Genomic DNA, 104,396 nt, shown 5'->3' with positions numbered 1-104,396 from the left:
TCAACAACGCTTTTAATCATAGCTGGTATGTTCTGAATTATATTTCGAAAAATTGTAAGAAAAGTTTATATGAGATGAGTTTATTATAATACCTTTTAATGTAGATGTACGAAGTATTTTATAAAAGTAATGGAACAAGTATGTTGGAGTTTTTCTTGTGTTGTTTTTTATTATGTATGATTAGGCGGGGTGAATCAAAAAATTTGATATTCATTCTATTAGATGCTGGTGTTTGTCTTATTTGTGTATTTGTATTTGATTTGTGTATTTGTGTTGGTTGTCATCCTAAAACATCTAAATGTCTTGTGTGTGGGTGTCATACAACTGCGGCCATGGTGTTTAAGAAGGGCGACTCTTCATTTGGACCACGAAGTAGTATTGGGGTGAGTAAATTGGATAGTGTTATATTTTATTGGTATTATGTGTAATTTTAACCTGTTTGTTATATTTTAACTTGTTTGTTAGTCCCTTAGGGTACAACTTTATTGATTTGTGTATTTGCAGGCCAGTGTGCGTGAGATAATGAGGGATCAACCTGCTTGTTCTAGCAATCCTGCTCCTCGCAAAAGGAAGCATGAAATTAATTTGGAGCCGGAAGCAAATGTTGTTTATGATGATGATGATATGGAATCCGACAGTGAGGATGATTTTTCTCAAGATGAGGATTATGTCGCTACTAGTGAGGATGTTATATTCGATGATGATGAAGCAATGAGGGAAACTATTCCGGTCCGGCGAAGACGCATTCCAAATGTTGAGGAAACGCGGAGGGGTGTTGGTCGGAAAAAATCTGATGTACTACCACCTAGGGCACCACCCAAGGCAGCATCTAGGCCACGACCAAGGGCACCACCTACGGCATCTCCCGCCCCACTGCCGTCTAGTAGCAGAAAGCGGGCTAAAGTTCCTGTACACCCACACCAGTTGATAAGCGAGGTGTGTGTGAACTACCTGTACATTTGACAAGGTAAAGTCGTATCCCCTAATCAAAAGTAGTACCTAAATCCTCTAACTAAAGTAGATAGGGAAGTAGGGTCGATCTCCACAGGGAAACAAGTCTTTTTACTCCTATTTAATTATTATAATCTAAATTATCTAAGTAACCAATATTTATCTTCGAATAAGAAACTAAACTACTAAGATTGAGAATAGAGAGAAAACAATATATAAGAGGATCTAGGGCATAGGTTCACCAATAAATAATACTCCAGGGTAGAATATAATAATCATTCATCAATGCATATATTAATCAGATTATAAAGGGCTTTCGCTACGTATTATAATCACACAATTAATTTACCGGTATTAAATCTCATATTTCGAATCTCGAATTAACCATTTATAAATTAACCTGCCTATTGAAACTAGACCTAAACATCAATTCTCATCTGTCGAATCTCGAATCAATATTGTTAAACTCATGCATAAAAGATCAGGCCTAATCTAGTCACAGAGCATTAAATCAATCAATAGGAAATTAATCTAGCATTGATAATTAACAACAATAAATTACCCCTTCATATTATTTATGGATCCCCACAAACCCTAGAAATAAAACTACTCACACATAATTAAATCTAAACTAATCAAAGTAATAAAGCAAGACATGATAAAAAGAATAAAGTAAATAACTAAGATTAAGAGAAGAGAAATCGTTACCAAAATAAATATGGAATTAAGAGTAGAATTAAGAACAAAGGATTAAGAGAAAAGAAATCTAAGAGAATAATTAAGAGAGTAAAGAAAGAGTAAAAAGAAGAAGAAGAGATACTAAAATCGTATTACGGAGGAGTATTTATACTCCGTACAAAAATCCTAAACTAAAACAAATTAAAACGACGTTAAGCGTCCACTAATAAATACACGCGCCCGATCGGGCGAGGCACCGCCCGATCGGGCGCGTCTTTTTATCCTTACTACTAATCTCGCGCCCGGCCGGGCGCGTCACCGGGCGCCAGCCTAAGCTTCTCCCGCCCGGCCGGGCGCGCCTCCGGGCGCCAGCCTTTTTGGCCGGGCGGCTCATTTGGGCCACTATTTGGATTTCGATTGGGTTCCAATTCTTCGGGCCAATCTGGGTTTCCTCTTCCGGTCTTGAATACTCAGTCCAAATGCCTCGGTATCACTTATACCGAGCCCTTAATCACCGGTTCGATGGCTCTAACCAGCCCTGGGCTATAGAATCTGGTCGTGCTTCTCCAATGTTCGTGATTGCTCCAAAATATCTCCGGAAAATACTCCAAAAGCATAAATCCCTGCAAAAGTCAACCAAATCTACGAAAACACTAGAAAACACCAATTAGTAATAAAAGTGGCTCTAAAGAGCCAAAAACACTACTAATTATGACCAAGGGACGGGGGTAAAATACTATATAAAATAGACACATCAACATTATTGTTTGTTTGTTTCTGCACTATCGCTGATTTTAAGCCAGTTTATTTTTGTTAGAAACTAAATGTGTGGACGCTTTTATTTGCTACTTTTGATATTGAATTGCTTGTGATCAATTACAATACTTAAATTGATTTTTTTTTTTTTATTTATAGTCATTACTTACATTGAGGTTATTGTTTGGGATAATATGGGAGTTGTCTTTATGTTTTGGGGTTTGCTAAGTTTTGTTGGTTTCGCAAGTAGGGCATCAAATCTTGATAATTGAATAGGCTTGTCTATCACGGAGTAATTCTATCATGCTTCATCCTAGTGTTGTGAATAATGTGCATAAGGAATTATTTTCAGTGGTGGTCTTTTGTGAACTATATCTGTCAATTTATTATGCCCTATGGCTAGTATAGTTCTTTTTATTGTATACAGAATACATATTCTATCACTTGGTTGATAGCTTTCCACTGTACTGGGTTATCTTATTTGTTTTACTATGGGGTCATTTTGATCTTTGAGTTAGACATTTTGAAATTTAGAACCAAAGATGGAAGACAAAGTATGGAGAAACTCTAAATCATTAATGTGTTTACCGAATAACACAGCCCCAAAAAACCCAAACCATACCTGTCCTCAAATTCCCAAAAATAGTTTTGTGATATATTTAAGAGAGCCTAATAAGCTATTATGTCCCTTACTAAAGCTCTAGTCCTTCCCCACCTCTTTTGTGATTCCTTACGTCGACGATCATCCTGACATCCATCCGGGTGTTTGGGAGTTCTTCAAGTGGTGTTCAACTAAGTTGCGAGAATCTGGTTCTAGCAATTTGTTTCCGAAAAATTTACTTTCAGTATTAGATCCTACTCCCGATCTCCAAGTTCACAATCCAGTGGTCTACAGTTTCCCAACTTCCCCCGCTACGTTGTTTGTGGCACCCAACACCGATTCTCTCCATGTAATTCGAGTGGATTCCACTTGCCACTTGTTATGCTTCGGTGTTGCAAAGAGGAGAATGTACTACAAGCCACGACATTACTTACAAGTAGATCTCCATTGTGAATGTCTGCCCGACGCGAATAATGCCAAGTTGATCCCTAGAGGTACAACTGCGCTGCACTGGAATGCGAGGGGTGTGGATCGTCCTTCATTCATGCACAACTTTAGAACCTTATTCAATGAGCTCCGTCCAGTTGTGTGGGTCATTACCGAATCTCGAGTGGATCGAGAAACCCTTGTGAAACTTGTTGCTGAAATGCCAGGGAAGTATCGTGTCATGTGTACATGTCCTCATGGGTGCCCTTGTGGTGTCCTTGTTGTTTGGAACCGTCTATTTGAACCAAATTTCGCAGATGCTACAACTCTCACCACCAACCTGTACTACAATGAGTTGTTTCAGGTTTCTTTCTGTATAAGGTAATTGGTTGGTGTCTAGTTATACCAACTCAGGTAATTGTGCTACTAATACAATGATATATGCATTCTGTTGGTATACCAACTAATGTCCAACGTTACTTTATGCAACACTATCAGGCTAAAGTTGCAACAACTCAAGTATGGACATGTCTAGATCAGTTGACTATATATCCACCATTCGACACAATAAAAGGGTGTATTTTGTAAAATTTAGTAAAAGAAAAATTATGCTTCTGGAATTCTGTTGTTATTGTATAATTTTTTATGGATATCGGCCTAATTTTATGTATTACTGCTGTAATTTGTATTACGGTTATTGTTGCTACTATGTGGTATCACGTTTTGTTGTAATTCTTAATCAATATGTTTGTTTGGTATGATATCATTTCACTTGGACGTATATATATATATATATATATATATATATATATATATATGTTTCGTACATATTGTACACCATCAACTATTTCATTAAAGTGAATTAAGTGTGTGGTTTCCAAATCATAAACAAACCGAAACATAAGTGAATAAATTGATGTGATTAAATTCAATACAACCATCACAAGACTTACTTGTTACATGATTCAAATTCAAATGAATACAACCACAACTAATATGGTAATTAATAATGCCTCGGTATGTTGGTAATAAAAAACCTATTGTTGGTATTAATCATATACCATCACACCATATATTGGTATTTACATCATAACGTCAACCATATGTTGGTATTTACATCATACCATCACACAATATATTGGTATGTGTTTTATACCATTACACCCTATGTTGGTATTTACTATTTAGGAGTGAGCTTAAATTGTATAACTACAGATGAAGGCAATAAAATTGATAAAGGCAATGTGAATGGTTAATGAAACCTGAATTACTGCATACAACTAAGTACTCAACAGCTTGTGAAATGAATTTTTTACAAGCATATTAAGTAATTAATCAATTATTATTCCTAGAGAAATTAGAATGAGTTTGTATGGGCGTGTTGGGGACAAAGCCAGGATTGATAAATTGGCCACCATCCCCAAAATGCAGTTGTCCTTGGTACGCATTCTTAGTAAAGTAACCAACCGCCTCACTTTGCGGATTGATATGAATCCCACCAGCTAATACCCTTCCGTTCAACGCTGAAGGCCCCCCGCTCCCAATTCCACCATAATATCCTTGGTTGACCTACACATATGTGGTAAATGTTTATTTGTATCATCTAATACACCAAAATCAAAACGCAAAGGTAAGACATTGAATGTATTACTTAACTAGCCGACAAATACCTGACTATTGTGAATTAAACCATTGTTATGCTGCTGTTGGAGGTGTAACATTTCCCCCCTAAAATGAGAAATGGGATAATGCTGAGTAGGTAACACGTTGTTGGGGAAACAAACCTGCACGCAATACTCTTTGTTAACAACACTGATTAATGAAAATAATGAACATATGACATACATGATACACTTTTATACCCAAATCAGAAAACCTTACTTGTTGCAACTCCGCCGGATGTTAGGGATGATGTTGCATAGTCCCATGATCATATTGTAAGTGATCATCATGCCCCTTGGCCTGTTTCTTCTTACCACATGTCTTTGGAACCTTGGCTTTGGCCTTTTCTGCTGAGGATACAAATCTTGTTGTTCGAGGTATGCCTTTGTTATTATTACCTCCTCGAGGTTCTGGATCTTTCACACATGTGGAACTGGGTGTGTCTAAGGAACTTGCAACGCTTGCTTTATTAACTGAGCTTGGGGTTTTGGGAGTTGGAGGTGTAGCATCTTTCACTGCCTCCACATCAACACTATGCCTTTCTACCCCACCGGAACCTTGGCCCGACCCTTCTGCCAACACACAAAGTTCATCCACCTTAATGTTCATTAGCTGAATCAAGTCCATCAAGACTTCAACGGCTTCATCTGATGCCGAACCACGCAATACAACAGGTTCAAGGGCTAACATCAACTTATCATATCTTCGAACCTCTTCTGTTTTTTAGGCATCATGATAGGCAACTTTAACAAGAGTGTGTTTCCTACTAATATCCTTTCTCCACCTGTCTAGTATGTACATGGGAGGGACATTAGTTACTCCACTCATGTCTAAAACCTTGATTATGTGCCTACAAATTATCCCATGACATTCAAAGTGGCGACAATCACAGTACGCCTCCTGTCTCTCTGTGTTGTACAAAACAGTATAGTCCTTCAACCGACCTTTGAGAGGAGTCTCCTTCTTTTTTTTCTTGCAATATATCCATACACGGTATGAGAACACATACTCCTCCTCTTTATGTGACACCGACTTCTTTGATACAAGAGTAACATATGCGACTCGGTTGCATTGGTTTTGCACTTCTACAAACTTTGCATCCGTGTACAACTTATGAAATTTACGTTCCAGCCCAAATTCTGATATCAATGGCCTCACAAAACATGTACAATTTGCATCCGCTTCCTTCTCATCGTTTGCTCGGCTTTCCAACGCCTTACAGTAATTAGGAGCAAACTCACATAGTCGGGTGTGCCTTTTAATATAACCATCGAAAAAGCTATTTATGCTCTCAACCCTTTGAGTTTTCTGCATTCCTGCCCAAAACACACCTTTCACATATGCGGGAATCCACATCTCTTTCCTCGTATAGGCCTATCCAAATAAATATGGCATTTTAACAATTAACAAACCCTTTAACCATCAAATGAAGTCCTATAACTCAACATTTAACAGGATATGGAGATAGGCAAAGTTTTGGGAGATGGAACATAACTAGGGAATGAGGGTAGGATGGATTGAAGAGATATATATTGGAGAAGAGGAAGGGGATCAGAAAAGAGGAGAATTTACAGAAAGTGTTTGTTACATTGCAAACACATCCTATTTTTAAAGATATTGGAGTACCAATTATCTAATACATTATCTAGTGCATAAACAATTTTATGTTGTGGTAAAATGCTTCATTTCTTGTAATTTCTTAAAATTACTTGAGTTATTGTGGTGCTCTTATCTAAAATAACTAATCAGGCCTGTTTATCAGCATTAATAGGAATGCTTCATTGTGAATATAGGAACCATTGTAACTTGAAAAGGCCTTCGTGTTAACAGATTTATGTCTTGGGTTCACCAAATATGTATCTATGGTAAAGACTCAACAATATTTCGTAATATTCTATCATAGTATATGTATCTATATGTCATACACATGGAAGATATAACATCAAACAAGTGATAGGAAACATTAATAGATAGACTCAAGTGATAGGGCAACAAATCCTATGTTGGTATTTACTTTATACCACCATAACCTATGTTGGTATTTGTAGCATACTATTATATACTATGCTGGTATTTATACAGTATAAGGTAATTAACACTTATCATAGTTATAATGTAGAATAGGAGTATGTTATGATCGACTCGGCCTCATAAACAAACTACTATCAAAAGTATCAGTTTCATGTGAATTTTTTGTACCAGCAAGCTTTAATAGAAACTAATAATAACTAAAAATTAAACAACTCGGTAACAACACAAATCCTATAAACAAGAACCTGAATAAAAAAAAATAAACATGGGTAGATTTTTTTCTGCACACAATTTCATCATTACTAAAATAATTTCAACCTGAATTTCATCATCCAAACAATTTCTTAAAAGCAAACAGAAAATAAATCCACACTTCCAAACATAAGTGCTATAAGATCTTGTCTTCCCACCACCTATACGCACAACACCAAATCCCTCTTGGTTGCCATAACTACGATAATAATTATTCATGTCATCCCAAGTACTAAACTCCATTCCTATTTATGGGGGTACTATTCCTCCCACTACACATCTACCTGAACTTTCTAAGCTTGCATTATATAAATCCACACTACATTCGCCCTCGGTAATGGTACATTCAGCAGGAGGGTCTTTATTCAAGTCAAAACCCTCCCCTATATCATTATTCAAATCGTCAATATTCAAATCATAATGATCACTTTCATCACCGTCAGAACTACTATATGAGTTGCAGCTAAGGTATGTGCCTCCTTGTGTATCATGGTTCGGGTGCACAACATTACACTCCTAACCAAACCAAACAACAAAATTAATGAACGCATATTCTTCAATCATAATAAACCAAGAAAAGAACACCACAACAAGATCAACAGAAGTCATGAAACAGCAAATAGTAGACAATTCCTCCTAATATTTCATGCATGGTTGTTGGTATTACCAGTACGTACCATTAATACCAACAACCATGTAGATGGTATACAAACGTTAACGTACACTTTGATTGTTCCTACATGTAGATGATATGGTTGCATAAAAAAAAGATAACTAACTATAAATCAAATACAAATTAATCAATTACTGAAAATTACACTTGATCACGCATATTGATCAATTTCACTATATTGTTCAATTCCTCATTTCTCAATAACAAACAAATGTCACAATTCTCAGCATTACAATTTATCAAAACATTCTCTATAATAATGAACTTACAGCAAACCGAATTACCATGATCAAAATCAATTACAATTTTTGGAAAACAAAAGGAAAACAAATCAAAATAATAACTTACCTCATTCATCTCATTGTCTTTATTCCGCGAATTACAAAAATTCATTCCCCTACAAACCCGCACCTAATGTTCTTCTATTTCAGATCTAAAGTTGCAGCTCACTCAATTTTTACAAATTAATTACTCCAATAATAAGAGCTTCTCACAAAATTGAGGCCTAATCTTCTTCTATTTCAGATCCACAGTTGCAGCTAGCTCAATTTTCAGAAATTTATTACTCACAAAATATAAGAGCTTCTCTTCTCTGAAATTTTGGGACTGTACAACCCTTTAGAGCTTCAATTTACTGTTTTGTATTTTTCTCTTTGCTTTGGGTGGGGGGATAGGGGAGGGAACCCCATTAATTATTTCACCAAAATTTGGGAGGGAAAAAATTGGGGAAAATTTTTGGGATTTTTTTGCCCGCCATAGATTCATTGTTGTGGCTGGTGAAATTTTGGGGAGGAGAATCTAAGAGTACAAAGTGGTCCCTTTCTCTTTTTCAGCTTTTTTGTTTCATTATGCCTTTTTCATTTTATTTATTTATTTATTTTATCTAGTTGAGTCCAAGTGGACTCAACTTAGTAGAGACCAAGCATTTCCTGAAGGGATACTTCCTTCAATTTTCTAATATTCTCTAATTTTACATTTGTAATCCCAACTATTTCTACTTTTATTCGGATAAATTTTGACTAAATTTTTATTTATATATCCTCACTTATCATACATACTAATCATATTCTTCAATAAAAAAAATTATATATATTAAGGGTCTGTTCACTTCAACTTAATTCCAGTTCAGTTCAGTTAAGCTCCAATTAGTTCAGTTCAGCTCCTAATTTCCTTCCCTCATAAAATATTCATTTCGACTTTATTCAGTTCAGTTTAGTTCAGCACCAATCAGTTCAGTTCTATTCATTTTCAATCAATTCAGATCAGTTCATTTCAATCTAGCTCAGTAAATGTGAACATGCCCAAACTCAAACTCTAATTATTCATCTTCACAACTAATAGCTTGTTAACCGTTAACAGCCAACAACAACTCAGATTCTGTTCTCTTCGGATTAATTTCAGTTCAGTTCATTTTCTAATTTCCTTCTCTCATAAACAGTTCATTTCACTTCAGCTTAGTAAATCAGAACAGGCCCTAACATCTATCTCCACAATTATATATTGCTAAACATGCCTAAAAGTATAGAAAAACTGTAAATTACTTCTAATTTTCATTTTTTAAAATTGTCAACAACTATATTCTCCGATAAAAGTTTCCCCAACCGCTACATTGTCAAACCCAATTTTTTTTTTTTACTTAAAAACTAATTAAACACGTCCTAAAATTCAAAATTTTGGTAGAGGCCTAATCAATAATAACTCTAAGCGATGCGTAGTTTCACACTTTCACCCACGACATGGCTTGATGAATCATGGGCATCAGCCACCCTCCTCTCTCCAAGGAGAATGTCGAATAGGATAATGGTCAGTCAACTATAATGTGAAGCATTATGTATAAACAAAATTTTCCATGTACTAAAATTTTCCAACTGCATATTAACAATTCACAATCTAGTTCAGTACTATCTTGAAGTTTTGGTTGTTATAACCCATATTGCAGAAATAATTTTTATTGGCTAAAATTGTACAACACCACCAACAACAAAGCCTTAGTCCCAAAATAATTTGGGGTTGGCTAAATCGTCATAAATAACCCTGCGATATAAAGAATGGGACATATAAGATAATAATTTGAAAGAAAAAAGGTGAGCAAAAGAAAAGACCATTCCATTCTTTATACAAAAATTCATCTACATCCAACACTTTCATCATTTACAAGCACTGGTCTAATATGTTAATCCGGAAAACAAAAATTACTATTACAAAAGTTGAGACCAAATCTTAAAAAAATAATTTTGGTCAACATAGCATATTACTAATCCCACTTTTATACAGTTGGTATTGAAGGAGTTGATACCTAGAAGCAAAACTATAAGATAAATTCACCAATGCATCAGAGAACCTTGGCATCCTTACCTGCACAATAAGATATTTTCAACACAATAAGCGAAATACGGCCAAATACATGAATTTGGAAACCAGCCATTAAAGTTTGAACTAAATTTGTATAACTAATTCCAACAATGCTACAGGATCTGCAAACTGCATTTTATGGAATAATTGGAGTGTGCATAAGTTAAATTTAAACAATAATAATAGGGTTATGTATGTTATTAGCTGAAAAAACAAAAGATAAGTTCAGTGTTTTTTGAAAAAATAATTATAAAAGGAGAAGCAAAATTAACAGTCATTACAGATGCAGATAAAAGACAAATGTGAAGGGCTCAAACGGCAAAACAAAATGTAGATCAGACACGGTGTTTAAATAGGATCACGATAATGATGACAATAAAATTGGATAAATTAATAAAATTAAAAAGTTGCTCTTGCCACATCCAAATGAGCAGCAAAACAAATAAAAGTCCCAATAGAAAATTAGGCATTCAAATTTAAAACAAAAGTCCCGCAAAAAGCTGCTGACTGCTGATATATCATGCATCCAAACAAACTTAACAACCCTAGCAGTCACAAATCACAACAGTGTCCCTCACTCCCTCCCTCTCCTTCCTCCTATCTCTCTTTTTCTTATATGTCATTCAAAAATGTAGTTCCCGTGAAATTCTGAGGTCCATTCAGCTAAAAAAATTCTTGGAAGTATAAAGTATAACGATTTACGAATCATAAAGTAGGTCAACCATTAGTATCTAGGCGTGTGGAAACAAAAACTTATGTAAGGGCCCTTGAACTGATAGGTAATCATTACACTGTATAACACGGAAACGACTTGAATACCAAAAACGGAAGCATATCAAAAAAAGGGAAAACCTAAAGTCACAGGCATCTCTAGCTTCATTTGCACAAAAACGACAGTATTCAAAAACGTTACGGACTTTGGGGACTCAGAAACTATGACCAGAAAATTTTGTGCTTCCTAGATAATATCAGTACATGTCAGAATGTTCACTTAAAGATGAAAAAACAGTTCTTGCTTTAGCAATCACCAATTATGTCATCCAATATCCCAAAACACACACTCTACGTTCAGTGATGCAAGCATCACACTGTAACCATGGAAACAAGGTGACAGCCACACAATAATCTTTTAGCTTCTAAATACATCAATATAAAATTTAAAAACTAAGAAAGAAAAATAAATGTTTCATGACTAAGGCTTTGTTCTTCACCCAAAATTCCTAATCTAAACTTATTATCCTTTATTTTAAGTTTAAAACTTATTTTAACTATTGACCTTCAACTGAGCTTACTGGCTCTCATCTGTCCTTACTTTAAGTTGTAAATTAAACTTGGTATCCCTTATTCAACCTTTTGGGACGTTAGTTAGAGCTAAGAGTGTGTTTTAACTGTACAAGAGAAGGAGAGGGAAGAGAAAGGGTGATCTTGCATTTTCACTTCAAATTGTTTCTGACATTATAAGGACTTGGAATCTTGAAAACAGAAGATATATGAATCCTTTTTCATGTTTCCAAGCTCTATTCATACAGCGTTCAGGTCCTTTAGTTAAACAATGGATAAAAATCCCAGAATAAGGAGCATGGAGTAATATAAATGAAGTCACCACACAATAAATATTTAATCAGATAAATGTAATACGGAGTAAAATAAAGTCTTTCTTTGGCATGTTCAGGGGCATTTTAAAACATATTCCATAGCACATTCACTTCTTATCTTAATCACTCAAAAGTCTGGTGTTACTTTCAACGTAGTTTCAAGCATTAAAATTTGTAACCAAAGCCTGCTACAATCAAGCCCTAACCGCACGGTTACCAGCATCATTGTAAACCTTGTATAATAGAGCATCAACATAGATCACACAAGGTATAGAGCATCATCTCCAGTCATTTTATGGCATACATGATAAGAATAAAGGAAGGAGATTCTCTTTGGATGAGTAAGTCAAGCTATGCCTCAATCCCTCACAATTAATATCTTTTCTCACCCACTACAAAGAGTAGACATTAGAAATACAAGTCTACAAGAAAATCTCTTCTTTCCTTTAGACTTTGTTCTATAATCTAATTAAGCTTGGGCACAAATTTATTTTCATTTTTTTTATCATCTCATTACATGCCAGACAAATTTTATCACATAGTTTCTATCACACACAATTTACAACTCAATCAGTAAAATTTTACAGAAGAGTAGGGATGTGCTTACGGCTTACCAGTCTTTATACTGCAGCTACAAATGAGTTTATAATGACTGGTTCCGCTCATCCTTACCATATATGCGCTGAAGTTCCCGGGTCGCAGCCAGGAAAGATTCTGACAAACATGAAAAAGAAAGAATATGAGAAATTGCAAACTCCATTAAAAGAAATATTATTAATAACAAAGGTTGGACTAATTGTTCAATAAAAAAAAAAAAAAAAATGAAACAATCAATTTAAACTGCAGTCACCTTTCCAAAGCCTGAATGATTTTTGATTGATGGGAGAACCTGTTATTGTTTGTATAACATCAAACAGCATATTCTGTGGAGTATTCCTAAGCTCTTGAACAATCCCGTAAATGGTTTTCCCGTTCTCAAAGTATATGTGATTGTTGGGATGTTTGGTTTTGCACCCAGCATGACGCTCATACTCATAAGCATTAATAACCTAAACAAACAGATAATAAATCTGCTCATCAGATCAAATGCCGGCCCAAATTTCCAACAAGAAGTATAAAGAATAGAATACAACAGACCTTGGAAAAGTTGCATGACTGACATCCACAAAGATATCCAGAACCTTTTATGATGCCACGGAGCTCCTTCTAGGATATAAAAGTACAGTAATATCACCATTAATAAGCTAAAGCCAAAAGGAGACTTTGATACTAACAGCCCAACTATGACCCATCTTCTCTAAAGGTCCAAATTGCTGATTAACAGAATGGTCTTAACTTTAAGGGGTGCAATTTCATATTGATCTAATGACTGATACCCTGAAGAAAAAGTCAATTTGTTCTGCTTCCTTCTGCCTTCCCACTCCCTTTCCAACTAAAGCCCATATTCCTACCCTCCCAAGTCCCAAACACCCTTACTAGCTCTAACTCCCAAGTCCCAACCACCCTTACTAGCTCTAACTCCCAATGCCACCTGAGAACTAACATCTACCAGACCACCATCAGAAAAAGAAGCACACCGTTGACAGCTTCCATGCCCTCTTCGACCTACTCTCTTTCTTACCCCCACCATACTCATCTTCTTATCCTTCTTCCTTTAAATCTCCTCCCACTTCCTCTACATGTCACCATACCATACCCTTAAGCCAGGTAAATGCTTCAAAACTATCAAAGTACACCAAAAGTTCATATCAGATTTCAATAACTTCAAAAAATAAATCATATTGGCCAAAAAAAACCCTATAATAAGTGCCACTACCCCAACCATTTAATCTTAGCACAGCCATAATAATCAAATATCTCGTTGCCTCTATTTCCACTTCTTATTTTAGTCTCCATAATCTATATGCCATCTCAAAGCAAAAGCTTAAAGCTTGATTCTGTCATCATAACTGGCAATTATATGAAAAATAGCAAAATCAATGACATCCCCAAATTTAGAATAATAAACAAAAGCTAGGCTAGGAGGAAAGAGAGGGGGGAATGGATTTATAAAGGGATGAGCTACGCTACAAGGATAACCAAGGAATGGGGTTGCTGAAAAGGGATGCAGGTGCTACTTTTCTGATCAGGAAACGAGTTGCCAGCAAGACCAAGTGAGAAGCTAGACAGGAAGGGCAAGATAGGGAAGAGGTGGGGGTACAAGTTCCAAATTTTAATATATAAAACAAAATAGAATAAAGAAGGAAAATTTGTCAAAAATAAACCAACCTTTTAGCTGTTAAGTCGAACTTTTGATTAACTATGAGTAATTCAATCTTTGTTGGGTATTTTCCAAAAATGAGTTATGACCTGGTAGTAACCCGGTGTAAAGGTTAAACATGCCATGTGTTAATTTGTAATTAGTTTATTTATTTTAATTATAAATTAATTATTTTTAAAAAAAAAAAACTCTCCCTCTTCCTCTCTCTACAGCTGTTTCTCTCTCCTCTCCATAAACCTCAACTCCTCTCCCTCCCCTCCACCAATCACCACTACTTTCTCTCTCTCCTCTACCAGTTACCATCCCCCCTTTTTTTTTTCTCTCTTCTTCTCCACCACCCCTTCTCTCTTCCCTCCACCAGACCCCCCTTTCTCTCTTCTTCTCCTTCTCCTTCTCCCTCCACAGGCAGACCTGTTTTCAGTAGTGGCTTCAATTGAGAAAGAGGCAGACCACCTTGCAATGACCATGGAAAAGGCAGCCGCAGATGCAGACGTAGATACGCCGGCCATTTTCTCCTCTCCTCTTCATGTCTAATCTGCATAGACCACCATCCTTCAAACCCCACCATGGTCCATGGACTGCCACTTATTCATTCATTTAATAGCGGCAAAACCACCAAATAAACTCCACCCAAGTTGCTTCATCAATTTCTATCAATTGCAAACCCTAAACCCCTTTAAACCTTGAAGGTTGATCAGCTAGTGCAGGCTACTTCCCAGTCTTAGGAGGGGTTTGGAGGAGAGAGAGTGGGAGGAGAAAGAAAGGCTGAGGGAGATAAAAAGGGAGAGGTGGGGCGGCGGTAATGGAGAAAGTTGTTGGTTGTTTTGGGTGGCTTGAGAGGGGTTGCGATGGTTGGATGGCTTGGGAACTTGCTGATTATTTAGCTTGCTGGTTACTGGTAAAAAAACCCATTGAAAGTTATTACTTAAACATAGGTCGACTTACTCATAGTTAATCAAAAGTTCAACACATTGTGAGCTAACCGCAAAAATGTTGGGTTTTTTTTTTTTTTTTTTTTTTCCAAAACAAAATGGAAGCAGTTTACAAAAAGGCCAACCAATCTAGCTATAAATGCGGCTCTTTTTAACCTTATTAACAGGCTAGTGCAGGTGAGGACTGTTTTGAAAAGTTACCCCCAAAGGAGTGCCGGTGAGAATGATTTTGAGATGACACCTCCAAATGTGGGACTACTACCAATAAAACACTAGTTGGGACTGCTAACATCAATTTCCCCAAGTCAAAAATGAAAACAAAAAAAGTAGATTTACCTCTCGTGACCAAGCAATATATTTCACTGGAACCTCATCCAAAATACCAGTAGAAAGCAAACTTCTCACATTCGAAGGAAAATTGTTGGGAGGTGTCTTCTTCGTTGATTTAATGTCCTCTTTCTTCCTGGAGGTACTTTCTGCTCTAGAAGCATTAACCTGAGCAGCAACTATGGCTGCATCAGCATTCGACACAGTCAAATCCTTCTGATTTAATGTGTCAGACCTTTGAATAGAAGGTTGACCCATTAGCACTTCATAATTGCATGTGAGTGTCCCTGAAGCATCTAAATCATTATCACCATTATAGCCACCAAAGGATATTATGTTACTGTCTCCCTTGTTGAATGAGTGGCCCATGGACAATGAATGATTTTGACCTTTGCTGCTAGATAGAGCAATTGTTGTGGTGCTATCATCCCCTTTGTTGTAATTGTTAGTAGCTGGGATGGAGCTATCACCTCTGTACGTATGATTTATGGAGACCATATTATCCCCTTTGCTGAGGTTTCCCACGCAAATGACATTGTTATCCCCCTTACTAAAGTTTTCAGCCATTGGCATTATATTACAATCAGCACCACTGAATGTATTCGCCATTGACATAGTGCTAACATCAACCTTGTAGGAATGCCCCATTCCCAATGTGTTGCCAGCATCTTTACTAAATGATTGGTCAATTGATATAAAACCATTGTCTTCCCTACCATAAGAGTCCCCAACTGCTACAATATTTTCCTCCTCTCGACCATATGTCAGACCCATAGATATACCGCTATCATCTACCTTGCCATAACCATGAGCAGTTGACATAACACCCTCAGATTCTCTAGCATATGCAGGCCTTGTAGGCAATGGCAGGAAGTCCGCAGGATCTCTCACTTCACTAACTTTGACTTTCCTTATCCCACCATAGTTGATCCCGGACTTAGGATCTTCCAATGAATGAGTTATAGATAGACCAAATGAGGAATTACTCCCAAATGGATCATCCGTAACCTTTCTTCCAGTATTCAAGCTACCCATACTGACAGACGCAATATTTCTCTCATCAAAACTAGTAGACCTAATAGCATCAGTATCAAACAATTGTTCAGTAAATTGACTAGGAACCGAGTTAAAACCAGCCACACCTCCCCAAGGAGAAAGAGTAGAGGTCGGTATTCCAACAAATGAATTGCTACCGGGAACTTCTACAGCTTGCTTCTTATTCGGTAAATACCCTGCCTCACCACCATTGATAAACCATTGGTGCGAGCGCTTGGGTTCAATTCTAGTAGTATTATCATAACTTATCTCCCCATCAGTTAAACACCCACCATCCTTCGACATCCAATTCTGATAAGACTGCAACATGCAACACATATTTACTCAAAAAACTACTCTAAATCACATTCAAAATCAAACTTGCTAAAATGCACCATTAAAATCACATAAATTTTCTACTACAACATTCCATGAAATCAATATTACCCCAAAATTCAAGCTAATTAATAAAATGGTGAATTTCCTTGGATCAACTTATATAATACTTCGTAATTCAGATTGTCATGAAATTCAATTACTGCATCAATCACTATACTTCCAAACTAAAAAAATAAACTAAAATAGCCTAAAAATTACATTCAAACACAACAATTAAAATACAAATTCATCAGCAAAATTAATCAACAAAAATTGAAAATACCAAAATATTGAAAATATCAAAATAAAAAATTAATCACTGAGATTAAAGGAAACAAATGTATACCATAAATGCAGTTGTTGAGCAAACTTCACTAAGATCTTAGCACTGAAAATCACGAACACAAGTACCATCAATTCATTTACAGAAAATCACGATCATCAACAATTTCCGATCTTCGATCAAATTCGTCTACAGAAGACGAAACGACGGCGTATGCGGTGGTTCAGGAAGATTGATCGAAAAGATGACGAAAGCGGTGGTTGAAGTGATGGTGGTGTTCTAGAAGATTCTAGAAGAAGGTGAAAACCGGCGGTTGATGGCGACGGCGGTGGTGGTTGACGGAGGAGGGAGGAGAAGCAGCGTGGTGGCGGTGCGGAGTGTAGAGTGAAACTGATACTGAAAATTGAAAACGTGAGAGGATGTAAAAGATATTTTTTGGCTAGTTTTTATTTCCGCTAATTAATACAGTGGGTCTAAAATAACCTTCGCGTTTGCATCTGTTTCCTTTGTTAAATCCTAATCTTGTAAATCCTTGCGTTTGCATCTGTTTCGTAGATACTCGTTGACATAATGAGATTAACAACTAACGAATAACGATAACCATTGTGTTTGCATCTATTTCATAGTATTTGACTTGGAAATCTTCGCTGACAAAATGAGATTAATGGCAAACGATAACCTTCGCATTTTTATCCGTTTCATAGATTCTAACTTGTGAATCTTCATTGACATAATGAGATTTACGACTAAGCGATTTTAGGCAATGATAATAATTGGATTTTTTTGTAAATTACCACCCTAAAATTTAACATGTGTTGAAATAACCACCCATTTTTGTTGAAATTAAAAATAACCACCCATATTTTACAAAATTGTAGGTTTTACCATCCCTACCTATACTCCGATCAGTTTTCCGAGCATGTGCCCCACAATTTCATTATGAAGAACCCTAATTTTCAATTCAAGTTAAATTGAATGAATCAAACAACGATTACATCATTAAATTCCTAATAAAACACATTCCAAACAAAAAATATAGTATAACTTGAATTCTACTTCATTAAAACATTGCAAAATAACTAAAAAAATAAATATTAAGTGTGATCTTCAATTACCTTGCTATACAAATTGGTGTAAAAAAATTTAAGTAAGTTCTTTAAAGGGTTCGCTTGTCAATTTGCAAAACTTGGAGTAAAAATCGGTAGAATTTGTGAAAAAAATGAAGAATTTTAAGTTTGGTAGTAGTTTGTGAAACAAGGGAGGAAATAAATCGAGAAATAACTTTTATAAAAATAAAAAACAGCCGTTATGTGGGGCCAATGCTCGAAAAACTGGTCGGAGTATAGGTCGGGTGGTAAAACCTACATTTTTTGTAAAATATGGGTGGTTATTTAATTTTTTAAAAAATGGGTGGTTATTTCAATACATGGTACATTTTGGGGCGGTAATTTACAAAACATCCTTGTGAGTTAATATTTTGGTGCAAATTTAAGATACTCCATATAAAATTTTTGTTAGTATGAATATTGAGCTGGCCCAGGTTGATCTCCTAGATAAACTTGGGTTGTTTATCTAGGGCTATAGTTGTCTTTTCGCGTAAAAAGTAAGGGGTGTGAATGTCAATTCATTAGTTTACAGAATTTTGCTTTCTCACTGTCGTTAAGTCTCAATCTTAACTATGGTTGGTTGGTACGGTGTTACTTTTGCAACCAAACAACCAGCGAAGGCGCGTCAGCCGTAGTGAAGGAGGTGGGATGCTCTTCTCCTCTCATCCCCTCCATGGCCACAACAACCACCAATATATATTGCCGCTTCGCTGCGATACCGACCGGCCAAACAAAAGACACCCTAGTAGAAAAATATGTAAAGTAGGGTCATATTAATCCTTTAGGGGAAGGTATGACAAAGAGGGTGGTGGTTAATCGCCATTATTGTGGTCGCCTCTAGTGGTTGTGCGGTGGTGGTTGATCGTCATTATCGTGGTCGCCTCTAGTGATTGTGCGGTGGTGGTTAATCGCCATTATCGTGGTCGCCTCTAGTGATTGTGCGGTGGAACGGTAGGAGCACTGGATAGTCTGGTAGCAACGGTGGGTCGGTGGGCTGGGTAGATTTGGTAGGAGAGAGAATGAAGTGTAGTACTATTTTTGGGGTTGAATATGATGAATTCAAGATTTAGAGCAACTAAAAATGAAAAAGCTCCAGAAAAGTACTCTGGAGTTGAAGAAAGCATCGAAAAAAAGACAAAGTACCTTAACTCAAGTTGAGCAACTTGGGTTAACTCCTAACGACCACTTGCAAAATCGTTTGATGCTCCGTCAAAGAACTTTGCACGTGCTTTTTCAGAAAAAGTTGCATACCTCATCTTTTACCAATTGTTTATGTTATTTTTCGCTTCCCAATGCCATTTTATTACAAGAATGCCACTTGATAAACATCATTTTGTCTATCAAGGGGATCAACTTGTATTTACTCATGCATATCTATGTGAATACTAATATTGATTCATTGGATTTGCGTATGAAGCTAAGAACATTGAATTTAGGCGACTAAAAAAGCAATTTGAAATTCAAAGTTGGCCCATTGGTTGTGTACCAACATGGAATTTGGCAATTAAGGAAGCAATCTAGACTTTAATGCTGTTCAAAAGTCAAAACTAGTAAAAAATTAAAGCATAGTAAATCTTTTGTCCAAAGTTGTTGTATGATTTAACAAAGCAATACGTACCATTTTAGATCACTAGGGAAAAATTTGAGTTAAAATTCAAATTAAAAACTTAAAAAGACTTAAGGCCTGTTCCGATTCACTATTTGAATATTTTATAAGAGAAGGAAATTAGGAAATGAACTGAACTCTCAACCTTTAATGACACATATGACTATTTAATCATTTAAGGGTCTGTTCTCATACGTTGAAAATCAGTTCAGTTCAACTCCTAATTTCATTCTCTTATAAAATATTCATTTCAGTTCAGTTCAGTTCAATTCAGCTGAGTTCAGTTAATGAGAACAAGCCCTAAGCCAATATCAACTATGTTATTTATATGGAAAAAAAAATTCTTATAACTACAAACCATAAGATTTAATAAAAAAATTAACTATATTCAAAGAATAACTTAATTTTGGTTTAACAGTGACAACTGCAGTTTTAAAAAGCCTTTTAAAAAATTACCCTTTTTTTTTAGGAAAATTACCGATTGTACGTTTACAACAATAGCAACCCGGGGCAACGCCCGGGGTCACTCGCTAGTTAATCCATTAAAGATGGACGCTATAAGAGTTTAAAGTTAGTAGTTTTAGCAAAAAACACCACAAAAGTTTAAAGTTAGTAGTTTTATCAAAAGACACTACAAGAGTTTAAAGATAGTTGTTTTAGCAACACAACCATATATAAGAATAGTCCCAAATTAATTGCCAAATTTCAACTTACAAAAGTTGAGAATTTTAATTTGACTCCAAAAAATTACCAAAAGATATCAATGATTTTAAGACAATTTACAAAATTAAAGTTTTTAATGAAAAAATTCATTTTTTTTTACTACTTGATTGATAGGTTAAGCATGTAGGGTCTAGATTAACGGGTTGTCGTTTAACCCATTTATATAACCGGCTTATGTGTGTCGGTTTGTAATTGAAAATTTCAACCCTGATTCGTGCTGGGTTCGGGTCAACCCGAATGTAAATGAATCCAAAATTCTTGATCTAAATACGCTTATTTCGAATCGGGGGTTCATATCAAGTTATCGTGTTGTATCAGCTTTTGACAAAGTTGATTTTTCCTCTCAAACACTAAAAAAAATACTCTCTTTCGTATCCTTCTCTCACCTTCTCTAATCTCCAGTTCTCGACTGTACACAAAACCCTCTGAAATTCCATCTGCCATAACTAGGGTTTTGAAAATCCCCAAATTTCGAAATCAATTCACATCAAATTAACCAAAAATCCAAACTTATGGATAGCGCATTAGCAAGTGCCGCTGCAATCGGCGATCAGAGGCAGAAAATCGAACAATATCGTCACATTCTCTCTACTGTGTTATCCTCCAATGATGTTTCTCAAGCCAAAAAGTTCATCGATCACAGTACTTTCTCTCTCCTATTTCCTTTTCGTCTAATTCAATTTCCAATTAATTTTGTTTTTTATTTTTCAATATTGATGCATTTTTTTTTTCAGAAATTTCAATAATGTGTTTGATTTTTGTATGATGAATTACAGTGTTGTCGGATGATGTTCCGCTGGTGGTTTCGCGGCAGCTTTTGCAGAGTTTTACGCAAGAATTAGGGAAGTTGGAGGCCGAACTTCAGAAGGAAATTGCTCATTATACCCTTCAGCAGATTCAACCTCGCGTTGTTTCTTTCGAGGAGCAGGTTTTTTTATTACTCCATTTTTTATTTACAGGATTAGTATCTGTATTGTGCTTCGTTGAGTGCTTATGTTAGTTGTGTTAAATTTGTCCAAATTTCGGAATAAATGGGGCGCTTTTTTAGTATTGAGAGATTTTACTCGTTTGGTTATTTATTGGTTGCTTAAATTCGGTCAGTATTGATGGCATTTCGTTCAGTTTTTGGAGTTTTAATTTGTTAAGTTATTAGTTGTGTAAAATTCGTATAATTTGTTTAGTTCAAATCATTTTCGGATTGTTGTTGTATTAGTTGTGTAAAATTTTTCATAAGTTTGGTATACTAGTTGCTATTTGTTAAGTGGGGTGTTGGGGTATGGGAGGAATTATCTGCATGCAAAGAAGTGCTTGGATGACGAGCTTTTTTTATATGGCCAAATTGTCTCGAGTTGAGGATTTGAAGTTGTGATTTCGAAGTTGAACTTTATTTTTGGTGCCTGTGTAAAATGTGCTGACCATATAACGAGCATGTTTGGCAACAATGCGGAATCTTGTATGTCTCCAATAGTTCAAGTGTGATTTGGAGTAGTAAACGACTATAGAACATAGGATACTTAATGTTAGCCTGAGAGGTTTTGGACATTTATTCAGGAAGGAAGAGTATATTCACTTAATGTTGATACTGGTAGTGAAATAATCTGCCTTGAAATGGGCCCCATATCTATTGATGGTGAAATTATTACACTTCTGTGCCATAAGCATGTAACAGCTACCCTTTTGGCATTTTGGTCATGTATGTACAAGTGGATAACTAATACCAAGACCCAATATAGAAGACGTAGAATTGATATGTTTGAGGTTTGACTTGTCCTAAAAAAATAAGCTTAATTGTGATGGTACCATAATCCCAGGTGAAAGATGATTAGTGGGAGGCATTTGCAAATGATTTAACCCTCAAGAGCACATTGCTGTTTAATAGTGGGGTACTTGTAGTACTGAGCTAGCAGTGTTTGGCCACTTACTTTTGTTCACCATCAACTTGAATTTTATTGTCATCTTCTGATCCTTAATCTATTCATAGCGTGGAATTCAGAATCCTGATTTAGGGCCTGTTTACATTTATTGAAGTAAGCTGAATTGAACTGATTAGAGCTGAAGTGAATTGAACTGATTAGAGCTGAGCTGATTAGAGCTAAAATAAATATTCTATGAGAGAAGGAAATTAGGAGCTGAACAACTAATTTTTTTCTCTTAGAACTAGAAGACATAATCTTGAGTTTCATATTTCTTTGTCTTGACTTGCAGGCCCTAACCATCAGGGAAAAGCTGGCTGAGTTGTATGAGTCTGAGCAACAATGGTCAAAAGCAGCTCAGATGCTCAGTGGAATTGATTTGGATTCTGGAATGAGGTCAGACTTTATTCTCTCTCTCTCTCTCTCTTAGTGCACTATTCGTTGTCATGCTCGACCCTTAAGTTTAATAATTTTCATTTTTTTTTTGATATTCTTCAGAGGGATTGATGATTCCTACAGGCTATTAAAATGTGTTCAGATTGCCCGTTTGTATCTTGAGGTACTTGGCATTGTTAATTTTCTGTATATATTACATTTTGCCCCACTCGGTTGGAAATAAGCCATACTATCCATTCGATAAAGAGATTTTTGTGTATCTCATTGGTTTTGAGTTGTTGAGTGTTTATTTAGTTATCTTCTAATGCCTTGGAATTGGCTAGTAAAGTTTCTTAACAATGTCCAATGTCAAAAACCATCCTAAGAATAAGGTTTCTCTAGATGAAACAATGTTGTCAGAGGTTAATAGGATCTTGGAGGGGGGATGGGTTGCTCACCTAACCAGTATTGTTGCTCTTTCTTCTTATTTGAGAGGAACATCCAGAAAGCTCATAGAAGTTTGGTTTCAGTATTTCAAATTTTCAACAAAGTTAACGTCATGTTTGTTATTTTTGAAGGATGATGATGCTGTAAATGCTGAAGCTTTTATCAACAAAGCATCTTTCCTGGTCAGCAACAGCCAAAATGAAGTATTAAATTTGCAATATAAGGTTGATATTTTTACCTTTTTGTGAGGAATGCTGCTTCTTTCTTTTTTTCTCTTTTTCTTTTTATTTTATTTTATTTATTTATTTTAATTTTTTTTTTTTTTGCAAAGCTGTACATGTTCTGATGCATCTTGCCTTCATTTGTGCATAGGTTTGTTATGCAAGGATCCTAGACTTGAAAAGAAAGTTCTTAGAAGCAGCACTACGATATTATGACATATCTCAGATTGAGAAGCGACAAATAGGAGAGGAGTATGTGTTGAAAACCTAATAATTGTTCTTATTTTTAAAATATTTCATTCCGTTGACTTTATTACTCTCCGAATAGATGCGATTTTTGCTTATTATAGATACAAATAGGGGGACCTTTAATAGTCGTGCTGTGTATGCTTCATGTGAAAAAAAGTGGTAGTATCATGTTGATCTTTGCTCTTTTATTTATTGTGATCTGAATTTTAGTAATGTATCTGATTTGTCGAGCCCAAGGTACTGAATTTGCTGATCACCTTATTAACATGACTTTGAATGTGCCAATCGGTACTAAACTTTTGGATTAGATTAACATAAGTAAGGTGGCACATTATATTTTGGTACCCGTTCCATGAACCAGAATGTACTGTGGTCTAGGTACCTTTGATCAATGCTTGATTTGTTGCTATTACAAAGTTCTAGTAAGACTAATAATTATGATAATTTTAGACTTGCTATGATTCTTGTGCAAAGAGTGAAAATTTGGTCTATAGTTGTAAATTTGTGACTATCCCATTGTGTTCAGGGTCCGAAATTAGATTCCATGGTACATTGACTCTCACTGCAGTTCAAATCTTCTGTAAAATACCAGAATTTGGACATAGGTGCATGTACGCTTTAGTTTGCGGTTAACAAATCACATATACTATTTGGAAAAAGGCTGAGTATGACACTTTGATATAGATATCTATGTTGGATAATGGGAGCTTTCATAGGCTGTTAATAGTTTTCCTTTAACATTAATTGGTTCCAGGCCTTCTGGAGTTCCAGTAGTGTGCAGTTTGAGAATGTGGTTAATCAACTTTCTATATTCCAACATCCACAAACAAGCTTATTGATGTGTCAACTTGAACAAACACCTGATACGTGTATCTAGTAATATGAATGGCTGCTTTTGATTGTGAAAATCAGTGTAGTAGCAGCTGGTGAACTTTTTTTAAAAAATTGCAACTGTTGCAATGTTGCAATCACATGAACCTGGTTAATAAATTAATGGGTATAGGTCATTGTGCTTGGCTGGTCATTTGTGTGCGTGTGTATATATATATTCGAATCTCATGGTTTTCTGTAGTTTTATACAATTGGATGTTATTGTTGAGGTCAAGACAGTCAAGTAAATATAATAAGATATACATGCTGCAAAAACTTTACTGTGTCTGTGCTTCATGGTCTCTTCTTTTTTGTTCTTCTAATTTTTTGGGTGGGTGAGAGAGGGGTGGAGATGCTTGACTGCTTGAGACTTTTGATGTTGAGAATTATTAGCATGCTGACTTTTTATATGTTTTGTTTTGAAAGGGAAATTGACGAAGCAGCACTAGAGCAAGCTTTATCAGCTGCTGTCACCTGCACGATATTGGCTGGTGCTGGGCCCCAACGTTCTCGGGTTCTTGCTACATTGTACAAGGTATGCATCTTTACTTGATGAGTCGAATATGTTGCTTTTTTCCCCCTTCTTGATGCTTAAATTTTGAACTTTTTACAGGATGAACGTTGCTCAAAGTTAAAGATCTATCCAATACTTCAGAAGGTTATCTCTGCCTTTTCCATTGTAGTTTAGCATACATGTGATAACCTCTGTCAATTGTTTTGACTTCCATTTCTTTAACATAATACGAATACTTGATAATTTAGGTTTATCTAGAAAGGATTCTGAGAAAACCTGAGATCGATGCATTTGCAGAAGAATTGAAACCACATCAGGTTGTAGACTGAACTCTACCCTGTATCCTCAATTTCTCGTTGAATTATGTACTTTCAGGGCTATGGCTAATTTTTATGAAAATTCCACACCTAATTTTCTGACAGAAAGCACTTTTGCCCGACAATTTTACTGTGCTTGATAGAGCAATGATTGAGCACAATCTTCTAAGTGCTAGTAAACTTTACACGAACATAAGGTGAGTAATTCCTTCCTTCCTGCCCCTTGTACAAAAGGAAAAGGTTTGAACTGTTTCATTTCCATTAATTGCTATTGACCTTAATCATAATGTCTTTTTGTCATTGTATAGCTTTGGTGAATTGGGTACATTGCTTGGCATCCCTCCTCATAAGGTTGGTTTTTTATCTTGCTTGAGTATACTTTGATAATTGGTATTGTTTTTTTATTTTATTTTATTTTATTTTATTTTTTGTTGCTTGAGTATGCTTTTAGAAATGCTTTATTTGAATTTGCAATCCCTCTATCATATATTCTATATTTCTATGTATGGTGGTATTTTGGGTTTATTTTGGTGTCTTTAGGTTGCGTGGTTGTGCAATGTAAGATGTAACAACTGTAATGCTTAGTTCGAGTCTTCACCATGTTCATGTTTTCTTTAAAATGAGTTGTTAGTGCTATGATTCCCTTGAGCGTTGGGACGATAAAAGATGAGTGTATTATGCTATTCTTGAGGTCATTTGATTTTATTTGGTCATCCGTCTTCATTGGGACGTAAAGTGGAATTTAGACTAGTGTTTATCAGTATTCTTGTATTTTTCAATCATGCCTATTATTTCTTGCCATTTTATTTTTTGTTTTGAAGATGTTGGTGACTACTTATTGAGATTGAATGTCACCTACAAACTGTAAATGGCTTTTTGGTTCAAGTTCTCTTAAGTTGCAACACCAGTGCTTGTTTACGTTTCAAATGATTTTCTTACTTTCTATCATATGCCTCTCTCATCGAGGTTCTAGTACGCTTTTGGGAGTTGGATATTTTTTAATTTGTTTTTGTTTCCGGGCAGGCTGAGAAGATTGCTTCAAAAATGATATATGAAGATCGAATGAGGGGCTCAATTGATCAGGTATGGTTAAATTTGATCTTATGAATCGTCTTTGAACTTTACTCATTGAAAATTGTTAACGTTCGGGGATTCAATTTGAATAGCGTTATGTCCTTTAAGAGGGAAAAAGAGGAATGGTTCTTGAATAAAAAAGTAAATTGATTGATAAATTAGTCATTCTTACACAATCCAGATTATAGTATGTGATATATGATTGTTGCTTTTACAGTGGTGAGCATGATATGAACAGGGAATAGGAAAATTTATGTTGTGATTGTTATGTATTCAACATCCATCTTTGTTATCCCAAATATTTCAATATGTATGGTGTCCAAAATGGCAGCATGTTCTGGATGAGTTATAAGAATATGGGTTTTGGGTAGAATTATTTTTTTTTTTTAAAAAAAAGGGTAACATAATTTGTCCATGTGGGACACTGCTGAAGCATCAAACATAATTAATAAATACCCATGGCATAGCACAAGACCTTGGGTGATACTTCCTCCGTTCCAATAATATTGCAACAAGGACGAAATTACGCATCTCAAAGCACACTTTTTAAATTAAATATCTGTAATTCTATAAGAGTAAAAAATTATAAAAAGTTGATATTGAGTAAGTATTTTATGAGACAAATTTAAAAATCCCACATGAAGATTATTTACTTAATGTATCAATCATAAAATGTGGTCAAACAAGCATGATCAATTGTGCAAAAGTCTAGTTGTTGCAATATTACTAGAGTGGAGGAAGTATCATATCGCTCTTGGTGGGCATCTGACCTAAACCTGGCATGGAGTAATAGATGTTATAGCTCTACTCTGCTCTGCCTTTAAAAGATATTCACGTTTGGGTTGACATATGGAGGATTAGTGTTCACTGTGGTAGTGGATAGAGTGAAATTGCTAAGAGAAAATGTTATGATAGAGAGAGAGAGAGAGAGAGAGAGAGAGAATGAGTCAACGTGGCTGAAAGAAAATGAAAAGATTTCTTAAACCTAAATAGGCTGTGAAAATTATTGAGGGACAGAGGGAGTCTTTTTTTTGAGAAGTTGGGTTATTGATGTATACAGCACAATTAGAAAAGTAGTTGGCTTGCTTTATCTTAATGTGTGTTTGTGGTTGAATAATTCATGCATCAGGTGGAAGCTGTCATACATTTTGAAGACGACACAGAGGAACTGCAACAGTGGGACCAGCAGGTAATTCCTATTATATCTTGCTTGGAATTTGAAAGAACTTGAAAATTAATCCCCTCCCCCCCCAACTCACACACACACACACACAAAAAAAAAAAAAAAACTGGGCTAGGAAAGAGATGTAGAATTGTAGAAAGTAAAATATGACTTTACAAAGGTAGAGCCGGGGCTGTCTTTTCGCGCAACAAGACCTTGATTGCACATGCAGAAGCTTTTCATGCCCAACCAGGGCCTTTGTGAGACATGATAGAATATTTATGAATCCCAGATCACTTCTTCTTTATGAGAGTTTGAAGTGATAGAATCTAGATTGTGAAACATCACTGCCTAAAGAATCCATTATCAGAGTTGCAACTTTCTTGATCACTAACTGGTTTATAGTCTCCTTGTGTACATTAGAGATTGAGCTTTCTATATTTGTGCTGCATCTGATTAACTGTTATAAACACCCTTAATTTGAGGCAGCTATGTGGATTCTTAAGACACTTGTGTACAAAGCAAAGTGATCAATCAATTATTTTTACCTATCTCGGCTCCCTTGTTGTAAAGGCATGAGGATCGTTAAATTTAAAATTTGTAAAACTAACCTTCATTAATGTCTGGGATAGTATACATGTAACCAAGCATTCAATACATACTTTGAAATTTCTACTAAGACAATCAATTACCAAGAATAATTAGTGAGATGAAAGATGGTCACCTTGTCTGAGTTTCTTCTTGCCTTGAAGCTTCCCTGTTATGAAACATTGGGAGTCTTAAGATCATATCTTCAAAATTCTCAGGCTAAGTAAAAGTAAATCACACTGCATTTTGAAAACTCTTGAGGCTGGAAACTGTTTAGTAGTCATACAAGTTTGGTTGATTTCAAGCTTAATGCTTTTATCCCTCTTATCTCTTGCGCCAATATATACACATGCGTGACTGGATACATTGTGACATAGGTTGCAGATAAAGTGAGGGGAATGGAAATTCCTTCATTTGTTGGCGTAGAGTAAAATAGTGTGCTTTGGCATGCTAATACATTAAACTTTTTTTTTATTTTTTATTTTATTTTTTTTTTATTTTTTGGCATGCTAATACATTAAGCTTGTCAAACTCTGCAGATAGTTGGCTTATGTCAATCCCTTAATGATATCCTTGATGGCATGGCGAAGAAAGGTTATCAAATTCCTGTTTGATCAGGATGCAATTCAGTCACAGCTGCTGGAATTGTTGAGGCTGAAGACTTTGGCATGACAATTTAATTCGTATATTGTAGTTGCTCCTGCATTTGCATACAAGAGCAATCAGCTTCTTTGGTTGGGCTTTTCTTCTTTGGGGAGAGAAGGCGCTAGATAGGGTGTATAGAAATCTCACTTGATGAAACTGATTCTAACTTGTCAAGGAAGTCATCATTTTGCTAAGATCCTGTCTTCCTTTTTTAAACTCGCTTGTCCATCTGCTTCTGGTGGACAGTATCAATACAAATTGTTTCATTTGCACAGAAAGTTCCTGAATTTTATTCTTGTCAACCAATTTTGGTTGTCAATTTTTCTACTACTTGTTTTCCGGTTGACAAATTGAATGCATTTGGGAAATTATCAGTTGTTCCAGGTTTTGTATTGTATTGGATTTTTTGTTGGATGATATCCTCCTCCAATTGATGAAAATTATGGTGTCCTTGTATAAATGATCTACTAACAATAAACAAAGTTATTTCACTGTGGTGTAGATCACAACCAATGCAATCATGCTTTCATAACACAACACTGTCTTATACTACAAAATATATATGCATACATTCATGACAGTGCAACCTCTTTGCATTTCTTTAAGTTGGCTGAAATTAAGGCATCCATGATTCCATGGATCCCCAAGAGTAACCCTCAAAACTATGGAAGCTAATTGACCAAACTTCAGTTTCCTACAATTAAACACCCGTAGATTTATTATACTACGTATCTAATTAGCTATGCATGAAAGGAACATTCTAACCATGTAATAAACGGATCGGATTTGAGTCGGATATAGCAAAATTCAAACATCCGTTTACTAAATGGACTCTAGACTCGGATTCGAATCCAGATCCAAAAAGTTCGAGTCTGATCCGACTCGTAAATTTAGAATCCGAATCCGATCCGTTATTCGGACCTCCGAATAATCCAAATACTTTTTTTTTTTGAAATGTGTGATGTGCCTATAATTGCTTGTATTGTCCCTAATATACTTCATTTCTTAAGTCATATTGTCTCGAATAGGACTCGGATTGGACTCCGCCGGACTTTGTGTAGGGTCCAAGTCCGATCTGCCTCCTATTTGGATTCGGATTATTGTTAAACGGGTTTAGATTGGACTTTTTCTCCGGAGCATATTCGAATTGAAGTCGGATTGAATTGAGATCTTTACACAGTTTCCGATTAATTATAATTTTGGATTTAAAGTGTCGACAAGGTAAATACTAATTAGTATGTTATCCACATTCTAAACACATAATTTACCTTCATACATTTAAACAAATAGGAGGAACATTTGAAAATTATCCCCTTAGCAGCGGTTGAGGGTATGACTATTGTACCAAGTAGCGCCGTAACGGTTTAGAACATCAACTATCAAGTAATGATGTCTTATTTACTCGTGCAACTTTACCCTTTGAGAAACATACTCGTATTTCAATTACTCCGTACTTCCTCCGTTTTGCATTAGTTGCAATAGTAGGCTTGATTCATAGTTTAAGAAAATTACAGACTAGACTTATACGGAGTAAAATATTTGTGAAATTGAGGTTCGAAGAGAGAAATTATAAAATAATAATACTCCTTCCGTTTCATAATGTTAGTCTCATATGGAATCAATCACATAAAATAATAAAACAAATATATTTGGAATCTAACATTAAAGTACAACAGATTTCAAAATTAGTTTACCTTATTTAACTTTTTTGATTTTTCATTACGAAAACACAAGTTATAATTGCATAATTTAAGGTAAAAGTTTATTTACTTAGAGTCATGTCATCAATCCACAATTAATTAATTAAAAAAAAATCAAGTTATAAATGAAGAATGATTTCCCTAGAAATTGTTTAAACTAAAATTAATTCCTACTTTGCACCGTTTTAAAAACTTATTCCCTAGATAGTGTCCACGTAGGATTGGGTATTAGTTTTTTTTTCTTTATATATATATATATAAAGTGTAAAACCACAATTAGTAATAATAGCGGTTTTACTTTTAACACTTTAACACGTCTCCCCTGTCTTCCCATTTCCTCTCTCCTCGGTTCTCACAATCTCACTGAGAGTCAACAAATCAACAATGGTGGAGAGTATGCACTTGAATTGTGCAGCCCCAAAACGCAAATGTTGCCCACCAATTCAATTATTGCCGTTGGTATTAAAACAACAAAGATGCTATTTTCAAGCTTCTGCCTCAACCTCTTTATTCACTCTTGTTGTTTTTTTTTTTCATTTCAAACCTTTTTTTTCATCTTAGATCTTCTTTCTCTTCTTTCATTTGTTTTGATTTTGTGGGTAATTTCATACAATTATATATTCGAATTCTGGGTAGTTTTGGTTTCAGAAAAAAAAAAAAAAAATATTATGGGTAGTTTTGTTTTGATATGATCTCCACTGAGTAATTTCATACAATTATGAACTCCCATGTAATTTTTTTTTTTTTTTTTACTTCCTGTTTTAATTTCATGGGAATACCTCAGCATTCAACCTCACAAACTAGTTCGCGATCGACCTAGAAAACCCCATCTTAAAAAAAAAAAAAAAAAAAAAAAAAACCTTGAAGAAAGAACCGTTGTAGAAAAAAAGGAAAAAAATAAAAAAATAAATAAAACTAAGCTAATACCCAATCCTACATGGACAACTAGACACTATCTAATGCGAAATGGAGGGAGTAGGTTAAAAATGAAAAGTTACAACTAATGCGAAACGGAGAGAGTATATAAATATGAGAAATTTTCTCTTTTCTATGGAGTAGTTTTTCCTTTTAAAACCCTTTAAACCCTCAAATCCCCTTGTTCATCTTCTTCTCCATTTCCAAAATTCTCACACCACCTCAAAAAAACCTCCAACAATGGCGTTTCCTCAACAACTTTCTCTCTCCTCTTCCTCCACCCTCTTCTCTCCCCACTTCAAACCCTCCATACCCTTTTTCAAATTTCCCTTCAAAACCCCAAATCACCTCACTTTCAACTCCCTACCTTCTTCTTCTTCCGAAGAACAAGCCATGCTCGAAGCAGTGGCTCAATCACAAGGCAATTCACTCCCCTGTGTTCGCACCTATGAAAACGACATGGCGCGCCTCTCTCTCACTGGCTCCGTCGCCTTCGAGCAAGCCCTTACTGCCGCCGCTTCTGACGGCGGAGAAGCTGCCGGTGAACATGTTGATGCTGGGTTGTCTGCTATGGTGGTTGAAGCTCTTTACCCTGGTCCTAATGATGAGCATAGCACTGTTTCTACTAGGCTGGTTAGTTTGAATTTTTAATTGGATATTAATCATATTGTTGTGCAATTTTGTTTATGTTGTTGTAACTGGTGTTAAGATTATTTGAAAGATTATTGTCCTATGCAAATGTGTTAGATGGGTATGATGGAATTTCATTTCATTAGTCATTTATTAGAACTTTGTAGTGATTGGAGTATGTTGATTATACTCCCGGGTGTATTTGTTCATCATATGTTCAACCCCGCCGATTAGTGTTAAAGAATTGGGCAATATAACATGATTATTATGAAGGAAGTAATTTGGAAGAGAATGGGTGGGTATGATTTCTATCAATGTGGAAAAGTGTAGGTGTATAATGTACTCATTTTCGCTTAATAAAGTGAGAGAGCTCATGTATGGGAATTCCTTGCCAAAAGCATGTAATTATTTGGGAAATTGCTGTCCTTTGAATTATGTAACTGATCTAGATAGACTCCTTCAAATTTGTGGTGGAGGTGGGGATTCTGCCTATTAAATGAGAATTTTAAAGCAACATAATCTTATTTTGTTGTAAGTTGTTGTACGAGGAGCTGTGGAATTTACCAAGTGTGAGGTGGATCGAGAAACTTGCAATACACTCCCACATTTCTTTGGAAGGATATCATTTTGGCTTTAGGTGGATATTGAGGAAACATGAATGTCCAAATTGCTGTAAAAAAAGAAAAGAAAAGAAATGTATTGTTTTGGACCTTTTGGTGACTATTGTTTTAGATTAAGACATTAGGTCAAATGATATATAGGTGAAATGAGCAGTTACTTAGGGAAGCATTTGGGTTTAGGATGAATACCCACAAAATTTATGTTGTTACTGGGCTTTCTTTTTTGTTTAATGTACGTGTTATTTTACATCAAATCTCTTAATACCAAATTCTATTCGTTTTCCACAGGATTATCTATTCAAATAAGGGTAGATGCTCTTAAATTTTATTTCTTATTACTAGCCTCAAATCCTATAAATGGAGTGACTGCACATTGTTTACAGGTTTCCAAAAAATACATTTTTTTTTACAATTTTGAAAGTGGATATTGCCCCTTAAGATGGAATAGATTTTTGCTTGTAACAGAAAGTTCCTTTTTTTTGTTTGGTTTGGGAAGATGATTTATTTAAATTAGTTTCTGCAAGAAGGAAGGGGAATTTTTATAGCTTATGTATTGCTACAATTTGATGCTTATATTGGTATTTTAAAAATTAGAGTCTTGCTATAGGTTTTAGTTCATCAGTTGTAACTTGTAAGGATGTGTACATTTGGTCCTCTAAAGATGGCAAGGCCTACTAAATTACCAGTGGTAGAGGGGCTAGGTAGTTGCTGTGTCTTGGTCCCAATATATCATGAACCATGGAGCATATCTCAGCATTTTGGCCCTTACTTTTGGTAATATCAATCATGGCAGTTGCAATAAAAAAACATTTAGTAAATTGACTATATTGGTGGTACTTAATTTTAAGCCTTGATTTCTTTCTGCAAATCACCTCAGACTGAATGATATGCTGTACAATCTCACTTGGGGTGCTTACTGGTTTTTCATTTTTCTTAATGATGCCAAAAGTGAATGTAGGATAATGTCTGATGGAGTTTATTTCTAATCTTTTGATTAATTGTCCAATATCTGTTCTTTGTTTTCATAGTTTCTCCCAGCTAAGAAGGTGAAAGAGAAAGCAAGGAAGCTAAGGAGTTCCCTCCCTGGAGATATGCTGTCTAGCACAAATTCAAGTAATATACTGGCAATGACGTTTAGACAAGTTGTAGTTCAGGAGCTCTGGAACTTTGAATTGGCAGTATTTCGACCTGGATCACAAAGAAATATGGAGGATCTTGGAAGCCCAAGAGAGGTCAAGCTTTATTCCTTACTAGCATTGTTTTGACAATATTGTGATAAATAATCTGCCTTTCTCTGTTGTAATACCACATAAAACATGTTTGGCCTGCAGGTATCTCATGGTACTGATTGGTTCAGTTCTCTTATGCCTTTGCCATCGGCAGGTTACTGCTTCTTTTGTTCTCAGCTCATCAGATGATAAGGTCATTGCTGGACTTGCAGAAGCTGTTTGCATGTTGGCTCTAGAAAGCACTCAAAAGGAATTTTTTCAGGAATCAGCAGGGAGGGCATCAGATGGTCTCTTCAATTGGTTTTCAAAAACTAAGCAGTTTTCATCAAAAGATTCATCAGTGATGATACATAGGTTTGAGGATAAATTAGTTGAAAAGGCCAAAAGCCTTTTTGATAAGTTCAACGTGGTAAGAGCAAAGTATAAGATGACAAACAAGAAACCAACTAGCTCTGCATGGACGTCATTGATGCAATCTAAATTGGAAAAGATTGGTGGATCTGAATTTAGTATGTGGGCAATGGAGTATGTACCTGCTTATAAGCTTCAGATTGATGCTGATAGACTCACTAATCTGAAGTTTGAAGGATGGAAAAGGACAATGGGAAATTGTTGGGAAGTTTTCTTAACCCATTCACAAATGGTAAATCCCCCCCCCCCCCCCCCCTTTTAATTTGTTGTACTACATATAAAGAATTGATGAGGAAATGTATCCGTTTCTATATACTTTGTTATTTGGACAAAAATATTGCAGTGTGCGAGTATCAATGTAAAGGTGTTCTCCTCATGAGAGCTTTGAATTATATGTATTATGAGGGAGTGTTTTTTTTTTTTTTTTGGGGGGGGGGGGGGGGGGGGAGTCAGGTTGGGCTGTGGGGGAGTAGAGGAAATTGATTGTACGATAAAGAAGCCTGGAATTAAAGATATAAGAGTGATGTGAGAAGAGATAGTTGTATACGGAAGAATAAGGTGGCCGGATGCGGGGAGAGTGCTAATAGGAAGTGAGGAAGATGACCTTATGTTGTTTGACTGGTGTGACTTGTAGACGCTTTATTTTAATTTTTTTTTATAAAAAAAATCAATATTGTTATTAACTGGTTTTTTTTTTATTTTTTTTTTTATGTAATCTTTCATACTCAACCTTTAAATTATTTCTATAGCTAATTGTTAAGCAACAAAAACTCAGATATGTAGTGAGCTTGGGAAAACTGGGTTTTGTTTTGGGAGTTTATGGCCAGGTAGGTTGAACCATGGTAACTGAAAAATACAAAGTATGTGATAGAATATCTGGATTGAATGAAAGTCAGTCAGATGAATGCTTCATTGTTGGGATAAAGAAGGCTATGGGCCTTGTGACTTGTGAGAGGTTATTAAAGATATTTATATTACCAAATATAAAATAATTTAAAGCTTAATAAGTATTATATTGGTGAAGGATATTTGCTTCATGACAACGGTAATGCCTACTTCATATACTTGACCAATGTTACTATTTGCAGGTTGGATTGGCTAACATTCTAGATATATATTTCGAGGATGTCTGCACACTTCCCGGTAAACAACAGCTATCATGTGATGCTGTCAGAAGTCCGAAAAAGTTGTCAAAGAATAAGGTGTGAGTATGCAGTTATATATAATTTCCAAGCTCCCCTAGGAATGCGCTCTTGTGTAGTTGGAACTTGATGAAGATGTTTACTTTCTGTTTTTATTTTTTTCCCTTTTTTCGGTGTTATTGATTGCCTTTTGCTTTTAAGGTAATGACCCATCAGATTATGGTTCTAATACCCATATAGTGGTTAGTGAGTAGGAAATGTTTGATAACCTCTTCAATGTGAGTGTGTTGGTTATTATAAATTCAAAAGTGTTGCATGATTTTATCTGGTAATATTTTGATTACGTCTTCGGCTCTTCCCTTCTTTCGCTCAAAGGGCGAGGGTTTTGAGGTTGGGGGAATAGCTTTGCAACTTTTTTGATACCTTTACAACCCTTTGTTTACCTTTCTAATCCAAAACTTCTGGTTTGATTTCTGCCAGGGAGGTTTTTCTTTGGTTGGTTTTCTGAGAACCACTCTTATCACTGCAACTCTACTGGTTTCTGTTGGCGTGCTGATCAAACTGTTTATGCCACATCTAAACATTACTAGAAGAAATTATCAGGGAGAAAGTTATGTGCTTCCATCCTCAGAGAACAATTGTGAACAAGTGCAGCCTCTGAAACTAGAGGATTCTGAGGTATATGTTTGAAAATTGAAAATGGCGTAATTGTCTATAAGCTTATATGTAGATTTTTATGAGAAGTCTGTCATTGGTGCAACTCTGTTAAAGAAATCATTATTGTCTTCTAATAAATGACAATGCTTGCAGTTTATCATTTAATCATAATTGTTTGTAACTTTCTTGTTTTGATGTCTGTGTCCAACAAGTGTCGTCTAAAATTCTTATGAGTTGTACTTCTTTTCTCTTTCGGCTCTGTCTAAGTTTGTTTATGCTGTTTTTGATTTAGGAATATCATCTTATAGTGATAATTCTCTTTCACAGCTGGATGCTTATTGCTCTGCAATTGTTAAAAAGATTAAGGATTCTTATGGTTGGAATGGAGAAGTAACATTTGAACCAAGTGTTGGAGCTTGGATTGGGGAATTTCCTATGTATTTAAGGTATAGTCATCAAGTTGATCCCATTGATCAAGATAGTACTAGCAGTTCTGAAGTGTCTGCAACAAATAAGGAGGAGCTGGAAACGTCTGTCCAGGAAATTGCTAGTTATCAGGTATGTTTCATTTGCTATTTCTTTTCTTATCCTTTGATCAGACGGTCACTCTGCAGCGTTGATGAATATCAGAAATTTCAAGCCAATATTTTCACGTAAAGTGGACTTGAGGAATTTGATGGTGAAATCATGAATTTAATCCCTTTAATTAGGGCTAAATGGCTACATGTTTGAACAGAGTGTTTTTACTGAAACTATAATGTTACTTATTAAATCTTATTTTTATTGATTAAAACTAAAATTTGATGGTTTTCTTGTGTTTTTCTCATATGCAGTCATTGAACTACTGATCAAAGCTGACCTTTACTGATCAGTTTTTTTTTTTTTCTTTTTTATTTTTTTTTTAAATGAATTAGGCTTGGACACTTAGGTTTTTAATTCCTGATTTGGCTGCTATTTGCCTAAAACTATATGCTTAGTTTCATTGTTAGAGGCTAGAATGCTAATCAAATTTTTGTACAGTTATATCAAAACATTTGACATAAAAAAGGCATTTTTAGGGGACTTTTAGGGCGGCTTTTTCCCCTAACCCTCTGTAGTTATGCATAGATTTGTCCCAACATGTCCTATCATGTAGCTGAGAATTAATTGGCAAGTAACTCATACTGTGGCGTAAATCTTTTTGTAGAGGTGAACTAGTACTGTGATCAGTGTGATGTATAATTTGCTGCTTCTATAGATTTGTTAAAAGGACTCAAGGAGGAATTGACTTTAATTGGCTCTTGTGGTTTAATTGTCGAGTGAATACAGATTGTTTTGTCACCTGAGGGAAGAATTGTTGGGTTCCAGCCTACGAGTCTTGTGGCAGTTAATCACTGGTCAAACAATCCAATAGCCAAGGAGCTGTATGGTGGCAAGGAGCTGTCCCCTGGTATGTTTTAGCTGCTCTTCATATTTTGCTGCCCTCTCTTGCTGATTTCCTACCTTATTTGAGCGTAATTTGAACTTCAGGGCTTTTGGAACCTCGTCTAAAGATCCACAAACCCGAGAAGGTGATTGTGCTGGAGTTATTGATGTCATTGAATCAAGATAATCATTTTGCATTGGTCAGACAAATGCAGTGAGGCCATTGGCTGTTGTTTCTATAATGTTAGTTCTGACCCTAGCATGAGTTAGATCACAGGAAGGTGTACTCAAAATTTCATAAATAAATGGAAGGGATATAAATGTAATAAATCTGTTTGACCTTGTGCAAATAATCTAGTTTTATGAGATTTTACCCACCAATCCAATTTTTTTGTACCTTGGCAGGATAACTTCATTCAGAAAATCATAAAATGACAACAGTGGTGAATTAGCTTGTATCACCCCCTACATTGAGTACATTTCTAACAAGATGGGGGTTGCAATTGCAAGCGCAAAAGCATGCCCGCTGTTCATGTCCTATCTGGAATTGCTTTGTTATCTTTGGTCGCGGTGTTGGTTTCAGATACTGTTTAAGAAGTCACTGTAAGAAACAAAATTTTTACTAGAAGTACCAGAATAAAAGTGACTAAGCTCGAGTTAGAATGTGGGGACTGAATCTGTTGCATACAGAAATTGAAGTTTTAGTTGGATGGTGAATATCAAAAGAGATCTTCCTGATGTTGACGCTACAGCCGCTACTTCCCTAGTGTTCATCTTCTTCACTTCATTTCTTGGTTGGGAAATTGCTTCTTTATCAGTCATGCTTCAATCAAAAACTGTAACTAATTTTGGCTCAAAAAGAATGGAGTTGTTAAATATGAGAAGATACAATTGACAAGCTCAGATCAAACGTGTTTTAGTACTTTGGATTGTTAGCATTTTTGAGCACTTATTAGGTATACTTGATAGCATGCATCTTATAACAAATGTTATAATTCTAATTTATGTAATTAAAGATATTGTTAATCAAGGTTATGTGTTGGAGACCGTGCAATATCAAATGAGACTAACATATAAAAAATAATAATAAAAGTAATAACAATGTAGGTATTAATATATTCCTATTGAATGAGACTAACATATAAAAAATAATAGTAATAAAAGTAGTAACAATGTAGGTAGTAATATATTCCTATTGATAGGTACATTTCAGTTATAAATTTCCAAAATTGATTATGCCATATAGATCATTGTGAAAAGGCTGTCCTCTTGTATGCAAGGCCTGATAGCTTATAAAACATGCAAGTAAGAATGCACAAATAATACACATTAGAAAAATGTCCAAGGAAAATGGCATTGCCAATGGCAATGGAAACTGCAAGCATTTGCATATAGCTATGTGTCCATGGTATGCTTTCGGTCACATTACTTCTTTTCTCCACTTAGCCAACAAACTTGCTGAGAAGGGTCACAAAATCTCGTTCTTCCTCCCAACCAACACCAAACACAGATTTGCCTCTCACAACCACCACCCGAACCTCATCACTTTGATTCCTATCACAGTCCCGGCAGTGGATGGATTACCCGTAGGAGCTGAAACAACTGCAGATGTGCCTGCCTCTTCTCGGCCCCTCATTATGACTGCCATGGACCAGACCCAGGATACAATTGAGTTCTATCTCTCTAGTCTTAAGCCCGATTTTATCTTCTTTGACTTCACTGAATGGGTGCCTAAAATAGCCCGAAAACATCAGGTTAAGTCTCTATTTTATTCCACAGTGTACCTAGTGACAGTTGCTTACCTGCTTCCTCAGCCAAGGAATCTGCCTATCAACTCTTTCTCAGAAGAAGAAATGAAGAAGCCCCCACCACGATTTCCCTTACCTTCTGTCAGGCTGCGAGCCCATGAAGCACGCAGTCTGGCTGGTGCATCTGAAGCCGAGTTTGGAGGCAGTGGGCTGTCATTGTTGGAAAGAGTTTCGATAGCTTTCCAACAGTGTGATGCTGTTTGTATCAAGACTTGTAGGGAGATGGAGGGGCCGTATTGTGACTTTGTACAGAAGAATTATCGTAAGCCTGTTCTCCTTGCTGGACCAGTGGTGCCAGAATTACCAGCTGGGCAGCTTGATGAGTACTTTGACACTTGGTTGAAGGATTTCGGAAATGGTAGTGTGGTTTATTGTGCACTTGGAAGCGAATGTTTCCTTCAGAAAGACCAGTTCCAAGAGCTTGTTTTGGGACTTGAACTAACAGGTACGTATATGTTTTGTTACACTAGTAGTATGAGCAAAAACCTGAACTCCAATCCCACATATATTAGTTGATTTTGTAGAGAATAATTGTTTGATGATATTACTAATATCTCAGGTAAACCATTCTTGGCCGCCCTTAAGCTGCCTACAGAGTGCTCAACGCTTGAGTCAGCCTTACCAGAAGGGTTCACGGAAAAAACAAAGGGGAGAGGTATTGTTCACATTGATTGGGTGCAACAACAATTGATCTTACAACATCCTTCGGTGGGATGCTTCTTAACACACTGTGGGGCTGGATCTTTATCGGAAGCTATAGTTTGCGACTGCCAACTCGTGATGTTGCCTCACGCAGTAGATCAATCTATCAACGCAAGGTTGATGAGCCTTGATCTTAAACTCGGGGTGGAGATTGAGAAAAGAGATGAGGATGGTTTTTTTACTCGTGAGGCAGTTTGTAAGGCAGTGGCAACAGTCATGGAGGTAGAGAATGAAGTGGGAAGAGAGGTGCGAGCTAACCATGCAAAATGGAGGGAGTTTTTGCTAAGAGATGGACTCGAAGAGGCTTATATCAGTGGGTTCATACAGAGTCTGAAAGATATTCTCGTATGATCAGCTCAAGTTTAACTACACAAAGTCCAGATCTGCTGTTTTTTCTTATGCAACATTAAAAATGAATGTTTAAATAAATTCAGTAATTGTTGAACATGGAATTGTTTTATACTTCAATGTAATTTCATCTTCTTCTATTTAAGACAGAAGTTAAAGCTCAATATTAGTTGTTGTTGTTGTTGTTGTTGGTTCATGGGCATCTTTACTAGTTTCAGACATCGACAAACACTAGGACTAATGTATTTAACAGCTGCAAAAACTAGCCTTGACAGTATAATAGAAATTATAGAGATATAATAAACAAATAAAACAATAGAGGAAAGGAATACGATGTACAATCGTAGATCCCGATTCTAATAGCGACATGAAAGATAATGAGGTTGATGATAGGGAAATGCAACCGAATTTGAGTATCACTCCTGTACAATTCAATAATTCATACAGCTAATCAAGTTTGCAGGAGAAGAACAAAGGATCTCTAAGAGGCAATTGAAAACACAGGGGTTGGAGGTCTCATGAATTTTTAGTTGGTTTCCCTTGATTCCTTTATTGTTAAACTTCGTTAATCCCATGAATCCGAACATTTAAGATTGTTATCAATAATGATCATTGGATAGTTAACATCGACGTGAACAAGAACCTGACACGACCAATTTGATAGCCCTAATGGAGATTCCAAAAGATGCAGTTTATGAAGGCATTACCACAGAATCAGACGGATAAGCCATTCTAAACAAAGAGAGAGATTAGAAATTGAGTCTAAAATTACTTGTAAATTCATAATACTGTAATATGGTTCAGAATCTACACCATCTACTGGAACACTGGTTACACTGCTGCAGGGGTACCTAACAGTTGATTTATCTGTTTCTTTAAAAAAATGTCTGTGTTGCTACATACACCGTTATGTCTAAAGCGCAACTCCAAAAGCAGCACAAAAGAAAAGAAACAGATGAATGAAAGACTGATCATTACTCTCATAAAACAATGCTGCAGCAAAACCCGATGCCTCAAACATACCTCCCTCTTAAAACCATGTATCAGAGGCCTACAAATCAAAGAATTTCACAGAATGCTGAAGCAGAAACAGTAAAAGTCTTGGTGCTGCAGCAAGTAAAGGTTATTGCTATCTTCCCACGTCCACAATTTACAGAACCTTAAAGCAGTAACACTTCTTTCTCCAATATGAAAGTTTCCATTCAAAATTATCCATGGGTGAAGAAAGCACGAATCATCTTTCATGTTAACACATCTAGAAAAAAAAGGAAGTAAACATATATAAGTGCAAGGATTCACAATGTCACCCATTAAGAATATCCCATCGTATTTCAGGTAACCAAAATAAATAGATATCACAAGTCAAGTGGAATGGAGGAACTAGTTTTGTCAAGTTCGATTACTGCAGAACTAGTTCAAATTTCCCTATAATAGTGAAAACTAGTTTCAAATAGAGGAAAGACCAAATACACTCCATTCCACTTGACTTGTTACAATGTCAACAAGCATCAAAACAGAACTAGAGCAGCTGGTCCAACTGCATAGGTCCAGAGCCTATCAGATACTTAAAACTGAGGGTAGCACGATATATTACAGCTAAAGAACCCGACTAAACCACTCAAAAGACCAACCAGAATGCGACATAAAAAGGTTCTATACTTCTATTCCAAAATGCTCTAGCAACTTCTCAACCCCAAATAATTGATCTGGCCTAATATTCACACTCCACCAGCGTCGATCATTCTTAACAAGCTCATCAACATAGACTAATCACTAATCAGTATCGTATATTGCATAATTCTTGTTCAAACTAATAAACATCTAGACATCTAATGCATAATTCACTATCAATGATATAGCATTGGCAACATAGTAAAAGCAACTATTAATCACATAGCATGATAAACATACCAACAAAACGAGACATGGCAATAGAATATCAATAAATAATCTACATTCTAAATTTGAATTATACCCAACATAAAGTAGAAAGAATCCTATATGTTAACCAGTTCTTGCTAAGCATCAAACTAACAAAAATTCGAAACAATTGCAATCTTTAAGTACAACTCACTTACAACGCCGCTGCAAATCCCTCTATCGATTAATATTCAACATAGCCTTAGCTTCAGTCTGCTCCTCCAACAAATTCTCACTAGTATACTTACTCAACAACTCCATCTTCTTCTTCTCCACAACCATCCTTTCAATCTCCTTCTCATCGGGCAATGGCACGTGCACAACGAAGTCCTTCTGCAATGCATCCGCCTCCTCGAGCCTCTCCTTCTCCCGCCTCTCCTCCTCCACAACCTCCTCCTCTTCCTCGAACAAAATATCCTTCACATTGGCAACCTCGCCGCTCTTTACCGCCTTTTTCGCCTCCCTCTTAATCTCCTCCATCAAATTCCACTCCTCCACCGCCATCTCCCTCATCACCGCCTCCGCCGGCCCCTCCAATTTCACCAAAACTCCATCTTCCTCATCTCTGTAACCATAATAACTCGCATCAATCCTCTTGTATATATCATACCTCGTTCGCCTCTTCCTCAACTCCGGCGGCTTCTCGAACAATTCCCTAACTCCTGGAAGCTTCTTCGCCGCACCAAAGTACCTGTACCCAGGCCCTCGGCCGCTAGGGTTCGGAACATCGACAATATTTCCTTCCAAATCCGTCATTTTCGCCGATTGCTTCATGTAATTCGGACCTCCAAGCTCAATAATCCGACGCTCCCAATGCGATTTCTCTCGAATTAGCTTGTTAATTTCATCGTTGAGATCTCGAAGTCGGTGTTCTCCAAGGCCTTCGTTCTGGATTTCGGCAACTTTTCGACCGATTTCTCGCATGATTTGCTGCCTCCATTTGTCTGCTTCGGCGAGGTCGCGGCACTCGGAGGCTAAGAAAGGTCGGCGTTCTTTGGGCTTCTTCTTCTCGTCTTGCTTCATAGTGATAAAGCGATTGAGCATAGACTGCGCTTTCTCTTCGTTTCTCGCCATTGTTGAGCTTGCGAAGGTTTGATTCTCTGGTTGATGGAGAGAGAATACGGAGAAAACAAACCCTAGAAAATTGAATTCGTTTGATTATCAGGGAAAAGGGGGAAACAATATAAGGGGTTTTTGGCTTTTTGCAGACTAAGGATTTTAGGAAAGTGTTGATGCAGAGTTCGGATTAGTAAGGGACTAATAGTCTAATAGGGGGTGTGGAAATACTGGAGTTAGTTGACCGCCGGAGTTGGCAATCTTGAGCTCTTGGCATTAGGTCGTGTCGGGTTCACGGGTTGATAGGGTGATGTCTCGGGTGATTGTTTGATTTGTTTCACAACCATCTATTTCAATAGACTCAAAGACTATATTCACCTTAACTTACTTTTCGTAATAATACTTTGTAATTAATCCGTATTTGTAATTTTGGGAAAGTTATAAGGGTTTTTTAGGGATTACAAGAGAAAAAAACGGAGGTTTTTTTAATAAGGGTAATGATATATGTAGACTATGTTTATGCATTAAATATACTTCCTAAAATGAAATTAAGTTGGGAATTCATGACAAAATCACGCGCACATTGGTGTAATTAATGTTAATCTTTTCCTAATATTTCCTTTTTTTAGCTTCTTAGGGCTATGTATATCATTATCCTTTTAATAATTAGGAAAATTTGACAATCTATCTAATATATCTAATATAAAAGGAGTTTTTTCCCGAGTTTTTAGAGAGCTGCGTGGGATTTAATTTTTTCAGCGCGCCATGTAGGATAATAAATTTTAGTAGTAGCCAATTAAATACAAGATTACACGTAAGCAAAATTGGCGAATGAGATTTCCTAGTTTAAATTAATTAAATATAAATATCTTTTGATATTAGAAATTTTATCTTAATATATAACAAATTTTTTAGCACATAAATATATATATTAAAAAGGTTATTTTAGATTTTAACAACTGCTAAAAACCCGAAAATGGTTTTTAACACCTCCAAAAAAAAAATTGATTTTAACACCATCCAAATTTCAAAAAATTGGGTATTACCACCACGTAACTGATTCCGTTTACAAATCCGTTAAGTAGGGCCATATAGACACGTGTCGCTTTGTTATTGGCCAAAAAAAATAATAAAAAATTAAAAAACAAAAAAAAAATTTAAAAAAAATTAAAAAAAAACCTAAAACTACCCCAGCCCCACCCACTGCGCCACCACCGGCGTCCCCAAACCCACCCCCTGCCGGCGTCCGGCGTCCCAGAGAATCGCCCGGCGCTGGCGACCCCACCCCCACCACCCTTTCCTCCACCTACGCACCCCACCCCTTCCCTTTCCCCATTTTCATTTCCCTACCCACCACCCCGAAACCACCCTAAACGCCCCCTCCCCCGGAAAACGCCCCTCTTCCCCTTCCTCCTCCCCCGGAAACGCCCTCCCTCTCCTTTCCCCCTCCCTTAATCGATTCCCTACCACCCCAAACGAAACCCTAAAACCCGTTTAGGGTGGTTTCGGGGTTGTGGGTCGGGAACGAAAATGGGGAAAGGGAAGGGGTGGGATGCGTAGGTGGAGGAAAGGGTAGTGGGGGTGGGGTCACCGGCGCCGGGCGATTCACTGGGACGCCGGACGCCGGAATGGGGTGGGTTTGGGGACGCCAGTGGTGGCGCGCTGGGTGGGGCTGGGTTAGTTTTAGGTTTTTAAAATTTTTTTTAAACAAATAAAATAGTGACACGTGTCACTATGGACCACATTTAACGGAATTTTTTAACGAAAACCATTAAGTGGTGGTAATACCAATTTTTTTAAAATTTGTATGGTGTTAATACCCATTTTTTTTTTTGGAGGTGTTAAAAACCCTTTTCGTGTTTTTAGCAGGTGTTAAAATCTAAAAAAAAAACTATTAAAAATCATTTCAAAAAATTCAAACAAACCGTCGCATGGGCTTCATCTAGTTACCACCTATAATTGTTGTTGTTTTAGCAATTACCACACCTACGGTTTTTTATTTTGAATTTTGCCACCAACAATTTTGTAAAACATCAAATCTTCCCACCTACTGGACTCTCAACTCAAATGTGACGTCATATGGGGCTCACTAACTACCCTTTGCCTCCTTTTCTTTCCTTCTCTATCGATTTCTCATTCCCATGTATCGTTCTCCTCTCAAACTTAAGGAAAAACTTCAATTCGTGAAATAATTAACATAAAATGTAATTTAATATGAAGTTTTTCCCCAATTTTGAGAGAATTACAATATCGGGGAATGAGAAATCAAGAGAGAAAAAAAAAAAGAAAAGGAGGGAAATAAGGTAAGAAGGTAGTTTGTGGGCCCCATATGACATCACACTTCAGTTCAGAGCCAAGTACGTGCCTACCCGTATTCTGGCTTGGCTCAGCTCAGCTCAATAATAGCTCTTTTGTGGTCAATCACCAAAGAAAAACACAAAGTAAAGAATTGTGGCCAATCACAAGAGGTTTATGAAATCTCAATTCTACCTTTTTCAGATTTTTTTCGTAATCTCCTTAATTTTTTCGCGGCGAGACCTTAATAGAGGCAGTAGAGTAAGCCCAACACAATTAAATCTTGTCGACGAATCTGAAAAACTGCAATGATAAATCCTACGTATCTTTTGGTGATGAGTAAAACAACACAAAACCTTCCATTCGTCTTCTTTGCAAACATGATATTGATTAATTAATAAGTTAAATGAACAATAATTTTAATTACTTGTCAAAGGCTCACTGAAAATTGAACTTGAAAACGCCTATAAACCGTTGAGCTCACATAGGGTTTGCCTCTCATGGGCTTTAGTTAATAAGGGGGAAGAAAGACGGTAGAGGATTTTTTTAAGAGAGAGAAATCTATATCTATATCTATATCTATACTTCTATATCTATATCTATATCTATACTTCTATATCTATATCTATATCTATACTTCTATATCTATATCTATATACTTAGTATTTAAAAATACAAACCACAAATTTTTCATATGATACATGACATCACAATTTACAAGTCACTCATCACCCCATATGCCACATGTTATCTCCCTTAATATTTATGTTTAAGAATTTATGCATTATACAACTTGCAAATTCAAGTAAGAAAATGAAGTGTTTCATTTCCACCATAATAAAATAATGTTTTAATTAATACACATTACATAAACATATAAATTATAATAAAAAATGTCTTTTCATCTCCTAGACTTTAAATATAATTTAAAATAATATGTCATTTTATATCCCACAATCGTCACGCATATATATCTAACTAAATTCATTCATCTTCTTTCACGGTTCTACCCTCTCTCTTTTTTTCTTTTAAATTTAGAAATGAAACAATCTTCCTACATATGAAAATAATTAACCCAAGTAATAACCCGTACATTGAACGGGCCAAAAAGCTAGTTTAAATTAATACTAAGTGTTCCTTTGAGGGCGACAATAAATTGATATATATAGCTTTTATTGAAGAAGGTTTGTGAACATAGTTATATACGAAGTAATAAATCAGAAATGAGTCTAACATGAAAACAAATAATTAGGCATTATAACAACACATTTGACAATCCACATGTTTTCCACTATCATCAATGACATTTTCATTATTTTGGAAAAATCAGAAGTGTCATTTAGCCGAAATGTTGAGCAAGAACGGAAATACATGCTTCAGATGAAGCTAACTTTTAAGGCTGTCGATGGACATGACAAGTATTTGGGGTTGCCGACTTACCTTGGTAGCTCTAAAAAACAGGTTTTTCAATCTATTCAGGATAGAGTCTGGAAAAAAATTAAGGGGTGGAAAGGAAATTATTTGTCTCAAGCCGGAAGGAAGATTCTCATCAAGTCGGTTGCTCAAGTCATTCCTACTTATGCTATGCAATGTTTCAATTTACCGGCAAGTATCTTGGATACTATTGAAAAAATGTGCAGGAATTTTTTTTGGGGTCAAAAGGGGGAGGAAAGGAAATTGTGTTGGGTGGCATGGGAGAAATTGTATGGCTCGAAGAAAAAAGGTGGTCTTGGCTTTAGAAATATGAGACTTTTTAACAAAGCCTTATTGGCAAAACAAGCTTGGCGTATTATAACAAATGAAGAGTCTTTGATGACTAGAGTTCTTAAGAATAAATATTTCCCTTCGACGCCATTTCTAGAAGCTAAGGCCGTGCCTAATATGAGCTTCACTTGGCGTTCCATTCTGAGTGCGAAAGAGGTTGTGGTCAAGGGTGGGAGAAAGATTATTGGGGATGGGTCAACAATTAATATCTGGACTGATCCTTGGGTCCCACGTCTTCAAGATTTCAGAATTTATTCACACAATGCAGAGGGTCCTGATGCTCCAAATTTTGTCAAGGATTTGTGGGTGGATGGTTCTTGGTGCTATGCTGAGCTTGATAGAATTTTTTCTGGCAGAGAAATTGAGAGTACTACTTCTCTTTCAATTCCAGTTTTTGGGGGTAGTGATGAATGGTGTTGGCATTTCTCAAAAGATGGCAAGTAAAGTGTTAAAAGTGCTTATAACTTACTTTTAGATGAGCAGGATCGTGATAAAGCTAGACCTTCAACTGGAGGGTTTTGTTTCGATTAGATGCTTATTTGGAACTCGAGACTGCCCCCAAAAATCAAAAACCTTCTTGTGGAGATTTGTGAGAGATAGCATTGCTGTGAGAAGTAAGCTAAAAGCCAGGGGTCTTGTTGAGGATGCTACATGTCCTTTGTGTGGGGAAGGTGAGGAGACGGCTCTACATTGTATCGCCCAATGTTCAGAAGCTAAAATGATCTGGTATTACTCACCTCTTCGGCTTGTTTCTGATAGTGTAGAGGGAAACTTGCCAAGTGAGTGGTGTATGTCGCTTAAGAACAGATTGAATATGTTAGAATGGAGTGATTTATTCTGAAGTTTGGTGTGGGGAATATGGCTGCATGCGTCGAAACCAGTGGGTCTTTGAAGGGAAAAGAAGAGAAATTAGGGAGGTTGTTTTGAAGGCAAGTAGTCAAAATATATGCTTGATAGGCGTGTCGCGTACCTAACAAAAATAAACCTAACTAGACCACTACTATGTAGACGGGCAAGCAAGGGTCGGATCCCAAGAGACTATGGTTCAACTAATTAAATAGACTCAAGCAAATACTAAGCAAGTAACCAAATCAAACAAATGACAATCAATAACTAAAGAACTAATTAAGGCGATTAAACTAAATAATATGATAAAACAATGCTAAAAACATCCAAGATCAAGCATCACCACGAATACAATTAATGCAATAGTCGTTCTACCCCTAACATACAATTCAATTGATTAATGAGGAAAAGTAATCCATGAATAATACCAATGGTCTCTCCCGAGTTATCAATGGCTTCTCTAATCACAATCAAGCCTACTTCCGTGGAATCATGTAAATTAGAGACCTTAAGCACATTACTCTAACTTCCTAATCATCCATTCAACTATTCCCGTGATGAACTTCAAACCCTTAATTGATTTATTCAAATCCGTCAAAACCCAACTCCCGTTGCGATTAAAACAAAGGATTAATAACAATACCAATTATCCCTAATCTAGTATTGGCATAAGCATAATCAATTAAGCAAATCAATTACAATTATTATTAGAGAATTTAAAGAATTAAATCATGCATTAATCATATCCGGGTTCCGCTAGATCTTGGAATAAAGAAACTGCTCACACATATTAACGAAAGCAAAAGCAATATTCAATGAAGAAAACATGATTAATAAGCAATTAAAAGTAAAAGAAGAATTAAAGATGAATACCAATTGCTTGAATGAAGAAAAGTACCAATTGTTGATGAGTAAAGATTAAAACTTGAAAGTAGAATGTAATCTAGATCTAGAGAGAATATTAGGGTTCTAATCGTGTTTAAAAACTGCTAAGATAATCACCAAGTGTTTTTAATCGGCTTTACAAAGGGGTATTTATATCCCTTAAAATAAGAAACCCGAAAAATGCTGAAAATAGGTTCCGCGAAACTCCGCCTGGTCAGACCGGGCAAAGCCGCCCGGTCGGGCGCGACAACCAACTTGGCTCTTCACATGAAGTCTTGTTCGCCCGGTCTGCCAGGGCAATGCCGCCCGGTCTGCCAGGGCAATGCCGCCCGGTCCGGGCGGACGGAGGCTGAACTTTCCACTTCTTTTCTTCTTCGCCCTTGCTGCCAGGGCAATGTTGCCCTCCAGGGCGGACACGGGAAAAATCTCTTCCATCCTACTAAGCTCTCGTGGCAATCCAAAATGCGTCCAAATCATCCGAAAATCTTCATATGCCTGTAAAATCAATCAAATAGACCAAGCCACACTAGAGAAGAAGATATTAGCGAGAAATAGCTCCGTAGAGCTTAGAAATCACACATAAATAGCTATAAACCGAGGGTAAAATGTGGTATAGAATGTGTACATCATAGTGTAATTGGGGATTTCAAACAGGCTATGGAGGTCGGTTGCATTTCCGGAGGTCATGAAAAGCTTAATTCTCACTGGAAAGCTCCTATTCTGGGTACTGTGAAGATAAATTCGGATTTGGCCTTTTTTAATGGTTCAAGTACGGGACTTGGGGGTGTTGCTAGGGACGCTGCCGGTGATGTTCTCGTTGCTATGTGCACAAAATTACAGGGAAGCCTTCCAATTGATGTAAGTGAAGCAACAACTATGAGGTTTGCATTGATTATTGCCATGGAGGCTGGATTTAGAAGATTTGTGCTTGAATCTAGGGCTGTTCATCGGTCCAAGACCGGACCAACCCGGATAAGACCGAAGACCGAAAATTAGAATTTTAAGAACCGAAGACCGGACCGATTAAGTTAGGACCAAACCCGGACCGGACCGAAAGAATCGGTCCAAAACCCGAACCGGACCGTTTTGGATCGATTTAAGAATTTTTTTAAAAAGAATATTAATTTTTGATAAAGTCAAGGAAAACACAAAAAAAATATTGGAAAAACGATATTGTAACGTCATTTTTGCGTCTTTTTTTGTATGTTTAGTGCAAAAAAACTTATAAAGTTAAAGTATTCTAAGCTTATTAAGGATAATTTTAAACGTTATTTAAGGTTTCACACATATTTTTTATAAAAAAATCGGTCCAGTCCAAAACCGGTTTTTATAGGGTTTTGGACCGGACCGGACCGAAGACCGGAAAAATGAATTTCAAGACTCGAAGACCGGACCGATTAATTCGGTTTGGTCCGGTCCGGGTTCGGTCTGGGGTGGTCCGGTCCATTTTTTCGGTCCGGACCGATTTATGAACACCCCTACTTGAATCTGACAATTTGAAGCTCTTCCACCATCTTAAGAAAGGTCTCATTATGCCTACGGAGTTTGGCCATATTCTTAGTGATATTCGTAGACTTGCCAGGTTGTGTGAGAATGTTTGTTTTTCTTTTGTAAAAAGGGAGGGAAATAGAGTTGCAGGTCTGGTTGGAGGACTATCCTCAAGAAGTGAACATTTCTGTAATAGGTGATTTGGAGGCTTTTGCTCCTTAATAATATTTGGCTGGTGTTGTAAAAAAAAAAAAAAAAAAAAAAAAAAAAAACTAAGTAATTTTAGTAGAAAGATATTTAATAGCGTTTTTAAAATTAGTGAAATACGGAGTAGTAAATGAATTTTTTTTCATTTTTTCTTTAAATGAAATTCCAGTTAAAGAAAAATTAAGTTTTTGTTGTAAAAAAATAAAGTTTTTATTGTAAGATTACACTCATTACTATAAAAATTGTACAAGTATATATTAGTACAGTACTCATTCTTTAAAGATCAACAAATGTTTCCTCCATCCCATAATATAGTGCATATTTAATTATAATAGAAAATCAGTAAAAATAATTTCAATTCAACAAAAATAATTTCAGTTCAGTAAAATTAATTTAAGTTCAGTAAAAATAATTAAGTTCAGCAAATATAATTTTGTTTCAGTAAAAATAATTTCAGTTCAGCAAAAATAAAGTGAAGAGAACATGACCTAAGTGGTTATGTTTAATTAACATAATACAGAGTATGATTTTTAGATTTGATCAAACTTTAATCTTATTTACAAGTATACACTAAGGGTCTGTTCTCATTAACTGAAATCAGCTGAACTGAACTGAATTGAACTGAATTGAGCTGAAATGAATATTTTATAAGAGAAGGAAATTAGGAGCTGAACTGAACTGAACTGAGCTGAGCTGAATTGAGCAGAACAGAACTGAACTGAACTGAATTTCAACGTAAGAGAATAAACCCTAATTCATAGGATAAAAAAAGATGTCATTATGTTTGTATTAATACGTACTTACCAAATATAAAATTTTCTTGATTTTATTTTACTACCAAAAATAAATATACTTGATGACAAAAAGACTTGCGTGGACCTGGTCCACAATAATATTATTGTGGACCCGAGGTCTATACACACGCAACTGACTTTATATTAAACATAGTGACCATTATTTTTAACATAGTAACCTTATTTTTATCCTAGTAACTTTTATTAAAACTATTACAACGTTTAATAATATTGTGAACTTGAAATATGACGCTATTACCCTAATTTTAACATAGTGACCTTTATTATTCATATTGATCAATATATAAAATATTTCATTACAAAAATAACCACTTAGGCCTATATATTACCAAAATGATTTTTATTTTAATATAGTGAACTTTTTTTAATTATAGTGAACTTTTTTTTTATTAATAAAACAACCATACTCTCTCTAAATGTTAGTGGTCCACAATAAATTAGTGTGAACCAGGTCCATTTAAGAATTTGTAACAGAATTTGTAACTTGATGATAGAAAATTGCAAATAAAAATCTAATCCGATTAAGATTCAAAATACTTGTCAACTTGATATTGTGCACCACTAGAACTTAAACAACCATACAAGAGTGATACAACTCTACAAAACTACGAAGTACAAACAAAGTGGACTTCAAAAATCAAAATTGTCGAGGTGAGCATAAATTCCGTTTGATAATACGGAGTACAGATTAGGGTTTTTCGAATCGACCCTTTTCTAGAGAGAGAAAACGAAATAAGATAAAGAGGATTCCCAATAATCCCCAATTATTATTTTTGATTAAAGTTTCACTCTTTTCTATATAAACTTTTGATTCTTCTCACACCCAATTTTCTCTTTCTTCAAATTCCTTTCTCCTTTGAATTTACGCAGTTTTTGAGCAAACTACAACAGCAGCATCAACCATGGGAAGAGGAAAATTCAAGGGCAAGCCTACTGGCCGCCGCCAGTTTTCAACTCCCGAAGATATTTGTAAGTTTTCCATTCAATTTTTATGATAAAAATTTAGTCTTTTTTGAATCTAGGGTTTGCGAATTTGGGGTTCATTCAAACATATATTTGGGTTTTTTTTAATTGAATTGTAGAAATTAGTTGCTGTTTGTGTTGATTGTTTTTGATGTATTTGTTTTGATTGTTCGTATCCTGTAATTTGTTTCTTTTTCGTCTAATTGGGAAATTTGGGAGTTGAAGATTGAAGCGTATTGCTTTGTAATTTTGTCTTTTATGTGAATTAATGGATGGAGTCTTCGAATTTTGACGGTTGGTGTTAGTTTTGTTTATACAATTGAGAAATTATGTTATTGAGATTCTTGTAAAGTTTTTGGTTGTAATGAGTTAAAGTGTTAAACCAAGGAAGTTAATGCGATTTCGAACTTGGTGCATATGGAATTGTGGGTCTAAGTTGTGTACATCGATCTTACTCACAAACCCTGCTGTACATGGAAGCCATGGGCATTGGGATGCCAGTAGTTATATCGATTTGTTTGTTTATAGAATTGACAATACCTTTGGCCCTATTTCATGAATGGCACGAGTGGGACTTGGGTGGTCCGTGGTTGTTATAAGTAATATATGCTTTCTACCTCTTTATATGTCATAGGTTAGAAGATTCATTGTGCCAATACTTCCGACAGTTTGAAGTGTTTACAGCAACTTCTACTGGAATTTCTGGTGAAATATCCTGAGCAAGCTATTTCTGATAAGTGGGTAGTGTATAATAACTGTCTTATGTCCATTAGTCTGTTGTGTTTTTTGCAAGCCTTATGTGCAGCGCTCACTGAGTAGTTCATGAATTGAATAGGGTTGCACATCTGTTGAACACATTTTTGTTGCTTTTTACTGTGGAGATGCCTTGTGTGTGTGTGTGTGTGTGTGTGTGTGTGTGTGTGAATGTTTAGCTGGAGATGAATTCATGTGCATGTATATGTACACTTCACATTAGTTCTCTTGGAAGCAAGGTCTTACATAATTTTGCTTTGTTTTAATGACTGCAGTAGGTGGAACTTCTCGTCCACGCACCTTTAGACAGGTAACTGTCTAACTTGTCATATAATATTATAGTCTGTAATATGTAAGTATATGCAAATCATCATGGTTCAATGCATCTATGATTCATTTTCACTGACCTTTTTATCAGAAAAAAGAAGAGGAAGAAGAGGTAGAAGAGGAAGAAGAAGAATCAGAAGAAGAATCTGATGAAGATACTGAAGTAAGCCTTTTTATTTTCTATTTTTTTTTTCTTGGTCCATTTTAATTTGTCTGTTTATATAAAGTTTCCCATAGATTTTGTATATTTATGCTTCTAGATTGTGTCCTGTTCCCTATTAGATCCTGTATTAATCGTGATCATTCTGTTTCTTTTTTCAGCGAAAGATGAAAGGGACACAGGGGATCATTGAGATCGACAACCCCAACGTGGTGAAGAAACAGAACCTAAAGGCAAAAGATATTGATGTGAGTACAATTTTTTTCTGCTTCTGGTTTTATTTGAGTGGTTAATACAAGGAATTTACTTTTACTTCTCCTTTTTTACAGCTTGACAAAACAACTGAACTTACAAGACGTGAGAGGTTTGTTGATGCCTTTGTTATGCTTTTATTTTTTTGTGGCTGTTTATTAAATGTTGTATTTGCTCTTCATCTGGTAAAAATAATTTTTGGAAATATTCCATTGTATGTCTTGTGTGATGGCCCTATCCAATAAAGGTCTGCTGTTTGCAACATTGTCTTGGTGAGATAACTGGATTGATATTGTTACATAGTTTTATGAACATGTTAAACATCTTTCCTAGGACTATTTCATGGTTGGGATCTTGTGCATTTGTCAGCTGATTTGGATTGGTTAGAAGTAGGCATGACTACTAGTTATGTGTTTCACATACAGGAATGAGACTAAGTTGCTCGAGTATTTTGCCTGATTACATAAATTGCCACATCTTTTATGAAGCTTGGCATGTTTATTGCACTTTGTGGCAACCATCCTAGATATGTCAGGGGACTGAAAAACGGATTTTCTAAAAAATGAAAAAAAATGCTGTGATTAGTAGGTTGGATCTGATGGATGCTTTTAAGTAGTTTGAGTGAAGATGGCGACACTATTCAGAATATGACCATGGTATATATTATCTATTTTTTAGGGAGGAGTTGGAAAAACAGAGGTCTCATGAAAGATACATGAAGCTGCAAGAACAAGGGAAAACGGAACAAGCAAAGAAAGATTTAGGTAAGTTTTGAGATTATATTCTCACTTCTGCTGCTTGAATATTTGTATTGATTGTATGATCTTTTTGCACTTATCATAGATGCAGAAAACTTATACGTAGTACGGAGTAATTTTTTTGATTTCATGACATCTTTTGCTTTTTTGACTGTCCTACTTTAACTTGTCTCTCTCTTTATTTTTGTTTGTGTTGTCTGTGAGAGAGAGAGACACTTATTACCACTTCTAGTAGACAAATGAATTTTTTAATTTGGTGACAGAGGGAATGCTGTCTTTTAATAACTTTTTTAGTAGAAAATAGAAAGTGCTGTGCTCAAAATATCATTATAGGTGAGGAAGTTAAGGTAATTGGGAGGTGTGTACTCGTGGATGATGTGGTGAATAGTGAATACTTGATTTTCATAATTGACAAGTTATTGTGCTCAAGTTAATACTCGTAAAATACTGAAATGTCATTTAGTGTGGGAGGTGTTTTTCATGGATGATGCTGTGAAGATTTGATTATCATAATTTACTGATTACAATGATTAAGTAATAATCACTTAAGCATGGTGTAGGATTTTGAAGAGGATTGCAGCTTTGTATCCTTGTTAATTCAGGATTTGTAGCTTAGGTCACAGGGTTTTTGGTTCAATGGGATGTTTAAATTAACCCTGTTGTTACTAACCCCGGTCATATATGTATATATATACTCTTATTTTTATCATCTCTGGGACCTTTAACACAGTATGCTTAACCAAGTTAAAGCATCATCCACTTACCCTTTTTGTTACTCTCATATGCAGAGAGGTTGAAACTTATTCGTGAACAAAGGGCAGAGGCTGCTAAGAAGAGAGAGGAAGAAAAAGCTGGTAAGGTCTTTGGTAGTTTTGAAAGACTAAACATAATCAATAATTTTGTTATCTCTTGTGTTTATGCAAGTGTTTGGGAATCTCTAACTGTACGTATTTGCCACAGCCAAGGAACAAAAGAAAGTTGAAGCCCGCAAATCCTGAAGGCAGAGGAACAATCTTGAACAAATCTTTGCAGCTTTTAATAGCTATAATTTGTTTGTTTTAAAGTTATGCATAAATATTCCCCAAATTGTGCTGGTTGTGATAATTTACCCTGTTTTTAATTTAGCTTGATGGTTGACCATGTTATTCTGCTTATAGCAAATGAAAAGTTAATACTTTTATAAACATTGAGCAACCATTTTGTGCATTGTAAGTTATATTTGCTCTAATTTGAGGTGCAATTCATATTACTCCCGAGTATATAGATTTGGTTTATGAGGACTCAGTAGCGTACTTGGGCATAAATTTATGTCAATTAGGTATGAAGATACAGTTGAGTTTGGATGTTTATGTTTTAATCAACCTTTTGAATAGAGGTTGATTGGGAACTTGGTATGAATTCATACCTTGAGAGGGAGGTGGGTGGGTGGGTTACATCTCCTATGGTTCAATTGAGGGGATTATAATCCGAACTATGGGGGTGTCTTGCAAAAATGATTTGCAGATTCGGTATGACTTGTCTCAGGTTAAGCAGGTTAAGGTGGTTTTTTAATAACACTCTACTCCCCTAGTCTAGTTCTACTATCACTGGTACACGCCACCAGACCAATTGCGTACACCATTCTCTAACTCACCCTCACTCTCTCCCTTGCTGCCTATCTCCTCCTTAATGCCAATGTCGACCACTGTAGAACTTCCGTTCTCCTTTGTTTTGATGCTTCAAACAAACAACCCCCATTTATGTAATTGCCATCAATAACACATACCATTCAACCACATGCATCAATCTCTGGCGTGCTTCTATTCCTTTCACAGTTTCACCTAACATTGACCAAGCCTCCTCTATTTAACTCCATTATTGCACTCTTTAATTTTCTCTTGTTTTCTCATATCCAGTTGCCGCTAATTTGCTATCCTCTTTATTAAAAACTAATGAAGTAGCATCAATCAACGTCATTAACCACCAAGACACCCCTGTCCGCATGCAACGTAGCATCGCCACACTTTGTTCTGCCGTATGTTTACCACACTGACATTAAGTTGGTTTTTTTTTTCTTTTTTTTTTTTTTTTTTTTTTTTTGGGTGGAATATTAAGGTTGATTTTTTTGATTTATTTTGTTTTATTGGAAAATGAGAGCCCTTATATAAAGAAGCTAAAAAAGGAAATAATGAGGATAGATTATAGGGGTGGCAATTCGGGTCAGTAGGTTGGATTTGGGTCAGATTTCGGGTCGATTTCGAGTTAGAAACTATCACAAATAGTGTAAAACTTGATATTATTACGAAATATGAAATTTGGGTCAATTCGAGTCGAATACGGGTTGTTCGGGTTCAGTTTGGGTCAGGTTCGGGTTTCTCTCAGTAACTTCGGGTCGAGTAAGGAATTGCTAGCCCTAATAGGTTAACATTATTTACACAGATTCACATGTGAAAGTATATTTAAATCTTAACTATATACGGAGTATATCGTTACCCTTTTTTATTTGATAAAATTATTAGCTAATCACAACATGCCATGTGGCTCAATAACTTCTATAATGGTCAACACAGATCATAGTTTGAAGACACCATCTGTAGTTCGGATTATTCCATGATAACTCATAGTTGAGATTAATATGAAAAGACCACCAATAGTTAAGATTATTCATGTGAATTTTCCCTATTCCTAAATTATATGGAGTCGTGGAGTAATAAACATGGGATGCATATATAATCCTATTTTAGTAGTCAATTTCCTATTTTCATACCACTCTTATTTTCCTTATCTTTATTCCTTGTGTCAAACGCTAGGATGTTAATGGGGTGGGGTAGATGTTGACCTTTCCATCCCCGTCTCCTAACATTCTCACCCCAATTGGCCGGAAACGGGGAACGTACTAGCGATGCAATTGAGCACTTCAATCGCGCTAGAATTCATTTTAAAGGCTGTGATTTATCACGCCACACCATCTTATGTTGATCAAACAAATGCATTGTCCATTCTATTATTTTTAGTCTTCAAAACACTTATTTTACAACAACTCGGCCCATTGAGATTCACTAGAGTATTAGCTAATTTACATGTCTTAGTGGTTGATTTGCAATAAACTAGAGGTAGTTATTGGACAGGGCAATCCAATGATAATAGGGTCAGGGTCAAGCTTATAGGGCTTTTAATGGACATGACCCTTATTGGGTAGACTCAATATAGGGCCAACATGTTTTTCCAATTTAGTTGATAAAGAAAATACATAATGTAAAAATAATTGTATAGATTAATTTGTATTCATATGTATTTAATAATGACTTTGTCCAATATTTATTTTAATTGATATTTTGTAGGCCCGTTCATTATCGACCCGCGACCCGCATTGGCCCGACCCTATATTGACCCTATAAAATGTGACCCTCTTTGACCCTGACCCGACCCACCCAATAACCGGTCTACAATAAACCTCTAAGCTAAAAAATTACTCCTAGAGTCCTAGTACTATTTCTTGTGCTGTTTAATTAGTACTATAGTTTGCTTCCAAGATTTTTTTTATTTTATTTTATTTTATTTTAAAATAAAAATAAAAATTGTACTATAGTTTGCTCACCCAATTCAATGCAAAGACAGTAAATGGTTTTTTTTTTCTTCTTTTCTTGAAGCAGAGTAAAAGTTTGAAATCTCGAAGCTACGGAGTATTTTACTTCCACTGCTCCTAATTTACGATGATTTAAGGTTATCAGCCTTTTATTTTTTCTATTTTTTTATTTCTAATATAAAAAGAAATTAGGTATAAGAACAGTCAAATATATATATTCTACCTTCTCTTCTTTGAGTAATAAAAAATGACGTTATGCTTCCTAAATTCCAAACTAGATTCTTCTCTAAGAATGAATTTGCCTCTTTTTTCGATTGATTTATACAAATATTCAAAACTTTGAAGTTTGAACTCAGTTTTATAGCAGCCTATTGAATTTTATTTTTTTGTTATTGTCATGTAATGTGTTACCATTTTGACGGTCAAAGCTAAAGTCTTTCGTGGAAACTCCAGTTAGTATGAATGCTAACTATATATATTAAGCATTTCTAAGCATAAATAACTACAAAATCACAACTAAACCTTCTAATAATTCATCATTTTAAAAGAGGATTTTAGTGTCAGATCACAAATTAAGTAGGAAGCAAAATGAATGTTATGGGTCGACGTAGTGTTTTGATCATTTTATTTGTGCTAGTAATAGCAATTTCGTGTCAGGTTCGTGTTCAAGCTACCAGAATGCTACAAGAAGATTTTACAAATACGAGTAATAGTTACCTTTCTAAGCACCCTTTGTCTGAATGGACAAAGAATAAAATGGCTTATTTGCTAGAACGTTTAGCATCAGGACCTAGTGACGGTGGTGGTGGCAATTAACTTAATGAAGCAAAGACCATCTAAGAAGAGGAAATATGTAAACGAAAGTGCTTCATTTTCTATCAAATTACGTTCATTTATTGATTTTTTTTTTTTTAAAATAGTTGTTATAATTTTTTTCAATAGTATTTGGAGTCGTACGTAGTTGTATGTTGTGTAGTCGTGTTTCCCATATTTGACACGATTAATACATTTGTTTGTGTAGAAAATGACCTTGTATTCGTCTCCTTGATTCAATTGATCAAGGTGATTCATTCTTTCGTTTTAATGTAAACAAGGCTGGACATTATTAGTCAAACTTTGTCATCTTAAGGTCAACATAATGATTTTTAATGTGAAAATCATAATAATTTTCTTCAATATAATTTTTACGTTCAACAGAGTAGCAGTTAGAACAACTCTTAGTACTCTACTCTTCCAATAAGTTACTCTGAAAGTCTAAACCTAACACAGTACAAGTAAAAATGAACTTTGCCTTCTCAAATCTCAAGTTTCAACTTTCTTAAGTAATTAAAATGATTCATACAAAAAAAAAAGTAATTACATTGATAGGTTTTGATTTTCAAATCATGAGCTGTCAAATAAAAAAAAAAAACCAAAAAAAAAAGTTGCCTCTCAACTTTATTATGGACATTCAATTGTGTAATTTTTTCAATGGAAATACAATTACAAATGTAAAACATAATTGTGCAATATGCATGTTTCAAATAACTTAATTTCTCTAATACTTTTATACGAGTAAATTCAAGTTTATCATCATGAGAATTATATACGTACTCTGTATTGTTTATCAAGTGACAATTTTATGTACTTTCAACAGAATATTTAGGCACACAGTTTAGGAGGTGATTATTGAAGGTAAACATACAAATTTGTTAATATAATTTTTAACTCCGAAAACAAGAAAGGTTAGGTATCATGAGTAACGCAGAGGGAGTAATTATTTGATCAATTTGTCCATTTTCATTGTATAATCTGGACTTTAAAATTTCATGCTTCATAATTGTGTTGTAAATAAATAGAAACAAAGGAAGTATGACCTTAACTTGAATGAATTCGTACTCGAACTCAAACATTAGCTGACCCAAACGAGTTGTGCCTAGTTAATTTTTGTATATATGGGGGTATAATATTCTTTTCAATCACCAGTGAAGGAGTACATGCGTCTTTTTATGTACCAATTGAGGGGTATAGGTGTAATTTCCTAAATACAAGTTGTAAACAGTAATTGGACAGCTCACCAAAAGTACTGAATAAATGACCATACTTTTTCAATATATTTAATTACAGAAATGCCATCAGATTAACAAATATTCGTTTATCTAGTAGATAAACTTGTATTTGCCGGACCCAAACACAAACCGAACAACTAGATTACCACCACCGTACTACAACATGAGCATCTTATCCTACTTGCACACCAAGCAATGTTAAACAGTAACAGATGGCAAACTCACAAGTTACAAATGTGCTTACAACAAAATGCACAACCGCTTTTATATCTTTATCAAAAATTTGGAAGCAATAAGTATACCTTCACAAATTGAAGCTGAACAAATGACAGAGAACCATAACCCGAAAACCCAACACCAAGACCCGAAACACTCAAATTCGGGTCAAAAGAGTCATTACCCGAACCCACGCGAGTCGGTGAACCCGGATGCTGCAACATTGAAGGATCAATGGAAGTATTCTGTAAAGAGGTACATAAGGTGGTCATCTCTTGCTTGGAGCTCCGTTTTTGTTGCGGGTGGGGCCTGTTTTGCTTTGGGTTGGATCATCAAGGGTGCTAACCCTCTTCAATCTAAACCTTCTAATGATTCAAAATCTTTGGGTTCTTCTACTTCTGCTCAAAATCAACAACAAAATTGATGTTTCTTAATTGAGTTTTGTACTATTACTTTTGTTTTTATTAGGAAAAATGGGTATTGAATTTTGAGTATGTTTGCACTAAAAAGTTTTATCTTGATTATTCACATCTATCATTGTAAATTGAGTAGGGTTTTGTAATGTCTAATGTGCAATAATGTAATGGAAATTTTGTGTATGTATGTAGTTTGTTTGTGAGATTGGTGATTGATGAATTGAGAAGGTTATAAGTTCATGGAACGGTTGTTCACGTCCAAAATTGTATCAAACACTAAAAACTTGATAATTTACTTAACATCTAGGGACCGGATCAATTATGATACAAATGGATTCAAATTGAACCGGATCGATAAAACCTGTCCAACACTTGGATCAAACTAATTTTACCGATAATACGGAGGCTCATATTATAAACATTAAAGGAGTAAATTAGTTTAACCAACCTAGCTCTCTACACGTTATCGTTTGAGAGTAGAGGGGGAGATAAGAGCATTCCTTTAATCCTAACCATTTTGCAGTCTGTGGGGTTTGAACTTATGACTTTAAAAAGGTAACTTTTCCACCAACTCCACCAAGCTCTACTTGGTTTCTTGTTTAAGTGTCTAACAAAACCATCTTATGAGGTATTTTATATTTTACCCATAATTTTGAATACCTAAACATTTATCTAATATTACCTCCGTTTCTTTTTAGTTGTCACATATTCTTTTTTTGAAATTTTTTTTTTTTTAGTTGACACGTTTCATTTCGGGATAAATTTTTTATCTTGTATTTACAAATTACCCCACTTACTCTTTTTATTCTCTCTCACCCTCTCTCCTTAATAATTAATATATGTACCTAAATCAAACGCGTAAACTAAATAGAAACGGAGGAAGGATGACTATATAGGCATTGTTTTTTAGTGCTTTTCAAATGGTAACATATCGATTTTCATGCACATCTCTATTCTCTACTAAACATAACAGATGGCAAACTTACAACAATTGAACAATTGATTTTTGAAGAGTTCCTTCCCAAAGCTAAAAACTTGAATAAATCCCACAAAAATGGCAGAACCCAATAACCCGAATACCCACCATGAACACCCAAAACCATCAACCCCACAATCAACATCAAAATCACCGTCAACAAAACCCTCAATTGAAGCTCACAACAATGGCAGCACCATCAATGGCTCTAATTCGGGTCAAAGAATCCATTTTACCAACCCACCCGAGTCAGTTAACCCGGATGCTGCAACTTTGAGAGATCAATGGAGGTTTGCTATAAGGCAATACAGCAGATGGTATTCTCATGCTTGGGGTACTGCTATTCTTGCTGGTGGTGCCTTCTTTGCACTTGGTTGGATCATCAAAGGTGGTAACCCTCTTCCTTCTAAAGAATCTGATCATAGAAAATCTGAGGGTTCTTCAACTTCTGCTCAAAATCAAGGAGAAAAATGATTTTCTGGGGTTAGTACTTGATCTTGGTCCAATTTTGTTTATGAATTTTATTGTTTTACTCAATTTGTCAAATGGGGTTTTGTTTTCATGGGTATTTCTATTGAAAAATGTTATTTGGGGCGTTTTTTTTTTCATTGGAAGCTTTCATCTTGATTTATTGTGATTTGAGTAGAGTTGTGTGATGTTTAATGTGTAATGTACTTGTATAATGGGAATGCTGTGTTGTTTGCTTGTGAGATTGGTGATTTAGTGGGGTGAATATGAATGTTTGATGATTATGTTTGGTTGTGAGATTGTTGATTTGAGTAGGCATGTGAAAATTCAAGGAGCCCAAATGCCCAATGTATATGTGTAATTAAGTTACTTGGATTTAGCCTGAAGACTCAGATACAACCAATTTTATGTGTTTTGTCCAAAATGAAGTGTTTGTGTCAAGTATCCTGTGTAGGCAGTTGAGGTAAATTGAAGGGTCAGGACTCAGGACTCAGGATTAATAAAGTAAGTTAGTAACTACTCGTATGTTCGTGTAAGTAATTTAATGACATTGGTCTTTTGGGGTTAAATTGCTTCTGTCATTTAGACAGGCTTAAGATAAAAGTATTGATGAAAGAGCAAATCTTTGGTTTAAGGACGATTGTGCAGGCAGATGATAGAGGAGGGAAGAGAATAATGGAATGGTTTAATCATTATTTTAGTAACCTAACTTAGGGATGTTTATGGCTGTAATGATGATTATGCTTTGTGGATAGGTTGATTAGGGGCCTAGGGGGCGGGGAGGGAGATGTTAGCAGAGAGGGACTGGAATACTGGATAGTTAGAGGCTCTCAGTGATTGAAATAAATATGCTCTCATCTTTTCCCTATACTTTCCAACTTTTCAGGGGAACCCCAAACATATAGCTAGTTCTCTTTCGATAGTGTCCGTGTTAGTTTAAGTATTGTGCAAGATTATCTAGGACTCTAGCTCATAATATCTTCTAATCTTATGCATCTGTGTTCTGCTGATTACTTGACTGACCACACTGAGCCTACCCCAAGCTTTTGAAGGTTCCTATTGTCTTAAGGTGTTGGTATTTATGTGAGAACTGAGAAAGTGAGAAGTATATAGGTCTGCAGTATCCTGAAGATCATTATGTGGCGGATCCTGTAGATTGCTTATCTTTCCAAATTTTGAGGGGAACCCAGACATATAGTTGTTTCTCCTCTTTCGATAGTGTATAGCTTTTGTAGTCTTGTGCAAACTTTTCTTTGACATGATTTTTTGTGATCTTGTCTTTATTCTGCTACTTACCCCTTTAACTGCACTAGGATAGGGAGGTGTTCTCAAAGTATAACCTTGGATGAAATAATAATTTGGGTCTGTAGCATGTTGAAGATTGTTGTGTGGTGGTTTTCCAATAAAGCTTTACTTTCATGATCTTTCCATTTTCCTTGTCTAGTAAGTGTTGGAATTGAGTTGTGAGTAGGCATTACACGAGATCTCAACTTAATTACTGGTTGCTGCGTTGAGCGTGTTTACTTTGACAAAATATTCCTAAACTATTTGGGTAGCTCAAGTTTAGTTTGGAGGATATCTTGACCTCATCTAAAGGTCAATGTAGAGTTTCTTTTGTTATTTAATTATTTTCCCCAATATGGAATATGGGCGACCAAACTACAGTACTTGGATTGACAACTTTATTGTCTATCCTCTTATATGCTGGACATGATGTAATGCATTAGTAGATGGAAGGAACATCCAAATGTATGCGAAGAAATTTTCCTTAATGCCTTCTCTCATGGCGTGGGTGAGAAGTTTATATTGCATGGAGAGTTGGCCTAAAAGAATAATCTAAGCATGGAGGAGACTGTTGGAATTTAAGTACAGCATCTGTAATGGGGTGCCATGCATGGCAAAAATTTGTTTGTGATAAACTGTATGGCCTAGATTTTGGACGAGGCTTCTTGATATAAGTTTGTGCATGGTGATTGGCACTGCTTAGTAATTTCTGATTATTATATCTAGTAAAGAGGTTTTGGAATTGTCACCACTCACTAAGTCACTAGTATTGTTCACCTCTGTATGCTAAGCTGCTTGGGAAAAGAATTTACTCCGTCCCAGATCAAAGGTAGCATATATTGAGCAGGGTGTTTGATTTGTCACTAGTACTGTTACCGGAGTCCAGAGAAGATTTCAGAACATGGTGTCTAGAGAAGAGGCATTTGAATTCGCACTAGTATCGTTCTCCTCTGTCTGATAAGCTGCCTGGGAGAAGATTTATACTGTATTCCAGCTTAAGGTTATCAATCTTATCATTGAGCTAGAGCATTAGATTTAAGAGGGAGATTATATGGAGAGAAAAAAATGAGTGGGTGGGTGGGCAGGGGCTCAACTTTTAGAGAAAACATGGGTAAAGGCTAACTGCTAACTGAATCGGGACATCTTTTTTTGGTAAAGGTAAACTCTAAGCTAGGTTATCAACAAGAGGTCAAGAGGATATAAAGAAGGGACATGCTTTGTTTCCATATGAAGGTGTTTATGAATAGGTATTACTGTTGAGATGTTTGTGTAGTGAGATATTCTACAAACTTAAAGCACAGATTTCTACCAAATGAAAGTACCTAATTCCTAAAGTAGCAAGCTATGCTATTTGGCCTTTCTGTTACTGTAAATTAAATCAAAGCATGCTTTATGTCTTGCTTGTATAATTTCAAATTGTATGAAGACAATGAACGTATGAACATTCTCTGTGCGTGATGAACATTTGATGTTATTCTATGATATGCTTTTCTAATGAGAACCCCACAAAACGATAAAAAGCTCATTCAGATGGCTTAATCGAGGATAAATTTTCTCTTTTAGGTATTGATTGAGCATATTTCTGTGTTAGTTATTGTCGAGAGCATTAGGCTTATTGACCTATCTTGCTTCTTGTGGTTTGCATTTTCCGATGTTAGTGTGGATTGGCTAATTTTGGATACTATATTATTGCAGATGGAGAAACAGTTACAGGTAGAACGTGCCCTGATAATGGTGCAGGTTGTTTTATTGATGTACATTGTGTCATTATGAGGTATCATGTTGAAGCTGAACTTCAGACCATTGGCTCTGTGGAGTATGTATGTTAGTGACCCTTTTCAAACTCCCTTTCAACTCCTGCTTAACTCGAGAGCTTGACTTTTATTGCTTTACCCTGTGTGCTTGATTCACTAGTATGTGATTGTACAAATAGTCGGAAATATCTCTTTTCCATAGGCAGATTTGTAGCTGTTTATTTTAAAACTGCGAACTCTGCGTTTTAGTGATGGAGATTGTTTTACCTTTGTGGAAACTCCAAGAAAGTTACATTTTTCTTTCCTGCTTTTTCATGGACATACAACATTAAGATAGATCAATTGAGGCTTCAAAGAAAAATGTCATTTTCCAACCTGTAGGTTTAGATTTTGACTCTTATCTGACTTTTCTGCCGTCCTTTTGACCAAGACGTTGTCATTTTCGTACTTTGAGGTTGGAGTTTTATTCTTATCCAACTGCTGTGCTGTCCTTTAATCTTAGTAGACGTCGCTTACAATTGCATCATACATTTTGAATCAACTTATCAACAAGGTAAGCATCAGACTAATCAGATTCATAGACAGCAAAATTGAATTTCAAGAGGAATGAAACATAAACAAACTATCAAAATAGCTGAAGAACAAGTCCATTCCTAATCAGAAATATCTGTAACAACTATACAAAGTAACTAATCAAATTAAATCCTCATTAATGATATGAACAGGGTGTATCAGCAGAATATAACTATTTATCCTCTTTAATTTTCCTGTATATCTGAATCTGCGCTTTTCTGTTCTGTTTTTTTTTTTTTTTTTTTTTTCCCTTTCTTTGTTGACTAATTGGAACAACATCCGGATTGCTTGACCGCTGATACATCATCTTTGGAGCCAATGTTTATGTTCTGTCCCTTAGGCAATGCTGCTGGGTCATCTCCAATGTCGAGTGCCTTCCTGCTCACAACATGATAGATCTGGGATAGAACTTCAGTAAAGGCATTCTCGACGTTCAATGCTTCCAGGGCAGATGTTTCCATGAAGAAAGTGTTCTCCCGTTCAGCAAAACCTTTGGCATCTTCTACAGAGACAGCACGCAAGTGACGTAAATCAGCCTTGTTCCCAACAAGCATGATCACGATGTTGGAATCTGTGTGATCGCGGAGTTCCTTAAGCCATCTCTGCACATTTTCAAATGTGACATGGCGAGTAACACCATAAACAACCAATGCACCAACAGCTCCTCTATAGTATGCACTCGTTATTGCACGGTACCTTCATGAAGCCAAAAGATCTAAAGTCAGACCATAATCGACCAAGAACAAAACAATCGAAAATCCATAGAGAAGCAACTGTAGAAGCATCAGAACCAAAGAAGAGGAGAAAATGCCATGAAGATGGTGCACATTGCAGCTCTTGCTTATTTATACACCAGCACAACTCGGCCATCATGCCTGTGAGACGAGGAGACGAGGAGGCTTGTCCTTAATTCAGTTTTTTTTTTCTACCTCTTTTCTTTCTAAGAAAACAGTTTTGGCCTTAATTCAAGTCAAGGTAAAAGTTGAGCAACACAGCATAAAATCAGCTTCAAAAGCCTAATTGTGTCCAATTTATAAGATCATTCAAAAACACACTGACATGCTATCCCACATAATTTCTCAAATGTTTTTGCTTCACTTGCTCATTAAATCACAAGTACATTACATATTTCAAGCAGTCAACAACAATAGCAACAATGCACCAAAAACATTACACATTGTATACAAAACTTGATTCCAAATTTCTTGGCCTCGAAATATTTTACAAAGAGCTAAATGCCTAAATCCCATAGTAATGCGATATTTAAAGATCTATCATGACAATATACATGCAAATTAACCTTCAATTCAATATGCATAGCAGTTGAACGAACAGCAAAAGCCTAAAATTTATCTGTAGCATTATCAAAATATCAAATTTTCATAATTTTTGCTTATCGGTAATTAAAGATACGAATGGTTGAAGTTGTGCATAGGCAAATGTGACTAAAGAAACGTGTTAACTAAAAAAAACGGAGGTTGTAGTAAACAATGTGCATGCACCCACTTAAATGTCTTGTGCAACTTCTTTGGGTGTTTGCACATTGTTTTCCCCTCCTAGTTTTTTAATTATTTTGATACGATGGTATAATTCATTTCGAAACATGGGCACCATGCACAAAACTTAATAAACAAAACTCATGTTAAATGTACACCAAACGAATGAATTAAATTATTAAATCAATATAAAACAGAAGAAAAACATGCATTTGATAAAACAAAAATGTAATAACTAATAAGCAATTGTTTACGTTACCTTTCTTGGCCAGCAGTGTCCCAAATTTGAGCCTTAACAATTTTATCATCAACCCGAATGCTACGAGTAGCGAATTCGACACCAATGGTGGACTTGGATTCAAGGCTGAATTCGTTTCGAGTAAATCGAGAAAGAAGGTTGGATTTACCAACACCAGAATCTCCTATTAATACAACCTTAAACAGATAATCATAATCATCATCAGCCCTATATGCCGCCATTGTTGTGAATTTTTTTTTTTTTCAACAATATTCTTGCAATATTATTTCTCTTTTTTTCAATAATATTCTTGCAAAATTCTCTCTATTTTCATATCTTTTTCTCTACCTTTAACTTCCTGCTTTCGAGGGGGTTGCTATGCTTGCAAAAATGCAAAGTGTAAATGGAAATTATTGAGCGAGAGATTTGCGTGCTTCCATTGGCTGTTTTTATTTTGTTTGTGGGGTCAAAAGGGTGAACAACAAAAATAAAAAATGGTTTTTTTTTTTTTTTTTTTTTTTTTAAATGGAAAAAGATATACGCATGCTGCTTATAAAAAGCTAAATATGGAAAGAAATGGCAATAAATAAATATTTATTACACCGATTTTCAGGGCCGTAGCAATGATTTTAGGGGCCCGGTTCTAATATTAAAAACGGGGCCTTAACAATTTTATTTTTAATTTATGCAATACACAACTTTCCTATACATTACAAATGAAATTGCTTTTGTATAACAATTATATATTCGATTACGCAAAATCAAATTTCCCTATATTGTACTTCTTTTAATTCTCGTCATTTAGATTAGGTTCAAAAGATTTCAACCTTACAAATAAAAAATGAAAACAAAGTTTTTTTTTTAAAAAAAAACCCTTCAGTGACACCAATTACACCATTAATTCAAAGCTAATACATTTAGACATAATAATTAAATAAATTAACTAACATTATCAAAACTAGAAAAATTTAAGAAATAAAAATTAAAATTAAAAACATAAAAAAAAAAATTACCTTAAATCAAATGCAAGTTGGCAAAAGGAGGAATGACTTAATCAATAATTCACAAAGCAATATGACTGATTTGACCACATGAGTTATGTATTTAATTTCCAATTCATTTTTTTTGTTTAATTATGTATGAGTTGAGAATTAGATGGTTAAAGATAAGTAGATAACCCATATATATATATACGAATTGAAGTATAACCTCCCGATAGGAATAATCTTGGAAATAAAAAATAAATAAAAATGCTCATTGCCAATATTACAGTAGAAGAATTGTTTAAGTTTGGTTGAAAATATTTTTTTTCCATTGAGAATTCTTGAACGGAGAAATAGACTATACAATTTTCCATGGAATTGTATTGATGTAATTATTTCCATTATGTGAATAGTAATTTAAATTGATGGAATAATATAGAAAGTTGTAGAATTTAATTTTGTAACTTGAATTAAGAGAGGAAAAATAGCATAGGGATTTGAAAATGTTAGTATGCTGAACGTAGGACGTTGATAACAAGGTTTTTGCTAATATATTTTTTAAAAAAACATAAGAGAAAAAATGGGCACTCCAAAATTTGGGGGCCCTGTGCAAAGGGGCTCTTTGCACTCCCCCTTCCACGGCCCTGCCAATTTACTTGTGAATTGTCGATAAATTTTGAACTAAAAACTAAAAAAGAAAGTATATTAAATGTTTATATGGGGCTGAATATAGCATTACCCAAAAAAATACTTCCTCTGTTTTTTTAGTTGAATATAGCATTACCCAAAAAAATACTTCCTCTGTTTTTTTAGTTGACACCTTTTTATTATCACGCTTGTCAACGCATATTTTTAACGCTTAATAACTTCAATTGTCAACATTGTAAATTTATAAAAAGAGGATATTAATAAAATAAGCATATAGACAACTCAAATAAAATCCCACATGACTATTTTTTTTTTTATTATATCTATAAATCACAAAAATGAGTCAAAGTGTAATATGTGAATAGTGTAAAAGTCAAACGGTGTCAACTAAAAAAACGGAGAATATATATATAAATATACACACACAAAATTTGTGTCCAATAATTATGTTTAGTACTTAAAGGGTATAATGGAAAAACTAGTTAGGGTCGAGGCTATAATTTTTCCTAGCCAAATTGATCTGAATTTAAATTGAATTAGTAAGATTTTTCCGAATAAATATGACTATTTCCAATCCATAATTTTCAATTTTTCATGCTTTGTCATTAATTTCAATAAAATTACATCATGTAGCCGATGTAGGTGTAGTGTGTTCGATTTATATAGGGTGAAACCAATATTAGGTATTTTAATTTGAGTTTAATTATTTAGTCTTGGTGAAGTATCGGGAATTTTCGTTCATAAAGAACTAAGTGATTGAATTAGTAAGATTTTTCCGAATAAATATGACTATTTCCAATCCATAATTTTCAATTTTTCATGCTTTGTCATTAATTTCAATAAAATTACATCATGTAGCCGATGTAGGTGTAGTGTGTTCGATTTATATAGGGTGAAACCAATATTAGGTATTTTAATTTGAGTTTAATTATTTAGTCTTGGTGAAGTATCGGGAATTTTCGTTCATAAAGAACTAAGTGAAAAAGAAGCTAAGGTACTCCTCCCATTTTAATTTGTTAGTCCCATGTATTATTTTGGGTGTTTTAAAAAAATCTCCCGATATTAGATGTATTCCACTTTTAACTTAGTTTTTATTTCATATTTTATACTCCATATTAAATTCTGATTGGTTAAATTAATTGATTGTGAATTGATGACATGACTCTAAGTAAAGAAATTACTCCCTTGATTTATGCAATTATTACTAATTCTTTCCTTATAAAAATCAAAAATTTAAATAAGGCAAAACTGTTTATGAATTGTTTTTTTACTTTAATAAAACCATATTATATTAACTTATGTTTTTATTACAATTTATTTATCTATCTATCTATCTATATATATATATATTATACTAAAAGACAAGCGCCTCAATGTGAGGATGACAAATGTCACTCTCTCATTGGCTTATCTTAAGTATTAAATATATCTATATAATTATTGTTTACATATTCAAGCATAGTTATTTTTGTTAAACTTCAAACAATAAAAGCAAGTTTCTATACATGCATAAGATTCTCATGATTTCCTAACATAAATATTGATTTAATTTTTTTATAATAAATATATACTTTCCAATACTACAAATAATCCATAAAGTCTTTCCAATATTTATTTATAGTCAAGTTAAAGAATAATAACTAATTTGAAGCAATATGATTAAAGTGACATAATTAAGGAAACAAATATTTCGTATTTTGAAAGGCTAATATTTTTTTGTATGAAATTTAAATAAAATCGATAAGAATTTAGTTTGACGTCTGAAATCAATACAAACATTTAAAAAAAAAAAAATCAGATGTACAATAAAATATTGTGCACCTATTATAAAAGCTACTTTGTAATGAATGAAAGTTATTTATACTTTATTGATAAAATTTACCCAAAATAGTCTACAAATTATCCAAAATTCAATTCAAATAATCGGATGAATACAAAAGTTTTTGATAAAGATACAAAATAGTGTAAAAATTACTTTTATCGTTTGTTGTGCTCCTTGACAAATACGTACTGAATGCTGAGCCAAAATGTTGTCTTGGAAAAAAATACATAATCTTGAACATAAATTTAATTTTAATCGGCCTTTCATTTTCTATACAATGTCTTTTACAATGACCTATTGTTTTTCTTGCATTAAAAAATAAATAAATAAATGAATAAAAATAAAAAAATAAAAAAACTGAACCAATAAGCAATCAAAACAAGAAGAATAAAAGTTAAATCGAATTAGACATTTTACGGAAAAGGGATAGATATAAAATGTATTATAACTATTACTCGTGTTTTAAATTGTAATATTTGTATTAACAATGCTATTACTTATGAATTTTTTTTAGAAAAACTAACATTTTGATTTAAAAATCGTGCATTGCTCATGTACTATACTAGATATACAACAATCATGTGCAATAATTTATGTTGTTTTATACATAATAATACTTTTAACTATAATAGTATGTGTATATAATATAATATTTTTTATAATATAAAAAAGTATATGTATATAATTTAATATTTTATAACATGTGTCCTCCATACAAAGTGTTTGGTTGTTGGTGTAGTGGTGATTGAGACTACACTTGGTAGGGAGGACCTGTGTTCGCTCCCCTGCAACAACAATCGGAAGGGGAGTGGAACCTAATAGCCTAGAACAGATCCTCAAATCTGGATTAGCCCAAAGGGTGAATCGGATAGAACACCCAAAACTCAATGCATATATGACGGGAATTAACTTATCCTTTATCTATCTTATACAAAACTCCAAATTCTAATTTTTTTTTTCAAAATATAATAATAACATTTGTAAATTTTTGTTAATATGAAAGATATAAACCTATCAAAATTTATATATAGTTAAATTGTTTAATAACTTATATCGAATGCGTAGTTTTATTAAAATTATTTGCATGTAATCATTAAATGTGTTGGATGTTGTGTAGCTATGTAATGTCCAAAACTTTAGTTGAGCGACTTTGATTTAGTGATTGTACGGTAAAAAGATATTGACTTCGATCTTGAAACCTAATAGTCTAATAAATTCTAAATAGAAAAATTAAAACAAAAGGAAATGAAAATAATAAATGGCTTTAAATATTGAAATAAACATAACCTTTTAAATCAATTTAGTGAATTCAAGAGACAATTTTAAGGCTTTTAAAATTAAATGGGGGAAAATATATGTAAAAAGAACATTTTTAGATATATAAATGTCCATGCACTATTATAAGAGTTTTGTTAACCATTTTATAATTAAGGTAGGGATAAATCTTAGTAATATATACTCCGTATATTTTATTTATATAAAATTATCAGTATCCATACCTATATACGAAGTATTTGTGTTGTATACTATATTTAATCAGCTGTTGGTTATATATATGACTATTATATAATATATAGTTTTTGGCACAATGCTTAACTTAGGAAAATATATGTTCTGGTAGGTCAAATATAAGGTTATTATTGTGTCTACAGATTTAACGAGTGCGACAGGTAAATAAAACATGTATATATTAGATTGATTGTAGCTACTGATGCGGATGGTATGATAAGAAAATTTTAGTTTTTTCTCAACGGGAGATATAAATAAATTAGTCCACTTCTTATTTAGCTATGTGGAGTATTATTCAATTATTTTTCAATTAATAAAATAACATTATAAAAAATTAAAAGAAATTCAAATAACATAAAATACTATTTAAATAACGTTCCTTTAATTTTTTTTATTGACCATTAGTAACCAAGTCCTTTAATAGTAAATGAATTACCTTTGTTTTTATTTTTATTTTTCCTACGGGTTTAATAGTTTTATTTATAAACCGTGCATCGCACGGGCACTATGCTAGTACTTTAATAAAATAACGATTATGAAACAACTAAATCTAATTATAATTAATTTTTTATAAAAAATTATAAAAAAATAATTAATTTTTAATTAATTATTTGACAATAATTATTAATTTAATTAAGAATTTACACGACGAGTTTTTGCTGATATTAATTTAATTTTTTGACAGTAACTATTAGTTTAATTAATTATTTGACAGTAATTTTTGCTGATAGTACTTTCAAAACGACGAGTTTTGAGATGTTGTAATTAACAACGATGCACAAAACACGTTGTTTAGAACTGCAATAAGCCAAAAAAAAAAGAGTAGCAAGTGGGCCAAGTGGTGATAGGGCCCACTTGCTACTGTTAATCAATTTATTTCCTCACGCCATGAGGGGAAAATTGGTTTTCCTCATGAGGAAAATTGCATTTATTTCCTCATGAGGAAAATTGCATTTCCTCATTGATGAGATATTCACGAGGAAATTTTTCCACATTATTCAATTTTCTACTGCGTTTTACATAAGAATAACATCTTACCAACCCATGATGTTTGAATCACATAAAGTTGTGTGCTTTTGTTGGAGAAGTATTGGTGCATATATGGCCTAAGTGCCAACAAAACAAGTAGGATGACATTTTTGTGAATAATGGGAACTAGGGGTGAACATAAAAGGGTACCCTGTTAAAATTCCTGGAACCAGAACTTGTTGGAACAAGTTCCTCAAAATGGGAACCGAAACCAGAACTTGTTGAATAAGTTTTTGAAAATTGGGAACCGGAACCTGTAATACTTGTCGGTTTCGGCTCCGATTCAGGTTCCGATTCAAGGTACCCATTCTTGTAATCTACTTACTAACTTATTGTAGATTTTGTAAACAAAGGTTGGTCACTAATTTATAATCTTTACAACTTGCAAATAAAACAAACTAATACTTCCTCCGTTTTCTTTTACTTGCAACACTTCCCTAAAAAGGAAATGCCACAATACTTGCAACACACTATAAAAGGAAAGTTAATTTAGGGAAAAACTATACTATTTCTCTTATTTAAAGTACATGGCCCACTAAGGCCCTGTTTGATTCACCTTAATTTTGCTGAACTAAAATTATTTTTACTGAACTGAACTTAATTTTACTGAACTGAAATTATTTTTACTGAACTTAAATTATTTTTACTGAACTTAAATTATTTTTTTTTTACTGATTTTCTATTATAATTCTTCTTTAAGAAACTGAATTTTACTGAACTGAACTGAAATTATTTTTACTGAACTGAACTTATTTTTACTGAACTGAAATTATTTTTACTTAATATTATTTTTTTAAGGTGAAAAGAACAGGGCCTAAATTACACTCGTTACAATCACTCATCCTATTTTAAAGTTTATTATATCATGTAAATCCCACCTTTCTTAATTACCGCGCTAAAGGGTGTGTTGCATCTAAAAGAAAACGGAGGAAGTAGTAGTTGTCTAACAAATTTAATACATACATTTATTATTGTAATTTATTATTTAAAAAATAAGTTAGAATAATTGGTGTATAATTTGAAATTAAGTGATACTTTTATCAGGTTACAGAGTACTCTACAGGTTCCGGTTCCAAAAAATTGAGAACTTGAGATGGGCAACATGTTCTCCATTTTGTTACCCGGAACCGAGATCGAAACATGTACACCGGAACCTCCTGTAAAGATTTCAGTTTCGGTTTCGGAACCTGTTAAACCTACGGTTCCTAACAGGTTCCGGTTTCAATTAAGGTTACTCTGATTTTTTGTTCACCCATAATGATAACAAGAGAAAAAGCAGCGGTTGGAAATTTAATGGCAGAAAGTATTAATAAATGCAAAATGATATATTAAGGGCTTGTTCTCAAAACTGAAATCAGCTGAGCTGAACTAAACTGAACTGAACTGAAATGAATATTTTATAAGAGAAGGAAATTAGGAGCTGAACTGAACTGAACAGAACTAAAATGAATATTTTATAAGAGAAGGAAATTAGGAGCTGAACTGAACTGAACTAAACTAAACTGAACTGAAAATAAACGTACGAGAACAGGCCCTAAATGTGCCGTAAAGAGAGAGAGAGAAAAAAAAAACCTTTATTGCCCTCCTATGTGCATGTGAAACACATAGACCGTATACGCCTAAATGCACTCACTTTTGTTTGTTATTCGTTAATATTTAGGGTCTGTTCTCTTATGTTGAAATTTAGTTCAGTTCAATTCAGTTCAGCTCAGTTCAGTTCAGCTCCTAATTTCCTTCTCTTATAAAATATTCATTTCAGTTCAGTTCAGTTCAACTCCTAATTTCCTTCTCTTATAAAATATTTAGTTCAGTTCAGTTCAGTTCAACTCAGTTCAGTTTAGCTGAGTTCAGTCAATGTGAACAAGTCCTTAGTGTATTTTATCTGCTAAATAATTACAAAGGCGTACGTAAAAGATTGTGGATGACCTCTGCTGGCTGCTTCCATCCTACATTAGCACATTCCAAAGTCCAACATTCCATATTTTGTCCTTGATCTATGAACCGCGGCAAGCGAGAAAGTGGGAAAAATTGCGTACTCCAATTACAAGGTGTGTGTGTTTTTTTTTTTTTTTTTTATTTTATTTTTTATTTATGTACTTGTTCACTGACAATTTCAACTGCTAAATTATCTTAGGAAAGTACTCCACATTAATCGATATTTGTTACTATTAATTCAATGGAGTTGTTAATATTGAACATTGGCATTCCGTATTATACTGATTATCGTGTTTAGGTTGAGCATTTTTCGAATTTTAACATTTGATATCTGATTTTGTACTAGTGGTCTAGTACAGTTGTGGCCTTGTGGAGCTATATACTACCCCCGTTTCTTTTTAGTTGACACATATTCCTTTTTAAGAAGTTTTTTTTTTTAGTTGACACGTTTTCTTTTGGGGTAAATTTTTTACCTAGCATTTACAAATTACCCCACTTACTTTTTCATTCTCTTTCACTCTCTCTCCTCTCCTTAATATATGTGCCTAAACTAAGGCTATCCTCCATGAGGAAATTCTTTATTTCGATCGGAGTCTTATCAAAATAAATTATCCTCTCTACAAGCACAGCCCACAAATTAGCCATGGCTACGACTTTGTTACCCTCCCTAAAGCAGTGAAACAATGGGCTACGACTTTGTTACCCTCCCAAAAGCAGTGAACAAAACGAAAATTACTACCTATTTAAAGAGAATAGTCACACCACTCTTTTTCATTGTGGACTATCGTACAAAGCGGTAGATTTTTCAGCATGCACCAACTTCTCCTCAATTAATTCCTCATTTCATTCTTTCTAACGAGAAACAATATATATTATTGAACAACCACATAAAAATCAATTAATTTAGCTCAATATTATGAATTATACATTTAATTTTTCAACTACCCTTGTATCAAGTGTCTCAAGACATAGAGCAACCTTGCTTATAAATAGCCCTACCTTAGCTTACACCCTTTGTCCCTTAACCCCCTTCCAATTCAATACTAGTAATACACTAATACTACCCTTCTAAGTTCTAACCACCCCAAATTTACCATGGGAAGCCTTGACCCAAACCTCACAAACACCTCCTCCCCCTCGAACCCAATCGAGTTCAAACCCTTAGACCATGAAGAATTCCGAAAACAAGCCCATCAAATGGTAGATTATATTGCAGACTACTACAAAAATATTGAAAATTTTCCCGTTTTAAGCCAAGTGCAACCTGGCTACTTGCTATCATCCTTGCCTCAAACGGCTCCAGCTAGGCCAGAGCCGTTTGAGGCCATCCTAGGGGATGTTAGCAAGTACATTTTCCCAGGTATGACACATTGGCTTCACCCCAAATTTTTTGCATTCTTTCCTGCAACCGTTAGCTCGGCTGCTTTCGTAGGTGACATGCTTTGTAACGCTTTTAATAGCGTTGGGTTTAACTGGCTCGCTTCCCCGGCCTCTACGGAGTTAGAGATGGTTGTCATGGATTGGCTTGCTTCCATGCTTAAGCTCCCTACCTCCTTCATGTTCTCTGGTATCGATACTTTCCTAATTTCAAACACAACATTTTATATTGCATTACATTTTCATACATTATATTATGTATCATGCATGAAACACGTATCTATGCATTCTAAAAATGTTAATTGATGCTCAAATATAGTCCATGAAATATTCTAAATACAAATTACTCCGTATAATGTTATTTGGGTTAACGTGATATAGAAAGGAGAAAAAAAAAAACATTTTGTTTGCTAGGCTACTAACATAAAATGTCTCGATCAAATAATTGTTTTTATGTTGTTTTAAGATGGTTACTTATATATAAGACTTCTTCTTTTACGTATTACTCTCTCGTCCTTTAATATCGGATAATCATCACTTTTTTTTTTTTATTTCCTAGTTGAAATACTTGATCAATTCAATATGAGAGGGATGAGAAATTATAAGTCAGTACTCCCTCCGTCCCTTAACACAATGCCTCTTACTCTTTATTATGTGAGAAATAAATGCTCAAAAGAGGTATTATATTAAGGAACAGAGGGAGTATGATTTATGAGAGTAACATACTAACATGTAACATGCATAGTATCTAATTTATGTATGCTAAAAGGCATTCATAAAAAGTCTATATGTCACGTAAATCCCTCACTATCACACGTTACACACTGAATTGCTCAATACGCCACATCATCCACCAAATTCTTCGATACACCATGACCCTGTCACTCACACAATCAACAATACTTCAATTATGTTGTTTTAACTAAATCAAAATAGATATGGACAAGGAGCTAGGTTCGATCACTCAACCTCAAGGTCGTAGATCACTGTTTAACCCCCCCCCCCCTTTTTTTTTAATTTAACCATCTAAGCTAATTGTCAAATTAATAATATATTACTCGTACAAAAGTATTGAAAACACATATAAATCTAAGCTAATTGTCAAATTAATAATATAAACTATTGACTGGATATTATTTTTTAAAAAAATTTAACCATCTAAGCTAATTTTCAACTTAATAATATATTACAAAAGTATTGTAAACACATATAAATCTAAGCAAATTGTCAAATTAATAATATAAACTATTGACGGGATTTTCTTGGATATTATTTATTTATTCTGACGGGAAGGGGATTATGCTTTCTTTTCATTTAAAATTGAGTTACAACATGTCCCAATGTTATTGTGTACAAGCATTATACTACCTCCGATCCAAATTACTCGCAACTTTGAAATATTTTATATCTCACAAATAATACCCCAAAGTTGCGAGTAATTTAAACCGGAGGTAGTATTTTTTTTTTTGACTGGGCTGTGTACAAACATTATTGTTTGTTCATGTTTTCATTTATTATGCAAGAAAATTATTGTGTGCCACTAATACTTAAAAGAACAATTATGAAGGTGCTTTGATTTTGACATTTATTACACCGTTCTATTTCAGTGCCCATGAGCAACACGGAGTTGTGGAGTACATTATAAAACGCGAAATTGCCTGTGGCCGCTTTTATTGTTAAAATTTTATAGTGACCGTTTGAAATATGACTATTAAAGTATAATATTTTAGTTCATAATTGATGTATTTTTCATCAAGTTGTTAATTATATAGTTTATTTTTGCTATAAAATACTATTATCAATTTTTTTAAAAAAATTTATCAAAATTTTAGTTTTATATATGTAATTTTTTTTTATTATTTTTTTGATAAGAGCTTTTATATATGTAATTTTTTTTTAAAAAAAATTTATCAAAATTTTAGTTTTATATATGTAATTTTTATTCTTATTGTATATAGTTTCTTGAAAGATATTAATTTTATGTTGGATTAAAATTTTCAAAAATTATATTTATATTGTAGATATTAGAATACGAACTAATTGTGAAAAAATGAATTGCTTATATTGTTTATCATTACAATAATATGATAGTCATATTTCAAACAACCGCTAAAAAACAAAAAAAAAATCATACTCCATATGTTATCTTACTCAAAATTGGTAGTAGATCAATTAAGTCGAACATCAAGATTGTAAATAGATTATATACATGTACTTTATTGAACCTAATATTCCTGTAAGAAAAAAAAATGAACTTAATCTGATTTTTTTATTTTCAAATTTTAGATTTTTAAATAATAAATAATTAGGGTGATAATATATGACTAGAAAAAAAAGAACATAATATATATCCTTGTTTTTTTTTTAATGAAGTAGGAAGAGTACAGAGTAAGTTCATTAAATAGTGTGTTTTTTTTTTTTTTTTTAATTTTTTTTTTATTTTTAGAAAGGATCCAACATGATAGTTATATCCATGTTTGAGTGAATCTAGGCGCATAAGAATTGTTTAATTGAGATGCATATATAAGGGCTAATTTGTTAATTCACATGACATTAGATAATTTTTGTAATTTTATATGATTATATACTTACAGTGGTACTTTTAATGAACCATTATATATATTTAAAAAAAAAAAAGGAACGAACCATTATATATACATGTATTTTATACTATTAGAATAGATTTATAGTATTAAAGCATTTAATAGTACTATATACATATTTAATAATACTTTATATCAATGTTTATATTTACAACTCATCCATAACTCTTTTGTCTTATTCGATCATGCTATTTACAAAATAAGTAAATAGTAGTTATGCGCCAAGAGTTAATCCCATGTTTCTATTTGTTTCTTTGTAACAACTAGCAAGGCATAACCACATGTAGAGTTAATTCAATGTTTCTATTTGTTTCTTTGTAACAAGGCATAGTGTTGAAACTCATTGTATCCCACTTATGAGTGTCCCACATTGGAGAAAGAGGAGAGGTGGTTCCACTTTATAAGGTAGAGGAGTTACTCCTATTATTGCCAATTGGTTTTAGTATGGAAGCTCCAAAGCCTTGTTTGTGGACCAAACTCTTCTCTGCCTTATTCGGGTTGCCCAGGCCCATTTCATATTGTTTCGAAATTTAACATAACCACATATATATATATATTGTCAAGCATTTATTTTTACAAACGTCAAAATGTAATCTCCGGTGCTAAAGTCTAAATTATTCATCTACGTATGTAGATACCAAAAAATGTCTTAAATTTTATGAATGTATTATACGCTACACTAATGTTATATCCAAATTGGTTTAATATAAGGGACGGGAGGAGGTGTGATACATGGAACAACAAGCGAGGCCATACTTTGCACACTCGTAGCAGCAAGAAACCGAGCAATGGCGGCGACAAACGTCGATAATCCATTATCGAAACTAGTAGTCTATGCTTCCGATCAAACACATTCTACCTTTGCTAAGGCGTGCAAGATGATCGGCATACCACCTAATAATATTAGGTTAATTCCTACAACGGTCGATTCGAAATTTGCATTGCCACCCTGTCACTTTCGTAAGTGCATTAAAGCTGATGTGGAAGCTGGCTTGGTCCCACTTTATTTATGTGTTACTGTGGGGACCACTTCAACAGCCGCCATTGATCCATTGGAAGAACTCCTCGATATTGCAGGTTAGTCCAACTTGTTTGTGTTATACTCCATATATATATATATATAGTACCAAGTATGATATAATACCAACTTTTGTTGCTCAAACGATTGACGACAATAACATTTAATTTCCTATTTAAGTAGATGTTGATTAGATTAGTAACAATATATTTTGTCTGAGTTTGTTTATCTATATATATCTTTTTCTTCTTTATTACCGTAGTACTTTTTTGAATACAAAGAATTACAAAAATATACCCCCTCCGTTACATATTACCGCAACATATTTCAAAAAAAAAATAAAAATAAAAATAAAAATAAAAATATTACCGCAACAAAGGAATATTTCATGTCTCAATAATAACACCCCTGAAAAATACACAATATTACGAATACTTCCTCCGTTCTAGTATTATTGCTACAACCGGACTTTTGCACTATTTATCATTTTTGTTTGACCACAATTATGATTTATACGTAAATTAAAATATAGTCATGTGGAGTTTGTAAGATTCGTCTCGAAAAATATTCACAATATCAACTTTTTATATTTGTTACTCTTATATAATCATAGATGTTTAACATATAATATATGCTTTAGGATGCGTAATTATTCTTTCTTGCAATATTTGTGAAGCAGAGGAATTATAATTTAATGACATCTTATATAACAAATAAGTTCAAAGTTTAGTTAGATCCGAACATCATCTCAGGCTTGATAGGAAAATCTCATACCGAATCAAGTTAGTTGAATATAGCCTTATTTAATTATTAGAGTTCACTTGAGTTATTAGTATCTATCAAGCTTATTTTATTTAATTTGCTCCTAAATTAGTCAAAGTAACATAGTTTAATTTAACATAGTTTTCACCTAAATACGTACGATAGAGAAAGTTAGTTTTCACGCATGTGTCATTTATTAAATGTCATTATTAATTAATTAACGAGTTGGTTGTTGGAATAACGTTGTTAACCATCAAAGTTTTGATCATTAATTAGGTGATTATGACATTTGGGTCCATGTTGATGCTGCTTATGCTGGAAGTGCTTGTATATGCCCTGAGTTTAGGCATCATTTAAATGGGGTTGACCGAGTTGACTCCCTAAGTATTGCACCACACAAATGGTTGTTAACCTACTTGGATTGTTGTTGCTTGTGGATGAAAAACCCGAGTTTGGTGGTTAAAGCTCTCGGTACTAACCCGGAGTACTTGAAGAATGAACCTAGTGAATCCAATTCGGTAGTGGACTATAAGGATTGGCAAATTGGTACGGGTCGACGGTTCAAGTCGCTCCGTTTATGGTTCGTGCTACGGACCTATGGGATTACGAACCTTCAAAATCATATTCGGTCTGACATTGGCATGGCTCGGTATTTCGAGAGTTTAGTAAGATCTGATCCTCGGTTTGAGATTGTAGCGCCTCCAAATTTTGCGCTAGTTTGTTTCCGGTTTAACCCGACAAGTGAGTTCAAATCAATTAAAATTGAGTCTCTAAATATGGAGTTACTTGACCGGATCAACTCAACCGGTCAAGTTTACATGACTCATACCATTGCTAGTGGGGTCTACATGTTGAGGTTTGCAGTGGGGACCACACTCACAGAGAAACGTCATGTGGTTGCAGCTTGGAAGGTAATTGAGAAAGAAGCTCAAGTGATATCAACAACATTGAAATTAAACACATGAAATTGAAATTAAGGTTCAACCAGATTCAAATCTTGCTTGCATTATTATTGCAATCTTTTTATTTATAATCAAGGGTGGGTTGATCTAAGAATAAAGTTGGAATGTATACATGCATTTCATTCCAACTACCGTGTAGCCCAGATGTTACACCGGATTGTTAAACTATTTTTATTACACCTTGTGATATATGTACTTAATATTTATAGTGTCTTTTTTCCTTTTTAATTAGTCATTGTGATTTGCAAGTATATACAATTATTTTTATATACAGAAAATGGTTAATAATTGGCTTATATGGTTAAATAATCATCCTTCTTATATGAGGTTGGGTGTTTGAAGTACATTAATTATCCTTTATGTTTTTAAATTTTATATGGAGTAATGTTTGTTGTTGAGTAATTATATAGCATAATAGGTTGAGTAGATGACAATAATGTATAGATTTTTTGTACCACAATAATGTTAGATTTGTACAACAATAATGTGTTTAGTTATCTTTATTAATCAATGATATTAAGGTTATTTTCATTTCATTTACATTGGTTGATTTAATGCGTTGTATTCTTCACTTTAATTTCATTTATTTCAAGTTTAATAAGTTTAGTCGAGGGTAAATACTTGTGGGTTCGAGTAAGATTTTTTTTTTTTCCCTTTTAGAGAGCCACAAGGCAGATGATGAGAATCAATCCTTCATTCTCGGGTTCAAGTAAGATAATGAATGTGTAATAGATTAATAATAGATGAAGTTTCATAAGATTAGATAAGAATATATAAGGGTAAATAAGTTCCAATCTTCCTTTCGGGCGGCATAATCAGGAAATTTAGTTACAGGCGGCACGCATCGGGGCCTCTTCTTTGGTCTTGCCTCCCCGTAACTGATTCCTGACGATAAGGATGGGCAGCCAGGTGGTCCATCAGAGGAGGCAAGACCAAAGAAGGGGCTCCGGCGCAGGCCGCCCGTATCTTAATTTCCTGATTACGCCGCCCGAAAGGAGGACCCGGACAAGTTTTGTCCAATTCTCGTTGGAGGGACTGGATATACGCCTTTCCTAAAGGCAAGTCCATAAACCTACAGAAAACAAAGAGATTGGCTGCCCCTTGCTTTCTTTTCCTACCTTTTTTAGAGTCCGGGATAGAAGCAGGGGCAGAAACAAGCAAGATAAAATAAGATATAATAAAAGTTATTCGTACTATATTCATATTAAATAGGAAAAAAAAACATAGGAGATCCTTAACTTGCTTTATTGTCTCCCATTTTGATTAGCAACATAATCAATTACTGCTTAATTGAAAGTCATGTTTAATTTTTATTTTGGTCCCCAAAAAAAAAAAAAAAAAAAAAAAAAACTCCAAGTAAAATTAATTATTCTCAATTCCCAATCATGAGGTTGATGGAGCTATCAAAACATTATTGTCGTACATACTCCATATGTAAGAGTAAGACTACGGATTTAACCTCAAGTCTATTTAATTTTTTTGGTGTGTCATGTCAAGCTTGGCTTGAGCATGCTTTTTTAAACTAGTGCTTTTAGCCAATTAAAAATCGACTTTAAATGAATTTATTGTTAAAAATGAAATGATTTGTTACAAGTTGTTTACGGGTGAATTGGTTCATTGATGGCTCTATCTGTGAACGATATCTACATTGTGTATCTATTATTTCTGACATTGATAATTATAGTCTTGTACGATCTTATTCAATTATTTCCAATATGATTATCAATCTTTTAATTTTTTTGTTGAATATAATTATAACTTTATATATATATAATTGCAATATATAACTTTTATATAATTACGGAGTATAACTTATCTAAAATGAAAATTTATTATCCCGTAATGATTAAAGTTAAGCATTGACAATCTTTATGCATGAAATTATTGATAAAATCGATTAGAAAGTACCCCCTTTGATGAATTAGTTATTAAAATACAAACTTTTCATTTTCTATACTTGTATCTTAGTCCAAAGTTGAACATAGCTTGTAGGAATTAATTAGCTACGTGTATCTTAGTCCAACATTGAACATAGCTTGTTGGAATGAATTAGCCATCAATGGACTAAGATACAAGTAGCCAATTAGGGGTTTTCAGTGTTTGGTGAAGCCGTGAAGCAAAAAGAAAACGTGTAAAAGCTTATAATTAGCTTTTGACTAATTATTTCTCTGCTTGCTATGCTAATACGAGTTTATGTTAGGGCAGATATTTAGCAAACCAAGAACTAACACGAGGTATGTTATTAACGACTAATTGCCACTCTCAAGTGACTCGACTCTTGAGTCAAACCCAATCTATCCTATTCAAAATTGACTCGAACAATACTCAATTCAGATTTCAACTCATATGACCACAATAATTTAGCATATTTTTAATTTGAAATTAACCCAACTTGACATGTTGACCTTACCAAATCTGACTCAGACGCTCGAATTCACACCTTTAAACCCATATATAGCTCTAGAATATTATGGTATAATAATCAACCATACACTAAACCGCACTTAGCTTGCATGATAATAATGTCAGACATATATACACAATTACTACTGTAACTTTTGTCATCTCAAAACTAAATTTATACGGTTTTTTCACCATATACCCCTGAATTTTTTTGGTTTATTCACTATATACCCTAAACTTTTTTAAATTCATTATATACTCCTAAGTTTTCACAAAATACACCATATACTCTTGATGACTAGTGATTTCTAACTTTGTACCAATATGTCACAAGGGTGCTAACTTTTATACCAATTTGACTAATTGGCCTAGATTTGATTTTGGAGATTTTAGAGTGGTTTCAGGGGTTGGATAAAGGAGATAAGTGCTAACTTTTTTTTTTTTTTTTTGGGAATCAAGATCTAAGGTAGTTTCGATACATAATTAACCAAAAAAAATAAAAAAACAGGGGTGTATGGTGAAAAAACCGAAATTTATAAAACTTACCTCTCTAGACTCTAGGTTCTCTTTACCAGTTTATAGACATTCAAACTTATTAAAAATAATTTTTTCTTAAATTATTTTTTTCTAAAATTAATTTTCTTAATTTTCGAAAAACTTTTTTTTTTTAATTAATTTTAAATTTTTTTATTTATATATATATATATATATATATATATATATATATATATATATATATATATATATATATATATATATATATATATATATATATATATATATATATATATATATATATAAAATCATTTTTAGTGAATTTGACCAACCAAAAAAAATACATTAAAAATCAGCCAATAAAAATTAAGTATATTATAGTGATAATCATTTTAAAGATGTTATTGTAGAAACATCCTTTATAAATTTAGTAGAAAACAAATTGTATGCCCAAAGTTTAAAAAACATCGTTGATTTAAATGAAGCCACAATAGAACTTGCATTTTCAAATATTCAACACAAAGATGATAGTATAATTCTCATATTTGAGGACAATTACAACTCATAGATGACACTGCATGTAATCTCAATCAAGTAATAAAACTTTTGTAAGGAATACTCCCTTTATCTTATATTTCAGCCATACAAGTTTTTGGATATCCCTTTGTATTTAATTTTTCATTCTAATATCTATCTATCTATCTATAATAATAATACTAAAATAACAACCGCTGACATCATGCTAGACACATGTCAAGTTGTTATTAAAAATTTTCCCACCAAAATTATTCTTACTAACATTATTTTATGCCTTTTATTTTTATTTTTTGAAAGTTTATGTTTTTTTTTTAATCTATATTACTTGGTTAGATACCGTGCGATGCACGGTTTATATAAAGCCTATTTTTAATTTGTACATTTTAAAAATAAATCGCTGTTATACATGAATATAAATAAGAATTACATAAAATTGGAAAATTTTATTTTAATCAAAATTATGATTTAGTATTTGTTCAACGTTGTCTAATGCATATTTAAATGTAGGAGGTCATTTATTAGTGTGCTATTTAAAATCGTTTCAATTTCTTACAATATAGATTTTAGTTGTAATGTAGAAGCTTCCAATATTTAAATTTCAAAAATGTTAAATATGATAGCTTTCCAAAAAAAAAAAAAAAATATGACATCATCATTGTATTTAGGCGGGGAAATTTTTATTGAGAAACTGACACATGGACAATGGTGATGTCAGCAACTTCCGTTTTAGTAATAGTTAATAGATTAGTAGCATCAATTTCCAAAATACAATCTAAATAATTTAATTTTGCTTCCTCAGCTACCCCTTTCATCATTCAACTTTTTCTAAAACCTTAATTTTTTTTTTAAAATATTTGATGTATTATTTATTTTGGGATTTCTAAAAATTGTTATATGAAAAAAATACTTCGTAATAAACAAATTTAGAAAATTTTATTTGTTCAAATCGTGCATCGCACGAGAATAATCTAATTATCAACATCAATAAGACTACTGGCGTATTATAGAGTACAAATTTTTTAAAAAAATAAATAAGTGATCTTATGTTATTGTGAAATTGTGAGAGTCCCAGATTTGTGAGGAATTCATTTGTGAGTGAGATTCTGGTTTTTTAAAGTCTATACTACATTCCTACTTCTATAATTCTATTGCAAAAAAAAAAAAAAAAAAAAACAATATTACAATATAAGTATGAAATTTGGAGTGGTAGGAATCGAACCCAAGAACCATAACTAGGAGAAGGATTATGCAATTTTAAAAACCAAAACTTACCACCGCGCCATTCTTCAACATCTAATTCTTTTAATTTTTTTTATTTAAAAAAATAAAATAAAATTATAGAGTAGTTTTTTTTTTGGAAAAATACACTTTAATAATTTCAACTATGGTGATTTACTTTTAATAATCCCAATTAAGGTTTATTACCTAATAATCCTTACTATAAGGTTAGTTTACCAACAATAGTCCCACTGATCGGTAACCTGCTGAAGAGTTATATATATATATATATATATATATATATATATATATATATATATATATATATATATATATATATATATATATATATATATATATATATATATATATATATATATATATATTTTAAGCCACGTGTCAACGTATCATTGATGCAAATTTTTTTAAAAAAAATCCTAAAAATTTCCAGCCACCCCAAAAACCCTAACTTGCCGGAATTCGGTCAGCCACCAACTCCCGACCACTGAAACCACCTCCCAACCAACTCCCAACCATCGAAACCACCTCCCACCCAACCACCAACCACCAAAACCACCTTCCATCCAACCCCCAACAACCGAAACAGCCTCTCAGCCACTGAAACAACCTCCCAGCCCAATCCCCGACCACCGAAACCACCACCTGACCCGACCTAGCCCCGACCCCAAAACCACCACCCTGATCCCCAAAACAACTACGAAGTCCAATGAAACAACGGCCACATACACCCATCGCGAAACCCTTAATTCAACGAAAATTGGCTGGCTGCACCTCTAAACCACTGAAACTCGCCGACCGGCCTTCTAGAAGGCCAACTAACCTAGCCCCAGCCCCCGTAATTGCCTACACATCCACCCTGATCCCAAAAACCACCAACACGCACACGGTGACTTTAGGTGGCTTGGGGGGTTAAGGTTGGCTGGGTTGGTGGTTTTGGAGGTCGAGGATGGGTCAAAGGTGGTTGGTCGTTCGGTTTCGATGGGTAAGAGGGGTGGTTGGCCGGTTACCGACGAGGCTAAAGGTGGGGTTTAGGGTTTGACTATGGGGATAGGTGACTGGGATTATTTTATTTTATTTTTTTTTTGTTTAAGTTTTGGACCAATAATCACGTGTTGACACATGTCATGGTAACCTGTTATAACAGGTCATTGGTTTACTATTGACCGGTTGGGACTATTGTTGGCAAATTACCCCCATAGTTAAGATTTTTAGATCATAAACCTTATTTGAGATTATTAAAAGTAAATTGCCCATAGTTGGGATTATTAAAGTGTGTTTTTTCCTAAATTTTTTGAAATAAAAGTCTGTAGGTTCAATAAACCCCATGAATCCGCCCCTGAATAAGATTGAATTAGATTCTACAAGTTTACTCTTTCATTCACTAAATTATTTTTGTGTCTCGACATTTAACTTCACTCAATTCAACTTTTTAAAGCTCCCTATTGATCAAAGTGTTGATTTAAATAAATAAATAAAAAAAAAAACAAAAAAAAAAAAAAAACGAAGAGAATAGAGATAGAAAAATAACTACGTCCTAGTGTGGACAGTTAAAGGGAATATTATCATGACGCTAAGACGCCAAATTTAGAATCCTAGACAATTTCGTGCGTATAGAGCAACAAAAATGAATATATAAATGGAAGTTGTGACATCCACTTAAAGAAACCACATGCTCGATCTTCCATTGCATCATTTTCAAATTCCCCCATTTCTTCTAAGCTAGGCATGTCTTACTACTGTTCTTCAGATAGCTTAGTATGCAAGGATTATCTTGAATTGAATCCAGAAAATGCTAGTTTTAATGATCTTTTTCACCTTCTTTTCTTTAATGATAGAAAAAATTTCATTGTAAGCCCTTCCGAATTCGAACAAGATTTAAGGAAATTTAATTATCGATGGCTCGTTGTTACTTCTGTTTTTATGTTGAAGTTGTTTCGTATCATGAAGAAACCAATGAAATACATTGGTTATTTCATCATAGCATGGATGAATCTAATCACAAATAATGGTGGTGTGCTCAAGTTGTTGTTGAATTTCATCAAAGGTTAGCAATTATATTATCATCAAAATTTGCAATTTGCTTAAATAATTTCTTTTTTTTCAATTTTTTTTTCTTTGTAGTTCATGAGTTTATATAAGCATTTTGCATGGGTGTGTAACAAAATAATTATATGGTGGTTGTGTTATGAAACTTCATGTGGCTTGTAATAAAAACTAAATATTAATTAGTATGTATTAGCTAATTAATCTTGTAGTGTACTTTCATTTTGATTTGCAATATTTGAATAAATACTCGTTGCAATAACCCTATTATCCAACTACATAAGAACATAATTTTATTTATTTTTGAAGAAACATAACAACATAATTAACTTACTAAAAAATTGATATATTTGCGTTCCTTAAAGGTTATGTTACTTGCCAATTTTAGAAATAAAATTAGTAATCATTAGCTAATCTTTGAAAGCGAAGGCTAACAAAATCAATCAACATTGCAAATAATATAGTTAAATTTTGTATATTAATTAGTGCTCATAGTTGTTATCCCATAATAAGACCAACAAAGCCATAATGTAATTTATGTATAATGCGTAGGCTAATCTTTGAAAATTCCTTTGTTCATACACTGTGCCAATTAAGTTCAATTTAGATCCATTAAGAAATTGAGTAATAATCAAATTGGATCTTAATCACAATTTATAATTCTTAAAGATCTGACCCATTTATTTGTACTAGTCAGATGTGATCCAAGGCAACATGAAAAAATTAAATAATTTGTTGATAAAGTCTAATTAGCCAGCTGTTAATAATTAATACTCGTACTAATTAACTATAAATAATTCATATATATATACTCCGTATATTATATCTTATGGATGCTTTATGTGAATATTATTATAATTCAGCTAATGCTTATCAATGATGAATAATGGCCAAGCATAATAATCATGTACCCGGTTGTAATCTGTATAAGTTCTCTCCGATCTCCCACTAATTAAGATTTGGATAGTAATTGGCTGTTAGTGTAGTGGTAATTGCGGCTGTTGGTAAAGATTGGTAGATGGTGTGTTCGATCCCCCATAAGTCCGCAACAACAATTGAGAGAGGACTAGAACCTAACAAATTAAACTAGATCTAAGATTCAAATTTGAATTAGCCCAAAAAGTGAACCGGGGGAGAATAAAATAAAATTTGGATGACTAAATTAATAATTAGCTCGTCGCTAATTGAAGTCAATAGTTGTGTAAATACACCCCCACCTTTTGTATATCCGAAAATTCTACAGTAAATGACACGTACCGCTATGTACCACTAAAGCAACATACCGCAATGTACCACTAATAAATTTAATAAAATATATTATTTATTTTTTGCATTTTTTAAACACAAGTTGACTTTAGTTTAGATGGTGATGAATTGCATTATCACTTTGATTAGCAGTTCAAGGATCAAATCTTTGTGATCACCATCTTTTTTTTCTTTCTCATATTTAAATTTTTTTTTTATTTATTTCACATCATACAACCTCTATAGATTACTCGTAGGACTACTTTTTATATAAAAAACACTTATCAATTTTGGATCCTTCTCAATTTATTAGTTCTATTTTTTTTCCCTCTAGACTACATTCAAAAAGAAATATCAAATACTTGTTTGATTTATTTGACATCATACACTCTATTTAGATTATTTGTAGAACTACTTTATATACAAAAATACTTATCAATTTTGAATCTTTATCAATTTATTAGATACACCAACGTTATAATTACTCATTCTTGTAAACTTAATTTTATTAATTCTACTAGATTAGGTCCCGTGCCATACACGGTTATCTTAATTACTTCATATATTAATTCTACAAAACAAACCGAGCTAGATACAAATAAGATGTTTATGGACAGCACTAGAAGCTAGGCTATTCTACGAATACAGTAGCAATTTCTTGACAAATAAACTGATTTCGAAACATAAATAATACGAAGTTTAAATCTTTGTTTTCAAATTATATAAATCTATCTCAAATTTCATTATAATTATCAATTTATCATAGAACTAGAAATAAACACTAAAACATAAAATTATTAACTTTGATGTCAGGTCAATCATCATAAACTAAAATTAATAATAATAAAAAAATTCGATGTACTGTGCAAAATGTAGTCGATCATTTAGCAAGATTTCTACCTCTTGCTACACAAAATATAAGATACTAGGTATAATAAAGTGGCAGTTGTGTTTTTAACATCATCTCCTTCACCATTAACTATATACACTACTGTAATTAATTAAATCAGGGTTTGCAGAAATTGAATTAATATTAACAATATAAAAAAAAAAAAGAAAAAAAAAAGAGGAGAATCACGAGGGAGAAGAAGAAGATAACCTAACAAATGCGTGTTGATCGAGAATTCGAGATTAAGGTTACGTTTTTCTTTTTAAAACTAAAATTAGGGTTACATTTCAGGTTAATAAAAAGACAGATTGATATAAATTACATCAATTGAATCTTTAAATTATAGATGTGGAATAAAGTTGTCCCCAAATTACAATTTACTTCAAGCTTTAATTGTGATGAATGAAAATAAGCGAAGGAGAAAAAAAATTGAAGAACGTGAAAATAAAATAATCAGAGTTAAGTGTTTTTTTTTTAATTATAATTTACCTATATATATATATAATTTAGCAATGCATAGCAGTACATAACGTTTATAGTACATAGCGGTATTTGTCTTGTACTGTATATCCATCTATTAACTATTACTAAAACTGAATATGTTGACGTCATTACTGCCCACGTGTCGATCTCTTGATAAATATTTTTCCGCCTAAATGCAATGATGATGTCATTTTATTTTTTGTACAGCTATCCTATTTAACATTTTTGAAATTTAAATACTTCCTCCGTTTTTTTTTTATTGCACCATGAGAGATTTCACGCTTGCCAATGCATTTTTTTAGCTATTAATATCTTCAATTATACTTTTGTAAAAATTATAACAATTTGATATTTGAAAAGAATATTTCGAGACGAATTTAACTAAATTCTACATGACTATATTTTTCCGAATGGATAAATCACAAATGATGGTCAAGATTAAGTGAATATGAAAAGTCCTAATGGTGCAATAAAATATAAACGGAGGGAGTATTAGAAGCTTCTACATTACAACTAAAAGCTATCATTTTATTGTATATAGGGAATTGAAAAAAATTTAAATAGCACACTAATAAATGACCTCCTGCATTAAACTATAAATTAAACGACGTCAAACAACTACTATATCATAATTTTGATGAAATAAAAGATTTTAAATTACAAAATGTACGTGATTCTTATTTATATTCATGTATAATATCGATTTATTATTAAAAAAGACAAATTAAAAATAGGTTTTATATAAACTGTGCATCGCACGGGTTTCAATATATATATATATATATATATATATACACACACACACACACTAGTTGGTGGTGTAGTGGTGATTGAGGAAAATAAAATAAAATTTGGACGGCTTAGGGCCTGTTCTAATAGACTGAAATCAGCTGAACAAAATTGAACTGAAATGAATATTTTTATAAGAGAAGGAAATTAGGAGCTGAATTGAACTGAAAATAAACGTATGAGAACAGACCCTAAATTAATAATTAGCTTGACGCTAATTGAAGTCAACGGTTGTGTATATACACCCCCACCCGGCCACGTATACATAGGTTTTAAGTCAAAGAACGTGCTTAAAACTGTTGATATGTGGTCCAAGCAAACTTGTGAAGAGGTCGTAACTCCTAAGATATTATGTGATCTTGAGAATGAAGGAATCAACCATGTGTAGGTTTTAAGGTCGTGGATTATTGGAGGAAGTAGTGAGGGAGGTTAGTTATGCATTTGCAAATGCATAATAAATACTAAAATATTAAAAAGCATATGGAGGTGAGAGAAAGGAGGAGAGAGATGGGTAAGTGGGGCCACTTTTTAAATGTACCGTTAAAAGCTTAGATAGTACCATTGACTATGCAGTGATACTATTTCTACCGTAATGATACTTTTTCTACACGTAGTAAGTACCATTGAATGAATATATAGTACCACTACATACATAAATAGTACCACTGAAATGTTCAATGATACCATTTAATCATCTAGTGATACAATTGATCACCCATTGGTACTACTCTAAATTCAGAAATGCATTTACGTAAAATGACCCCCATGCCCCTCATTATGCATCTACTCATACATAACTAACCTCCCTTTGGAAGGTCATTGTTCATGTTAGGCTTTACGCATTCTTATTGGTTAAGATAATTATTTTCGTGCAGCTAATAGTTTTCATTATTACCTCATAATTTTACGGGGTAGATTAATGTGATTTGGTCTAAGCATAATATGGAAGTGTCACTTGCATTGTCAGTTGGAATTAATCATATTTCATTGATGCTCAATATTTCCACTTTTAACTCATTACTAATTTTTGCCCCATTACGGTTACATAATAATAAGACTTGTAAATCATATAATTAAAGTCAGTATATAACTTAATTTATACATATTGTAACTTTTTTTCATCATGATATTTTTTAAGAATAAATGAAAAAAAAATTGGCGTGTTTTTTGTTGTTGTTGTTAATGCGACACGTGTACTTCAGGAATAACTCTGATGAATGCCGTAGTATTAATGATAGATATAATATTATTAATTTATTATCTTAAAGTTCATAGTAACAAACCTTTTATTTTTATTTTTTTTAATTATCAAAGCATTTTATTTATATTTTAATAATTTAAGAGATAATTACCAATTTAAAGCAATATATAATCTTCATATTTATGTGTAACAAACTTTTTTTAGAAGATAAAAAAAATAATAGAAAAAAAACTATGGGCGGAATGTTTTGAGAAAGTGACACATTAAGGGCCTGTTCTCTTACGTTGAAATTCAGTTCAATTCAGTTCAGCTCAGCTCAGTTCAGTTCATCTCCTAATTTCCTTCTCTTATAAAATATTCATTTCATTTCATTTCAGTTCAGTTCAGTTCAGTTCAGGTTTAGCTCAGTTCAGTTCAGTTCAGTCCAGTTCAGTTCAGTTCAGTTCAGTTGAGTTCAGTCAATGAGAACAGGCCCTAACACTTGTGTTAACGGATAATACCGGTGATTACTTTAGTATAGTTTTATTGATACTTAGGGTCTGTTCTCTTACGTTGAAATTCAGTTCATTCAATTCAGTTCAGCTCAGCTCAGTTCAGTTCAGTTCAGTTCAGTTCAGTTCAGCTCCTAATTTCCTTCTCTTATAAAATATTCATTTCAGTTCAGTCCAGTCAGTTCAGTTCAGTTCAGCTCAGCTCAGCTCAGTTCAGTTCAGTTCAGTTCAGTTTAGTTCAGTTCAGCTCAGTTCAGCTCAGTTTAGTTTAGTTCAGTTCAGCTCAGCTCAGCTCAGCTCAATTCAGTTCAGTTCAATTCATTTCAGCTGAGTTCAGTCAATGAGAACAGACCCTTAAGCCCTGTTCTCTTCACCTTAAAAAAAAAAAATTAATATTTAGTAAAAATAATTTAAGTTCAGTTCAGTAAAAATAATTTTAGTTCACTAAAATTCAGTTTTCTTAAAGAAAAATTATAATAGAAAATCTGTAAAAATAATTTCAGTTCAGCAAAAATAATTTCAGTTCAGTAAAAATAATTTAAGTTCAGTAAAAATAATTTAAGTTCAGCAAAAATAATTTTAGTTAAGTAAAAATAATTTCAGTTCAACAAAATTAAAGTGAAGAGAACGGGAAGAAATAACATTTTTTTTTTTTTTTAAACTTCAAAAAAATGATAGTACATCCGTACATGCGTATTTCATACTCCATATACTTCAAATTTCATCTGTCATTACTTAATTAGTATAATAATTTAGCTGAGGATTTAATGAAATTGTTGACAGGAAATGTGATAATGCCAAACGAGTCAACTGACACATATAGATCAATAATGGCACTTGTTGACAGAAGAGTTGATTTGGACCCAAAAATACGACCGGGGCATGTCAATTATGAAGCTTCGTTTACTTGGATGGCTTCTAAGTTATCCTATGAAAATTCTGCCTTCATTAAAACTATTGTTCAGGACCATTGGAAGGTATTGTACTATTGTACAATTCCTTTCCACGCATATTCTTTGTTTTATTTTGGGATAATATAGATGTTGGCATCGGTTTTATTTAAGTTTATATGAAAGTATGATTAAATGGTACGGAGGAAATTTAATTTTAAACGAAGTAGATAAATTAAAAATAGTGAGATTTGTAGTTTATTGGAAAATAATGAATGTGAGAAGAAAGAAATAATAATAATAATAATAAAAAAAAAAAGTAGTATGAGTACTGAACTTTGGGTGGGGTTTATGAAAAGAGAAAGATATAATATTAAAATGTAGTTTTGCCCAAAAAAGAAAAAAAAAAAAAAAGGTATAACACTTATTAAAACATGATTACATTTGATAAATGTAACACTTGTTAAAACATATAGAAAAAGTTGATTTGAATTTTAACAAAGACATACTTCTTGTTTCAACTGTATCACAATTCAAAAATTGGATTATGCTAGCTAGTAATTGCATGTCATCATATGTTCTTACAATTTCTACATACACTTTTTTATTTTTTTATTTTATATTCTTACATTTACAACCTTTTTCGTCCAATATTTTAACAGATGGAGCTATTAGGAGCCTACAACTTCCGAAATGGTAAGCATTAATTATAAACTAGTACTTGTATAATTTTTCATTGTGGTCTCTATAATACGTATTGTTATATTGTATGTATTGTCTAAAGCTATTGATTTGGAGTGTACATAAAAATATGCATGCAAAGAAATTTAACTAATGGAGGTAACAATAATTATTTGCCCTAATTGAAATGTCATTTGTGCTAGATTTTCAAGCAAACAACTCTACACATGCATTCATGGCTCGCAACATAAGCAAGGACAAAGACACAATAGTAGTGGCATTTAGAGGCACAAACCCCTTGGACGCAGATGATTGTAGCGCGGACATTGATATTTCTTGGTTTAGGCTAACGAACGTAGGGAAAGTTCATGGTGGATTCATGAAGGCATTAGGCCTCCAAAACACTAAAGATGGCGTTGGATGGCCAAAGGATATCGAATCGAGTGATGAGAAAACACAATTTGCATATTACAAAATTCGACAAGTCCTCCGAAACATTATTCAAGAGAACAAGAACGCAAAATTTGTAGTAGCGGGACATAGTTTGGGTGGTGCATTAGCGATATTATTCGCTAGTGTTTTAATATTGCATGAAGAGAAAGAATTGCTTGATAGATTGGAGGGTGTTTATACATTTGGACAACCAAGAGTTGGAGATGAGGAATTTGGAGATTTTATGAAGAAGAATTTGAAGGCCTATAATGTGAAGTATTGTAGGTATGTATATTGTAATGATATGGTTCCTCGACTTCCTCTTGATGACAAGACTCTTTTGTTTAAACATTTCGGCCCGTGCCTCTACTACGATAGTCTCTACCGAGGAAAGGTAATTTTTTTTTTTTTTATATTTACGTATGATCATATGAGACTACGAGAGAAGTTTTTCATAAGTATTTATTTATCAAAGAGCAGTCATAACGATGATCCTAAAAATTGGTGTTTTCCTAAGTAATTATAAATAGACTGACTATACTTACTCTTATTTTGAAAGAGATTACATCATGAAGTGGATGAAGTAAATTAACATGCATATATACCATGACATAATATTTTTTAATATGAAAACTAATCAACAAAAAAATCATACAACATCTACAAATGAAATCTGAATTTAACAAATACGTTCATGATTCGGAACTTTATTTTCAATGTACATCCCTTTTGACATATTTGTTTTTGTTATGAATGAATGTAGGAATTGAAAGTGGAGCCAAATAAGAACTACTTATCATTGCAATGGATGATACCAAAGTACATGAATGCAGGTTGGGAGCTAATTAGGGGAATCATACTTCCATATATGAAATGGGGTCCAGATTACAAAGAATGTTGGTGCCAAGTTATTTATCGAATGATTGGGTTGCTTATCCCAGGTCTTGCGGCCCACGGCCCACAAGATTACACTAACTTAACTCGATTGGGCCGCATGGCTTTGCCTCTTTGTGATCATGACAAAAAAATTGAATGAAATTTAATTCAAATGATACATAAAATCTTGGCACAAATAAATTGCACAAGAATAAGTAATGCCTCTTAAAAAAACACAATTTTTTCATATGCTGACGGCTACACTACGTGATCAGGGTTATTTATAGAGGTTACTTATTTTGAGATTACATATTTAGGGGTTACTCTTTTGGTCAAGGGTTACTTATTTAGGGGTTACCCCATCGGTCAGGGGTTACTCTTGTACAATAAATGCTCTAATCGACTGAGTAAATTTGGAATAAGTAATCCCTGACCGACTAAGTAAATCCAGACTAAATAAACTCCAGTGAAAACGCGTTAATCGATTGAATAACCCTATAAAAAGTAACCCTTGATTGATTGAGTAACCTTTGAATAAGTAACTCATATTAGTAACCTCGACCATACAATGTGACCAATCACATAGAAAAAACACCGTTTAAAAAAATAGGCAACTTATAATCGTGCAATATGCCTAGGTGTTAGGTGCTGGCAAATTGTTTTGGCCAAATAATTACCAATATAATGATTTTTAATAAGTACCCTAAAAAAAATATTAGGGTTATTTTTATTTTTGTAATATCATTGTAATATTGAAATTATGGTTCGCCTTTATAGAAGCCTTGGCATGTGTTTTACATTAATCCCATAATGCTACATATCACATTTGAATCTTTATGAGTTGACATTATCAGTATCTAATTCAAATTACCTTATTAAACTCTATGTTAGTAATAACAACGTATTGGATATTGGTATGAACTATATAAACTTGACTAGCTATAATCTAATAACTACTCCGTATTACTAAAATAGAAAATTGTTGACATCATCCTCTTTCCAAACTGTGTATATGTGTCGCACTCTCATATATATATAACTCGTAACTCGCGTATATAACTCGTAAGTCGTAACAAACACAATACAATTGAAGATTTAAGCAATAAATTTACAAAAATAACATTTCAAAACCGATTTATCATAAAAAAAATGTGAGAAAACCAAAATAAGACTGATTTTCAGAACATCTAAACCAAATACCTTAACCCCTAAAGTATAAAACAAATCACAATTAAAGAAGTAATCAGAAAACCTAAGAATTATGCAGTCTGGTGTAGCCCAAAACCATCTTGATAACTTCATTTCAAGATGCTTGTAAACAAATCACAAAGATGAGGCAAGTGCTTTCGTCTTTCATATCTCTAGGGTCCTAAAGCCACATACTGCCTGCATTCGCCATCAAGTTTGTCTATCATCATGCATATAGTGAAAAAGAGAGCTTTCATATATCTCGGGTCCTAAGCCACTTACCTTTTGCCTTATTAACTGAGCGTGCAACTCTGATGACTTAAAAATACGCGGCAGTGGCTTCTAAATGAACAAAAACAAATATTTGCATCAGAGTATTACAGTCCAACCAATCCCATTCAATTCCCACTAAAGAATATTGCAATCCTAGCAATCCTATTTAATTCCGAATATCACGTTCTTACTAATCAATTCTATTTCATGTAGCTGAAACTACTATTCTCACAATTTTCCAATCTAAAAATCATCAATTAACTTGCAAATACACCTATATATTCAACAAAGAAAATATTAGCACCTTAAAGCTTACAATTCAACAAATCAAATTTGATACCCATCACAAAATTATCACTTACTACAATTTTTATTATACAGGTGAGTTTTAAAAATTATACCAGGAGCATCTAAGTATGCCCTACACTATAAAACAACACCAAAAACTTTAATTGAAAATGGGATATCAAGGAATCAGTTAAAACATAAACATACTTCTGGTGTCGAAACTCAGGTGGTGGATCAAGTAATGGACGGTTTCGAATCAAAAGGCGTGTATTCTGAACAGGAGAAGCTAAGGTAAATCAACATCTGATTTAAGTTATCCTGCCTTGACTAATTTGGTAAGTCTAGGTGTAGTTGTTGCACACTTGCTGCTGGGAGTATTTGATCTGCTTGAGATAAAAACATAGCAATATACAGATAACCATAATATAAATTATTAATGCAATAGGTTTATTTTTTATTTTTTTTATTTTTAAGACAAGGGTATAAAATTAGGCACTAGATTAGGCCTCATGCCATGCAAGGTAAGTATAATATTTATTATTACTTTTTTTAAAATAATTATATCGAACAAAAAAAGTGATACTTTAAATTAATTTCTTTGACATCAATAATATGAATCAATTTTATCATAGAATATTACTTTGGGTTTTTTGACTTTTACCCCTCCCCCCCAAAAAAAAAAACTAAAAATTATTTTCTTACCACCAAAACTTCTAAAACTTTTATTTTACCACCAAATAAAAAATAAAAAATAAAAAATTATTTTTTACCACATGCCGTCAAAAAATCTGGTAAACCTAACAGAAAATTTTAAATTCTTTTATTTTCGTAACTAAAACATGCTTTAAGGGGTTTTAAGGGGCATTTTGGTCTTGAGTCTGATCTAAAATGAGGTTAGAATTGGAAAAATTTGTTCGTAAATGGCTCATTTTTCATAGTAAAAATTACCTCAATTTGCATGAAACATGTAAAACGCGGCATTTTTTTTTATCATTTTTGTCAATTTTGACCTCATATTGGACTCAACGGATCAAAATGCTCCCCTAAACCTAAAAAGAACATGTTTTGTGCACGAAAATTGAAATTTTTTTTTAACACCGTTATATTTATTTAATGGTTTTCTTGACGGCAGGTGATGAAAAACAATTTTCATTAGGTTCTTTGGTGGTAAAACAAAACTTTGAGAAGTTTTGATGGTAAAAAACAATTTCTTGATTTTTTGGTGGTAAAAGTAAAAAAATTTTATTACTTTTTTAGCAAAATCTAATTAATATTACTCCATTTATCCGATAATTAAAAACTAAATGGAATAATATCTTAGGTAAATGTGTATAGAAGAATTATATACACCAAATATAAGGCAATATTTTAGTCATAAAGTTAATACAAAAGATTTGGAATGATACTATTAAAATGGTATGAAATATTTTTTAAAAAATGATTAAAAAGGAAAGGATAGTTTTGGTGGGAAAAATCTACATCATCAGGATGTGACATATGTCATTTTTGAGATATGTATTATTAATAACTATCGATATGATACTGTTTCATCACAAGATATATGAAAATAAGATCATACACCAGGATGTACCATGCGCATGGTGCACCCGGGTAAACAAAAAAAAGGCGGAAAGAACATACAATGCTTGACAAATTAAAGAACAATACTTATGTTTGTTTGACAAAGAACATACCTTTAATATGTCCTTTTGAGTGTGATAGAGTGTTCTTTGGGTATAACTATAGGTTCTTTACATTATTTATGTTAATTAACATATGTTGATTAAACATACATGTTTTTTGGGTTTCACTAGTATACAAAGTATGTTCTTTGAATTTGACTCGTATGTTCTTTAAGTTAGTGACTCAAATACACTTTAATAATCCCAACTATGGGCGATTTACCTACAATAATCCCAACTAACGTTTATTCTACAATAATCCCAACTATTAAGTCAAATTTCCTCCAGCAGTCCCAAAAACCGGTTACCTGCTGAAATGGTAAACTTTTTTTTTTTGGGTTTTTTAAATGCCACATGTCAGAACATGATTGGCTTAATTTAAAAAAAAATTTAAAAAAGAAAAATCAGCTCAGCCTAGCCCGCCACCTCATCCTCCCTTCAGCCACGACAACTACCCCTTCATTCCCAAATCTAACCACCGGGAGATCGACCATCCCAAACCCCGGCCCCATAGCTAAAATCCGACCACCGCCTACGATCTCGCGGAGCAATTTCCGGCGAGGTGTGGCGGATTCAAGCTCCAATCAGTTCACGGGCAAGGGTTTCGGGGCGATTTGGGGTTGCTTGTGGTTTCACGGGCAAGGGTTTCGGGGGTGCGACTGGTCGTGGGTGCTGCTGGTGCGATTTAGGTGGTGTTTTAGGGTTGGGCGGCAGGAGGTGGTGTATTGGCCGGTTTCACGCGCAAGGGTTTCACGGGCAAGGAGGTGTTGGTGGTGCGATTTAGGTGTTTCAGGGGTGCGGTTGGTGGTGCGATTTAATTTAGGGGTTTCGGGGGTGTTGGTGGTGCCATTTAGGGGTTTCGGGGGTGTTGGTGTCCTTGGTGGTGCGATTTAGGTGGTCGGTAGGAGGTGGAGGTGGTGGTTAGGGATAGAGGTGGTGCGATTTAGGTGGTCGGCAGGAGGTGGTGGTTAGGGTTGGAGGTGGTGTTTGGGCGGCAGGAGGTGGCTGCCAGATTTTTTTTTTTTTTTAGTTTTCTTTTTTTTTGTATTTTTTTTTAAAAAAATTTTGAACCACTCACACGCTGACACGTGTCAAACAACCTACAATAATAGGTTGTTGACCAGTTTGGGACCGCTGGAGGAAAACTGACCTAATAGTTGGGATTATTGTAGAATAAACGTTAGTTGGGATTATTGTAGGTAAATCGCCCATAGTTGGGATTATTAAAGTGTATTTTTCCTTATTTTTATTATCATATTTCACATTTAAATTACTTTACTATTGTATGTTCTTTGAGTTTGATCAATGTATGAAATATATGCTCTTTAAATTATAAATTATGTATTTTTAATATAATTTATTTTGAAATTTTAAAATGAAATCTAAAATATTTTTAATTGAAAATAATAATAGAGAGAAAAAACTAAAATGATTATGGAAAGTTGAATTTTGTAAGAGAGAGAACTATTTTTTAGGGAAATGATATCTTTGGTAAATATCATTTTAGAGATGATCAACATTGGCCCAACCCGCAAACCCAGTTCAATCCGGCCCGAAAATAGGGTGAATTTGGGCAAGTTTAAAAATGCATTTTTAGTTAAAAAACCCGAACTTGGCCCGAAAAGGCCGAAAAACCCGCTACTTTTTTACGGGTTTGGGCACAAGAAATTAAGGCCCGACCTGGCTCGATTTTTTTTTTTTTTTTATCACCTCTTGATTTTTTCCGTTAATGTGTAATTTTTCAAGAAATCTATATCTATACTTAGTATTTAAAAACTCAAACCATAAAAGACACATGTCTTCTCCTATTACATTTCCCTTTATTCTTTTCCAACCCAATGTGCCACATGTCTTATAACATTTTTAATTTTTTTAATACACCATCTTTCTTAACTTTTTCATTAAACACTTCATTTTTTATCTCCCTCTCTTCAATTCAAACCTTTTCTTTCATCTCTTTAATTTAGCCCTTCCAACTTCATTTTTTCAAGTCTAAATAAATGAGGAAATAATTACATAAATAAAATAAAATTCTAACTTGGTATAATGTTTTTGAATTTCATTCAATATATCATTCGCCCTCTAAAAAGGTTAAAGTATTTCTTACTTAAAATCCCTAGTGAACACTATGCAATAACAAAATATTGACATTTAAAATAATATTAAAATGGCATCTTACACGTAAAAATAATAATAACAAAAATTATTCTAATTTAATACTACATTACCTTGTGGATGATATAATCATTTTTTAGATTACATAATTATCTTGTTGTGAGTTATTGATAGGCGTGTCGAGTACCTAAAAAAAATAAACCTAACTGGACCACTACTATGTAGACGGGCAAGCAAGGGTCGGATCCCAATAAGAGACTATGGTTCAACTAATTAAATAGACTCAAGCAATTACTAAGCAAGTAACCAAATCAATTAAGTGAGAATCAATAACTAAAGAACTAATTAAAACGACTAAAACAAAGAAATATGACAATTCAATGCTAAAAACATCCAAGATCAAGCATCACCACGAATACAATTAATGCAATAGTCGTTCTACCCCTAACACATAATTTAAATTGATTAAAGAGGAAAAGTAATCCCTGAATAATACCAATGGTCTCTCCCGAGTTATCAATGGCTTCTCTAATCACAATCAAGCCTACTTCCGTGGAATCATGTAAATTAAAGACTTTAAGCACATTACTATAACTTCCTAATCATCCATTCAACTACTCCCGTAATGAACTTCAAACCCTTAATTGATTTATTCAAATCCGTCAAAACCCAACTCCCGTTGCGATTAAAACAAAGGATTAATAACAATACTAATTATCCCTAATCTAGTATTGGCATGAACATAATCAATTAAGCAAATCAATTACAATTAGCATTAGAGGATTTAAAGAATTAAATCATGCATTATTAATCATATTCGGGTTCCGCTAGATCTTGGAATAAAGAAACTACTCACACATATTAATGAAATCAAAAACAATAATCAATGAAGAAAACATGATTAAAAGGCAATTAAAAGTAAAAGAGAAAGTACAGATGAATACCAATTTCTTGAATGAAGAAAAGTACCAATTGTTGATAAACAAAGATCAAAACTTGAAAGTGCAAATTAATCTAGATCTAGAGAGAATATTAGGGTTCTAATAGTGTTTAAAACTGCAAAGATAATAATTAAGTCTGTCTTAGTCGGGGTTTACAAAGGGCAACATTGCCCGGGATGACCGGGCAAGGCTGCCCGGTCGGGCGCGCGAAGCAACTCCTTTTTGCGCTTCTTCATATGGCCTCTATTGTACAATTCTTTGTTTGCCCGGTCTGCCAGGGCAATACTGCCCGGTCCGGGCGGACAAAAGCTAACTCTTCATACTTCCTCTATTGTGACTTCTCTTCTTTCCTTCTTCGCCCTGGCTGCCAGGGCAATGTTGCCCTTTAGGACGGACACAGGTAAAATTTTCCTCCATCTTAATAAGCTCTCATGGCTATCCAAAACAAGTCCAAATCATCCGAAAATCTTCATGTG

At 33.9% G+C, this 104,396-nt stretch overlaps 10 protein-coding genes and 1 pseudogene across 14 annotated transcripts; 7 read left to right on the top strand and 4 right to left on the bottom strand.

Annotated features, from left to right (window-relative positions):
- Positions 1-5,797: 5,797 nt before the first annotated feature.
- On the bottom strand, positions 5,798-7,600 carry LOC145637189 (protein FAR-RED IMPAIRED RESPONSE 1-like). Its single transcript, XM_081688670.1, has 2 exons — positions 7,424-7,600; positions 5,798-6,448 (listed from the first exon to the last, which is right to left on the bottom strand). The coding sequence occupies exons 1-2, from the start codon at positions 7,598-7,600 to the stop codon at positions 5,798-5,800; spliced, it is 828 nt and encodes a 275-aa protein (XP_081544796.1).
- A 2,515-nt stretch (positions 7,601-10,115) lies between these two features.
- On the bottom strand, positions 10,116-17,633 carry LOC145635178 (uncharacterized). 3 transcript variants are annotated; one of them, XM_081686465.1, is made up of 6 exons: positions 17,256-17,633; positions 15,506-16,852; positions 13,115-13,183; positions 12,828-13,026; positions 12,650-12,691; positions 10,116-10,385 (listed from the first exon to the last, which is right to left on the bottom strand). In XM_081686465.1, exons 1-6 carry the CDS (start codon positions 17,256-17,258, stop codon positions 10,363-10,365), a joined length of 1,683 nt encoding a protein of 560 aa, XP_081542591.1. In that variant the 5' UTR covers positions 17,259-17,633; the 3' UTR covers positions 10,116-10,362. The 3 variants fall into 3 exon arrangements, with proteins under 3 accessions (XP_081542591.1, XP_081542590.1, XP_081542589.1); XM_081686464.1 differs by having other exon boundaries at positions 12,592-12,691; positions 13,115-13,180; positions 17,256-17,632; XM_081686463.1 differs by having other exon boundaries at positions 12,592-12,691; positions 17,256-17,631.
- Positions 17,634-20,956: 3,323 nt separating this feature from the next.
- LOC145636235 (COP9 signalosome complex subunit 4-like) lies at positions 20,957-29,397 on the top strand. Its single transcript, XM_081687736.1, has 14 exons — positions 20,957-21,269; positions 21,404-21,555; positions 22,833-22,936; positions 23,039-23,099; positions 23,494-23,586; positions 23,735-23,835; positions 25,129-25,237; positions 25,316-25,360; positions 25,465-25,533; positions 25,639-25,730; positions 25,842-25,884; positions 26,557-26,616; positions 27,737-27,796; positions 28,897-29,397. The coding sequence occupies exons 1-14, from the start codon at positions 21,140-21,142 to the stop codon at positions 28,969-28,971; spliced, it is 1,194 nt and encodes a 397-aa protein (XP_081543862.1). The 5' UTR covers positions 20,957-21,139; the 3' UTR covers positions 28,972-29,397.
- Positions 29,398-31,847: 2,450 nt separating this feature from the next.
- On the top strand, positions 31,848-38,672 carry LOC145635176 (uncharacterized). Its single transcript, XM_081686462.1, has 9 exons — positions 31,848-32,250; positions 33,896-34,099; positions 34,251-34,739; positions 35,596-35,709; positions 36,130-36,327; positions 36,634-36,864; positions 37,615-37,735; positions 37,816-37,953; positions 38,116-38,672. Exons 1-8 carry the CDS (start codon positions 31,858-31,860, stop codon positions 37,926-37,928), a joined length of 1,863 nt encoding a protein of 620 aa, XP_081542588.1. The 5' UTR covers positions 31,848-31,857; the 3' UTR covers positions 37,929-37,953; positions 38,116-38,672.
- LOC145637188 (cyanidin 3-O-galactoside 2''-O-xylosyltransferase FGGT1-like) lies at positions 38,201-40,612 on the top strand. Its single transcript, XM_081688669.1, has 4 exons — positions 38,201-38,313; positions 38,416-38,548; positions 39,000-39,963; positions 40,078-40,612. Exons 1-4 carry the CDS (start codon positions 38,201-38,203, stop codon positions 40,569-40,571), a joined length of 1,704 nt encoding a protein of 567 aa, XP_081544795.1. The 3' UTR covers positions 40,572-40,612.
- A 712-nt stretch (positions 40,613-41,324) lies between these two features.
- Positions 41,325-43,716, bottom strand: LOC145635175 (uncharacterized). 2 transcript variants are annotated; one of them, XM_081686461.1, is made up of 2 exons: positions 42,643-43,716; positions 41,325-41,823 (listed from the first exon to the last, which is right to left on the bottom strand). In XM_081686461.1, exon 1 carries the CDS (start codon positions 43,560-43,562, stop codon positions 42,666-42,668), a length of 897 nt encoding a protein of 298 aa, XP_081542587.1. In that variant the 5' UTR covers positions 43,563-43,716; the 3' UTR covers positions 41,325-41,823; positions 42,643-42,665. The 2 variants fall into 2 exon arrangements, with proteins under 2 accessions (XP_081542587.1, XP_081542586.1); XM_081686460.1 differs by having other exon boundaries at positions 42,647-43,716.
- An 8,670-nt stretch (positions 43,717-52,386) lies between these two features.
- LOC145636234 (uncharacterized) lies at positions 52,387-56,241 on the top strand. Of its 2 annotated transcripts, XM_081687735.1 has the most exons (9): positions 52,387-52,495; positions 52,715-52,813; positions 53,836-53,870; positions 53,979-54,050; positions 54,209-54,295; positions 54,377-54,411; positions 54,978-55,063; positions 55,846-55,911; positions 56,018-56,241. In XM_081687735.1, the coding sequence occupies exons 2-9, from the start codon at positions 52,747-52,749 to the stop codon at positions 56,053-56,055; spliced, it is 486 nt and encodes a 161-aa protein (XP_081543861.1). In that variant the 5' UTR covers positions 52,387-52,495; positions 52,715-52,746; the 3' UTR covers positions 56,056-56,241. The 2 variants fall into 2 exon arrangements, with proteins under 2 accessions (XP_081543861.1, XP_081543859.1); XM_081687733.1 differs by lacking the exon at positions 52,387-52,495 and having other exon boundaries at positions 52,502-52,813.
- Positions 56,242-62,279: 6,038 nt separating this feature from the next.
- On the top strand, positions 62,280-66,083 carry LOC145636233 (uncharacterized). Its single transcript, XM_081687732.1, has 2 exons — positions 62,280-62,761; positions 65,726-66,083. Exon 1 carries the CDS (start codon positions 62,357-62,359, stop codon positions 62,750-62,752), a length of 396 nt encoding a protein of 131 aa, XP_081543858.1. The 5' UTR covers positions 62,280-62,356; the 3' UTR covers positions 62,753-62,761; positions 65,726-66,083.
- A 537-nt stretch (positions 66,084-66,620) lies between these two features.
- Positions 66,621-68,333, bottom strand: LOC145637187 (ras-related protein RABA1f pseudogene; annotated as a pseudogene).
- An 8,779-nt stretch (positions 68,334-77,112) lies between these two features.
- LOC145635174 (tryptophan decarboxylase TDC2-like) lies at positions 77,113-83,053 on the top strand. The gene is made up of 3 exons (XM_081686459.1): positions 77,113-77,584; positions 80,709-81,074; positions 82,054-83,053. Exons 1-3 carry the CDS (start codon positions 77,113-77,115, stop codon positions 82,740-82,742), a joined length of 1,527 nt encoding a protein of 508 aa, XP_081542585.1. The 3' UTR covers positions 82,743-83,053.
- A 6,038-nt stretch (positions 83,054-89,091) lies between these two features.
- On the top strand, positions 89,092-97,616 carry LOC145635172 (triacylglycerol lipase OBL1-like). Its single transcript, XM_081686458.1, has 5 exons — positions 89,092-89,457; positions 95,338-95,531; positions 96,107-96,140; positions 96,329-96,951; positions 97,321-97,616. The coding sequence occupies exons 1-5, from the start codon at positions 89,139-89,141 to the stop codon at positions 97,591-97,593; spliced, it is 1,443 nt and encodes a 480-aa protein (XP_081542584.1). The 5' UTR covers positions 89,092-89,138; the 3' UTR covers positions 97,594-97,616.
- Positions 97,617-104,396: the final 6,780 nt, after the last annotated feature.

This window comes from Chenopodium album, chromosome 6 (genome assembly GCF_948465745.1).
Source record: "Chenopodium album chromosome 6, dcCheAlbu1.1, whole genome shotgun sequence".
NCBI lineage: Eukaryota > Viridiplantae > Streptophyta > Magnoliopsida > Caryophyllales > Amaranthaceae > Chenopodium > Chenopodium album.
Note: the sequence above shows the minus strand (reverse complement) of the source record. Positions and strands in the feature narration are given on the sequence as shown.

What these genes read in the sequence shown, in the direction of transcription:
- LOC145637189 (XM_081688670.1), bottom strand. Translation starts at nt 7,600, where the DNA reads ATGGAGTTTAGTACTTGGGATGACATGAATAATTATTATCGTAGTTAT. An exon ending in GTTTGGATGATGAAATTCAG is followed by an intron (nt 6,449 to 7,423) that starts GTTGAAATTATT and finishes TTATTTGGATAG; the next exon opens with GCCTATACGAGGAAAGAGAT.
- LOC145635178 (XM_081686463.1), bottom strand. An exon ending in ATATTGCTTGGTCACGAGAG is followed by an intron (nt 13,184 to 15,505) that starts GTAAATCTACTT and finishes TTTATATCCTAG; the next exon opens with AAGGAGCTCCGTGGCATCAT. An exon ending in AGTCATGCAACTTTTCCAAG is followed by an intron (nt 13,027 to 13,114) that starts GTCTGTTGTATT and finishes CTGTTTGTTTAG; the next exon opens with GTTATTAATGCTTATGAGTA.
- LOC145636233 (XM_081687732.1), top strand. Translation starts at nt 62,357, where the DNA reads ATGGCAGAACCCAATAACCCGAATACCCACCATGAACACCCAAAACCA.
- LOC145636235 (XM_081687736.1), top strand. Translation starts at nt 21,140, where the DNA reads ATGGATAGCGCATTAGCAAGTGCCGCTGCAATCGGCGATCAGAGGCAG. An exon ending in AAGCGACAAATAGGAGAGGA is followed by an intron (nt 23,836 to 25,128) that starts GTATGTGTTGAA and finishes TTGTTTTGAAAG; the next exon opens with GGAAATTGACGAAGCAGCAC. An exon ending in TGCAACAGTGGGACCAGCAG is followed by an intron (nt 27,797 to 28,896) that starts GTAATTCCTATT and finishes CAAACTCTGCAG; the next exon opens with ATAGTTGGCTTATGTCAATC.
- LOC145637188 (XM_081688669.1), top strand. Translation starts at nt 38,201, where the DNA reads ATGGGGGTTGCAATTGCAAGCGCAAAAGCATGCCCGCTGTTCATGTCC. An exon ending in TCATGCTTCAATCAAAAACT is followed by an intron (nt 38,549 to 38,999) that starts GTAACTAATTTT and finishes AAGGCCTGATAG; the next exon opens with CTTATAAAACATGCAAGTAA. An exon ending in TTTGGGACTTGAACTAACAG is followed by an intron (nt 39,964 to 40,077) that starts GTACGTATATGT and finishes CTAATATCTCAG; the next exon opens with GTAAACCATTCTTGGCCGCC.
- LOC145635174 (XM_081686459.1), top strand. Translation starts at nt 77,113, where the DNA reads ATGGGAAGCCTTGACCCAAACCTCACAAACACCTCCTCCCCCTCGAAC. An exon ending in TACCTCCTTCATGTTCTCTG is followed by an intron (nt 77,585 to 80,708) that starts GTATCGATACTT and finishes GTTTAATATAAG; the next exon opens with GGACGGGAGGAGGTGTGATA. An exon ending in AGAACTCCTCGATATTGCAG is followed by an intron (nt 81,075 to 82,053) that starts GTTAGTCCAACT and finishes ATCATTAATTAG; the next exon opens with GTGATTATGACATTTGGGTC.
- LOC145635175 (XM_081686461.1), bottom strand. Translation starts at nt 43,562, where the DNA reads ATGGCGAGAAACGAAGAGAAAGCGCAGTCTATGCTCAATCGCTTTATC.
- LOC145635176 (XM_081686462.1), top strand. Translation starts at nt 31,858, where the DNA reads ATGGCGTTTCCTCAACAACTTTCTCTCTCCTCTTCCTCCACCCTCTTC. An exon ending in TGAAACTAGAGGATTCTGAG is followed by an intron (nt 36,328 to 36,633) that starts GTATATGTTTGA and finishes TCTCTTTCACAG; the next exon opens with CTGGATGCTTATTGCTCTGC. An exon ending in AGGAAATTGCTAGTTATCAG is followed by an intron (nt 36,865 to 37,614) that starts GTATGTTTCATT and finishes GAGTGAATACAG; the next exon opens with ATTGTTTTGTCACCTGAGGG.
- LOC145636234 (XM_081687735.1), top strand. Translation starts at nt 52,747, where the DNA reads ATGGGAAGAGGAAAATTCAAGGGCAAGCCTACTGGCCGCCGCCAGTTT. An exon ending in TAAAGGCAAAAGATATTGAT is followed by an intron (nt 54,296 to 54,376) that starts GTGAGTACAATT and finishes CCTTTTTTACAG; the next exon opens with CTTGACAAAACAACTGAACT. An exon ending in ACAAGCAAAGAAAGATTTAG is followed by an intron (nt 55,064 to 55,845) that starts GTAAGTTTTGAG and finishes TCTCATATGCAG; the next exon opens with AGAGGTTGAAACTTATTCGT.
- LOC145635172 (XM_081686458.1), top strand. Translation starts at nt 89,139, where the DNA reads ATGTCTTACTACTGTTCTTCAGATAGCTTAGTATGCAAGGATTATCTT. An exon ending in GTTGTTGAATTTCATCAAAG is followed by an intron (nt 89,458 to 95,337) that starts GTTAGCAATTAT and finishes AATTGTTGACAG; the next exon opens with GAAATGTGATAATGCCAAAC. An exon ending in TTGTTCAGGACCATTGGAAG is followed by an intron (nt 95,532 to 96,106) that starts GTATTGTACTAT and finishes ATATTTTAACAG; the next exon opens with ATGGAGCTATTAGGAGCCTA.